General features: G+C 40.4%; 3 protein-coding genes across 4 annotated transcripts; 1 reads left to right on the top strand and 2 right to left on the bottom strand.

The window, feature by feature from the left end:
- The first annotated feature begins 14,306 nt into the window (after positions 1-14,306).
- Positions 14,307-40,449, top strand: LOC137033935 (60 kDa lysophospholipase-like). The gene is made up of 16 exons (XM_067406434.1): positions 14,307-14,459; positions 15,979-16,102; positions 16,929-17,040; positions 17,323-17,448; positions 23,334-23,417; positions 23,875-24,001; positions 25,654-25,766; positions 25,946-26,128; positions 26,203-26,313; positions 33,485-33,604; positions 35,645-35,740; positions 35,987-36,150; positions 36,616-36,702; positions 37,102-37,162; positions 37,866-37,928; positions 39,320-40,449. The coding sequence occupies exons 1-15, from the start codon at positions 14,312-14,314 to the stop codon at positions 37,887-37,889; spliced, it is 1,680 nt and encodes a 559-aa protein (XP_067262535.1). The 5' UTR covers positions 14,307-14,311; the 3' UTR covers positions 37,890-37,928; positions 39,320-40,449.
- Positions 40,450-49,604: 9,155 nt separating this feature from the next.
- Positions 49,605-52,852, bottom strand: LOC137035009 (cystatin-B-like). The gene is made up of 3 exons (XM_067408255.1): positions 52,694-52,852; positions 52,331-52,432; positions 49,605-49,781 (listed from the first exon to the last, which is right to left on the bottom strand). Exons 1-3 carry the CDS (start codon positions 52,850-52,852, stop codon positions 49,605-49,607), a joined length of 438 nt encoding a protein of 145 aa, XP_067264356.1.
- Positions 52,853-80,322: 27,470 nt separating this feature from the next.
- On the bottom strand, positions 80,323-130,930 carry LOC137034499 (lipocalin-like). Of its 2 annotated transcripts, XM_067407482.1 has the most exons (8): positions 130,801-130,930; positions 130,224-130,363; positions 130,062-130,141; positions 129,869-129,979; positions 95,794-95,895; positions 92,296-92,390; positions 81,226-81,327; positions 80,324-80,889 (listed from the first exon to the last, which is right to left on the bottom strand). In XM_067407482.1, exons 1-8 carry the CDS (start codon positions 130,894-130,896, stop codon positions 80,761-80,763), a joined length of 855 nt encoding a protein of 284 aa, XP_067263583.1. In that variant the 5' UTR covers positions 130,897-130,930; the 3' UTR covers positions 80,324-80,760. The 2 variants fall into 2 exon arrangements, with proteins under 2 accessions (XP_067263584.1, XP_067263583.1); XM_067407483.1 differs by lacking the exon at positions 129,869-129,979 and having other exon boundaries at positions 80,323-80,889.
- Between the last annotated feature and the right edge of the window lie 13,249 nt (positions 130,931-144,179).

Genomic DNA, 144,179 nt, shown 5'->3' with positions numbered 1-144,179 from the left:
ATTGGGTGATCTTAAAGCATTTTGAAAGTAACACACTTTCTGCTGCCAGTTGATGGCGCTATAAATTTGACTCACAATAATCACATCCATGTGATCAGGCTTGTACAATGAACACACAGCTGAAGTTTCATAAAAATCAATAAATGTATGCAGAGGTTGTAACACATTTCCTGTTTCCCTTTTCTTGCCATAAATTTGTTGCCTCGCCACAGCCAAACCGTTTGAGATATCAAAAATCCGCTGGCAATTATACATCCTCAATGTCTTGACTTAATTCTGACCGAGTTTGGTGATGGTCAGATTAATTGCCTAGGAGGAGTTTATCAAATTCCAGAGCGTGTGTTTTTCAAACCCATATTAGCCGACTTCCTGTTGAACAGGCATATAACTTGAGAGCATGAGAGCTGTTAGGCCCCATGTGGTCTATATAAGTACAGAGTTTCATACAAATACATGCAAGTGTGTTTGATATATGGACCAAGATTTCGGACACCATTCAAGGGGGTGCTGTCGAGCCACACCCGGGTCCCATTCTTTGCGGCGTCCTAATGGCTGCAGATTCCAATGTGTGCCAATTTTCAAGAGTTTTTGAGCACGTTAAGGCCCCCAAAAAGCCCCAGATGACGGAAAAAAAATAATTCTCCTTAGAAAACAAAATAATAATCCTTAGGGGATCAAGAGGGCCCTGTGCCATTAGTAGCGTGGGCCGTAATAATAATAAATATAGCTGCAAGCAGCGATGGGGGGCCCAAGCCCGGTGGCACTGCCACCCTGGTGGCTTCAGGGCAAATGTGCACAGCGGGTAAAATGAAGTTTGAAGCAAATTGGGTAAAAATAAGAGGGTGATATCAAAGCATGCTGAAAATGACACACTTCCTGCTGCCAGTTGGTGGCGCTTTAACTTTGACTCACAATATTCACATCCACGTGATCAGCCTTGTACAACGAACACACATCGGAAGATTCATCAAAATCAATTAAAGGTGCCATCGAATGAAAAATTTGATTTACATTGGCATAGTTAAATAACAAGAGTTCAGTACATACAGTGAGTCTCACCATTGTTTCCTCCTTCTTATATAAATCTTATTTGTTTAAAAGACCTCCGAAGAACAGGTGAATCTCAACATAACACCAACTGTTACGTAACAGTCGGGATCATTAATATGCATGTCCCCAATATTTGCATATGCCAGCCCATGTTCAAGGCATTAGTCAAGGGCAAGCAGTATTAACGTCTGGATCTGTGCACAGCTGAATCATCAGACTAGGTAAGCAAGCTAGGACAATAGTGAAAAATGGCAGATGGAGCAATAATAACTTGTCAGGGATCCCTTGTTCCCTGAACTCCAATTCCCATGATCCTCCTGTTCTCCACACCTGCACTCACTTTCCTCGTCTTCTCCTCCTCATCACGGATTGCCTACACCTGTTCCTGATCGTCAGCACACCCTTTATATATGTTATACGATGTGTCTAGTTGTTTTCACTCTTTGTTATATTAATAAAACCCATCGATTGTGGATATCCGTATCAGCCTCCTTTCTACAACAGCAACCCGTAACATAACTGACATGATCCATGATATCATGATATTTTTAGTGATATTTAGGGCCCGAGCACCGATGGTGTGAGGACCATATTGGAATTGCTCAGCCAATTATTCTTCTTCTCCAAAATGAATTGCATTTTTGAGGGCCTAAACGTTCTCAAAAACTCTTTGCACACACGTCAGAAGTGGTGAAAATTTACATCTGATATGGGTTTCAGAATTAGGTGTGGCAAAATGGCTCGATAGCGCCACCTACAAAATTTCAATTAAGCACCCTTCGTGCTACGTTTCACGTACAGTTATGAAATTCGGTAAACAGATGTAACAGCCCAATACCTAAAAAAAAGCCCTAGGTGCAAAGTTTGTAAACCCAACAGGAAGTGAGATATTTTGAATTTTCTCTACAAAATTTTGGCAGTTTTTGCCATTTCCACATGCTGTACTTTAACGAACTCCTCCTAGAGCTTAAATCAGATCAACATCATATTTGGTCAGTCTAATCTAAAGGCCTTCGAGACGTTAAATTGCGAAAAGATCTAGAGTTTTCGCTGAAGGGCGTGTCCGTGGCAGCCTGGCAAAGTTTGATGTTTCGCCATGAAACAGGAAGTTGTTGTAACTCGGGCATACAATGTCTGATCTGCCCCAAACTTCACATGTTTTATTAGAGTCCTGACCTGAAGACATCTATATGACAATATTCAGTTACAGTCATAGCGCCACCTGGGGGCAACAGTAAATGACATGTTTTACACTGGGATTAACTCCTTATACAGATTAAACCAGATCAACATCATAATATGGCCAGTCTAATCTTAAGGCCTTTGAGATGTTAAATTGCAAAGATCTTGAGTTTTCGTTGAAGGGCGTGTCCATGGCGGACAGACAAAGTCTGATGTTTCGCCATGTAAGGTGAATCACTTTTTTGAGGGCCGAAACATACTTGAAAACTCATGAAACTTTGCAGATGCGTCAGAAGTGGTGAAAATTTACGTCTGATATAGATTTCAGAATTAAGTGTGGCAAAATGGCTCGATAGCACCACCTAAAAAAATTTCAACGATGTGCCCCTGACACTACGTTTCATGTACAGGTATGAAATTTGGTACACACATCTAACAGCTCAATACCTACAAAAAAGTCTCTTGGAGTGAAATCTGAAAACCAACAGGAAGTCAGATATTTTGAATTTTCTTTGCAAAATTTGTGCAGTTTTTGCCATTTCCAGACGTTGTACTTTAACGAACTCCTCCTAGAGCTTTAATCAGATCAACATCATATTTGGTCAGTCTAATCTAAAGGCCTTTGAGACGTTAAATTGCGAAGATCTAGAGTTTTCGCTGAAAGGCGTGTCCGTGGCGACCTGGCAAAGTTCAATGTTTCGCCATGAAACAGGAAGTTTTTGTAACTCGGGCATACAATGTCTGATCTGCCCCAAACTTCACATGTTTTATTAGCGTCCTGACCTTAAGACATCTATATGACAATATTCAGTTACAGTCATAGCGCCACCTGCAGTCAACAGGAAATTACATGTTTTACACTGTGATTAACTCCTCATAGAGATTTAACCAGATACACATCAAATGTGATCAGTCTAATCTTAAGACCTTAGCAATGATAAATATCAAAGATCTTCAGTTTTCGTTGAAGGGCGTGTCTGTGGCGGACTGACAAAGTCTGATGTTTCTCCATGAACGATGAAGCTGTTGTAGCTGAGGCATACTATGTCTGATCTGCTCCAAACTTCACATGTGTGATAAGAGTCCTGGCCTAAAGACATCTATATGACAATATTCAGTTAGCCATAGCGCCACCAGTTGGCAACAGGAAATGGCATGCTTTACACTGTAATTCACTACCAGATTCACATTTCATTATGCCACGAAGTACCAAACATGCTAGAAACACGTTAAATCATGCAACACTTGGCTGAATTCTAATTTATGCGATTAACGGCACTAAAGAAACTGGAAGTTGTTGTAACTCAGGCATACAATGTCCAATCTGCTTCAAACTTCACATGTTCGATAAAAGTCCTGGCCTGAAGACATCAACATAGCAATCTTCAGTAAGTGTGGCATTTCGAAATGACTTTGGCATAATTCTCCTGTATTCACTCGCTTACATGCATGTCGCCCACTGATCACTGTTCCTAAGGCCAACAGGTGGCAGTGAACCCGGGTGCGAGGGCCCTTTCATCGCTGCTTGCAGCTTTAATTTTAAATTGTCTTTCTAAATGTTTTGTTAGTATGTTGCTAATGTATTGTTAAATGTGGTTAAAGATACCATCGTTTCTTACTGTATTCATGGAGACAAGAGCCGTCACTATTTTCATTTTTAACCCTTTAACTGTCACCCCCACTTTTTTTTTTTAGACAAGAAAATGCACTATCCAAACTTAAATGGTTGTAATGTAAGAATACTTTGGAGTATAGATATAAGGCTGGTCTTGTTTTAAAGATGAAATTTGGCAGATTATTGTAGATGTGAAATAACTTATGTACTGTAAGTGAAACAGAAAAAAAAGTCATAGAAGTTTAAGTTTATGAGAATGTAAAATGTAAAAATATAATATTTTATATTTTATATAAAATATATATTTTACAAAACAAATATTACTCTAAAGCTGCAAGGAAATCAAAGCCAAAAATCTGAACAAGTTGTGTTCCAAATTTCAGGTTGATATCTCAAAAAATTAGCTTTCAGTAAGATTTTGTTTGGGCGCAGTACCACACTTTTTCACTAGATGACAACCAAGCTCCATTACTGACCATATAAAGGCGCCTCCATTTCCATATATGGTTTGAGTGATCTGAACCATATATTTCCATTATTTTCATACAATTTATGAAGTAGACATCCTATATAGAAGTAGTATGGGAAGTTTGGCAGAATTTGATATGAATTCAGCCTCTAATAAACATAAAAATAACATGTATGTGGGTTATAGATAGCCACAATCATAAATGTATTTTTTTTTCTATTAAAAACATTTCCTCAAAAAATTCAATGGATGTTATCTTTTGAACTCTTGGCATGAAAACAAACATGTTTCAACCAATCTTTAATGATTTTTCATGTTCATCGCTATTTCAAAATAAAGGTCTGAACATGCCTTATGAGTATGAAAATATGCTTGTTGCATATTGATAAATTACTGCTCCTCTGTAATTTATTTTGAAAATCTATGTAAATAATATGTAAACTAGAGATTCTAAGCTTTCAAATGATATATAGTTTGTCAAGATTAGTTTAGGTTTAGTATAGAATATTACTGTTTTAAATATGTAATGGCAAACTACCCACCTGTGGGACGGTGACAGTTAAGGGGTTAAACACTTGCAGTCTGTATAATGCAGAAACACAACCTCATTCTTTATAAATCTCTCCAACAGTGTGTCATGTTAGCTTTAGCCACAGAGCACTATCAAACTCATTCAGAATCAATTGTAAACATTCAAATAAATACCATACGTACGCAATTAGACATGTTGCATGAGGAACACTTTGTAAACATCCATTTTGAAGGTTATATTAGCTGTGTGAACTTTTGTTTATGCTGTTTAAGGCAAGAACAAGCTCCAGGGGCGGTGAGCACAAGAATTTAAGGGGCAGCAGCCTGAATCGGCACATTTATAACAATGCCCCAAAATAGGCAGTTAAAACAATTAATAAAAAAAAAAACATCTATAGGGTATTTTGAGCTGAAACTTCACAGACACATTCAGGGGACACCTTAGACTTATATTACATCTTTTGAAAACACGTTCTTCGGCACCTTTAATGTATGCAGAAGATATAACACTTTGTTTTCCTTTTCTCGCCATAAATTCGTTGCCTCGCCACGGCCAAATGGTTTGAGATATCCAACATCCCTTTGCAATTTTACAACTTCAATGTCTTAGCAACAAGTTAAAAATGTTTGGTGTAAATTGTATAAACCCTGTAGGAGTAGTAGTATTAAGTTCATTGCCTGTTTTTTCATAAAATCCACATTCAAACCAAAATAGCTGACTTCCTGTTGGTCGGAGCTAATGAATGTAAATTAGAAAATTGTCCAGATTGATGAGACCAATATGTTTGCCGAGTTTGGTGACTGTAGGTAAAAATAACGTGACTTATCAAACATCTTATAACTGCATACATTTTACATCATGTCCACAAAGTGGTCACCTGTAACCAGCTTTAGAACACCCACAATTCATGTAAATGTGATAACTCTTGAATGACTGATTGAAATTATGCCTTATTTGGAATTAATTTAATTCTCTTTCTCTCTCTTCTTAATCATGGCTTGAATGAAATCTGTGTAAAATGTATCATATTCCATTTAATAGAAATTATGTTTAAAACGGTACTCTCTGCTAAAGCAGAGACAGGAGGTAACACCTATATATGATTGGGGCAGAGAAAAGCCACCATTTGAAACAGGATGATATCTGATTGGCCAAAACTCCTCTCAGAGGTGAGACAAACACCTAAGTTTAAATAGTCATATCGCAAGACAGTTAGAAGAACTAGAAGTGAACTAGAAGAAAGAACTGGTCAGCAGTGACCAGAGTAAGCAGAACAACGAGTAACCATGGAGTAACAAGAAGAACAGACAAGCAGCTCATTCAAGCCATCCAACTTTCACTCACTTTTCTTTTCTTTTACTTAATTTTCTTTTCCGCTGAAAGTCTTGTGTTCTAAGTTTTTTCCGAAAAGTTCAACCAATAACTTTTGGCGCTTTAGCTTTAACTCCAGCCACGACAAGAGACTTCCTTTCATTTTTCCAGCAAGCTAAATGATGATTGTTTTTTACCTAACTACCATCTGGACCTGAAAAGACAAAGCATTGACTTGGAAAACACTTCCCTGCACTCAGACGAGAAGATGCTCATGTAAAGTCGACTTAAGCAAGTACCTCCAGATTCTAAAAAACTGAACTGGTGCATTTAAATTAATGATTCATGGTTCGTTCAGGTCAGATCTTCTGAAGTGTATAATTTTGCTAGGAATTCTGTTCATCATATCACTGTCTCTCTCTCTTAAAACTCATTTCCTTCCTCCTTACTGCAACGCATATGAGTGTGTGTGTTTGTGTTAGATTAGTTTGTGTTAGAATAAATAAAGTCTCTTGTAGATTTTAAAAGAGAGTGTCTTATGTGCTTCTAAAATGTAATGTCTTAAACTGTCGATCTTAAAGTTACCGTACTCTAATCAGTGTTTTCACAATTGTTGGATATTTATATCCGCTACAAGAGCTTATTATGGTTCGAACAAATGAACGCTGGACGCTCAGTCATAAACTAAACAACTCTTTATAATTCCCTATAAATGAATTATTTAATTTGAGCTAATTTTACTTCCTGTGTTTTTCCTTACGGTATAGGTGGACGAATAATTGATAAAGTATCAAAATATTGATTCTGAATCATTTACAGTTAATCCAGTTCTTATTCAGTGTAATTTAGTTACACTTTTGATTAATTAATTGGGTTGTTCCCTACAAGTGCAAATAATACAATCCATGGCAGTTTGGAGGCATTGCAATAAAAATAAAAATATTAAAAATATGCAATAAAAATATTACACCTATATTGAAAGGATTTTTCATTCTTTTACACCGTTCTATTACACCGTGCTTGATCCTGCTTCCTGTACCCAATATTCCTAAACTCTGTTTAGGGTGTGTCAGACATTCTAATTGACCACCCACATCAAATGTGTCCAAAATCCTAGAAAAAAAAAAAAAAATGACCATTGACTGGATTGACCAATCAGCATCCAGCAACACATCAGTTTTGTAATAATGAGCTGTTTGCTATATGATATCAAATAACCAGAACTAAACCTTATTTATCAAGAGCCCTTTATTAATTAATTTAAATAATTTAATTAATAATGTTGATCAATGTTAAGTGATTATTAAAGATAGAAAAAGAAACAAAAGACCATTTATTTTTAAATCAACTATATGAAGATCAGTTTAGTCTGTCATTTGTTGTGTTAACAGTGTTAAGCTTTTTATTCTCAATGATCTCACAAATTACCTTCTCCAAATTTTCTTTATTGTCTGTGATGTTAGATTGCATAGAGATCCATAAGATCCATACGATCAGTGATCATCTCAGCACTGTAAGAACCTAGTTGATATGTGGTATATTTCCTCCTCCAGTCCTTAATTGTATCTAATGAACACATAGAAGTCACATAGTATGTTGACCACAGGGAAAGGGATGTGTTGTTCTCTGCACATCTCAGCAGCTTTATTCACTGTCTGTAGTGGAAAAGCATTGCAGTGTCACTCAATTAAAAATATTGCAGCATCATTTAGCTAAATAAAAGTGGAAGTACTGATGTGTCAGCTGAGAAACTGCCCCTGAGATGAATGGGAATGCTAACGGAAGGCTCTCTCTATGCATTAGATTTTTATATATTGTCAGCACACGTAACAAAAGGACAGAACATCCAAATGTGAGCAAACACAGATTTATTGAAATCAAGAAATCGCAGGCAGATGATGTAGAGCAGGCGGTATGCAGGGTGACGCAGGGCTAAGGTTGCCACCCGTCCCGTGAAATCGGGTGTGTCTCATACGTTCTGAAAAGTGAAGCCACGGGCTCTTTGATCGCCCCCTGGAGGCTGGATGCAGTACAGGTCATAAACCCCACCCTCTCAATGCAGTCGAATGAGACTTCAGTGAAAACTTAAAAATAAATTCTGCTTCAAATAAAACTTTCTGAAAGATGGTTTTGGTCATTTAAGGTAGTTGTTATCACACTGATATATATTCAATTGTTCGTTTTTGTGATGATTTAGATTTTAGCTAGCAATTTGATTCTATAAAAACGGGGCGTGTCGTCATTGATTCGAAGTTGATTGACAGGTTGTCTGAGGACTGTCGGAGCTTCGAGGGGAGATTGAAGATGTATTAACTAACTGTTAATTTTCGATTTCTTTGTCATTAACACCAACAAAATGAGTTGTTCAGCAGTAAACTGTACTAACCGACCTACAGGATCTGACGGATCACTGAACTTTTTTTCTGTAACATCAAATGTGGGCGTTATAAGCTAATTAATAAATGTTATTAGTTAAGATAACACACCTAATGTTAACCATGTCGGGAAAAAGCAGGTGATCGTTATCTGGCAGTTACTTATTATTTTTATGGGTATAAAATAATAATTAGCAGGACAAAACTAATGATAGCTTAATTACAGCAATCGATCTCCTGTAACGTTAGTTGAACTTGATTTAAAATGGCAGGACCGTTTCTGACGATTTAGAGTTGTTTCTAGTGGCATATTATATTGATTTTATCTACTGAATTTGCTGTTTCAAAAATATTATTGCTCTAGAAACAGAAAAGCCTATTATTTTATAGGTAGACTTTTAAATTGTGTATCATTTTTATAATCTATTTAAAATACATGAATGATGACGCAGTCGTCTGGGCGGAAGTTTGATATCGCGACTCCGCCTCCGGCTCAACTGACGATTCCTTCTGCGCATGCCCAGGCTCCAAACTTTTTTTTTTTTTTTTTTGACGTATTGCGTAACGTGTCAGCGCCCATTCATCAGCCCATTTTGGCTTCAGTTCAATACAATGGAAGGAAGCGACGTCGCGTCGTCCATCTTTTTTTTACAGTCGATGCGTGAAATACGGTGTTATGAAATATTCGGTGTCTGAGATTTTCGGTGACACTGGGCGGAGCTTACATGAATATTTACGAGTTTCCTGTTTTGAGTTAAAGCGCCACTGGAAATGTTAGTGGATTGTCCTTGGATCACAGAACTGTTTTCTGTAACGTGATTGTGTTTCCGCGTAGAATAATTTTATGATTCTTTTTTTATTAATAACTGTTTATGTATGCTCAATAGTTTGTAGGTTACATTGTGTCGTGAGATATAGAAGTGATTACAGCCACTGGTGATCTATCGTTAGGAAATGAGCCAACATCGAGTTTGTTTGTTTTAGTAGGCTACAACTGTTTTGATTTTATTTTAGTTCGTTTGAGAAGATAACTTGTATAAATGTATCTGTGGTTGCACAATAAAAGTTTCAGTTGTGATTGTGTTGCCTACTGCTTTCTCAGATAGCCTGCATAACTTTAACCAGACATTATTATTTTTAAAACACATTGAGAGTTAGATTTGTTCCGTTTATGTTTTTGACATGCATTAATGTAAAATTTCTTTATCCTTTTTCTGCAAAACACACAATGCTCTCTATGAATAGAAACATGATGAGACAGTGATATTAGCTTCCCTGCAGCACTTTCACAAGGTTTTATTTTAATGCGCTTTCCACAACAATTAAAATGTTAAAATTTAATTATGAGGAATATTATTGTTATGTGGATAATCAGACATATATATATACTACTGTGATTGTTCTGTCATTTCTTAATTGCTTGCTCAGTTGGTAAATATTTTTAAAAAAAACTTTATTAAATCCTGTGTTATTTTTTTTTCATATTATTAGGAAACATTCTCAATCTTTTTTCCCACAAAATGATGCATTTCATTGACAAAAACAAATTTAATGTGGAAAAAACATGAAGCACTGTGAATCAGGATTCAGTTTAACACAGTGTTGATATGAAACTATATGGAACTAAATTATCAAACCTGCAGTATATTCACAATGAAATGTTTTAGTTCTATTCTACAAGCTTTCCATAGCAATTAAAATTGTATTTATGTTAAATAAGCTGCTAAAATAATAGACCATGTAGTAATTTGCATATCTGTAATATCAAAGATGAAAGTAATGAGAGTAGTTTCACTTTGAATAAAAAAGAGCAACTGATTCTGTGTTGGAATTTTATTCACAAATGAGAAGTCACGACATATGACATATTTAATTAGCAAAAACACTTGTATTTAAACGCAAATTAACACACTTTACACAGGGTCTTGGGATCCCAGACAAATGAAAGTTTGGTCTGCTCTTGTGATCCCAGTGATTCCAGCCTTTGATACTGACACATTCAATCTGAAATATATAATAAAATGGCATTACAACAAACATGTATTATTAAAATTTTTAATACACTGTCATGTTCTAAACAAAGTGAAAAATAAAAGTGTATGCTCTGTCTGGTGTACAGGGATATTTATTGGCAAAAGTCATATTTGGGAATGAAAGAATATTGGCTATAGATATTATATTAGTTATCACATGCATAATTCACCGTGGCCTATTTGGATAATAAATAAACTATATTTAAAGTACATTAACATGGTTTCTTGCATGTGCGCAATTTTTGAAACATTACATATAGAAATTCAAGTCTACCCAGATTAGAAGTGCTTCTGCAAACTAGGAAAGTTTACTGCTGCCTTCACCACAGGAGTTTACAATTAATATTATTATGCTAGCATACATTTTGGCAAACTTTCAAAACTATATGCTTAAAAGACTCAAGGTAATACAGAAACAACAAAAATAGGCTACCTAAAACGCCCGTTTAGCGAATCCTAACGACACCTCTGGCGAATCATTGCCTGTGTTCATATCAAACACATGACACAACATAACACAATATAGCTTAGGCTATATATAAAATCTTGTGCATCAATAACAGTTAGAATAAGCTTCACTTCGTTTAACGCTGAAACATATGCTAATAAATTACCTTTAATGTAAGCCGAAGAGTGCACTAACATTTTCAGTGGCGCTTTAACTCAAAACAGGAAACTCGTGAAAAATCACCGAAAATCTGAGACACCGAATATTTCATAACACCGGAATCGTTCCGTATTTACAGGCAAAATAACGCGTCCCGTATCAATACGGGCCAATCAGAGTCATGCCGCCTCGCCGGTTCTCTCCTGAGGCAGATAGTGTAATGTTTTTTTTTTTTTTTTTGTTTTTTTTTTTTTTTAATCACCTCAAGTGTTTGATTAATAACGTTAGATTTCATATGCTGCCTATTAAGAAATAATGTTAATAATGTACATTAATCATGTTATGGTATGATTTGTTTATTAAGGTTAAGTTGTACAGTCAGACACATAAGCATTACTTTAATAAGAGAGATATATGTAATACATATTTAATCAAAATGTAGTACATATGTGAATAAAATAAACAACTATTGAGCGTTATGCTTAACCAATTTAAATAATTGCATCATTCAATACTAGAATTAATAATAGACTATATAAAAATGGAATAAATAAATACATAAATATATTTACTTACTAATAATAAAAATGTTGTTAAGTGTTTTACTTATAAGAAATGTTTGTAGATATTATGTAATTTACAGTTATTTAGTTGTGGTTTCACTGTTTGGATGGTGTTACTGCAAACAATGACAAATATTTTAGCCAAAATCTTTGTTCACAACAAATGACAATTTGCAATTTGTTTAATTTATAATTACTAAGTTATGGATCTGTTAATTTAATAAGTTAATAAAATATGGTTTGCTTATTAAGAGCTTATTTTTTGTGGTCTCAGTCCAGGGGCGGATCTACCGGGGTCAGCTTCATTAACAAATGACTCTTATGAACTGGTTCTTTGGAAGTCAAAAACACAGCGCACTGAGCGCAGCCAAGTTCACTTACGAATTGCTTTCCATTTGTTCGTGAATCGGAAAATGACTGCTTCTCGGCTAACTCAGAAGTCCTCGAATTTTCGTAATTATTTGCGAGCTGATTCACCGACCGCCCGCTCCACATTTATCATGGTCTTTTTGCCATCAGACGAAAAGGTAAAATGAAATCAATAAGAAGATCCCGATCACAGAAACTAGTTAGGAGTTTTACTGTAATTGACAGTATACTGTGTTGTGGTGCATATCAAGTTCATACATATCTACTGCCAGATCAATTTACAATAGTAAAATGAAAAAAAAGAAAGAAAAAAAATCATTGCTGTATTTTACTGTATCTGTAAATGTATTTTTGTATAGTGTAGTAGACAGTGAGCTGCAAAATAATTCCTGAATCCCAGTAAGCTGTATTTTTGTTAGTGTTATATAAATTGATCTCATAGTGTTCACTGGACAGTGCAGTAGTCTGTGTATTTGTTAATTTTTGTGTGTCATCTGAGGCCAAAGTTTGATTTTGTCAGACAAGAATACGTTTTTTGACTAAAACATTTTATTTTGACCTGGAAGTTTGAGGTTTGTACAAGTTGGTGCATAGTTTTGAGATTGTGTTAATAGTTGTAAGAAAATGTTGAATTGTTTCATTTCAAGATTAAAAAAGTTTGAAAGACAAATTTATGCTGGCTTGTCATAAAGCCAACTTAAAGTCTTGTTTAAAAAACATAAATAGTTTGGTGATTGCTAAAGTGTTGCTAGGTGGTTGCTAGGAGATTCTGGGTGGTTGCTAGGCTCTTGCTGCAATTGCTGGGGTGTTGCTAGAGTATGTAGTTGATAGGCTGTTCTGGGTGAACACACACATACATTCCCACCTCTGTTAATAACAGAAACTCAAAAATTGTTTGCAAAAAACAAGTTTTTGTTGTTCTTTAACTTGCACTAAAACATGTGATTTATGCCATCGAAGTAACCTGTGTAATATTGATAAAACTGCTCATCTCCTTTAGTGATACTAGGTCAGACACATTTTAAATCTGTTGATGTTTTTCATATAGTGCCTTTACTTGGTGCCATGATGGATATTGAAATCTTGTTATTTATTTTGGTAATGCAATGTTTGTGAACACAATTGTGTATGTCAGGCCATAAATCTCCAAAAACTATGCATGGGCGCTTGCTTTGGTGTTGCCACCCCTCATAGACCTCATGCCACCCCTCTGCCACTCTATAAATAATTTTCTAGATCGCCCCTGTCACAGTGGCATATAGCGGACAGGCATGCAGGGGGGCTATTAAATTACTTTTCTTCTTATCATGCTATTATCATGCTTTTATTATTAAATAATATTGCAATTAATTTGCCCTGCGATATCATAGCGCATCACGCATAACCGATGCGCTGCGAGGACAATAACATATTAGTTAGATAGCTTACTCCTCATTTAAAGAACAACTTGTTTAACACGAAATACTTCTCGATAAAATACTTTTTTTCCCTCACTATGGGCCACAAGAGAAATATTAGAAAAATAAATTATATTCATCTAGTCTCTAAGAGAATATGCGCCGCAGCGTTGGATGCCAAAAGCTCAGTCAGCTTCAGTTTCTTCGCTTTTACTTTCAGTTTCTGTCAGTAATTGACTGGAGTTTGAGACTTCTTCACCCGCATAACTCTCACACAAAGATTGCACATTGTTTGTGTGATATCCACTGGCTCGCCTTTATGGTTTAAACTATTTTCAATATTGCGACGTGGCATTTTCTTTATCACCAGTTGGTCGCAAAATGATGGGAAAAAAAAAAAAAAAAAAAATCTATCTATCTATCTATCTATCTATCTATCTATCTATCTATCTATCTATCTATCTATCTATCTATCTATCTATCTATCTATCTATCTATCTATCTATCTATCTATCTATCTATCTATCTATCTATCTATCTATCTATCTATATTAGAAGAAAAATAGAGGTCCACCCACTTGAAGATTTCTGGCCTCGCCACTGATTGACATATCATCAAAAACAGGGAAAACGGGGACGTCTGCTCACCCTACATACACAAATGGAGACTTGTACTTTACTTTCATATTTGAGCAATTTAGACTTTTGAGGGCGGTCTTAGAGATTTTCAGAGGGAGGGGTTTGCCATCACCATATAAGTGAGTCCGAAATCCGAAATAAAAACATATCGGCTTCATCTTCAACAAGCATGTCTTCTCTGGGTCAAGCTCTTTCTCGAAGCAGGTTAAGTCGGCCTGATGTGATCCAGGCACAGAAATCTCCTTTCTACGAGTTGGAAGTGAGTGTCCTGGTCATATACACCGGCGGAACCATTGGAATGAAGGATTCTGGAGGAGGTAAACAGCAGCGCTCACACACCTGCCTGCGTGAGGGTTCACATATGATAATGTGCACTACGCAGTATTATGATGTGTTATGTTGTATGAGACGTTTAAGTGATTATTTGTTTGCTGATCTCATATTCAAATAAAAAAATAAAAAATAAATGAAAAACTGATTAAGAGGGGGCAGTTTAAATGGTCGGTGTAAATATTAATGCATGGGTCTTTCTTTGATAAGTAATATATTTAGGATGAACCTAGAATGTGTTAATGTCATTATATGTGATAAATATTAAACCAATTGGCATCTATAATTAGGCTAAACGGTGCTCGGCATCTAATTCCAATTTTCTGAGCATGTATGCCATGACTTTACTAACTTGTACCAAGATTATTTTTAATATATTATAACAAAATAAAAATAAAAATAATTATATATTATAACTAAAATATATTATTTATGTATTCATTTATTTTCAGAATTTTTTTTGAACATATTATATATCTTACAATAAATGCCACTTAATTATGAACACATGTGTTCTTATGTTTACGTAAGTATTCTTTAAAGAATTCTAGGCTACGGATCTTGTTTTATGACTTAATTGACAATTAACGTTGCCGTTGGACCAAAGTTTGCTGGGAAGCCTCAAGTGTGAAACGCTCCTTCACCCGAGGTTAAAAAAGGTGCATCGATGGAGCTTATACATTGTGTACAGTTTATATATATATATATATATATATATATATATATATATATATATATATATATATATATATATATACTATCATACGATTAATCAATAATCGCGACAGGTCTTACGCATATTTATATTTGATGTAAACCGTTTTTTTTTTTTTTAATTCAACTCTCAGCATAAATAATATATAATTAAGAAAGGTTTATATTTTTTTATTGTACACTGTAAGGGAATGTTGATCAAAATGTGCAAAATTATACAATAGGCTTATTAGCTCAGTATACTCAATATCAAATAGGCTATTCAAGACATTGTAAAAGTTGACTCACTTTTATAATTTTATTTGTTTTAAAATATATTTTATTATCTTTATCCATAATAAAATTGAAATATTAAATAAAAATGATTAATTAATGTGTGGTAATCGGCAGTGACACAGATCTGCTCCAGCATCTGATTGTGTTGCAACTGTGACTCATTTACTGAATTAACCACAAAATGCAACACCTGTATTATTTCTGACAACAAAAAACACTGATCATCACACCAGAAACAAATATGCTGGAATCATATTAAAGTTCACTTTCAGTTCATATTGCAATGTTCGGTCAAGCAGCTAATGTTCCTTCTTTTCAACAGCTGCGATTCTGAGATCGACACTAAGATAAGCCTTTTGTGTGAGTGGTCTTTTTGGTTTCAGTGTTGAATTCTGGTCAAAAGAGCCAGAGGGATGCAAAAAAAAAAAAAAAAAAAAAAAAAAATCCATAAGTTTGTATGGTGGTGTGCATATGAATTTTGGTGCATTTTTACAGGCTTTTCTTCTATATTTGCAGGTCTGGTTCCAGAACCTAATGCTCTTTATAAGTTTCTACGCTCACTCCCTATTCTGCATGATGAGCAGTACGCGCAAGATACAAAACTGTATTCGCGCTATCCGGAGTTCACGCTGGTGCTGCCGTAAGTTTCCACGCAGATGCACATATGCGATCAAGTTAGAAGTTTGTCCTATTTATAGATCCAGACAATAGTTGAATTTATACAAAATATAGGTTTGAATTGATGGTTTCTAATTTTATTAAGTTTTCATTAAAAATAAGCTAGTTCACCCAAAAATGAAAATTCTGTCATTATTACTTGCCCTCATGTTTTTGTATTTGAATGCTTACTTTCTCTAATAAAAAAAGTTCCACAGCTTTTTTGAATATTTACTTTCATGCAGTGTGTAATATAGCTGTTTGTAAATGTAAAAGGTCTGCAAAGTTTTAAAGATTAAAGTGTATGAAGAATAAAGTTATGTATTAGCTTCATTCCTTATTAACTTATTGTTTATCTAACTTATTTATTGATTAACTTTTTTATCCCCTCTTCATTACAATAACTAGGCTACACCATGAATCACCCCAGAGGGATAAGTCTGAAGTCTGCTGCTTCACAATGTTTACTCATCCGTTGACGCACAAATAGTTTTACTTTTAAATAATTAATCAATGCTGAAATCAAACAGAATCTCACTGTTAAAAAATAATATATCTTAAGTTGATGTAGCTAAACTAACCCTTGTTTGCCTAATGGTGTTTGTTGGTTTAAATAAGAAGTTTTGGCAGAGAGAGACCTGAGAGTCCGCCTCCTTCCACTTTATAGCCTCACTTCCCTAGCTCAGCCAGTAGGGAACTAGAGAAGACAAAATCAATGGATTGAGGACTCTGGGCCAGGGTGTTTTTAAAAATACTTTAAGATTTTGTGCTGTATTTTAACAATGTTCACTCTTTTTTTTTCACCTCAGTCTGTCCAAACAGAAACTGAGGGTTGTATATACCATTTTGGAGTACTCTCCCCTCCTCGACTCCTCTAATATGACCCCAGATGACTGGGCCAAAATTGGAAAAGACATTGAGGTGCTTCCCTTTTAACCATCTTTATGTTTGGCTTTGAGTTGCAGGGCTTTTTGCTTGATTTTTTTTTTTAAACTGATATAAAACGGTCGCACTGAGACATGACTGAATATTCCGATTTGTGAACAGAATTGATCTGATAAATTATTTGTTTTTTGTTTGTTTTACTTGTTTGTAATTGTAGATAATCTTTGAATTTCTTGAAGGTAGATCAGTGAACAGTTCAACGATTCTTTAGTTGGCATGCCAAAATCACTACTGAGAGTTTGTTACCCATGTTCACAGAAATACTACGAGCAATACAATGGTTTTGTCGTCCTGCACGGCACAGACACCATGGCTTACACCTCTTCTGCCTTATCCTTCATGTGTGAGAATCTGGGAAAGCCTGTCATCGTCACTGGCTCACAGGTAACGTGACATTTTAAATTGATCATTTACTCACCTTTGTGTTGCACATATTAAGCATTTCAGACTGGAGCAGTGTGTTGTGATTGGTCAACCGCTTTGAGTGTGTTTGGGAAATGTCCCACCCTTATTAAAACCGTGAGTTTAAACACACTACTAACTAACTCAACCAGGCCCCGCCTTTTTATTTTGAGTATATCTTGGGAGGGAGTCCCTCTGTGGTGAAAATCAAGTTTTTAATGTTGTTTATATGTCTATGTGGTGTTTTTAACATGCTTCAAGACAAACCATGTGCAAATTTATAAGTCAGAAAAGGGTTTTTTGGATCATTGTTTACTTTGTAAAGTTGCAAATCTTTATGAGAGATGTCGTTACGGCACTCAGGGACAACATCTAAGTTTACTACATTATTAGTTAATATAACAATAGAATAAACAGTTTTCGTGCCCTTAATTGCCCTTTACTTTACTGACCTTCCACAAAAAAGCTGCTGCATGACTCTTCCTGACTCTTCATGACTCATCCTGAACCTGCAATACTTGAACAACCAGCTGTCTGTACTTCCCGTCAAAGCCTTATGATGTGATATTTTACTCCTAACGTGTCGTGCGTGCCAGAGCCAGTCGCGTTTCCACTGTATGCGATGCTAAAGGCTACTTATGTTAACCAATTGCGATAGTAAATACACACGTTTATGGAAAATATCAGAGACTGCTTGAAGACAATTCTTATATGATTATAATCGTGTATTTATTTGGTTTAATGTTTTATCTGTCTCTTCCCTGTGCCTGTTGATTCCTGACAAATGCGTATCTTTCACAGATTCACACACTCCGGTTAACTCGTATAACTCATAACTCCTGTTGTCTTCTCATGAGCTTCCTCTGTTGCTCTGGCTGAAAGGATCTGAGGGCTGTTTCATAAAAGATGCTAAGAAAAGCGAGGATTAAACTCCAAAACCTGACTTGAGTTAACCTAACAAATGAGTTTGGGCTAAAACGGTTTCATAAAAGGTAATTGAAGTTCACGCAGTCCCGCTAATTCGATCCAGGTTTACCTAGTCAAGATAATTTCGTGTGCATGCTTTTTTTAAGCAGCCCTAGAGGTCGATCATGGATCAAATCGATCCACCATAGGAAACAGCTACATTTTGTGCTATTTTATGCGTTTGAGAGATCGTGTTTTCCTCAGTGCATAACTTACTTTTCACAAGTTTATTCTCCATCTGTAAATGTTAGAAAGTCATGCAAATATTTCCATTTTGCAGCTAAACTAACAGTGAACGAGCGCTGCAGCGCGCATGCGCGCTAAACAGACGGAATAATTCTAAAATATACATTTCGTTAAAATATTTGATGTTGGACATTAAATGTGCCTTATTTACAATTTTAATCCTACTAGTAAGTGTATTTTTATGATAGTAACTGTAAATGGACTATTGTAATGGGGTAAATCAATACTTTGGGCCATTTACTGAGTTTAGATTCATCTTACCAATTAAAATTTAGTCTGTGCATATTTATTTTAATTTTTAATTTTTAATTTTGTGATTTTAATTTCTGCTCTTCTAATAACCACAAAGAGTACTACAGCTGCCAAACAAAACCAGAGAGAAATGTAGGCTATTCATATATTTTAAAACAATTAAATATTGGGCACAAAACATTTAGTCAGTAAGAAGGGAAAACCTGTAGGTTTTACACACACACACACACACACACACACACACACACACACACACACACACACACACACACACACACACACACACACACACACACACACACACACACACACACACACACACATATATAATTCAGGTTGATTAGGACACTTTTTCCCAGTCATTTCAATAGCAAAAAGTGTCACAATCAACCTGAATTCCATATATATATATATATATATATATATATATATATATATATATATATATATATATATATATATATATATATGATGAGACCAGAGTATAGATTAAATATGGGCCTTGGAAAAGGCTAGCAGACTTTATTGTGCTTTGACTACAGTGGGTAGTTCCAGTGTGGACAACAACCAAACCATACATGTTATTTCTGCAGGCTGCATCTTACTCTGTCACTCTTTTCATAGCTTTTGCTGGCTCTGAGACACTCACTTAGTCTTTCTCCTGCTCTTTGTCTAGCAAAAAAATCACTCATCACTTAATGAAAGCTTACAAATGAAGGCGTGATTGTTTCAGGGGCCTTGTCACAGGTCTATTGATTTTGAATTTCTGTGTTACTTTTGCTATATTTTCACACTTAAAACAATGATTTGGTAATCCTCTTGTACTCTTCTGTGCTAAGAAATAAGACTCCTGACAGTTCTCTCCCAAGTGCTTCCATTGTTGTCAGTATTAAGTCTGAGAATGATTAAGAGTTTTAAGAAATTACTTCTCTTTAAATGTTTTGGTTCATCATACTTACCTTTTAATAAAAAAAAAAAATGCTACTTAGACCAATATTTGTTTTTTATTTAGCACTATTTAGTAAATGTGTATATATATATATATATATATATATATATATATATATATATATATATATATATATATATATTTATGTTAATAAGGTCAAAAAATTGTATGTGAGAGAGTCAGCTGTAATATCATTGCGTTCCTATTGGTCAGTGTTAGAGAAGCTCAGCTTAGCCTGACAGTTAGCCTGCTCCAGACCAGGCTAGTTTCCCAGCATAAGTTGCCAGGGTAACTGAGTTTGAACTAATTTAAGTTTGTTTTATGAAACAGTCAAAAAGTCTGACTAAGTAAAATAAGCCTGGCTTGTTTTCTAATCTTGTTTTATGAAACAGCCCTCTGGATAGATAGACTGAGAGACATCCTCGGAAACATCCTCGGATAGCAATCATCGCATAATTTAGAGGAAAATAAATAGAAATGCTCAGATAAGTGACGTAAACATAGGGTATGTTATCAATATATTTCTAAATGTGTAAGCCTTTGGATTTAAAAGCTTTAGTGGAGTTGTTTTTTGCATTCTTGTGATCTCAAATAAATGGAAGCATGCGCAACTAAATAGGTCTGTGTTTTCTTTTTATGTCAATATAAATATCAGTTAGATTTAGCATGATTGATGTGCACTCCTGACATAAATTAATACATTAAATTTTTTTAATTGTAAAACATTGTTCAAATATTAATGCCGGAATCTTAAATCTTTAAGTAAAAAACAAACGTTCGCAAGTTTGGATTGTTAAATCTTGAATGACTGTCAACTGTCGAATCAATGTCCGGCTTGTTTACTTCGAACCGGAAGACGCTCCCACGTTTGACACAAGGCCTCATGGGGCGTCGGAAACTTGTGGATAGAATTCAAATTAGACCAATCTACTGAAGTTATGACCAGTCTTGAAGAAAAAAATTAGATGACTAACTTGTAAGACTAGTCTAAGCAGTTTATGCAACTGGCCACTGGTATGTTTTAACATTAGCAACATGTTATTAGCTGTTTGATAAGCAACAGGCTAATTATATTAATTACTGTCATGTGTCCAACCAGTGTGCAGCGTTTACCCCAGTAAGTTGACCAAGTGGATCTCTGAGCTTGTGCGAGTGACTGGAGGTGGGGCTAATTAGCATATTCATTGATTACTAAATGAAGCAAGGTGTACATTCAAGCTGTTTTAAAGCATGAATAAATTTTTTCAATGTGGAAAAAACGGTTACACTTTAGTTTAAGGTGTCAGTATTACAGTGTAAATACTGAGTAATGACAATTAACTACATGTACTTACTATAGGGTTAGGGTTAGGATGAGGGTTTGGTTTAGGGTTAATTGCATGTAATTATGCATAATATCTAGTTCAATCATGACAACTCTCGGAGTGGATTAAATTCAACCAGCATTTATCGGCATGGGGCATGAAGTATACATGGCTTGGTTTTGGCATACAAGATCTGCTATGCTGCTGCTGTGCGATCGCAGGCTAGGGTAGGCTACAATATATATGGTTGTGTGGATTTGGATTTACTTCTGATTGGCTGGTGCCACAGCCTAGAAAGAACCAATCAGCGCTCGGTTAGAGTTTCATGACTGAACTTTGTATTTATTACTACAGTAAATACATGTAACATATAGCCGCGTTTCCACCGAAATTACCCGGAACAATTGTACCAGGAACTTTTCTCCCAGGAACTTTTTGTCCCCCCCAGACCTGTTGCCTTCTGCGTTTCCACACGGTCTAAAGTACCGTAAAGATTAGGCTAATTTGTCTGGTGACGTAGTACTGGGCTCGACTGTTTCTTCCTGTCAGTGACGAACCACTCGTTTCGTCTGGAAATACATGGTGTAAAAAAGTTAGATTGATTTTTTTTTACTACAACAACTTTAAGACGATATCATTTAGATGTGATATATACATATATTTATTTACCTTCAACCCACTGTTCATCGGATGCCGGCATGGCTTCCAACAATGCAGTAGCGGAGTCTTTTGTCACCGCTGAACCAGAAAAGGACGGTCTGTGTCCTAGCAACGCATCCAGGCGGTCAAACCACTTGTTAGTACGCCGATCGGAACCACTTCTATTGTTGTGATCCTTTCTTTTCTTGTAATCTTGCTTTAGTTTTTTCAACTTCTCTCGGCATTGTTTTACAGTGTGCACAATCCCAAGCTCGCATAACCGACTTACTGCTGTGTGGATCCGACCAATCAGCATGTTCAGCGCCTAGTCCCACCCCCGAAAGTTCCTGAACTTTGAAAAAGTACCACCTCGCCATCAGGGACTTTTCTGAGGGGGAAATTTTACCCGGAACTTTATTTAGTTATTTAGTGGTGGAAACACACCGAGTACCAGCCCAAAGTCCCACGTTCCTGGGTAAAGTTCCTGCGGTGGAAACGGGGCTTATGTAACAATGATACTGTAAAATAAAGTGTTACCGAAAAAAAGCCGTAGAACGTCTTTTCAAAAGATGTAATATAAGTCTAAGGTGTCCCCTGAATGTGTCTGTGAAGTTTCAGCTCAAAATACTATAAGTGCAGTTATACAGTGCATAAACAAAGTTCACACAGCTAATATAACCCTCAAATGGATCTTTACAAGATGTTCGTCATGCATACTGCATGCATGGATCAGATCATGTGAGTATATGATTTATTTATTTACATTTGATTCTGAATGAGTTTGAGGCTGTGCTTCGTGGCTAATGCTAACATTACACACTGTTGGAGAGATTAATAAAGAATGAAGATTGTTTATGAATTATACAGACTCCAAAGTGTTTAATAATGAAAATAGCGACGGCTCTTGTCTCCGTGAATACAGTAATAAACGATGGTAACTTTAACCACATTTAACAGTACATTAGCAACATGCTAACAAAACATTTATAAAGACAATTTACAAATATCACTAAAAATATCATGTTATCATGGATCAGGTCAGTTATTATTGCTCCATCTGCCATTTTTCGCTATTGTTCTTGCTTGCTTACCTAGTCTGATGATTCAGCTGTGCACAGATCCAGACGTTAATACTGGCTGCCCTTGTGTAATGCCTTGAACATGAGCTGGCATATGCAAATATTGGGGTCGTACATATTAATGATCCTGACTGTTACGTAACAGTTGGTATTATGTTGAGATTCGCCTGTTTTTCGGAGGTCTTTTAAACAAATGAGATTTACACAAGAAGGAGGAAACAATGGAGTTTGAAACTCAATGTATGTCTTTTCCATGTACTGAACTCTTGTTATTCAACTATGCCAAGGTAAATAAATTCAATTTTTGATTCTAGGGCACCTTTAAATATGTTATTTTGGTGAACAAAGATTAAATTATCTACTACAGGGGGACTTTAAATGAGGGATATCATATTTGTTCTTGAAAAAAAACAACCACCTTATATGTTGCAGGTGCCCATCTATGAGTTGAGGAATGATGGGAGGGATAACCTCTTGGGAGCGCTGTTGTTAGCAGGACAGTATATTATCCCTGAGGTGAGGTTTTTTTTATTATCTGTGAGTGACGCTTTTGCAGCCGTTACAAATTCTGTAAGTGCAGGTATTGTCAAATACTTGTGATGTTTTGGACAATGTTGGCTGTACAAATAGTTTTCATTCAGAATTTCATTATTAAAGGGACAGTTCACCCAAAAATGCTCTTTGTTCTGCTGAACACAAAAGAAGGTATTTTAAAGAATGTTTATAACCAAACAAAAGATATTTGTAGAAATATCTTCTTTTGTGTTCACCAGATTCAACTGAGATTTGGAACAACTTGAGAGTGAGTAAATGATGACAGAATTTTCATTTTTGGGTGAACTATGACTTTAATTAGTTTTAGCATTCAAATAATTTGATTTTAAAAAATGGAAGATAGTTTTTAATAAAATACTGGAAATAATAAAATTGAGTAAAGGACCAGAAAAAAAGCCCTTTGTGTCTTTCTTCACAGGTTTGCCTGTATTTTCATCAAAAGCTGTACAGGGGCAATCGTGTCACCAAAGTGGACGCTGAAAGCTTTGACGCATTTACCTCACCAAACCTGCGGCCATTAGCCGATCTTCAAACCGACATCAAACGTGATTACAGTTCTGCCAACATTTATCTTCGATGTTTTAGTGCCATATGAGTATATTTATAGATTAGTTTTCCTATTTATAGAAAAGTTTTCCTCCATAGAAATTCAGTATGTACTGTTAGCTCTATTCTATGCAATTACCATGATTTGGAACTGAGGCTTTTAAAGGGATAGTTCACCCAAAATAAATATTGTCATTTTCTCACCCTCAAGTTGTTCCAAACCTGAATGAATTTCTTTCTTCTGCTGTACACAAAAGATGATATTTTGGATATTTTGAAGAATATGGGTAACCAAACAGCTGATGGACCCCATTGACTTCCTTAGTATGGGGGGAGGGGATACTATGTAAGTCAATGGTGACCGTCAACTGTTTGGTTACCCATATTCTTCAAAATATCATCTTCTGTGTTCAGCAGAAGAAAGAAAACTATGACAGAATATTCATTTTTGGGTGAAATATCCCTTTAAGCTCCAAAAGGGATGCAATAACATCGAAGTATAAAAGTGGTCCATGTAATTTCTGTTTATCACTTTAATTAATGTTTCTCGTATAAATCTGCATGATTTCAGAAGATTTGGAATAGATCATAAGTCATATAGGCTACTTTTATAGTACTTAATGTTGCTTTTAAAATGTGAAAGCGTAATTGCAGATACTATTACAGTTATTTATATATAATATATGTGTGTGTGTAATGGTATGGGAACAAGACAACGGAGTTGGAGATCCATGTGCAGGCTTTATTATTTAGAGCATACTCGTACAGGCAGTAGGTCAAACACTAGCAAACAGCAAGGCAAGGCAAGGCAAGGCAAGGCAAGGCAAGGCAAGGCAAGGCAAGGCACACGGAGACAAGGTCGAAAACAAGGCTAAACAATACTCAGCAATGTGTGTGTTTGAGTGCAGCTTATAAAGTGTCACTGATAGGAAACAGGTGTGAGTGTGTGATTACTTCCTAGGTGGGGAATTGTGGGAAATGGAGTCCATATAATCAGAATAGAGCATGTAACAGTGTATGTGTGTGTGTGTGTGTGTGTGTGTGTGTGTGTGTGTGTGTGTATCAGTTCAACTTTTTTATTTTAGTTACATTTTTAGTACTTTTGTGTGTGTGTTGTTTTTTGTTGTTGCTATTTTTCTTAATTTTTATTTCAATTTTAGTTTTAGTTATTTTAGTACATCAACTTGCCTTGGCAAGTTTTTATATATATATATTTTATTTAATTTATTTTATAAATATTTATTTTATTTCAGTCAATGTTTATTTTAATTCAATTAATGGAAATGTTTTTGTTTGTTTGTTTATGGTTTTAGTTTTAGTACGTTTGTTTAAAACTATTTTTAATCATTTGCTGTTCACTTTAATAATCCTGTCTGGAGAAGAATGAATTACAAAGTACAAATATTAGTCTTGTGTAGTTTCATTAATTAATAATTAAAATTAATAATAGTTCATAAAAACTGTGTTTGTAATAATAATAATACACAAATGATTAAGAAAAAAAAAGTTTCATTTTTAGATAAGTATGTATAAGTAGTGATAGATAAGTATTGAAATTTAATGTCAACCCCCTTATTAGTGATGCTGCTGTATTATTTATTTCATTCAGACATGTTATATTGAGGATTATGCTTAATTTCTTACACTTTAGTTGACTGGGACATTGTGTGGCGACCCAGTACACTGGACAAATTCACTGTCAACACAGAATTGAACAGTAATGTGGGTGTCCTGCGATTCTTCCCAGGAATCACTACTGATACAGTAAGGCCGTGTGGTTAAGTCTGCCTTTATTTGCCACACATTCTTCCCAAATCTCTTCATTTCTTCCATGAACATCTTCATTATTTATACAATGTTTAGTAAATACAGACAGAAGTTTAATTTTCAGCCGAACTTTTGGAAGTTTCACATGTTTAAAATGAGATTCATTCTCTCATCAGGTTAAGGCCTTCTTGCAGCCTCCTATGGCCGGGATTGTATTGGAGACTTATGGCAGCGGTAACGCTCCCGACCGCAAGGACCTGCTGGATGAGATCAAAAAAGCGACAGATAGAGGAGTAATCATCATCAACTGCACCCAGTGCCTCCGGGGCACGGTCAAAGCCACATATGAAACTGGCCAGGTATGGGAGTTTGTTTAAAAAAAGGCCTTATGTGGGTGGATTCTAGGAGTGTGTAATTTAATTTTCATTCGCAGAAACTGTATGACGCCGGTGTGATCGCTGGAGGTGATATGACCCCAGAAGCTGCTCTTTCAAAACTCTCCTATGTGCTGGCAAAATACCCCAGTAAAGAAAAGAGGAAGGAGGTATGGAAAAAATGTCTCTTAAAAAATACATTTAAACTACATCTGGATCAATAACATATACACTGCCATTCAGAAGTTTGGGGTCAGTAATCAATCTTGTATCACGTCTTCCACATAATATGAAGCAGCACTACTGTTTTCAACATTGATAATAATAATAATGTTTCTTGAGCACCAAATCATCATATTAGAATGATTTCTGAAGGATCATGTGACTGGAGCTGAATAAATTACATTTTAAAGGGTCATGAAACCCCAAAACACTTTTTTGAGATGTAAACAATACATAATTTTCTCCGTGCTCATATATTAATATTCATTATTCTGTATAATTAGTGTGTTCTATGTCTGTGCTTCATTGGTTGTTCTCTCCCCTCTTCCCCCCCTCTGCACTCCCACTTTTCCAGAGCTTGACACGCCCATTTTAACAGAGTTTTTGCAGCTCAGAGGTGTGAACGACCAGGGTAAAACAGGGGGGTTTCGTGACCCTTTAAAATATATCACAGTTAAAAACAGTGATATTTAAACAATTTGAATTTTTACTTTTTAATATATTTCATAGTGTTACTGTTTTAATGTATTTTTTGAGCAATTTAAATGCAGCCTTGGTGAGCAGGAGAGACTTCTTTCATTGAAAAATCTTACCGACCCCAAACTTTTGAACGGTATTGTATTAGTAAAAAAAAAAACTTTTTTTGAAAATCAAATATAAAATGTAGATGCCAAGTATTAACATTAAAATGTTTTCAATATATATATATATATATATATATATATATATATATATATATATATATATATATATATATATATATATATATATATATATTATATTAATATATATAATATATATATTTTTTTTAAATAAGTTTTTTTCCCACTCAAATTACATGAATTAATTATTGGGGAAGTACCACTACATGGCATTTTACAAACTGAACTAACCATGCTTATATATATATATATATATATATATATATATATATATATATATATATATATATATATATATATATATATATATATATATATATATATATATATATATATATATATATATATATTTTTTTTTTTTTTTAAGGTGTTTTAAGAAACTTATTGACCTTGATACAATATTTTCTTTTTTTAGTTTTTTTTAGTAGTTTGTTAGTTGTACCACATGAATTTGATTTAAAGCTGCAGTCCGTAACTTATTTTGGTTAAAAATGATCCGAAATCAATTTGAGCAAGTACATAACCAGCCAGTGTTCAAAGCTATCTCCTTACCTTAGCCCGATTCACAACGGTAAGCTTGTAATAATGTTTTCTAATAAAATCAGTACTGGTGGGTTTTCAAGAGAAATTCAAGCATGATCCAGAAGCGTAATCCAGAAATGTCCAAATGACAATCATCAGTGAAAACTGGAGATTCACTCGTAGTCAAAAGCAAAACACTTTAGACTGTGGAGTGGCTACAGAAATTGAAATCTACAGGTAACACTAATACATGCTAAATACACATAGTAATGCAATGCTGATGTTGTTAACATTACCAATTTGAGAACAAAGTATGACAATAATAAGAATTTGCATGGTTTGATGTGATATGAGCTAAGCAATCATTAGATTTAATTACCATTGGCAGCGCAATTTATTGTAATGCTTTTTTCCTTAGTTGGTCAGAACAAAAGTGGCAGACAGGTTACTTACTTGTTCAGATGACATTTTCATTAAAAATTCCTTATTTTGGTCATACTTCAAGATTACAATCTGTGATTCCAAAGTACAGTATCCACACTGACGCAGTGACTGTGTTACAGTACAGAAGGGACAGAGACCAACTTTCACAGGTAATGGAGCTTTATTGAAAACCAGTATGAGCAATGGCAGCAGTGCAGGTGAGTGAGCAGTGAAGTAGTGCAGGTGAGTGAGATAGAGAGTGATGACAGAGTTCTTTTGTGGTTTCAGATACCGGTGATCTTGGAACTGGAGACGCTGGAGACACAGGAGATACGGAGCACTCACACAGAGAGGAGAGAACACATGAGGAGATTCTTGGAGACAGGTAAGTAGATCACGGGGAGTCCTTAAGGTAAGCTTACAGGTAAGTTGATGCAAACGAGACCGGACATCGAGTGGTGTGTGTGAGTGCTCTTTATGCTGGCTGTGATGAGGTGCTTGATGAGGTGCAGGTGCTGGTGATCAGTATTCTGGTGATTGGGTGCGCTGTGATTGGTGAGCGGTGGAGCCTGACATGTCTGTGACAGTACCCCCCCCCCTCCATGGCCCGCTCCTGAGGGCCGAGGACCCCGGCGTCGAGGTGGCCGTCTTCTTGCACGTGGGGCAGGTCTGTCAGGGTGATTGGCGTGGAAGGTAAGTAGCAGATTGGGATCGAGGATGTCGTTCCTGGGGATCCAAGAGCGCTCTTCAGGGCCATATCCCTCCCAGTCCACCAGGTATTCCAACTGGCCACCACGGCGTCGGGAGTCCAAGATGTCCCGTACCTCACAGGTGGCTCAGTCTTCCATGATGAGTGGAAGGGGGGGTTCGGCGGCTGCCACGTCAGGCCCTGTGGAGAGAGGAACAGAGGGATGGTGAGGCTTGAGGAGAGATACATGAAAGGTGGGATGTATACGATACTGTGAGGGGAGTTGTAGCTGATATGTCACCGACTTGATCTGTTTAATGATCTTGAATGGGCCCATGAACCTGGGACTCAGCTTTCTTGCAGGGCAGACGCAGGCGGATGTCTCTTGTAGATAGCCATACCTTCTGTCCAGGTTTATAGGTAGGTGGGAGCGTGCGAGCGACAAAGGTCGGCCATCATCCTGCATCTGCGCAGGGCTCTCTGCAGATGGTGGTGTGCTGAGTCCCAGACCCTCTCGCTCTCTCTGAACCAGTAATCCACAGCTGGGACGTCCAGTGGTTCCCCGGTCCACGGGAACAGTGGGGGTTGGAAACCGAGCACACACTGGAATAGAGTGAGTCCTGTGGCAGGTTGACGCAGGGAGTTCTGTGCGTACTCGGCCCAACCCAAATACTGGTTCCAAGAGTCCTGGTGATCGTGGCAGAAGGTACGGAGGAAGCAGCCAATTTCCTGGATCTTTCTTTCCGTCTGCCCGTTCGACTGTGGATGGTAGCCAGATGATAGACTTATGGTCACACCTAGGAGCGAGTGGAAGGCTTTCCACACTCGGGAGATGAACTGGGGTCCACTGTCTGAGACGATATCCTCTAGTATTCCGAAGTACCTGAACACGTGATTGAACATAAGTTCGGCTGTCTCCATGGCAGTGGGTGACCCTCTCAGTGGGATTAGATGACATGACTTGGAGAATCGATCGATGATTACTAGAATGCAGGTACAGCCCTCGGATGCGGGTAGATCCGTTAAGAAGTCCACTCCTAGGTGTGACCAGGGTCGGTTAGGAACGGGCAGAGGATGGAACTTGCCGGATGGGAGATGGTATGCACGTACCTTCTGACGTCGGATGCCATACTCGGCCACCAGAAGCGTTCCCTTAGCAACGAGAGGGTTTCATTGACCCCCGGGTGGCCAGTGCCGAGCGAAGAGTGGGCTGTGTGAATAAGTGGAGTGCGTCGTGCTCGAGTGATGTATAACAAGCCAGGTGGACAACCCGGTGGAGGGTTAGTGGAGGCATTGGAGGAGGGGATGGTCTCTTCCGACCAGGAGATGGGACTCACGATGATGAAGCTTGGGAGGATGGATTCAGGTTCTGCGGTGGTCTCTTCAGGAGAGTGAAGTCGCGAGAGTGCATCTGCTTTGACATTCTTTGATCCAAGACGGTAGGAGATGTTGAAGTCAAATCGGGAGAAGAATAAGGCCCAGCGTGCTTGTCTAGGATTTAATCTCTTGGCGGCTCGTAAATATTCCAGGTTCTTATGGTCTGTTAGCACAAGGAACTGATGTTTGGCTCCCTCCAACCAATGCCTCCACTCTTCTAGAGCCAACTTCACGGCTAGGAGTCGTGAGATGTCGTAGTTGACCTCCGCCGGGTTTAGCTTGCGGGAGAAGAAGGCGTATGGATGGAGTCTACTTGGTGTCCCCTGCTGCTGAGACAAGACAGCTCCCATTCCTGTGGTAGAGGAGTCCACCTCCACGACGAAAGGGAGGTCCGGGTTAGGGTGGACGAGGAGGGGAGCGGTGGTGAAGGCTTCTTTGAGGCTTTCGAAGGTGTTGGTGGCAGCTGGTGTCCAGAACAGAGACTTGGGCTGGTTTCGGAGCAGGCTGGTGAGTGGATGGGTTATGGAACTGTAATTCTTGATAAATCGTTGATAGAAATTAGCGAAACCTAGGAAACGTTGGCGTTCTTTTATGGATGTTGGAATTGGCCAGGTCTTGATGGCATCCACCTTCCCCTCGTCCATCTGGATGCCACTGTGATCTATGATGTACCCGAGGAAGTGAACTGAAGACTGGTGGAATGAGCACTTTTCTGCCTTGAGGAAGTGATGGAACTGGCAAAGTCGTTGGAGGACCTCCGCAACGTGGTGGGGAGTATATTAAGATGTCGTCGATGTATACTAGCACGAACTTGTGGGGGAACTCCCAGAGCACCTCATGTATGAAATCCTGGAATACGGAGGGGGCGTTGACCAGGCCATACGTCATAACAGGGTATTCATAGGTGGGCGTGATCCAGATGAGGTTGTACGCGCTGCGGAGGTCCAACTTTGTGAACACAGTGGCACCACGGAGATGTTCCAGGGCCGCTGGGACGAGAGGAAGGGGATAACGGAACTTGACAGTAATTTTGTTCAGGGAGCGGTAGTCTATGCAGGGCCTCAAGCCTCCGTCCTTTTTTGCCACAAAGAAGAAGCTCGAAGCAGCAGGGGAAGTAGACGGGCGGATGTATCCTTGAGCAAGGGCCTCTTTGATGTATTCCTCCATGGCCTTCTCCTCCGGGATGGAAAGGGGATAGATCTTACCCCTTGGCACTGGCTCACCCGGAAGCAGATCGATGGCACAGTCCCATGGCCGGTGTGGAGGCAGCTTGGAGCTTGGAGCGGGCAGAAGACGTCACTGAAGGGGGCGTAGCATTCTGGGATCGCAGTGGAACGTTTCTCAACTGGACTCTTGCTGGAAGTGGCACAGATGGGTAGATCATGAGAGGATGGCACTCGAGGAACTGGAAGGTCAGAGAAACAATTAGAGAAACAGGTTTCGCCCAACTTCAGGATCTTGCCGGTTTTCCAAGAGATGGTTGGGTTGTGCTTCTCCAACCAGGGATGCCCTAGAACCACGTCAGAGGTGGATTCCTCCAGAACCAGCAGATGGATGTTTTCCAGATGGAGTATACTGACACGTAACTGAATGGGACCCACACATTGGCGCACACATCTTCAGCTCAGAGGCTTTCCCGTGATTGAGTGGATCTGATAGACAGACGGAGAGGGCGTGGTCTTGAGTTTGAGCTGCCGGCAGAGGGCGCCGGAGATGAAGTTGCCGGCTGACCCTGAATCGAGGAGCGCCACCACTGGAAGGGAAACACCAGCAGCAGTAAGGTTGACAACGGTGGTGAGTGGTTTCATCTTATTGAGTGAAGGAATAATGGCACTCACCATCGGTCATGGGGGACGAGTTGGGCACGCAGAGATGATGTGCCCAGGCAAACCACAATAGAGGCAGAGGTTCAGGGTCAGCTGTCTTTGGCGCTCTGAATGAGTGTTCATGGGTTCGTGGGCTGGTTCTGGAGGGCTGACGGGTTCAGGTCAGCGGAGGAGGTAGTGAAAGAGTGACTGGTCCTGGTGTTCTTCTATACACGACTGCATACGGGAGGCGAAGCGGATGGACAGCTGGATGAAGCGCTCAAGGCTGATGGAATCCTCGTATGCAGCGAGATGCAACCACACCCGAGGATCCAATCCTTGCCAGTAGGTGGTTATGAGGGCTTGTTCATTCCATCCACTGGACGCGGCTAGCATTCTGAACTGCAAGGCATAACTGTTAATAGTCATGGAACCTTATTTGAGATTACACAATTTCTCACCAATAGAGGAGTCGAAAGAGGGTTTACCAAACACCTCCCGGAAGTGGGACACGAAGGAAGCATATGATTGAATGATGGGACCATTTTGAGACCAGATGGATTCTGTCCACTGTAACGCCTTGCCTTGCAACTGGGAAATAATGAACGCTACCTTGGATGTGTTGCTGGGGTAGAGGTGCGGTTGCATCTCCAGGACCAGTGCACACTGCAGGAGGAAGCCGCTGCAGTCCTCCGCCGATCCTGAGTAGGGCACTGGTCTGGCCATGGGACTGGCGTGTGTTGGTGGAGAGGGAGAGGTGATGGTGTTTGCGGAAGTGCTGACAGGTGATGGTGGAGGTGCGCTGGCGGTGAGAGTTCGTCGGAGAACATCCACAAGTTCTTGAAAGGGATCCGGGGAGCTCATACTGGCCTTGCGCTGTTATGGTCTGGTCTTCTGTTACAGTACAGAAGGGACAGAGACCGACTTTCACAGGTAATGGAGCTTTATTGAAAACCAGTATGAGCAATGGCAGCAGTGCAGGTGAGTGAGCAGTGAAGTAGTGCAGGTGAGTGAGATGGAGAGTGATGACAGAGTTCTTTTGTGGTTTCAGATACCGGTGATCTTGGAACTGGAGATGCTGGGGACGCTGGAGATGCTGGAGGCACAGGAGATATGGAGCACTCACACAGAGAGGAGAGAACACACAAGGAGATTCTTGGAGACAGGTAAGTAGATCGCGGGGAGTCCTTAAGGTAAGCATACAGGTAAGTTAATGCAAACAAGACCGGACATCGAGTGGTGTGTGTGAGTGCTCTTTATTCTGGCTGTAATGAGGTGCTTAATGAGGTGCTTAATGAGGTGCAGGTGCCGGTTATCAGTATTCTGGTGATTGGGTGCGCTGTGATTGGTGAGCGGTGGAGCCTGACGTGTCTGTGACAGACTGACAGCAAATGTTAGATTCATCTTGCCGATGCACAACCCACGTAAAGATGATAATTCCACAAATAACTGCAATTGCAGGTTTCAAACAGAGATGGCAACAAAGAGGCAAAACTTACAGACATCAGCTTTAAATTTGAGTTTAATTCAAATAATAATAATAATAATAATAATAATAATAAGCAGAAGTTTTATCGTAAATAATAATAATAATTACTTGTTTTAGATCACTTATTAATTAAACATGTTATTTGTTCATAAGATGATGATTACAAGTCTGCGTGGTGAGATGACAGTTGACATGGTCGGTCCAAAGATTTCTCTCAGCGACAGTTGCTTTATTCAGGTCATCGCCAAGTCCCTCAGCAGCAGCTGTAAAGAGGTAATGTAACGTGCACTTTCTCTCTTTCTAACTTTGTCCCCAATTTTTCTGGGGATTTTGCTGATAACAGTGATTGGATGATATTTAGCTGAGTGTTTATTTGTGCGGGTAACTTGATAGGTTTAGGTGTGTCGTGGAATGCTTGACTTCTGAAAATATTCAGAAATACTATTCATATTCTGTGCAGTGGTAAGCTCAGAGCAGTGACCAAAAATGATTTTTTTAATTTAAATTGATTTTCATTTTAAATGGACTTTTACCTTTTATACATGCTGTTTTTCTAACCTTTATTAGACGTATACATGATCTTTTATGTCAAATTCTTACATTTATTCAATAAATTAAATTAGAATAATAAGATACTATGGTGTTTTAAAAACAGAATTTTGAATCTTGAAATATGAAATAATTAAAATAATTACATGTTATTTTAAAATTTGAAACTAAATCTGTCAGTAGGTTCAAAACGACTGATTGATTCAGCAAGTCACTCACCTCATTTAAATTGAAATGTACTTTTAATGTTTTGTATAGTATGTGTGTAATATGAATGAAATTTGGATGTACTAACCATATTTTCACTGTCCTAACATAAGGTGTCAGTTTCGTCGCATCACTGCTATTCACAAATCCTCTCCAGTGGCCTCATGGGATAGTAAAGTGTCCATCAAATGTGCTTTTCAGAATCTCGGTGGAAGTAGTAGGTCATTCGGGTTGCCTTGTTTTCTGAATACTAATGTATTTGGACTTGCTACTCTGTTGGCTTACAGATTTTCACATACTATATAGTAGGGAAGTAGACCTATTCGATTTCGGATGCAGCATGTTTATAAATGGGTCATAGAGTGAATGACTCAAACATTTCGTTTAAAAACATTGAATCATTTTGTAACAAAACTGCTGTATTTTGTACATAGTGTACATAAGGAGCTTTCACACAGGAGGAAAGTTTTATAGTTATAACTTTTGGTGGAAGAACCGTCTTTTGGTGTCTTTGTACCGCAGGAAATGGGAATGATTTTAGTTATAGGAATGCCTTTTGGGGAACTAAATTAGCTTCTACTTCAGAGTAGGGTCTAACCCTGCACAATAGGAACTAACAGAATTTTGAGATTGCAATAGACATAAAGGATTATAATGCATTAAGAGCTCCCTCAAGTACTGTGCAGCTAAACCATCTGTTGCTTTGTAAGTAATTAGCAAGATTTTAAAATGTATATGATGTTTAATAGGGAGCCAATGCAGTGTTGACAGAACTGGGCTAATATGGTCATACTTCCTGGTTCTGGTAAGAACTCGAGCTGCTGCGTTTTGGACCAGCTGTAGTTTGTTTATTAAGCGTGCAGGGCAACCACCCAGTAGAGCATTACAATAATCTAGCCTTGAGGTCATGAACGCATGAACTAATTGTTCTGCATTTGTCATGGGAGTGCATATGTCATAATTTAGATATATTTTTGAGAAAAGGAAGCTAACGTTGAAGTAATTTACCTGTCGCCTGTGTTTGCAGCATTGTGTTCTTTTCTCAGCTTTAATGACATGTAGCACTGCAAGTTGTCGTAGGAGTTTTCATCTTTTAGCCCTCCTTTTTGCTTTTTCAGTCACATAACCTATATGTCTACATTCTATCTCAGTTATCACAAAATGGCACACAACAAAAACACAGCATTTAAACATGGCATTCAATAACGGCAACAACTGCATTGAATGCCATGTTTAATGACGTTGCTGTTGGACGGTTTACATCACTTCAGAGTTCCTACTGGAGGTGTAAATGTAACCAGGAAAATAACCCTAGGGGGAAAACTTAATTCTCGAGTGATCACTCTGGTTGCTAGTTCCTATACCTACCCTGTGCAAAAGCCCCTATATAGTGTACACCCCTACTTGGGAGTGATTTCGTTTAACAGTTGTGCCAGTTTGGTACACTGCATTTTAGTCTAAACTATGATGATTACAAAATGGTACAACTACAACCATATAATGAATCAGGAGAGACTCAGATGTACAGATCAACTATAATATTACTGATGTCCACAGGAGCTTGATGCCATAGGACATGCACTAAATCCCTCTCTGGCCTGCGCTGCTGCTAAGGTCGGAGACATTGAAGCTCTGGAGGCCATAAGGAAAATGGTAAGATATTGAAACCTGTTTGGACACCCATTTAGAAGGGCAAACACTATCTGTAAGTGCAATCAAATAAATGCAGCCTATTACAAACATTTTACAGTTTGCAGTAGTGCATGCCTGCAACTTTGTCTTTATTATATTAAAATGTTTTATTATATTAAAAATGGAGCACCAGCTCTGCTGGTTTGTATTATTAAATGCAGTCTAGCAAATCAGGATACGGGTTATGATTCATATCTTTCTATATAGGGCTCTGACTTGAGCATGGCAGACTATGATGGCCGCACTCCTCTCCACATCGCTGCATTTGAGGGGCATCTGAAAGTGGTGGAGTATCTGCTGAGTAAGGGGGCCACAGTCTACGCCAGAGATCGCTTTGGTGATACACCACTTCGCAGTGCTGTTTTCTTCAGGTAATACTGATTTAAGTGTCCAAATACTTTTTAGGGCCAAACAAAGTTTTGAGTTAACTACTTGTTACATGTAGTACTCCAGATATATTTTAAGTAATTCAAAACCATCATAGTGAACATCATAGTGCATCTGAAGTGTCTCAGCTGAAGGAAATAATCCATTATTTTATCGGCCAAATTTTCTTACTGGGCAATAACGATAACATTAAAAATGAATATATAATGAATCAGAGGTGTTTACGAAACAATAGTGCTCAAAGCATCACATTTTTAAAATTTCAGTATCGATTGGTACCGAAGTTGGTACTTTTGACAACTCTACCTGGAAGTCTACGATGGTCGATATGAGCATTGTTAAATGGGATGGCCTTGCAACTGTGACTGCTGCCGTTGATGAGCACCAGTACAACTGGCAAAGGCAATTAAACACATGTGGCTGTATATGTCGTTTTTCTATGTTTGTAGGCACAAGGAAGTTGTGAAGTTGCTGAGGAAGACTGGAGCTCATTTTTCCCGGGATGAAATGGTTGATGCCAGAAAGAAGTTGCGCAGGTCTCATTTACATACACACATTTCTTCTCGATCAATCCTTCTCTTAGTGCTTTTATAAACCAGTGGACACATTAATTTGATAAATGACACACATGCCGGTCTTATTATTATTAGTAGTAACAGTAGTAGTACTTTTTTGTAGTACTTATTTATCTCATTACAATTCTTCCATTAAGTAATATAATTAAGCTTGAGGTGGATTTTTAAATTGCACGTTAAAGTTCAACGGAAGTGCAGTCACAAAAATGACATATCTGGTTTTTTTTTTGTTTTTGTTTTTTGACAATTTAGATTTTATATACAGTTTTGTGTAATAAGCACAGACCTGTTTGTCTTCAGTTTATGAACTTCCTGTGTTAAGGTCGATGAACCGATGCTCATTTAGAGTGTGTTTTACAGTCTTGCGGAGAGTGGCGACCTGGAAGGACTGGAGATTTTGCAGCTAGCTGGGGCTGAAGTGGTGAGTTAATGATGGAGATCTGTGTGGAATATACAGAATTATAACCAAACATTTAATGCCTTTAGTGACATTTTATTCTTATAACTGTTTGAATGAAAATACAAGACATTTTGTTGCATTGGCTTAAAATAAGTTCTCCTTTGAAAACCATTAAAAATGGCAATGTATTTTAAAGATGCTTCCTGTAAACCAGGGGTGACCAAAGTCAGTCCTGGAGGGCCACTGTCCTGAAGAGTTTAGCTCCAACTAGCAGAGCTTTATCCTCATTCACTATTCACTACACTACTTGTTTTCTAGTCTACTTGAAGGAGTGAATAAAAAGAAGTGAGCAAATTCAGACACTGACTGCACCAGAAGGGAGACTCAGGAATTCATTCAACATGACCCTCGCAATGCATTACTGGTATCCTCTGGTGGTTGAGTGTACATCTGTTGTACATTCATTATTGTGGTGCATTATGGGATTGAATAAGTGCACTCGATAACATCCACTGTGGTTTCAGACACCACTACAAATGGCTGTCCCCTCCAACAGTGCCCTATTTAAGGGTGTTGGGGTCGATTTCGAACACAGCCCTTGATTAGCTGGTTCAGGTGTGCTTGATTGGGGTTGGAGCTAAACTTTGCGGGACAGTGGCCCTCCCGGAGAAGGATTGGACACCCATGCTGTAAACTTTTATTAATGAGCTTCTCCTACATTTAGGCAAGTGCCACTGGACGTGAGTAGGCTGTTGAGTTTCAACAGGCGGCTCAGTATCAAACTCAGGTAGGAAACAAACAAAAAAACAAAAAAAACAAAAAAAAAAAATATATATATATATTATATATATATATATATATATATATATATATATATATATATATATATATATATATATATATATATATATATATAAACAGTACAGTCCAAAAGTTTGGAACCACTAAGATTTTTAATGTTTTTAAAAGAAGTTTCGTCTGCTCACCAAGGCTACATTTATTTAATTAAAAATACAGTAAAAACAGTAATATTGTGAAATATTATTACAATTTAAAATAACTGTTTTCTATTTGAATATATTTCACAAAGTAATTTATTCCTGTGATGCAAAGCTGAATTTTCAGCATCATTACTCCAGTCTTCAGTGTCACATGATCCTTCAGAAATCATTCAAGAAACATTTAATGTGTACAATTGTACAAAATATTTGTGTACAATATTTTTATTCAGGATTATTTGATGAATAGAAAGTTCAAAAGAACAGTGTTTATCTGAAATCTAATCTTTTGTAACATTATAAATGTCTTTACTGCCACTTTTGATTGATTTAATGCATCTTTGTTGAATAAAAGTATTCATTTCTTTAATTTCTTTTCAAAAAAATAAAAATAAAAATTCTTACTGACCCCAAGCTTTTGAACGGTAGTGTATAATGCTACAGAAGCTTTGTATTTCAGATAAATGCTGTTCTTTTGAACTTTCTATTCATCAAGGAATCCTGAAAAAAAAGTACACAACTGTTTTCAACATTGAAAATAATCATAAATGTTTATTGAGCAGCAGATCAGCATATTAGAATGATTTCTGAAGGATCATGTGACACTGAAGACTGGAGTAACGATGCTGAAAATTCAGCTCTGCATCACAGGAATAAATGACTTTGTTAAATATATTTAAATAGAAAACAGTTATTTTAAATTGTAATAATATTTCACAATATTACTGTTTTTACTGTATTTTTAATTAAATAAATGTAGCCTTGTTGAGCAGACGCAACTTCTTTTAAAAACATTAAAAATCTTAGTGGACTACTGTATATATATATATATATATATATATATATATATATATATATATATATATATATATATATATATATATATATATATAATATATATACACACAGTATATTCAAAAATATTAAATTAATTACAAAAATATTAATATAGTAAATTACATTAAAAATGCAACATTTCATGTAAAGTGTCATGTTGTGCAACTCCTCAAAGACTTCACTATACATTTAAATGTTTTTTTTTTTTTTTTATTATATATTAATATTTGAAAGCCTTAACATTATATAAAAATACTTGACCTTTGCACATTTAGTTTTGTTGCAATTGAAGTGCAGAAATCATTTCATACTTGCATTTATTCTCTTTCTGTCTGTTCTCTAGAATGGCGAGTTGATCAAGTTTACTGCTTCTCCGAGATCTCAAGGAGGCCGTCCTGCTAGCTGTCACTTCCTGCTCTTATCATACATCCGCTTTATTATTTTTAGCATACATACAGTAGATTTTCCTCACTTAGACAATTATACACTTAAAGGGGTCATATGATGCTATTTTAAAAGTTTATTATTTTGATTATTGGGTGTAATAGAATAAGTTAATATGCTTTAATGTTCAAAAAACACATTATTTCTCACATTTTGCAGCTACTCCATTCCAAGTCTGTCTGAAAATTTCTACAAAGCCCTTCCTTCCGAAAAGCTTAGAGTGCTCTGATTGGCCAAAGATATCAAGCGTGTATCAGAAATGTAACGCCTCTCACCATAACTGCAAGTCAGATTCAATCAAAACCAAGAAAAAAAAAAAATTGTGGGAGAATATTTGCTTTATAACTTTGAAGATCGTATACATGCACAGATACATTACACACTAAAGAGAAAACATTAAAAAGCATCATTTGACCTCTTAAACAGGCCATCAGATGTGTGTTGTGATGTTGTAAAACAATCATACTGAAAGATCTGAACATATAGTTATTAAATGATTTAATTTTATAATCATTCATAATCAATAGTCATGTATACACTCTACCATAAGAGTTTTGATTTGTTTTGTGACACTTGACTGCTGTAAGGCCATCATCCAATGCCAATTTCAGACACACCCCCTCAGATGAAGCTGGAATGCGGTTGGACAGAGAAGACCTGTTTTTTTAAAGAGCATGTAGAAGGGAAGATTTTCAAAGCATGTTTTGATAATGATCATGAAGGTTTGCTTGCTTTTAATCAATCTATATAATCAAATGTTTTCATATATGATTAAGAGGGGGGAATAAAAGATCTGAAGATTTTAAATAAATCAATCAAACATACAGTTTATATATGATTTAATTTTATATTCATTTATAATCATTAGTCACCTTAAGGGATGTTCTAGGAGATGATAGAATGTCTCCATTTCAAGGTTTTTAATGTCACAGACCGATGTTGTGAAGCAGTAATTTTCCATTGTTTTCCCTTGGTATAATAACACTTGTTGGAATTGTACTGGCCAGACGAAGTCTGAGCATTGAGACATACGCAACTAAGATTATTCAATAATCCCTGCTCTTTTATTATCATCACTCCTTTACGTCTCCTGGCTTTCTCAGTCAAACTCTAGAAGGCTGTTAATATGAGTGTGTCTTGAGGTACCAAACAAGACTTTCTGTTGACAGATTTGCAGAGTTGCACACACCAGACAAACGGACATCTTTTGACAAGATCCGGCCCATGATGCAGGCCTACATAAAATTTTCACATATAATTATTAGATTTAAGAAGTTGTATGTAAAAATGTTAATTCATTAGCCACCTAATGTTAACAAATTTTTAATTGTTACTACATTATATTATTAATGTTATAAAAAGGAAAAAAAAAAGTTTTAAAGAATTTCCACATCAGATGACTGGCTAAAGCTGGCCACACATTTGAAGATTTTAAGCACGATTTTGGGCCCGATTTGCACTCCCCGAACAATCAGGGTTTTTCACTGTAAAACAGAATGTGCTCCAGGAGAGCCTGCTGACAACTCGGTGAGAGAAATCAGGCAAAAGTTCAAATACACCAAACACACTTCCTCAAATACAATCAGTCCGTGTTGCCAATTGCTTTCAGCTGAAAGTAGCTAAAACTGGTCGCTAAATGTTGCTAGATGCCGTCATACTTGCAAGTCCACTGATCTATATTAATATATAGATCAGTTGGAGAGTCACATCATCTAGATAAGGTTTGTCCAAGATGTTGCTAGATTTGTCTCTAGGCTTTTGAAAAAAGTTTCAAAAGGGGCAAGAAAGTTGCTAAATCTAACAAAATCACTGAATTGGCAGCACTACAATCAGTACTCTAACTCTTTCTTAACCCATACAAACTCTCCACTCCAATCCAACTCTCTCTGCTCAGAACACAAAATGTCCCCAAAGGAAGTGATGACATGCTTTTTAAAGTACTGTGCACCAATCTGGACATAGCATCAATCAGCCTGCAGGAGCCAATCAGATGATGTTCCAGGACAGACACAGACACTCCCAACAATAGAGATATAACAAAACACATAAACAAACACTCCATGGCCCAGTTTCACAGACAGGGCTTAGCCTAAACCAAGATTATGCCTCAGTTTAATTAGGACATTTAAGTAACTTTTATAAACATACACTTGAAAAAACATTACTGGTGTGTGTTGTGGCCGAGCAGCCACCTGGGATTTCGAAGAAGCAGAAAGTTAATTTATGGGCTCACTGCAGCCATGGTTAAAGGAAACAAAACCAAAGTTTAATAATCGTCTTTGTAATATGCACCATGCATCAAAACAGGTTCGACAGCTCATAAAACACTCAGCCAGGAGGGGGCACTAATGCTCTACTCAGTTTAACAGATACATAACACAATTTTCAAAATTACAATCTTCCTGAATGACAACCTATGCCACATGGCATTTATATAAACTCAATAACATACTTTTGTATTTTTCTTAACCTTAAATACACCACAGTGTGCATCTTGATGTGTCATCTTGAAAATATATGTCAGTACAAGTTGCTTTCAGTTAAAACAGCTCAAACATGCATTTTAGTCTAAGACTAGCTTAAGCCTTGTCTGTGAAACCAGGGCCATGTTACACTCATATAGTATGATATAGTGAGAATATGGATCTCATGATAGTGTCGTATTTCCATCTGCTCAACCTCGTAACCTTGGTGTGTTTTTTGACACTCATCTGACACTAGACTCAAACATTAAGAGTATCACAAAACCTGCATTCCATCATCTCAGAAACATTGCAAGAATTAGGCCTTTCCTCACTCCACCTGATGCTGAAAGGCTTATTCATGCATTTGTTATTTCCAGGATTGACTATTGTAATGTAAAATTTGTTGGTTTACCTGTTAAAGGTGCCCTAGAATTAAAAATTGAATTTATCTTGGCATAGTCAAATAACAACAGTTCAGTACATGGAAATGACATACAGTGAGTCTCAAACTCCATTGTTTCCTCCTTCTTATATAAATCTCATTTGTTTAAAAAACCTCTGAAGAACAGGCAAATCTCAACACAACACCGACTGTTACGTAACAGTCGGGATCATTAATATGTACGCCCCCAATATTTGCATATGCCAGCCCATGATCAGTGCATTAGACAAGGGCAGCCAGTATTAACGTCTGGATGTGCACAGCTGAATCATCAGACTAGGTAAGCAAGCAAGAACATCAGCGAAAAATGGCAGATGGAGCGATAATAACTGACATGATCCATGATAACATGATATTTTTAGTGATATTTGTAAACTGTCTTTCTAAATGTTTCGTTAGCATGTTGCTAATGTACTGTTAAATATGGTTAAAGTTACCATTGTTTCTTATTGTATTCACGGAGAAGAGCCGTCGCTATTTTCATTTTTAAATACTTGCAGTCTGTATAATTCATAAACACAACTTCATTCTTTATAAATCTCTCCAACAGTGTAGCATTAGCTGTTAGCCACGGATCACAGCCTCAAATTCATTCAGAATCAAATGTAAACATCCAAATAAATACAATACTCACATAATCTGACGCATGCATGCAGTATGCATGACGAACAATTTGTAAAGATCCATTTTGAGGGTTATATTAGCTGTTTGAACTTTGTTTATGCACTGTTTAAGGCAAGCGCAAGCTCCCTGGGCGGGGAGCGTGAGCATTTAAAGGGGCAGCAACCTGAATCGGCACATTTCTAATTATGCCCCAAAATAGGCAGTTAAAAAAATGAATAAAAAAAAAAAAATCTATGGGGTATTTTGAGCTGAAACTTCACAGACACATTCAGGAGACACCTTAGACTTATATTACATCTTGTAAAAAAACGTTCGATGGCACCTTTAAATCAATCAAACGACTGCAGTATATTCAGAATTCAGCAGCATGTGTTCTTACATATACTTCATCACGTCAGCACATCACAGGGATCAATGCAATGTCGTGGAATGTATATGATACACAGTTTTTTGCGTGCATATCATCCTGGGACCCGGGAATAGACTTCTGTCCTCTGTAGTGGACATTATATTTTAGTGATTTTCTCTGACATACATGTCACAGTTTTAAGTCTAGATGTCCTGTAAAGAGCACATTCAGGGCTTTGCAGAGATACCAAATTATTAGAGGTTTCACCATGACAACAACAACTTCTTGGTCTTTAAATATGACTGAAAATGAAAATTAGCACTCTTATGGAAATATGATAATATTTGTAATTATCATTTACATTGGATTCATTTTCAAATTGTTTGTTATGAATCAACGTCTCATGAAAATGTTATGGGTTTTCAAATCAAAATATGACTTTCTGTTACACAACAGGGCATTGATTTCATACATGACCTCTGTAGAGGACGCCAGGACTTAAATCATGATTATCAGGCATTTTAGGAGATACAAACAAATGAATAGGGAAAGAAATGATATATCAATATTCCTATCAATTATTAGATATTATTATGAAAATGTTGCCAATTATTACTCCCATTATTACACTTCTTTTTTCATTACTTGTTGCTCCAAGAACACATTAATATGAAAATTAGATACAGTGTATAGATACACTGTATCTTCTGGTAGGAGTGTAGACTCATAAGAGTGAGTGGAAGTAGGAGGGTGCTGAGCCTGTGGTAGATCTGTAAGCGAGTGTCAGCGCCTTGAATTTGATGCGAGCAGCAAGTGGTAGCCAGTGAAGAGAGATGAAGAGAGGCGTGACGTGGGTTCTTTTGGGCTCGTTAAAGACGAGACGTGCTGCAGCGTTCTGAATCATTTGTAGAGGCTTGATTGTGCATGATGGCAGTCCAGCCAGAAGAGCATTGCAGTAATCAAGCCTAGAAATGACCAGGGCCTGGACCAGAAGTTGTGTTGCATTTTCTGTTAGAAATCAGAAACCAGATTGATTGACATCCAATTGGTTTCTCTGTGAGAGGAAAGATGACACCTGGTTGAAAACAACTCGTTCAAGTGTTTTTGCTATGAATGGTAGGAGAGAAACAGGTCTGTAGCTGTCTACAAGAGACGTGTTTAATGTGGGTTTTATAAGCAGTGGGGTTACACAAGCCTGCTTGAATGTGTTAGGGAAAGTGCCAGTGTGGAGAGATGTGTTGATAATGTGTGTCAGTGCTGGTAAAAGTGTGGGAGCGATGGCTTGTAGAAGGTGTGCGGCGATGGGATCTAGAGGGCAGGTGGTGGGATGACTGGAGAGAAGAAGTTTAGATACTCCACACTGAGTGTGTGGTTGGTCTGAGTTCCTGTGTGTGTGGAGCGGAGAACTGACTGATCCAGAGATGAGAATTGTATGGGTGAGGGAAGGGAGGATGATACAGCAGAGGAATGATGAGAAGAAGAAAGAGAGCGCAGGTTTCGTCTGAAGGTAACTGGTAGAGGGGTTGGTGGTGACCAAATAGGGAGTTGTAGATTAAAAGCAATGAAGAAATGATCGGAAATGTGCAGAGGTTGTACCAAAATGTTGTCAGTGATGCAGTTGCGTGTGTAAATGAGGTCAAGTTAGTTGAATCTCATACATTAGCACTCCATCAAGTATTTTTTATGATTTACCTTGTTTCTAGCATGTTTGGTACTTCATGGCATATTTAAATGTGTTTATGGGAGTGAATTACAAGCATGCCATTTCCTGTCACCAGCAGGTGGCGATATGACGAACTGAATATTGGCATATAGATGACTTCAGGCCAGGACTCTTATCAAACATGTGAAGTTTGGAGCAGATCAGACAACAGCTTCCTCTTTCATGGCGAAACATCAGACTTTGTCAGGCCACCACGGACACGCCCTTTAGTGAAAACTAAATATATTTGCAATTTAACATCACAAAGGCCTTTAGATTAGACGGACCAAATATGATTTTGATCTGGTTAAAGCTCTATGAGGAGTTCATTAAAGTACAGCATGTGGAAATGGCAAAAACTGCAAAAGTTTACAATAGGGTCCTCACACCATCGGTGCAACAAAAGAAGATATTCTGAAGAACAAAAGAAAATAAACTGAACCGGCTCTGATGTAGGTAAATGAAGACTGTTATATTCACTCTTACATCCAACAACAAAACATCTCAATTACTTACCAGACATTGTTGATGCTACATCTGCTCGAGCGTGGAGAAAATGGCGGACAACGAACAACTTGCTGAGGGCAGAAACTAAGTCAAGTCACCTTTTATTTATATAGCGCTTTTTACATTGCAGATTGTGTCAAAGCAGCTTTACAGTGATAACTGGTATATAATTTTGGCTGCACAGCAGCTCTTAAAGAAAATGGTGTCAGTATCCATCTTAAGTAAATTCAGGGTAATGCTTTAGATTACAGCCCGGAAAGTACTGCGTAATTACAACGAATTTATAGCATAACTTTCAATAATTATAGTGTAACTATACAGTAAGTATGTGTAAGTATAGGGGAACAATATGTAAAGTATTGGGAATAATGGGGGAACAACCAGGAAAATAACAAATTATTTATACTGTAAATATTTTATATCTAAGGGGTACCTATGACATATAACTAAGGGGTAAGTATGACATTACGGGCCGTAAATTAAAGTGGTGTTTGTTACCCTCTTATTTCATTTAGTTACAGGGTAAGTAATTAATAAAATGCAAACAATCTGATATCACTGACTCCGAAACCTTTATTTGAAAAACAACTTTATTAAAAACAGGTCTACAACACTTATTATTCATTTTTTTAAATCAACTTTTCATTTCAAACTCTAAAGTCCTGACAGAAAGTAACAAGTTTTGTCCGTTTTTTGGTTGTTGTTTTTTCTCGCTTGGCTTCCACCTGCTCTTGTTTCTCAGCTGATGAATCTTAAGAAGGAATCCCGTTGCTATTCTGTATTATAAGAAAATACAGTACACCCAGAAATTTTCTCATGGTTTAGGCTATTCATCTTTTCGCTTCTGACCAACTGTCACCAGCGCCTGCATGAGAGTCGACTTCGCGTTCGATGCGGTTCGATGAAGCAGCGTGAAGCTTTCATGACGTTCTCGCGGGAGATTCGTGTGAAACTCGCGCGAGAACTGCCGTCTCTGTTATTCTGTCTTGTTTGTTTCTCATTCTCAATATCTGTTATTCTGGGGTTTTTTTTGTGAGCATTACTAAAATAATAATAATGGAAAAAAAAAAAAAAACTGACGGCATCCAACATCTGCGTGAGTTTCTCGGCATGCCTATGTCACGCTTCAAGTTACGTCACGCATGAACTCTCAACCCTCGCATGCACGCGCAAGGAGACAGTTGGTCGAAAGTTTTAAAAATATTCAAATATTTGGCATTTTTATTACAAATACGTATCGTTTCACTTCAGAAGACATTGATTCATCCATTGGGGTCATATGGATTACTATAGTTATTGCTGTTTGATGCTTCGACTTTTAGGAACACGTGAGCTTGTATTATAAAGCGTTCCCAGATGATTTATTTTTTTCCTAAAATCCTTTTTGTGTTCATCTTAAGAAGGAAAGTCGTATACATCTCAGATGGCATGAGGGTAAAAGATGAGTAAATGGTGAGCACATTTCCGGGTGTTCTGTAATTTTTAAATACAGAATAGCAAATGGGATTCCCTCTTAAGATTCATCAGTGGTAAGAACGAACGAAGAGGAACAAGAGGAGGAGGAAGCCAAGCAAGAGAAACAAATAAGAAGTGTTGTAACTTTAAATCTGTTTTGAAATAAGTTGTTTTTCAAATAAAGTTTTCCAAGTGATATGACTGTTTGCGTTTTTATTTATTTATTTATTTATTTTTATTAATTACTTACCCTGTAACTACATGAAATAAGGGGGTAACAAGCACCACTTTAATTTACGGCCGTAATGTCATACTTACCCTGTAACTACATGAAATAAGAGGGTAACAAGCACCACTTTAATTTACGGTCCGTAATGTCATACTTACCCTGTAACTATATGAAATAAGAGGGTAACAAGCACCACTTTAATTTACGGCCCGTAATGTCATACTTACCCTGTAACTATATGAAATAAGAGGGTAACAAGCTCCACTACGGCCCGTAATGTCATACTTACCCTGTAACTACATGAAATAAGAGCGTAACAAGCACCACTTTAATTTACGGCCCGTAATGTCATATTTACCCCTTAGTTATGTCATACGTACCCCTTAGTTATAAAATATTAAAAGTATGAATAATTTGTTATTTTTCCTGGTTGTTACCCCTTTATTCCCAATACTTCACATATTGTTCCCCTATACTTACACATACTTACTGTATGGTTACACTATAATTATTGAAAGTTACGCTGTAAATTTGTTGTAATTACGCAGTACTTTCCGGGCTGTAATCTAAAGTGTTACCAAATTCAGTACTGATTCATTCTGATTTAAGAAACAATAGTTATTAATTTATCTATATCAGTAATGATGATGTCATCATCCAGCTCAGTTCAGTTCGCATACAATGGTGTCAATGTAGGTAGATCAAAACACTTAAATATCAAATGACAGTAGTGATCAGACTGTAAAAAAATATGGATTTAGTGTCTGTGACGTCACCAGTAGATTTCTGAAGAGCAGTTTTGAAGCAAAAATGAGGCCTCTGCCATCTTAGCAGCGTGTCACCGCACGTCACTCCTGGATAACTGAAAATGGGCAAAGAGTCGGGACGTGGTTGAACTGAGGTGCCGTGGAAACCACGCCTGCCTAGCTCGACATGACCATGTTAGCAAGAGCTATCCATCTATCTTAGATACTATCTAAAATATTAATAAAGATAAGTTATATCATTAGAAAGTTCTAAATGTTTACTGTCAAACTACGTTTTTTTTTTTTTTTTTTTAATGATACAGATGCTCCAACACCACTAATTAATTTGTGTGGGGTGTGAAAATAACACAAGAAATTAAACGGGACTTCATACCTTTATAATGAAACAGCGATAGTGAGATGAATCCAATCTGTGGCACTGGGTAAAATGTTACACATTTATGTTCAAACACCATGCAAAAGTGAACACATTAGGAGCGCGCTGATGAATGCGCTTACGGTGATTCACGCGCCCTTATGCAAATTAAGCAATTAGGCTTCAGTCAAAGACATTCACACTGCACAGACAATTGATTCGTACAGCTTATAAAAGGCTCCAAACGCACAATGTATGCATGCAATTTATTCATAGTCTGATTCTAGGTTTCTGTGTGAACGCTCAGAGCACCAGTGTCCTGACATACCTTCAGATTGTCCCACCTGGGTTTACTGCGTGTGCACACATCAATATTCCATCATTTCTGTCATTATACCTGCGTGTGTTACAATAGGACCAGCCAGGAGACAGAAGATAGGTTAACAGGTAGTTTATTGAACACAAGCAGAGTTTTTTGGTGACAACAGGTGAGTAAGCAGATGCAAGTTCATGACTGATGAATGGTATAGAAAATGATCCTGTCCTTTGTGGTTGCAGAGTGACGATGGAGAAGGATACTTGCTGAATGGATTTGTTGACTGCAGACAACACTTCACACATGGACTGGAGATGAAGGGAAGAACTCAGAGACATGGGAGACAGGTAAGTAGCGAGGCGAGTCCTTGAGGTAAGCATTCAGGTAAGTCCTTAGATGCAAACGAGACCAGACAATGTGACTGTGTGTGTGAGTGTCTTAAATAGTGCTGGTGATGAGAGTGCTGATGAGGTGCAGGTGACGGTGATTAGTATTCCGGAGATGGTGCGCGCTGTGATTGGACCGTGCTGGAGCCTGGCGTGTCTGTGACAGCGTGTACACCACTAGCAGTTGTAATACATTTTCTTAGCTGTTTTACCTGACTGATTACAGGCATTTTAGATAAATAAGCAGCCCCATCAGTAAGGCTCAAGTTTCCTTGATCAACACCAAACCTCACATTTTCCTGTTTTGTCATTTTATATATCATGTAGAATTATCATTGAAGTCACACAAGTAAATGCACAAAAAAGAATGTCATTTTACATTATTTTATATTACTTTTTGTTTTTAAAGATTTGTAATGATGATTTTATGTCTTAATATTTATTATTTCAGCATAAAAATATTTTAGTACAATGAATTTGGTGTTGTTCACATAAACACACTGACACAGGCACTGAGGGTTTGAAGATTGAGTTTAATATTGAGGAATGAAACAGTTTTCAATAGTTCCTCTGTACAGTATGGCAGATCATTGTGTGTCTGCTGTTGGAAGACGTTCTATTTTCTGGATGTTGTCACCAAATGGGATCAGAGGGTCACTGGCGGTTTTAGGGTACTGGACTCCATGCACAATCAATTCCCCTCTGTCGCAGGGGAGAGCTTGATATATCATCGCATGAACACACTTATCCACTCCAACATACACCTGAGAGAGAGAGAGAGAGAGAGAGAGAGACTGAAAAATATCCTTTAATTCACAATTAGCATTCCAAAATCATCATCATTACATTAATCTTACAAAATCTTTTAATTATTAAAAAGATAAAACCATCTCGCCATCATCAACAACAACACAAAGAAAATTTGCAACAGACCATTTTTCAATAAAGACCTGCAGATTATTAATCAACTTATAATAAGCAAATTCAATTTTAAGACGCACCGCTAATAGTCCTAAAAATACATCATACAACTCTTTTGAGCCTTTATTCTAAATCATATTTTTCCTTGAAAGCCATATAGAAAGTTTAGCCACTCCAAAAACATAATTCATCAAAATGTGTATTTGTTTTTTCTTTACAGAATACTTTGGTCCAAAAACAAACAAAGGAAAAGAAAAACATTCTCCCCAACTCAAGCACCACTGTTCTAATACATTAAATAACACTCCTAACCTACAACATCCACAAAATAAATGCACCAAAGTTTCATTTTGGGTACAAAATGGACATTCCACCACTTGACTAGGATCTAAATGGGCTACATGTTTATTAGTGGCTATAGCCCCATGTATTATTCTCCATTGAAGATCTCCTGTCCTTTTATCTATTGGTAATTTATACAAAGATCTCAACAATATTTCACAGACTGATCTTATCCAAAGAAATCAAACCACCTTAATGGTTTAGCTTCTTCCAAAGACCTCATATGAAGTACCTTTACACACAGAATATAAATCTGTTTCTTACCAAGTTCTTCAAAGGAACCTAACTGTACATTTGAGAAAGATAGAAAACTGTTCTCTACACCAAGAGTGGCTTCTACTGATAGAGAAACATCAAGAAATGGGAAAACATATTCACACCCATCCTCCCAATGACTAATCACATCACAATCACTAGCAAAATCCTTCAGTGACTTTGGCAACGATTCACAGACCTCCACCACTATTTTTTTTAATCAATCTTTCAGATCTTATATTGGCTAATTTCCCCAATTCAACCAGAGATGAGTGCATGGCTTTAAAGAGATGGCCTATATTTGTGCATCCTGCCTCTCTCAGTGCTGAATGTAAACTTGCAGACTTTAATTAATTCACACAAATAAAGTCATTATAAAAAAAGCGTCTCTTCAAAGAGCTACATGCCAGGTAAGGCATTTTCATCTCTTGATACCTTCAAAATCTGCCATGCTTGCACAACTGAATCATAAAAAGATGTCAAATCAAACCAAAATCCACTTCTTCAGTTTTTAACAGAAAAAGTTGTTTACTGCAACCAAGCCCTCCTGCCTTCTGTAGAAGCAATTCTGCAGTGTCATGCTATCTCAACCCATTGCCATATAAAAATCTTTGTAGTTTTCAACCTAAAAGTCACAATATGTGAAGATAAATCAACAAGTCCCTGCCCCCCCTCACAAAGAGGAAGATAAAGGACTGCAGCTCTCACCCAATGACAACCTGACCAAAAAAAGTCTAACATTTTCTTCTGTAGTCTTTGAATCAAAGCCTTTGGTGGATTTAAAACCATAAATTTGTGCCAAAGCATGGAAGCAACCAAATTATTGATTACTAAAACACGTCCTCTATATGACATCTGGGGCAGCAACCATTTCCATTTGGACATTTTTGCACACACCTTCTCCATTATTCCTTCCCAGTTGTTTTCTTGATATTGTTGTGTGCCAACCACAATGGCACAAGTTTTTCCCCTTGTATTTTCAACATCTTTTGAAAGTACCACAGCATTATAATCCGAGTTTGACTGCTCCAAAATATCACCATCTCCTTCACCATCTCGATTTACCTCAACAATCTCATTTATCACACTATACATTCGTTCTCCCTGAGTAATAGACTTGCTGGTAGAAGGTCAAATAACTTCTTGCCTATCAGTATCATGCAGTTGTTCAGTGTGGTTCTCTGCACGTTCAGCTTGTTCTCTGTGCGGGCAAGCAAGCCGCTTATGCCCCACATCCCCACATTCAAAACATTTCATGCTCCCAGAACTGGCATACACAGTATAATACCCTCCTCCATGCTTTATCTTAAAAGGAGACATCTAAAGACTGTGTTGGAGAATCCAGGAACATGAACACTTGTCTGCAAAGCGAGATTACATGTTTTAAATGTGCATCTTTACACCCAAGAGTCACCGTCTTAAAACCACTTGCAAATTTTCCAAACCTACGTAGCTCTTGTTCTATCAATTCATTAGGAATGAAAGGTGGAATACCTGAAACAACTACTCTAGTACTCTGCTGACTAGATTTGTGTGTCCAGCAGCTCTACAGAGTTGAGAAAAGTTCTCTCTTTTAGGCTACAAATGCAGAGAAACTTTATACAGTGACGTCATGCATTTTACCTTTCAGAGGGGACAGGAAAATTACTGGACCCATCACACTCATTTAGGACACTCTGCAATATTTGGCTTGTTGATATTAGAAACACACAAATTGTGCCTTGGAGGACTTTCAGTGATGAATTCACATGCTCAAAATCCATAAAAAACAAAACAAAACAAAACACTCTCTTACCTTGACCACATAGTTTGTCCCTGCCACATCATGAGAAGCAAAGCTTAAAGGAATGTAAACCTCAAAATTAGCTCCAGCCTTCTCCTCTATGTCTGACTTCACCTGAATAAACAAATGCACATTTTATATTCAGCTGTGTTATTATTATTTTAATAAGATTTAATTTATTACTCTAGAGAGTCAGGTCTATCATTCAGATATCAGAAAACTTATGTAAAAAAAGTATTGTGACATTAAGTGAAAAGTAAAACAGTTCTTTTATAAATGAGAACAAATAATTTCCCCAAAACATATTACAGCACCAAGATTATTTTACTGTTTTAACAAAAACTTTTACTACATGAGTGATTTTCGGTCTCCTACCTCAAGGCAGATGTTCGTCACCTCTGGAGTGACAGACTCCTCTGTGGTCCATACTCCAAAACTTTTCATTTTACATACACAAGTTTGCTGGTCATCAAATCCTGGAGTGACAGACTCCTCTATGGTCCATCCTTCAATATCAGACATTTCTGCAGTCATTGTGCTGGTGGTCAAATCCTGGATGAAATAAACTGTATTATCAGGCAGTCTGTCTCACAGATTGATTCTGATCCACTATTTATGCTCCCAAAATCATGTGACACCATGTAATCACATCAAAGGGGCAGAGTTTCACTTTGGGGGTGTTGATGAATATTCAGTGAAAATCTGTTCCATTGGGAATAAACAATTTTTATTAACATGTCATGTTTTTTTTTTTTTTTAGTCTTCATAATAAAGACTATTTAGATCAATACTTGATCATCAAGCAATATTCAAAAACGTGTATTATTTTTCTGATTAACTTTTATTAGATTTTAAAGAACAGACAAAATAAAAAAGGGCTTAATTCTGTCATGTTACACCACATTTGTTAACCCCTTTTTCTCACAAAAAATATTTTTTTCCTAGACATTTAAAGTATGTACATAGAATTTATATGCTAAATTTAAATGGAAAATAATTGTTTGACGACATTTGCAAAAAATAAATGACTAAATAAGATTGATAATTTTCATTTTCTTTCAGCTATATCTGTAAACATTTTGATGTGCTAAACCTTTTTTTAGCGAAAAAAAAAAAAAAAAAAGTAATATAGTCCAGGTGATATGTGCTAAATGTTCATAAAAGCATGACATTTGGTACACTTGTACAGTTTGGGGCCCTGTAGAGTTTCAAAAGCTTAAAGGGGTCGTTACGTGTTTTTTTTCTAGGCTTGATTGTGTTTTTGGGGCACAGTTTAACATGTCTTAATGCTTCGTTTTTCTGAAAACGCTGTATTTTTTATATATTTTATCTTAATTCTACATCCCTGCTTCCACTGTCATATGAACGGCTCGTTTGACTTCCTGCTTCTAAGATACCACTCCCTCCGACATACGCAATGTGCTCAGATTGGTCAGCAGGTTGGTAGCTGGCCCAGTCTATCGTGATTCGCTGAAGCGTCTGGAAACGCCACTCCCCTTACCATCCGTTATTACGCGCTTAGGTGGATAGTAAATAATTGCGTCTATTGCTGTATCAAATTGAGCCAAATCAGACCCAGACGAAGAGGGTCTGGCAGAACCTCTCCAATCATGGCTTTTAAAGGATGTTTATGAATGGTATTTCATTTAGTATTTGTGTCAAAGTGTTTAGATATGCTGTCACTGCTGTTTGTTAGCTTTCAATATACTGTTATATCCTGATTAAAGCTTTACTGTAGCCAAATACATGCCTAAGTAGTCGCATTTTTGTAAAGGTAGCATTTAATTTATAGCGTTTAATTTATAGCAACAACTGTTTATCTATGAACATAGAAGTTTGTTGGTGTTTGTTGCAGTAGAATTTAGCTAACTGGCTAGCAAAAACAAGTTGCTCTTTGTATATGTCCTAGAAGCATTAAAAATAGCAACAGAACTATAACATTACATTTAAAAGACATGTATGTTACAAACAATAAAACGTACTTACAGTTTGAAGCCAATAAACAGCAGCTTCCGTTTTTAAAGTAGGAACTGCTTCATCTTTGAGTAAAAGCCTTTGTGCAAATCCATCATTGAACTCATGTAGATTCTGGAAGCTTCTTCCACACCGCATCCAGTGTAGAAAATATCACAGATTATAATGGGTTCTATATCTTTTGACGCGTCGCGTCACGCAGCTCGCGTTCGGTGTAAACTCTTCTCCTTCCATTATACTGTGCCACATGGTCTCGCCCACTTTGTTGCATGTTCCCGGGGGCAGTGTTTATGTTAATAGCATGGGTTTATGATGTCACCAACCCAGGAAGAAGCTCATTGTAGTCAAGACAATATCTCCGTTTGCATTGAACTTTCAGCGCTGTAACTTTGCAGATACTGTTTATGCTCAAGCAGCAACATTACACACTAACTAAAGTTAAAAAAGTGAAATTGCATTTAACCACCCCTTTAATCCTTTTGTTCATTAACCCTGATAATACAGTGATTGTAAAGAGTAGAACATTTAATATGACCGTAGTAACGTAGCTTAAATAGAATGCCAGACACAAAGATTTACTTCAAAAAATCTATTTCAGAAACACGTTTGTTTGATTGTTTTGTTGTTGAACCTATTCTTCAGTCTTCTTCACAGTCTCCTCCACATTGACACAGAGCTGTGCACTTTAAGGAAGCGTTTTTACATTTACAGTGTCAACCGGCAGCCTTTCTTGCAGCCACCGCTTAAGAGTTCAAGGAAGGTCTGGCTTGGCTGTGGAAGAGTTGACCACAATAGTCTCCAAATGCTTGGGTTCAACAAACCCCAGTCCCAGTTGGGGGGATTTGGCCTCTGTTGTCATGTTATCTGCATTCCAGGTCTCCACTGCTGTCTTCTTGGCCCTGATAACAAATGTAGATACTGTGTGACAGCCAGTGAAGGCATGACATCTTCAAAGCCCTGTCCAGAGGAGGTGATTTCCATTATGAACCACTTCCCAGTTCTCCTCTATGATTGCACCAGCAGCCAACTCAACATCGATCAAGCTTATCTTGCTTTGTTCAAAAAGAAAGGAAGAGGAATGGAACAAATCCCCTCATCTAAGGATGCACTGGTGCAGCAGCTTAAAAGATCAGTGTACCAAGGAACACACTGTTGGGGACAAGCACTTGAGGTGGCACCAAATATGCCCTCTCAGTCTGGGGTTGGATGGACACAAGCGGTTGGAGACCATTGTGTTCAACATTTACACATGCAAGCTTTTGCCGTGACCACATAAAGGGAATTTTTATATGGCGGCTTGCTAAATTGATTGTATATATATAAAAAAATTGCTGTAAAATTACAGCCACCCCCCCCCCCCCCCCCATACAACTTATATGCTAGTGCAACATGAACATGTCATACTAAATATCTTTATTATCTTAAATCTAATTTGTGTAAATATCACAACACCATTCATTTCAGATTGAGTAACATGGCAGTAACATTACGCTACTGTAATATGGGTCATTTTTTTGAAAAGAAAAGCAGATGTGGGAGACAGACCTGTGCAAGAAAAAGCCTTGAAGTGTGTGGTGAGAAAATACGACTCTGAATACATTATATTTGGTTTTATAAGGGTAGGTACAGAGACTAAGCCGCAGGCGCAGTGTGTTGAATGTGGAGAAATTTTGTCAAATGAGGATCAGTGACCGGCTGGTCAGCAGGGCCAGATTATCCATAGACAGGACTGGTCGAGTGCCTTGGGGCACCAGCCAATAGGGGGACACCAAGTGATTAAGTGATATAAATTCATAAGAACAATTAACTAATTAGAAAGTAACAACATTTGTTAATTTAAAAAAAATATATATATATTTGAGGGTAGACTACCACGGCCTACGCTCTAAGTGTAAACAATACAATCCATGGCAGTTTTGAGGCATTGCAATAAAAATATTACACTTACATTGAAAGGATTTTTAATTTAAGTCTAACTTATGAATTAAACGTTAAATGACAGCGTGCTTGATCCTGCTTCCTGTACCCAATATTACTAAACTCTGTTTAGGGTGTGTCAGACATTTCTAACTGACCACCCATTTCAAATGTGTCCAAAATCCTAAAAAAAAAAAGAAAAAAAAAAAAGTCTAGAGCTCTGGATAAACCAATCAGCATCCAGGAACACAACTATCAATTTTGTAATAATGAGAATTTGCGCTGTTTGCCATATATCTAATAAATAACCAGGACAAAACCTTATTTATCAAGAGCCCCTTTAATAATTCATTGGAGCAGAAACATTAACAGGCAAGAGTGCAATATTTGTAAAATACATATATTTTTAATCTGCAATTATTGTTATCATATATGCAATCCAGTCTGTTATTGCTGATTTGATTATTAATGATCAGATATGTATTGCTTAATGAAGGTCAATCATGAAGAAACAGATTGAAACATGCAGAAACATATTTAACATTAAACAGAAATGAAGCACAAACTTTATCAAACTCTGATGCTCTTATAATGACACACAAATCATATTTTGCAGAGAAGATAATAATGCTGATCAATGTTAAGGGATTATTAAAGATAGAAAAAGAAACAAAATACCATTTATTGTTAAATCAACCATGAAGATCAGTTTAGTCTGTATTTAGATAGATTACTGTTATTGTTAAACTTTTTTTTTTTCTCAATGATCTCACGAATCACTATCTCTAACTTCTTCTTTATTGTTTTTTATGTTTTTTTCCAGCGACCTCCATAAGATCAGTGATCATCTCAGCACTGTAAGAACCTTGAAGAGTCTTATATTTGCTCCTCCAGTCCTCAATTTTATCTGATGGAACAATAACATTTAAATCAGAACACAGTTGATATTTCAGTTTTATTCTGGACATTGTAAGATTTTAACTTGCCTCCACAGTTGACCACATTAAAGAGAGGGATGTGTATCACATTTGAAACATTTTGGCCTTTGAACACATAGAAGTCTTTCGGTTTCTCTGACTCCTCACTGAGTATGTTGACCTTAGGGAAAGGGATGTTTTGTTTCTTGCACATCTCGGCAGCTTCCCTCACCATCTGAAGTGGATAAGCATTGCAGTGTCACTCTATTAAAAGTGGAAGTACTGATGTGTCAGCTGAGAAACTGCCACTTAGAGGAATGGGAATGCTAATGGAAAGCGCTCTCCATGTATTAGATTTTCATATATACCATGTAAAGATGGTTAAATTTAGACATATTTAAATGGTTTACAGCAAGATTCTTCAAAAAAAAAAAAAAAAATCTCCTTTTGTGAAGGGTTTGGGTGAGTAAATTATGGCTGAATTTCCATTTAGTGGGGAATTATTTCTTAAAATTAAGTTTTTTTTTTTTTTTTTTCCTGTAATTTAATTCAAAAAGTAAACCTTAAATATATTCTAGATTTATTAGACATAAAGTAAAATATTTCCAGACTTTTTGTTTTCATTTTGATGACTGCAGCTTGCTGCTCATCAAAATCAAAAAATCAGTATCTCAAATTATTAGAATATTCAATTTCAAGTTCTATTAAATTACCATTCTCAGGGTATAAATTCTGGGTTTAGGTCAGTAATCCCAAGAGCTGCCATGGGGAAGTCTGCTGACTTGACAGTTGTCCAGAAGACACTACGGCCACCACCACCAGTACCATGGTCTTCTGCTGATGCTAGCTCTAACATTACAAGCCCTCCAAGTCAGCGGACAGCGGTTGATGATCTCGGGACTGACAGGCCTGTCCAAATTGTGTTAAAACATTATCCTGTAACTGTTTACAGTGGTAAGGGGCGATCATTCGTTGATAAATGGTTTCACAACAGAGAGTGGTTGGAGTACAGTGTCAAGGCAGATGCAGCATTTTGTTTTTGTTGTCAGATGTTCAGCATTACTAGAAAATCTGGAACATTGGATGCCTTCGCGAGTGTGGGCTATCGTAACTGGAAACACACTATGGCCAAAGACCGTGGATTTCATAAACATGAAACTTTGAAGGGCCACATGTCTTGCTATGCAATGTGGAAGGAGAGGGAGATGCATTGCAATACAGGGAATGAGGTATCAACCCTTGTCAATGCAGATCAACTAAGGAAAAACCGGTATTATTTGTCCTCACTAATAGATGTTGTTGGGTTCTTGGTTGAAAACCAGTTGCCACTACAGGGGAAGGTTTATGCTTTTGATGACATGACTTTTTCTTTCCATGCTTTATTACACCATCCAAAAGGATCTTGAATTGGCCAATGTGGTGAAGACAATCCCTCGCAATGCCACTTACACCTGTCATGATATGCAAAATGAACTTATAGAAACACTCAGTAATGTGGTGACAGAGGCTATAGTGGAGAAAGTCGGTGACTCCTATTACACTTTGAAAGTTGATGGGACACGTGACCCCACAGGATGTGAAAATATATTGATTGTGCTTCGATTTGTGAATGAGCCTTACAAAGTTACAGAGCGTCTACTGTGCATCGCTATGGATCAGAAAGGTGACACACAGACATTAACTGACACCATTCTGACTGAGCTTAACAAGGTTGGCCTGGATAGCTCAAAAATTCTTAGTCAGGTATTGTGTTCCAAAAATTCTACAGGACAGACTTGGACGTGAGATACCATATGTGCACTGCCTCAAACATCAGTTGCATTTGGTTGTGGTTCAAGTTTTGTAGAAAGCCAACGGTTGCTATGCATTATAAAGGTGCGCATCTTAAACGTCTTCTGGAGCAGAGATGGACAGGGCATCTTGCCACTGTCTCAGTCATTCTTAAGTCATTTAATGACATAAAATCCATTCTGACCGATGCTGACACTGTGCTGAACTATGGCGCAGAGACGAGAATGGAAGCTACAGGTCTGCTGCGCGAGGTATCTGAGCCAAGTTTCATGTTCCTTGCCAACTTAACCCACAGAGTCCTTTCTCTATTGGACCCACCGAACAAGCTTCTCCAGAGAGAGGACACTGACTTGTTGACAGGTTTAAGTGTTGTGGTGAGTGCAACAGCATGTGTTAAAAAACTCTGTTGTGATGAAGAGTTTAAGCAGATGCTGGATACTGCCACGTCCACCAGCGAGTCACTTCCTTGATGTGAAAGCTGTGAAGCATATTCTCGACCTGTCACAATCGATTATGATTGATGCTGAGTTTGAAGTTGCTAAAGAGATTTTAATGTCACAAAAGCAAGCAATGCAGAAAGACTGGACCATACAGCACATCATCTCAACGTATTGTAAGGCCCGCCTAATGGGTCCAATGACAAAGGGAAGGTTTAAGCGTGTATGCCTTTTCAGCGTCTCTGTGAAGTTCACTTAATTTCACTCATTTAATCTGATTCCAATTTCAAATGATTCTTATTCTAAGGGTTGTGTCTCCAATTAGAAATTAATAATTTGTTATGTATTAATTTAGATATTTGATTATTCTGGGTATCTCTTATTTTCAATTATTCTTTCATTACGGACCCATATCACTTAGAAAAGTCACTTCGGCCGTTTTAGTTCTTTTCACGATCACAAACTCGCCAGTTCTGGTCTTAGTCAGAGGGTGCAGAGTTTACTAATGCATTTGAGTCGAACCGCCACATGCTTGTTGATACAAAAACACAGTTTTCTTAGTCACGATACTGCAACTTGCTAAGCCAGTTGATAAACAAAAATCAAAAGGTCCCATGATGTGCAACATGCTCCTTTCACTGAGCCTTTAGTTTTAATCTATCCTGACGCAGATTTGCGGAAATATGGACTCCAATAATCTACTGGTCATAATGATTTCAGAAGAATCCAGAGTAAATGAAATATAACATTTTATTTGTCAAGTAAAAATGGATCATGCCAATTACATTACAATTAGACAATTAGAAGCCAATTCAGAAATAATAAATGCATAACATCGATTACTTAAAGAAATGCATATATACACAGGGATGGGTGAATGTCCTCAGACATTCACCCATCTCTGGGGGTCCTCTCCTATAGATGATCCCCCATGACTGCTTTGCTCTTTACCTTTTATACCAGAACCAGAACAAAAGGATCGTAAATGTTTTGGGGGAGAGGAGAAGAGACACCACCCAAAAAGAGGACAGAATTTTCCTTAGTTTTCCATCTTCTTCATAATTCTAGTGACTGCCGTGAAATTGAGACCGTTTTACCAATCGCAAGACAAATTAAATGATACCAAACATGAAAAGGGAAAAACAATAGATGTACAAGTTACATTATATGTTTTGAATAACTTTCAGTGACTTGAGGCAGAGGAAGGGGAGGTGTGTGTGTGTGTGTGTGTGTGTGGTGGGGGAGGCGTTGTCCTTTTGGAGTTAGGGCAAGGCGTTGTCCATTGCTACTTCTTTGAGATCTTCTTTACAGATAAAAGTTTTATTACTTTATTGCAGGACGCTTTATCTCAGTTTTTGTTTAGCAGGAAAATCAAGCCTTACACTATTACAATCTGATTGCCATGCCCAGTGTGCTGACTACTTTCAAACATGCATTAACATTTGGCGCATCCACAGCAATGTGTGAGAATTCATTCTCCACTCTGAAAAATATTTTTTTCGGAACACAGACGCACAATGCTACACGAGAGAAAGGCCAGGTTGGTGCAGCTTGCATTCGAGAAAGACTTGATGCACAAGCGAATGGAAAGACACAGTACTTAGACGGTTCAGCAGCAACACTCATCACCTGCAACTCTTCTGAGGGTAAGTTGTTTGTTCATTTCACTTATTAAAGCCAGCCCTGTAGAGCAGTAGAATTGTTGATGAATGTTTGCTGGGTCTATGTGTTTTATACTTGGCTGCCTGTAAGATATGCTTATGTTATTTCTGCCTGGTGCGTGGCTTGTCCAATTGACTACTTGCTGCCCGAATGTGTGCCTCAGTTATGTCAGCAGTCCTGTCCTGTTACTTATATGTTGTCCAGGGGTGTTTTTGATGATGGTGGAGGCTGGTGTTGTCTAATGTTTATAACCAGTGGTAGGCCTACTTAATGGTTTTCTGGAAGTGCATAAACTGTTGAGAGGTGGATGAATTATTTCTGACATGTCAGAGATGGGTAAACTGCATTTATTTGCGTATAGCCTCCACAACAGCCCTACACTGTGTGTTACTAAGCTGGATCTCAAGTAGAGAGAGGGAATAACCCTTTAACCCTTTCTGTCTTTTAATGTGACTCCACTCCAAACGCTGTCTTTTAAACGCAACGTTTTTAATTTCAAAAGCGTTTCTAAATTCAGTTCATTCAGTTCACAACAAACTAAATTTCAAGCCAAAATAACGAAATGGTTTCACAAGTTCACATTTACATATAATTAAGTACAGTAAGGGTTATGCATATTTGGCGTGCTGTCCGGGGGGAGGGCTCCGAGCTCGGAAATTTTGGCCCGAACCCAGAGTACTCCCCCCCCCTTCGTTGAGATAGAAGTAGATAGAACTGAAGTGAGGAGAAGGGGTGGAGGAGGGATGCTGATGAACTGTCAGACGAACAGAGGTAAGTCTGCTGTATTTATACCTCTTGTCCTGATTGCATTGATTAACTGAATGCTCTCCACCTGAGCTAGTTAGGTTAATTATCTGCACCTGTTCCTCCCGAACCTTGTTTAATAAAACATCATTTCACGAGTTCACATTTACATATAATTAAGTACAGTAAGGGTTATGCATATTTGGCGTGCTGTCCGGGGGGAGGGCTCCGAGCTCGGAAATTTTGGCCCGAACCCAGAGTACTCCCCCAGATGCAAAAGAGCAAAGGACAGCCGCTAGACCAAATAGCCCCCCCAAAGCCTTAAGATTGGCGAGCTGGCGTTTCGAGAAGCCTGGTTGTTGAACCAAGAGGGCCCATGTTGTCTCTGATGGGGGCAGCTTGCAGCGCCGGGCCTTGATGGACGTTGTTAACTGATGGACGGAGGGAGGAGTGGTGAGGTTCAACAACCGGCCTAAATGGCCTATAGAGCCTCCAACGGGATCGGCTTGTGGAATCGGGTGAACAGGCCCTGTTGGCCGCCTGCGGATGAAATAGTTTAGAATGCACGGCAAACTCAACTGGGATGGTTAACGTTGCATCCGCTGGGAGATCAATACTCGCTGGATGGATAAAGAAAAGCATATTTTCACCTGGGAGGGTTAACGTTACATCCGCTGGGAGATCAATACTCGCTGGATGGATAAAGAAAAGCATATTTTCACCTGGGAGGGTTAACGTTACATCCGCTGGGAGATCAATACTCGCTGGATGGAGAAAGAAAAGCATATTTTCACCTGGGAGGGTTAACGTTGCAGCCGCTGGGAGATCAATACTCGCTGGATGGAGAAAGAAAAGCATATTTTCACCTGGGAGGGTTAACGTTGCATCCGCTGGGAGATCAATACTCGCTGGATGGAGAAAGAAAAGCATATTTTCACCTGGGAGGGTTAACGTTGCATCCGCTGGGAGATCAATACTCGCTGGATGGAGAAAGAAAAGCATATTTTCACCTGGGAGGGTTAACGTTGCATCCGCTGGGAGATCAATACTCGCTGGATGGAGAAAGGTTTTTTTTTTTTTTTTTTAACCAATGAGGGTTTGATGGGCTTTTTTGATGTGGAACTGGTTGGTTCTGATGTAACTTTGGAAGGCGTCCGATGACCATCTTCCAAGAGCTTGGATCTGCTGCTGGGAGAGGCCTTTTTGGGCTGCCGAGGTTGCTGCCCCAATGCGGAAAGAGTGGCTGGAGTAGTTTTTTGCTGGGATGCCTGACTGTTGAAGAACGGATTTGAGGTGCTTTTGGAACCAAAAATGAGAGACAGGTTTGTTGGAGTCGTCTATGAAAAGGGGTTCGTAGGGGGATTTAGCCTGAGAGCTTCTTAGTTGGAGGTACGCGAAAATGGACTGGAATGGTTGGATTGGTGAGAAAATGTTGAAAATATAGATGAAGTGTCCTTTTTTAGCTTGATCTGTCTTGCTTTGTTTAATTAAATATGAGATTGTATCGTTATCGAGAACAGACAAGTCTGCAATGGTGGGGTGGATTTTTGGATCGAATTTGGAAGTGATTGTGAGTTCCGAGCATCTTAGAAAACCAAAGAAGGCCAGAATAAACATAGCATCAAGTGTGCGGGCGGTATTGAGAGGCTGGTAGCCTGAGCGGAGGGTATTGATGCATTTTGTGAGAATGTCTAGTGTTATGGGTTGTCTGGGGTCGGGACGGGTGGGCTGGGAACGTTGAATCCCTTTGATTAGGAGAGAGGTTTGTGAATTATTAATCTCAGTGGAGGGAGTGCCAAACATCAATTTGTGAAAAAATTGGATGCCGCTCAAGTAGCCTTTGATAGACCCGACTTGGAACCCTTTGACAATGTTGAGATATGAGATGAAAGAGGTGATTGAGAGGAGAGAGAAATCGGGAAACGGCATGTTATATGACAAATGGAATGCTTTAAAACATTTCCAAGCTGTCACATAGGATTGCAGTGTCCTCGGGGAGACTGCTTGGAGGATTGTGTCGAGCGACGCGTCAAGGAGGGGTTTTAACGGGTGGGTTACGGGAATATGAGTTCTGAAAAGTGAGGTACTGGAGTTGGAAATTGGTCTGCCTCTGGAGCCAGCATCCTGAATTTCTGAAACAGAAAGCGAGACAGAGAGTCAGCAATTTTGTTTTCTGACCCGGGCACATGTTTAGCGATTATGATAAATTGGTCACATGCTGAGATCCAGATTAGACGTCTTAAAAAAGGCATCAAAGCGAGTGAATTGGAACTGCCTTTATTAATGCACTGGACTGTTGCTTCGTTGTCACAATGCACTAAAATACTGTTAGCCGTCCATTCTTTCCCCCACAGGAAGGCTGCTACTACGAGAGGATAGAGCTCAAATAGCGCTGAGGACTGTGGTATGTCCTGAAAATGAGGGGGCCATGGTGACGCGAACCAGCGTCCTTGGTAAAAACCTCCAAAGCCTATTGAGGGGGCTGCATCTGTGAACAGCTGGATATCCACAGGGGAAGAGACGAGATTATTATAGAAAAAAGATAGGCCATTCCAATGTTTAAGAAATGTTATCCATAACCTGATTTCATCGCGGCACGCCTGTGTTAAGGAAATTAAGTCCTCTAGCGCGTGAGCCGAGGAGGCGAGTGAGAGGAGATGCGCGATGAACGGGCGGCCTTGTGGGATGATGCGCATGGCGAAGTTTAAGTGGCCGAGCAGGGACAGGAGTTCGCGTTTTGAACAATTTGAACTGTCTAGAAGGGTAGAAGAGACGAGGATTATCCTATCGATTTTTTCCTTGGGCAGGGAAGCTTGGTATTTGACTGAATCCAAATTAATTCCAAGGAATTCGATGGATGTGGCGGGACCCATTGTTTTTTCCTGGGCGATGGGAATTCCGAGCTCAGAAAAAACGTTTTGAACCGTAAGGATATGGGCCGCTGGAATGGCGTTGGGGGGCGAAATGATTAAAAAAACTCGTCTAGCAGGTGAATGAGGTGAGGAATTGCGTAATTGTTCGACAGAATCCAGCTGTTACGGTATGCTGGTGCAGAGATGAGGCAGATACGGATTTCCACAAACAATAGATGATCTTTAATAAACACAGGCAGAGTTCACCGAACATACACATTAACACAACAGAGAACGGACGAGGAGTGAAGGGAGTGAGTGCAATATATGGGGAGTGCTGACAATAGAGTCCAGGTGCAGGTGATGAGTGACGATGAGGAGCTGACGAGGGAAGTGAGTGCAGGTGTGGAGAACAGGAGGATTCTGGGAAATGGAGTCCAGGGAAACAAGGGATCTGTAACAGTACCTCCCCCTCCCGGTAGGCGCGTCCTCGCGCCGTAGATGTAACAACCGGGAGGGGGGCGGGCGCCCTGGAGACCTCAAACCGGAGCAGGGGGATGAGTAGACTGGAGTGGAGGTCTCCAGGGCGGGCTCAAAAGCCATGGTGGGTCAGGAGCCAAAGGCAGCCATGGCGGGTCAGGAGCCGAAGGCAGCCATGGCGGGTCAGGAGCCGAAGGCAGCCATGGCGGGTCAGGAGCCGAAGGCAGCCATGGCGGGTCAGGTGCAGCGGGCAGCCATGGCGGGTCAGGTGCAGCGGGCAGACATGCAGCGGGCATACATGGCGGGTCAGGTGCAGCGGGCAGCCATGGCGGGTCAGGTGCAGCGGGCAGCCATGGCGGGTCAGGAGCCGAAGCCTTCGAGGCGTTGAGCCCAGGCGTCGCTGAAGGACTGGCGGGTGATGGCGGAACCGAAGGCTCCGCCGACCGAAGCGCAGCCGGGACTCCAGAAGGCCGCAGTAGAAGCAGTAGGACAGCCAACAAAAAGAACACCGGGGGGAGTGAGGAAGCCAACTGAAGCGGAGACGGAGGAGTGTAGTCCAGAGGGAAGGGCAGGCTGACGAGTGCACAAGGTGTGAGTGGAGGCAGGATGGATACTGGTGACGCTGGTGGACTGATGGGTAACGGTGGAGCAGAGGGAGGTTGGAGCCGGGGTGTAGGTAATCGCCCAGAGGTCCGAGGTGGAGATCTGGGCGAGGGGGCTTGAGGTGAAGGTTCAGTGCAAACATAACTGGATGGAGGTGGGAGAGGGAGGCAGGGAGGGAAAACAGTCTTTGGGCTGGAGGGTTCAAAAACACAGTTCATAGGGGCAGTAGGTTCGGCGGCGGCGGCTGGAGCGGCTGGCTCGGCGGCGGCGGCTGGAGCGGCTGGCTCGGCGGCGGCGGCTGGAGCGGCTGGCTCGGCGGCGGCGGCTGGAGCGGCTGGCTCGGCGGCGGCGGCTGGAGCTGAGGGCTCGTAGGCGGCGGCTGGAGCTGAGGGCTCGTAGGCGGCGGCTGGAGCTGAGGGCTCGTAGGCGGCGGCTGGAGCTGAGGGCTCGTAGGCGGCGGCTGGAGCTGAGGGCTCGTAGGCGGAGACTGGAGACCTTTGCTCGGCGGCGGAGACTGGAGAACTTTGCTCGGCGGCGGAGACTGGAGAACTTTGCTCGGCGGCGGAGACTGGAGAACTTTGCTCGGCGGCGGAGACTGGAGAACTTTGCTCGGCGGCGGAGACTGGAGAACTTTGCTCGGCAGCGGAGACTGGAGAACTTGGCTCGGAGGAGACTGGAGAACTTGGCTCGGAGGAGACTGGAGAACTTGGCTCGGAGGAGACTGGAGAACTTGGCTCGGCGGAGACTGGGGTTGAGGGCCATTTCATCCCCTCAAATACAATTAAAATCCCCACAGGCACTGGAGCTGGCTCTGTGGGGACTGGAGCTGGCTCTGGAGATACTGGAGCTGGCTCTGGAGATACTGGAGCTGGCTCTGGAGATACTGGAGCTGGCTCTGGAGATACTGGAGCTGGCTCTGGAGATACTGGAGCGGGCTCTGGAGATACTGGAGCGGGCTCTGGAGATACTGGAGCGGGCTCTGGAGATACTGGAGCGGGCTCTGGAGATACTGGAGCGGGCTCTGGAGATACTGGAGCGGGCTCTGGAGACACTGGAGCGGGCTCTGGAGACACTGGAGCGGGCTCTGGAGACACTGGAGCGGGCTCTGGAGATACTGGAGCGGGCTCTGGAGATACTGGAGCGGGCTCTGGAGATACTGGAGCGGGCTCTGGAGATACTGGAGCGGGCTCTGGAGATACTGGAGCGGGCTCTGGAGACATTGGGGCCGCTTTCTTCCTCCTCCTCCGCTTACTGGGCCCAGTAGCGGAATATGGGTCCAGCCTGGGGCAGGCAGGGAGTTCGCTGGAGCGGTATGCGGAGGAAGCCGGAGGTTGACTGACTGGCCCGGCCAACCGTGTTTCTGGATGGACCGGACGACAACACTGATCCTGAACCTCTTCTACTAAGAAATTGGAGCCATTCAACCACAAAATTAAATTGATAGTGTCGCTTAAGGAGAAACAAAAAACAGGTTCATCAAAACGGATAGTGTCGTCATCCAATCCATCCAAAAACAAGGAGATCAACTGAGCATCAGGCCAGTCAGACAAGAAAGCAAGCTCCACGAACTCCTCCACATACCTCTCCAGCGAACGTCCTACCTGCAGGAGCCCGATAATGCGTTCGCTGGCTGTTAGAAGAGTGAGAGGCGCTGGAGGAGCAGGAGCCAGGGAGCTGGTGGAAGTCTCCATTTTTTCTTTGTGGAAAATCCGGTCGGTTTAGGTCCGTTCTTCTGTTACGGTATGCTGGTGCAGAGATGAGGCAGATACGGATTTCCACAAACAATAGATGATCTTTAATAAACACAGGCAGAGTTCACCGAACATACACATTAACACAACAGAGAACGGACGAGGAGTGAAGGGAGTGAGTGCAATATATGGGGAGTGCTGACAATAGAGTCCAGGTGCAGGTGATGAGTGACGATGAGGAGCTGACGAGGGAAGTGAGTGCAGGTGTGGAGAACAGGAGGATTCTGGGAAATGGAGTCCAGGGAAACAAGGGATCTGTAACACCAGCAGACCGCTTCTGATAACATGTCGAAAATTTTGGGGCTGCTTTTGCATCCAAACGTTAAGCGAACAGCGAAATAGAATTTCTCGTGCCAGCGCACCCCGAATAAGTGCCATGAATCAGGATGAATGGGCATCACTTTAAAAGCAGACGTGATGTCGATTTTTGCGAGCCAAGCACCCCGACCTACGATTTTTATCATTTCGATTGCATGATCTATATCATGGTATTTGAGAGAGAACTCGTCGAGTGGAATCAAGCTATTTATGCTTGGGAACAGGGAATTATGTGGAGCTGAGAGATCGATTATGAGGCGTTTCTTACCTGAAAATTTTCTCGTAGCCACTCCAATAGGGCTGATGCGAAAAATGTTGAATGGAGGGTTATCAAAAGGGCCGATCATGAAACCTGACTCGACTTCTTTTCTAATCAGGTTGTTTACGGTGTCAGGCTCAGCGAAAGCAGATTGGAGATTATTACAGATGATGTTTTGGGAAAGCGTGCTTTCCACGCCAGGATTAAAACCATGTTTGAGACCAGATAGCAGATAATCAGTGAATTCGGCGTCCGGGTGGTTCGCAAGTTCAAAAGATAGGTGAGAAATATTCACAGGAGTCGATAAGTAATTTTTTGTTTTTTTATTATCCGCTTTAGACACGGGACATACAGGACGGGCATGAGCACCGCCACAAAAATTGCAGATGTGCAAATACCGATATCTTTGTCTGGTGCATATGCCAATATTAAAGTTATTGCAGGGCTGTCTGTTATCTGAAGATGATGTTCTGCGTCTGAAATCAGAATTGTATGGGTTGATGATTGCTGGTCTTGGAACATAGCTGGTGGATTTGACGGAGGCTGTGTCTGGGCAATGTGGAATGGAAGGGTTAATCTGTGGGCATGCGATGGTAGAATGAGCTACTGACCTGCAAACAGCGCATGAAACATTCCTGCAGCCGAGGAAAACTCTGCTGTGCAAGTCAGGGTCGAGTGCACCCCAGTAAGGGCACTGGTTCCACTGGGCGACCCTGACCGCGCATTTAGCAGAGAAGAGCTTGTGGTAGGTGTAGAAATGACCTCCCCCATAGGACAACGCGAGCTCAGCCATGAGCGATAGGTAGTCATTCAGTTCGCGTCGCCTATGGGGGAATGCTGAACAAATAATTTCTGTGAAACGGCTGAAAGCAATAGCAAAAGAAAGTAAACGTGATGTATGAATGTTTTGGTTTTTTTAACGTGACAGAAAAATCCCCGCAGTCTATCTGGCGGTTAGAGTCACCTACTGGAAGCTGAGAAAGAAGGTTAGCCAGATCTATGTCCGCACCTGCCAAGATCTGTGCTCGGATGTTATGGGCCACTGGAGGTGGTTCCGCAGCGACTGCGTTTGATGGGACGGGCATCGGAGTTGCTGTGAACAGAGAATATTGTGATTTAGAATGTAGAAGAAGATTGTAGGGGAGAGAAGCCGGGGCTGCGACTGTTGGCGGAGGCAGCCTCACGCTTGAGTCGGCCTGTGGGGCTTGAGGAGGAAATTGGAGAGAAGAAAAAGAGGGAAATTGAGGGAAAGACTGAGATGTGTAGGCCTGCAATGCAAGCGGAGGCAGCCTCACGCTTGCTTGTGCTGCTGGAGCTGCAGGCCACTGAAAAAGGGGGGGGTTTGCGGCAATCGCAGGAAGGTGATGGGATGCTTGAGCCGTTAACGGAGGCAATCTCACGCTGGCATCAACTACGGGAGCTAAAGGCCACTGCAAAGGAAAGGGGTTAGAAACAGTAGGAGGACAAAACCGCGAGGCTGAAAGAGGGCCGGCGGGCCCGGCTGCGTGTACGTTGGCGGGAAGAGCCGCGGTGAAATGCTGCTCCGAAGAGGGAGGTGCACAATGCCTTGATGCTGCGGAATCTGGGACGCGGCCCAGGCTCGCTGAAGGCCCGGCACCATGGCCCGACACACGCAGAGTGCCGGACCTTGTGCGGGAGGGAGATGGTGGAGTTGGATGAGGCAATTTCTGGGCATCACGGGATTTAGTTTGCCTGTTGGATGCCTTGGAGGCTGGAGTGGACTTAGGTGAGAGGTTGGCTGATTGCAAGGTGACATACAGCTTGTATAAATCTGCCTTGTTCATTCTGCGTGACGGTTGCACATCAGAATTAATCAGCGCTTGCCTCAAACTCAAAACTGTCCACTTCCCAATAGGTGGAATCGTTGGCACGGCCGAATGATAGGAGGACGCCGGAGAGAGAACTGGGATTCTCTCCGGTGGAGGCGAGGGTAGACGTCGGCGTCTAGGTGAGCGGGAGGCTGATTGTGCTGACCGGCGGCCACGCGAAGAAGCCTGGGGTTCAGGTGTGATGTCGGGTAGAGGAGGAGTGGTCCTGGGGCCGGCAGTTGGCGGCGCGGGATCCGGAGAGAAGTCAGACAAGTCGACGGATGGGAAAAGCTGGAGCTGAGACATTGTAGCAAGACGGTCAAACCAAAATGCTGATGAACTGTCAGACGAACAGAGGTAAGTCTGCTGTATTTATACCTCTTGTCCTGATTGCATTGATTAACTGAATGCTCTCCACCTGAGCTAGTTAGGTTAATTATCTGCACCTGTTCCTCCCGAACCTTGTTTAATAAAACATCATTAAAAAATATATCGCAAAAGTTTTGCACAAATCTGTAATGGAAACACGGCTACATGATTGAGTGGTAGAGGAAATGAGGCAGAGGTAAGAGATGTATTGATTAAGTGAGAGATAGGAGCAGAGATGGAAGAATGGCAAAGTTTCAGGAGAGAAGTAGGAGGAGGATCAAGTTGACAGGAAGAAGAGTTGGATTTCAAGATTAACTTAGAGACAGAAGATGGCGTTGTCAAAGAAAAACAAGACAGAGTTTGACTGGATAGATTTTGTGGATAGTTAAGCTTTGTATCAGTAGAGAAGCTTTGGTGGACAGCATTGGTCTTTTCAAGCAGATAATCCATAAAAGAACAGCAAAGCTCATTAGAAGCTAGGGAATCTTGAGGTGGAGGTTTAGTAAGCTCATTTATTTAGAAACAAGTAATTCATGGGAGACAGTGTCGAATGCAGAGCTGAGATCAAGTAGCAGAAGTATAGACAGAGAACCAGAATCAGCAGAAAGCAGTAGATCATTCACTACCTTTACAAGTGCTGTTTCAGTACTATGGAAGGGGCGAAAACCAGATTGAAAGGGATTGAAGAGATTACTTTCAACTAGAAAAGACTGGAGTTGGGAGGCAACAGTGCTTTCCAGTAATTTAGCTATGAATGGTAAATTAGAAATAGGACAGTAATTAGATAGGACTGAGGGTCGAGGTTGGGTTTCTTGAGAACAGGGGTAACTGCAGCAGTTTTGAGTGGCAGAGGAAATGAAGCGGTAAGAGGTAAGTCCCTCGGTAAGAGGTAAGTCCTTTGTCCCTCGGCATCTCCTCTCTTCAATGGGGGGCAGATCATTCAGTACTATTGCACCCAAACTCTGGAATTCTCACTCCTGCTCACTCTGTTGTGTTAATAATATCTCTGAATTTAAATCATTACTCAAAACTCACCTTTTTTTCTGAATGTTATACCCCTGATTTGATTAATTGATTACTTATTACTAATATTTCTCTGAATGTTATGTCTCTAAGTCTTGTTTTGTAATTTTGTACTTGGCTCTATTTTTCTGTATACTTCCATTATTGTTTCTCATCATTGTCTACTCGTATTATCTCTTCACTGTTAACTGTACACTGTAAAGCATCCTTGAGCTCTGGAAAGGCGCTTTATAAATAAAACTTATTATTATTATTATTATTATTATTATTATTATTAAGCCTACCCGAAAACACTCTGATTCAGCTTCCGAATCCTGAAGCAAGGCGCTTACGGGCATGCCGGGAATATGGCAAGGTGACGCAACGTCTTGTTATATACATAACCAAGACGTTCCCTTTCAAGGGAACTCGCGCTGCATAGTCGCTATGGGAACGACAATACCAACGTCGCCATATGAGCAAGTGACTGTTCGTGTGAAGCTGAGGCGCACAACTCACAGTAACACCTGCACCCCTGAAGGGGAGCTGAGGTCTAGTTCATAAACCCCATGAATGTGAGCGGTGAGGACCAGCCTGCCGCATCACCGACATTTTGCCATATTCCTCATAGAGTGGGCTAACAGCCAAAGGTGAAGGCTGACCAGCCGACTCATAAGCCAGTGAGATGGCCTCGACCACCTACTTGCTCGTTCACTGCTTGGATGCAGGGTACACTTTTTAGGTGACCCAAATATACAAAGGTTTGCTTAAACTTTGTCTGCATAGCATAGCTCTGTGGTAATAAGCATTCAGTGCTCAAATTGGGCACAGCAGATAGGCTTTTCCTGGTCATAATAGAGGAGAACAGAAGGCCTGCAGTACAATAGGTCTCACAGTATTAGTGAGGACCTACGCAAATTTGAGGCATGATGGAGATACCGACAGGGGTTGAATATCTCAAGGTGATATCTTCACCTCGGGGTGAAGTCTCCATTCCCCGGGCCTCGGCCCCCTGCCTCGACAGGATGTCTGCTCTCACATTCAGGTACCCTGGGATATACACTGCTCTGAGGGAGAGCAGTTTCCCTTGGGACCCCAGGAGGACCTGATTGGCCAGCTTGTATAAGGGGCGTGACCTTAGACCCCTCTGAATTATATATGAGACCACGAATGTGTTGTCTGATCGAACTAACACATGATGGTCCCTGAGGTCGGGAAGAAAATATATTTCAGAACTAGAAATACCGCCATCATCTCCGCGCAGTTTTATGTGCCACGAAAGAGGATGGTCCTGCCACCGACATCGAGTCGAGCAACCACTTATGATCGCCCCCCAGCCCGTGAGGGATGCATCTGTCATTAGCATGACGCGATGACTGAGAGCCCCCAGCACAGGTCCCTGGGACAGAAACCAAGGTTGCTTCCATATGACTGGAGCACGTAAGCATTGCCGCGTGACTCTGATCATACGAAAAGATTCCCCCTCGGTGAGAACCCCTTGGTTTTGAGCCACCACTGTAGTGGTCTCATGTTTAGCAGGAACTAACAGTCTCTGAACTGTTTGACAGTGAGTTACTGGCCTAGCTTTATGTCTGAGACGATAGTGAGAATTGTTGTTATACGAGTCAGAGATATACGGGCGCGCATAATCACCGAATTCCTTACCACGCCTAGATAGGTGGTCCTCTGAGCTGGAGAAAGCACACTTTTCTTTGCGTTAAATCTTAACCTCAACCTTCTCATGTGAGCGAGAACAACATCTCAATGCCATCTGCTCTGATTGAGCCAGAATCAACCAAACTTCTGTGTAGTTTAGAATGTGGATGCTCTGCATACGCAAGGGCTTCAGAGCCGCGTCTACACATTTGGTGAAGGTGCGGGGTGACAGTGCTAGGCCGAAAAGAAGAACCCGATATTGGAATGCTTCGTCCCCGAAAGTAAACCTTAGGAACTTCCTGTGTTGTGGAAGGATTAATACATGGGAGTATGACCTGATTTGTGATACAATATATATTATTGTCAGCATTGCTAACTTGTGTCGATAGCTGATGCAGATCTAAAATTGGACACAACTCCCACATCTTTCCTTGGCACAATGAAATAGCAGCTGTAAAAACCCCTGACTCCCTGCTGGAAGGAGGATCCCTTCTATAGCCTCCTTTCGCAGAAGAGTCACTACCTCTTGTGCCATCTCCAGAGCCTGCTCGGGACCTATTGTGTGTTTCTATTGTGTGCAGGACCCACTGTAGATATAAATGACAGATTTCACTCTGTCAGGAAATCTACTAAGGGAAGGGAAGCCTCTTGAGGCTGGCCTCTGGTAAAATATAGGCAGCCAGCACAGCGCCCTGAAGCGGAACCCCGGCAGGGAACAACTGGCTTGGCTGCACTAGGGGGCGCGCGCCACCCTCGGGTGACACTGCATCCCGGCATTGTGCGGGATTGGCAGAGTGCCCCCCTGAGGGCACCGAAGACAGACGGGCACCGTTAAGAGAGGTGAGCACCATTTGACTCTGGAGGGGACCACCCTCAGGCTTTTTTTTTTTAGGGAACCAGCCTCTCGAGACTGGCTCCTGATGTGTTTTGGGCAGCCAACAGAAATGCCCTGAATCGGCGCACCGGCAGGGAACAACTGACTTGGCTGCCACGAAGAGCGCGAGCCACCCTTGGGTGACTCGTGGGGAACTACTGCGCCCCGGCGTTGCGGCGGGGTTGTCAGAGCGCCCCCCTGAGTCCACCAAAGGCAGACGGGCACAATATAAAGAGGTGAGCGCCGTTTGGCTTTAAAGGGAAAAAACTACTCAGGGAACCAGCCTCTCGAGGCTGGGCCCTGGTGTGTTTTGTGCGGCCAGCACAATGCCCTGTGGGGGCACCGAAAGGCAGACAGGCACCGTATGAAGAGGTGAACGCTGTCTGGCTTCGGTTCCGGCTAAGCTCTTGGCAGCAAAGACGGTTCTCAGATCCATCTTGCCCTTTCGAGGACTTCACCTGCGAGCGTTGCCCCGCCACCCAGCTCCTGGGAGGGGGAGTATGGGTAGCAACGTTCTGTCTGGTGTTGTCTGTGTGAGAAGTCCGTAGTCGGCCTCGGCTGCCCGCCCAGCAGCCACCATAACCATGCTTTCTCATATCCTACACATCACATGATGTAAATATATGGTATGAGAAAGGCTTATTCCATGACCCTGACACCTCAGTGTGGAGGTCGGGAAAAATGTTAAGTTAACCATAATGTGGAGGTTGAGCTTATCTAGATGGAAACTTACATCTAATTTGTCTTTGACTTGCAGCTCTTGTTTCTCAGTTGATCTCAGTATTAAAATCAAGCACGAATGAACACCTCCAAAATGCAGAGAAAAACACACTTTCTAAAATGCTGTTTGCTCGCCATAATATAATGTTGATAGACAGACAACAATAAATAGGACAAACGATTTCACATGTAGTGCTTGCTGAAGGCACAGAAGCTGAATAAGAGTGTTTTCGGGTAGGCTTTATAGTTCCTGGTCAGTGGCGTCACCCGCCTATGACGTTCCGTCACCCCATTGGACTGATTTCATAAGTGCTTTACGACGCAATCAAGCAGAGGCGTCCCCATAGCGACTACGCAGCGTGAGTTCCCTTGAAAGGGAAAATATTTTCTTTCAGTGTGAATTTGTAAATTAATTTTGGCTTTCATTTCAATTGATATTGATACATCCTTTGAATATGACCTCAATTAAAGTTGGAGTGTTTATAAATGATAAAAATGTAGAAGTTTTGATAACCTGATTGTGTTAGGCAAACTCTTTCCACAGATGTAAGTATTTGAAGGTTAAACCCCTTTTCACTGGATGGAAGAATGATTTGAAGTTAATTGCAAAATCACTTAAATGGATGATGGACAGAAATGCCCTGAAACTCCTTTCTGCTTAGCACTTGTTAGGTCTTGTTAGATGAATACCCTCAGACTCCATTTATGTATGTATTTATTTTATGTTTTGTTCAGTTTTTTAAATGCTGTATCAACACAGAAAAAAAAAAGATCTATAATTGTTAAATATGCCTTAAATGTTGTATTTGAAAAATCTCTAATAATAAAAAAAAATAAAAAAAAATAAAAAAAAAAAAAAACACAAAATGTCCCCAGAGAATATGTGCTTTTTAAAGTACTTTGCACCAATCAGGACATAGCATCAATCAGCCTGCAGGAGCCAATCAGAAGATGTTCCAGGACATGCCCACTTCCAGACACTCCCAAAACAACAGAAATAAAACAATGACATGAGGCTGAGATGAACAAGATTTCAGTTCAGTGTAAAAATACAGTTTGTATATTGAAAAGGGTTTAAAAAAAAAAAAAAAAAAAAAAAAACATTTAGACAGTCAGAGCAGTATTAAATTTTTTTTTCCCTTTTCTTTTTTAAAGTTGTTTCCCATTAGAAGTCACTCAGAAAGTCAATTAAAAAAAAAAAAAAAAAAAGTAATTTTGCATTGTTTTATTTAGCTTTTTCTTTCTAAAGATATGTAATGAGGATTTTTAAAAAAATGTTTTTTATGTTTATTACTGTTAAGGTAGCTGCTGGTGTAGAGATGAGGCTGATACGGATTTCCACAACTATAGACAATACTTTAATGAACACGGGCAAGGAGTGACCAAACATACACTTAAACAGTGTCTGATAACAACGAGAACGGACAAGGAGTGAATGGGAACACAGGGTATAAATACAGATGACTAACAAAGGGAGCTAAACAAGGTGATGGGATGACTAACAAGACACAGGTGAATCAAATGAACTAAACAGAACAGGGAAACTAGGTCACAGGGGAAGACAAACATGGGGCTCTGTAACAGTTCGCCCCCTCCCGAATAGGCGCGTCCTCGCGCCGTAAGAGTCCAGAGGAGGGAGGGAGGGGGTTCTGGAGGAGGGCGGAGAAAACACAAAACAAAAAAAAAAGAAAAGAGTCCATGGAAAATAAAGACAGTCCAAGGGGGAGTGGAGGGTGGGAGGAGCCAGGGGGTAGCCAGGAGCAGGAGGAGCCAGATGTTACCCCAGAACCCATGGTGGAGTCGGCTTGGGGGTAGACTACACCCTGGGGACGACCAACGGAGATGCAGCTGGAGACCCAGGTGTAACTGTAGAGCCGACGAGCCCAAGCGCAGCCGATGGTCCTGGAGACCGAGGAGGAGCCATGGCGACGAGCGTCCGAGGAGGAGGCGGACATCCAGAGGGCAGAGGCCGAGTCGGTGGGACCGAGGATGTAGGTGGAGCTGGAGGGAAGGAGGAGCCAGACGGAGCCGTAGGTGCAGGCAGGTGGACGACTGACCAAGGCGGAGCCGGAAAGACGAGGGAGCCCGGAGAAGCCGTATGGCCGATGGTGTCCGGTGGAGCCAGGGTAATGCCGAAGTGTCGACGGGCCGAGGTGGAGCAGGGGGCGTGGAGGCTGGAAGTGGAGGCAGGGGATCTTCTTGAATGGATGGAGTGGAGTGCCGGATTCTTCTCTCCAGCCGCCGGGCTTCTCTGTACACCGCTTGGACAGGGTGAAGGAGCGCACCGGGAAATCGAAGGGTGGAGGTGTGTGTTTTTTAATCAATGAACTTTGGTGCACGGACTGTGTCATCGTGAACAAAACTTGCAACGCTAACTTGGAATGTCTTATTTTGAAATGCCGCCCCTTTTATCTCCCACGGGAGTTTTCGGTAATGTTCCTGTGTGGTGTTTATATACATCCGCGGGCGGACATTTCTGTGGCCTTGAGTGAATTAAGTGACATTGTACACAAATTTGAGAACTCCCATGTTAATGCCGTGGTTATAGTAGCTGGTGATTTTAATAAATGTAATTTTAAAACTGTCTTTCCCAACTACTATCAGCATGTTAAACATCCAACTAGGGGAGCACATATCCTGGATCACTGTTACAGTAATGTAAAATCTGCTTATCAATCTAGTCTTAGACCAGCTTTTGGAAAATCAGATCACTCCTCTGTGTTACTTCTTCCTACATATATACAGAGGAGTAAACAATCAAAACCGTCGTCATGTATTGTTCAGTGCTGGACGAAGGAGAGTGAAGTGAAATTACAGGGATGCTTTGATGCTACTGATTGGTCTGTGTTCCATTCAGAAAATTTGGATGAGTATTGTGATGCAGTGACTGGGTACATTGACTTTTGCATTGATTGCTGTGTTCCAAAAAAGGTAATAAAACGGCATGCCAGTCAGAACCCGTGGTACAATGCGGATGTAAATAGGAAAATACAACAGCGGGCCGTGGCTTTTAAATCTGGTAATGCTGTTGCTTATAAGGTGTCCAGATACTCTTTGGAGCGCTCTATTAAAGCTGCTAAACGAGGCTATGGAGCTAAGATAGAGGGACATTTCACGGTGGCGGACCCTCGACGTATGTGGCAAGGGCTAAATTCTATCATTGATTGGAAACCTAAAGGAGGATCTATCATTAATGTTGATCCATCCTTGCCAAACGAATTAAATGAGTTTTATTGTCGTTTTGAAACTGGATATGTTGAACCTGTTGTTTTTTCGGCTTGTAATGAGCAGAGTTTAACAATCATTCAGGAGGATGTCCAGAGGATCTTGTCCAGGACGAAGGTTAGGAAGGCACCTGGTCCGGATGGTATTCCTCCTCGTGTCCTTAAACTGTGCTCCGAGCAACTTGCTCCTGTTTTGACTGATCTTTTTAACATGTCACTTGGGAAGTGTACTGTTCCAGCTAGTTTTAAAAGATCAATCATAATTCCAGTGCCCAAGAAGACACCTGTGACGTGTTTGAATGACTATCGGCCAGTGGCCCTTACATCTGTCTTGATGAAAACCTTTGAGCGGTTGGTGTTGAACTTTGTTAGAGATCAAATCCCTATGTCTGTGGACACACTACAATTTGCATATAGGAAAAACAGAAGTGTGGAGGACGCCATTTCCTTTGCTCTGAACTCTGTCTATAAGCATCTTGATGCACAAAAATCATATGCTAGAATGCTATTTATAGACTATAGTTCAGCTTTTAACTCAATGGTCCCAACAAAGCTCTTTCACAAATTGAAATGTCTTGGACTCGATGATGCCATTTGTAAATGGATTTTAAATTTCCTCACTTGTCGACCACAAAGGGTCAAAATTAATGGCTGTATTTCAGATGAGTTGTATGTTAGTACTGGTTCACCACAGGGGTGTATTTTGAGCCCCCTATTGTTCACATTGTATACTCATGACCTTGTAGCATCCTATGATAATAATGTGATAATCAAATATGCCGATGATACAACTATCATTGGGCTGATTAGTTCAAATGATGAATCTCAGTATCGTGAGGAGGTGGAGAATGTTGCTCAATGGAGTAAAAAAAATAACTTGCTTCTGAACACTTCAAAAACATGTGAACTTGTTATTGATTTTTGTCACAACAGGAATCAGTTGCCTATTACTATCTATGATTCTGATGTGCAGATTGTTGAGAAATGTAAATTTTTGGGTGTGACTCTTTCTCATGATTTGAACTGGAGCTCTAATACGACTAGCATTGCTAAGAAAGCGAGACAGCGCCTCTTCTTTTTACGCAGGCTTCGAGAGTTTACTCAAAATACTAAGATTCTTTTGAATTTTTATTATTGTGTAATTGAGAGTGTTTTAACTAGTTGTATTACTTTGTGGTATGGTAATCTGAACCCTGAAAGAGAAGAAGGCTTTGAACAAAGTGGTTCGCTCAGCCAGCAGGACCATTGGCTGTACTTTGCCATTCTTGGAGGTTATATATAAAGCTAGACTTTTGAATCGAGCTTTAAAACTCGTTAATGATGCCTCAGGCCATCCTGCAGGGGCCTTCTTTGAGATGCTTCCCTCAGGGAGAAGGTATCGCTCGGTAAAATGTTCTACTGATCGCCATTTAAACAGTTTCTTTCCCCAAGCTGTAATCATTTTAAACAAAGCACTTTAAATTTGGCACTTTATATTTATGTGTGGATTCTATTGTATAGCATTTTAATTTTGATTTTTTTTTTTTTTTTTTTTTTTTTTTTTTTTGAGTGTTTGACATTGTACATTGTACTCAGAGCTTCTTGCACATCTTTTCCAATGTGGTTTTATACTGCAAATGGCTAATAAAGTGAACTGTGAACTGTGAAGATGCTTGACATCCCCACCTGGCATGTGGGAGATGTCAAGCGGCTGAAGGGCAGAAATGATGGTGGGGCTGAGGAACTGGCTGTGAGACTGGGTGACGGAGGAGGCGGGAGAGGGAGGCTGGGTGGGCAGACAGGGAACTCGGGAGACAGAGATCTGGAGAACACTGGAGATTGGTCCTCTGGAGACTCAGGAGAATCATTAAAAACAGGAGAATCAGGGGAATGGGAAGTCACCTCTCCGAAAAAGTCAATTAAATCAGCTGTAAAAATGTCTTTCAGTTCCTCAGCATATTTGCCAGTATCAGTCATAGTTTTCGTTGTGGTGGTGTTGTGGGTGGAGCTTTCCTCCCAGCCCTCGAGCTCCACAAGCACTCCCATGACGTCAGATGATGTTACCGGCTCATGCACCTGGTCAGAACCTTGCTGTGAGGTTGGCTCCGGGGCGATGGTACTGTCCGATCCTTTCCTCGGTCCTGGTTCATCCATCGCGGTGGGCTGGCCTCCTCGGTCTGCGGTGGGCTCGTGAAACATCTCCGTTGTGACGTTCGTCGATGGTGACTGACTGGCTTCTGGCAGTGGAGTGGGGCTGGCGGTGAAGTCATCCTCCGCGGGGCAGATGGTAAACGGAGAGTTGTCGTTTACCAGCACCCACTCCACAAGTGCGGCGAAGTCCTTCTGAGGACCGCTCCCTGGGAGGCGTGCCCGGGACCGCTCGCTAAGGCTGGAGATGTAGAACATGCAGAGCTAGCGGTCTGGATAGTGTGTGAGGCACGCCAACTCCAAAAAATCCAGGGTGTGGGATTCCAGGGAGCGGTCCCTCTGCTCCAGCCACAAAAGGGCAACAGCGGGATCCATGGTGACAGAGAAAGGGGAAAAAATAAACAAAAAGAAAATCGCCGCAAAAACTGTATTGGTCCGTTCTTCTGTTAAGGTAGCTGCTGGTGTAGAGATGAGGCTGATACGGATTTCCACAACTATAGACAATACTTTAATGAACACGGGCAATGAGTAACCAAGGAATAACCAAACATACACTTAACATAAACAGCGTCTGACAACAACGAGAACAGACAAGGAGTGAATGGGAACACAGGGTATAAATACAGATGACTAACAAAGGGAGCTAAACAAGGTGATGGGATGACTAACAAGACACAGGTGAATCAAATGAACTAATCAACAGCACGGGGAAACTAGGTCACAGGGGAAGACAAACATGGGGCTCTGTAACAATTACTTCTTTCAGCATAAAACAATTTTAGTAAAGTAAAGTGAATTTGGTGTTGTTTATGTCTTCTCACAATAACACTGACACAGGCACTGAGGGTTTGAATACTGAGTTTAATATTGAGAAATTAAATTTCTTTGTGTCTGTTATTAGATAAGACAGACTATTTCATATGTAGTTAGACATGTTCAGAAGGGGATCAAAGGGTCATTGAGGGATTTAGGGTACTGGACTCTATTCACAGTCACATCCCCTCCATAGCAGGGGAGTTCTTGAAATATCATCGCATGAACACACTTATCTTCCCCGACTTTCACCTGAGAGAGAGAGAGAGCGAGAAAGAGAGAGAGAGAGTGAAAGAGAGAGATCAACACAGATTTATAAGTGATCTCTTCGATGTAAAACTCTGTTCACATTGATAGCAAACTATTGACATTTTGTTTTCATGATGGAATGCAAAGTTCTGCATTGAGAAAAAGGCTACAAATGCAGAGAAACAGTTATACAGTGATATGATTAATTTTACCTTTATGAGAGGACAAAAAATTAATAGACACATTACACCGGTTAAGGACACATTGCCACAGTTTCAAAAACCATAAAATACAAAACAAATCCATAAAATACCAAAGTAAAACAAAAAACTCTCTTACCTTGACCACATAGTTTACCCCTGCAACAATCTGAGAAGCAAAGCTTAAAGGAATGTAAACAGCAAAATTGGTTCCAGAGTTCGCCTCTATGTCTGACTTCACCTGAATAAACAAATGTACATTTTATATTCATCTATATTATTATTATTTAAATAAGACTGAGTTTATTAGTCTCTAGGGAGTTACATCTATCATTCAGATATCAGACAACTTAGGCTATGTTAAAAGTATTGTGACATTAGAGTCCCCCTGTAGTCAATTATTTTATCCAATAAAACTCATCTTTGATCACCAAAATGACATTTTAAAAACAATTCATAATTCACAAATAGTATGAATGTAACTCTACACCCTTTCCTCATTTAATATAAACGGATCAATGAATATGCAAATTACCCCCGCCTCCACTCACTCACACCAGCTCATAGAGTGCACTGTTGCTGTAGAGACGAGCAAGTTGTTGGTTGTATTGTGGATATTTAAAGAAAAAGCTTGCTTCACTTTGTATATTCAGTTTAACAGCTGTGCAACTGAACTGTTCATATTTTCTGATGCTTAAATTGTGTTTTAAATTATGAATTGGTAAAATGCCTTTCACTGATTCTTGAGAAGTGGGACAAAACAGGATGCAATATTGAAAAAAATAAACCTTATACTCAGGCAAATTAAACTACATTTATGTATCTTACATGTAATAAGCTACTGAGCAATGCTTTGATACAACCTCCCAACTTTACTCTTTTTAATCAAAATGTGCTTTTTACCTTGCCATCACTTATATTGTGTCAACACCGTCAGACAACAAAAACACAAATTAATTTTCACTCACATTATGCAAGACCTATAAAAAGTATAGTAAACACTCATTTTTACCAAGGCTGACAGAGGCCACAAAATAATACTTTCAATATGTGTATATATATTTATTATAAAGATTTTCATTTGTGTTTCTTTAAATTGGACTGTGAAATATAACTTTAACTTTATCTTTAACAAAAATCAAGATGATTTTAACATTTCAAAACCCATTCTCATGTTAGCAGACAGATTACATTTTTACCTATGACCAACAATTCCTAAACAAATATAAAATATCATAATGATATATCAAAATATTCATCTGACGGTGTTGACAAAAACCTGAATTTGTAGTCTTGTTAACTATCAAATACTTGAATCAATCAATTACTCTATTAAAACAAACACAACAAACAGTGAGTATGTTAACAAAACAAAAATAATGACTTTATTCAACAATATCTGTTATTCAACAGCATAGAAGAATGACACAGAAGCGAGGATACTGTTGAATAAAATCGTTATTTTTGTTTAGTTTTTGGGCACAAAAAGTATTCTTGTCTCTTCATAATATTGAGGTTGAACCACAGCACTTAAGTTGAACCACTTGAGTTTTAACGATGTCTTTAGTACCTTTCTGGACCTTGAAAGTGGTGATTATATTGCTGTCTATGGACAAGTCATAAACCTCTTGGATTTCATCAAAAATATCTTAATTTGTGGTCTGAAGGTCTTATGTGGAACGACATGAGGGCAAGTAAAGGATTAAAAGATTAGTTCACTTTAAAATGACAATTAGCCCAAGCTTTACTCACCCTCAAGCCATCCTAGGTGTTTATGACTTTCTGCTTTCTGACGAATACAACTGGAGAAATATTAATAATCACCCTGATGCTCCTAAGCTTTATAATGGGAGTGCACAGAAACCACCTGTTTGAAACTCAAAAAAGTGCATCCATCCATCATAAACATACTCCACACAGCTCTGGGGGATTAATAAAGTCCTTCTGAAGCGAAGCGATGTGTTAAAAAAATATCCATATTTAACTAAGGAAGAAGCATTTTTAACTGTTAGAGTTTTACACTTTCTTCCTAAGTTGAATATGGAAGGCGGTCTGGCGGAAGCTAGATATTTTACTTCATAATGTGTTGAATATGAATATTTTTTTTTTACACAAATGCATCGCTTCAAGTCAGATGGACTTTATTAACCCCCCGGAGCTGTGTGGAGTACATTGGATGGATGGATGCACTTTTTGAGTTTTAAACAGGTGGTTTCTGTGCACTGCCATTATAAAGCTTATCGGAGCAGCAGGGTAATAATTAAATTAAGCCTAACTCTGCTAGAAGTGATGACTAATCCACAAAAGCAATATACGCTGTCAGGTCATATAGTTAGTATTAGTACAATATTAGAAAAACTATACACTATTTTATATTTAATATAATTAAAAATGACTTGAAAACCACAAAAATATGATGACTTCATGTTGAATGTCAACTCCGTCATTGGCCTGTCACCACCGTCAGACAGAAAATCTGACGGTGTTGACACTGACGGTGTTGACATATTTGCCTTTCTTTCACAAAACAAATGGAGTTCATGTAGTAGCCATTTTGTTTTCTCTGTTGATGCTATATGCTAATAGAACCTGCTTCAGGAGAAAAAAATAATCTAAAAATTTTGAATAATTTCCTCATGAATTGGAAGAGGGTGTTGACATATCATGGTTGTGACACAGGGAATATTAACATTAAGATTTAAAATATTCTAAAATTATAAAACTTACTAGAGCCTGTCTGACATTGATGTACTCTGCAGAGGTGGAATGTGGCAAGGGGGTCCCTCAGAGTGACAGCTGCCCCTGATATTCCCTGATATTATTACATTTTAATAAATGTCTGACGGTGTTGACAAAAAGTGGGGACACAACTTGGAAATCTTATAAAACATGCATGTGTCATTGAAAAACAATATTGCTCTGACATGAAATATTATCAAGTATTGCTTTTTATAAAACAAGCTTTTTCATCATTAAAAAAAAACATTTTTATCCATTTTATTGCATACAAATTTTTGAACCCTTCTCTGTGGACACACTGTTTTAGATGTAGTGAGAAGACAATAAGTGTTATACATTTGATATAATAATGATAAAATTAAATTGAAGGGGATAATTGTGATAAATACTTTCTATTATTAATCCCTCATAACATTTAAAATAGAAAATATTTTTATTTTTAAACCTAATAGCAGTTACAATTGCTGGACATGTTTTGTCCCATCTCTCAAGAATCAGTGCTTTGCAAAACGGTCTAAATCATTTGTTTGGACTGCTCTCTCACTCAATCACCTGAATCGATTTCTCTGTAAAACAAGTCATCAAAGATTAGTAATAATAATGTTAGCAATAAAACAATGAAAGTAATATGCAATAGCAATTTAATGTTGCCTGTCTCAGAGAAAAATAAATGTGAACATCACCTGAAAGAGAAATAAACAGATATGAGGAATTAATAACAATAATAATAACCTGGATTACATGAGTAGAGGTGCGGTACTGAGCCACAGGTGCAATCATACAATGGAGGAGCTGGGGATGGAGGCGGGTATAGCGAGTGTAGCGCAGCGATCAAGCAGCATCTGAATGCTGGAAGGTATATTTGAAAGACGCGGTCTAATCTGAAATGTATTCCTATTGAATAGTATGGATCAGCTGAATGTCAGCTGACATGTCTGCCAGAACTGACGCTATACGCTTGATTTCTGTCAGACCACTATCGTCACAGTTTATTAATGATAAAGAATGTTAGCAATAAAAAGATAGTAATATGCAATAGCAATTTAATGTTGCCGGTATGGAACTGTTCTGGGCAAAACTCCCCGCTCATTCAAGCAGCCATGCCTGGACAGAGCAGGGAGTGCAGCAATACATTTCCCCCAAAACAAACCATCCCCCAACCATAATATATATTAAAGGTAAATGAGCAGCCTTAAGTGAGTACGATTAATATGAATGCTGTGAATTGCACATAGCATCCTAAATGATCCAGCCGGAGGTGGTATGATTCTTGCAACAAGCATGCTGCTAAGTGCATAGCAACAAGCGTGTTGTCAATTGAGTATTGTGCACCTTGGCCGCAAGCATACTGCCAAAACATGAATCAGCAATAGTAAGAAGCATATTACTGAGCCCAGATGAGCCTTTATTGCAAAAAGCATGTTGCAAACCTAATTCGGATGGGCTTTCTTCTCTAATGGAGAAGCTTACACCCTTAGCGGCAGCAAATCTGATACAACAAGCATGTTGAAAATCACAGACTAGTTTTAACTAGTAGCAATCTGGTCAGGGAGCATGCACCCGTTGCCTAATACATAAAATAGGATGCAATATGATTGGAGAGCATAAGGAGCATAAAGCATAAAGTCTAAAACTGCAGCTTAAGTTTATAGTTTTAGTTTATAGTAGTGGAAATGACACTAGAAGCATTTGAAACAGGGCTTGACATGAACTTTTGTGCTCAACAGCCACTGTGGCTAGTGATTTTCCAAAGTTACTAGCCACTGAGCATTTTCACTGGCCACAATTTTGCTGTTGGGAAATTACATTTTATATGCTTAAAGTTGACTTTGGCATGCTTTTTGTTTAATTTATTTGGGGGCTGCTGAATGCATGTATGTAATATACTGACACATATTCAGTTTTTTACCCACCCGTTTTACGTCCACTTAAGCCATAACCGACTGTATTCACGCAAGATACTCCACACAATGGACATTTTGACATCAGTGTGTGCGTGTATTTGACAATACAGGTGCAAAGGAAAACTGATCGAGGGCACGACGCGAGAGAGCGTTTCAGTTGTGTGTCATTCAGTGGTATTCCTCCTATCCCGCCTTCACTAACAGCAAGTTAATCAATAAAGAATTGTGATTGAATTGTAATTTTGTGATACGACAAGCTTGGCTACCTTTTATATTCAACCCGCCAAAGTGGCTAGTTGGAGTATCTGTCTTACCCGCCACAGATGAATTCTACCCGCATTTGGCGGGTTGACGGGTGTTAATGTCAAGCCCTGATTGGAAGTAAGCTTTTTTTTTTTATTTTTTTTATTTATTTTTTTTATAGCAACTACAGCTTTAAGAACAAGTGTTTTTCCAATGCAAAAATGGCTGCTTTTACACTTGGCATTAACATGCGATCTGTATCTGGATGTTGTCCACATAGCCTACGCATTGAAAAGACAAGTGTAAACACGTTTGTGATTGGAATGTTATCCAATCAACGTGTCCTGGTTCGGTGGTAGTCAACGCATTGTGGTCGTATCTCGGTGTAATGTAAACGCGATCCAGCCATTGCATCTACATTCAGAGGATGACGTCACTTAAATCCCCACCCAGCGTGATTTTTCATTTTAATTTTGCAACATTATCTAAACGAGGCAGTCGCGTATGTTTTTATTGTTTCAGTTTATTTCAATACATGCGCTCCTTTCAATCATGAAATGCGTTGAAATATTTTTTTTTCACCACACAAGATTAATTTTGGGAAACTTAAATTGGTAGATTAAGTTCTCTATTTGTGATCGATTGTACTTTTGTGAAATGAATCACAAAACTTCCGTACTGTGTGCACTGCATTGATAAAGGCTGCACTTCAGGCAGAGATACACACCAGATGTATGTTGTTTGTTTGGAAGTGCAGCATGCACAAGCAGCTTTGGAGGAAGTTGCTTGTGAGCATTGTGATCTTTTTCTGAGGCTGCACTCCCGCCGAGCCCTCTTTGAGGAGGGCTCGCGTTCCTCGCATCTTGGGTTCCGCTTCTGCCGAGGCAGACCGGCACCTGGTGTCATGAGGTTCGAAATTGAATCTAACAGAGGGTTTTGAGACAAGCACTGCCCTATCTCAGCCCTCACCTGTTGGTTTTAATGTCTCTTTTCGGAGTCAGGAAGCACGCACTGCGGTTTCTTCCACTCCAGTTGAGACAGCTGCACTGATGACATCCAGTTCTGAGGAGCTGGATGTTGTTAGTCTGGAAACAGGTGAAGCTGAAGACTCGCCACTTCAGTTTTTTTGTTAGTGAGGAGTTTGTGGAGTTGTTTACTCGTGCTCGATTTTAATATTGAATGGCCAACCGAGAAACAAGAGCTGCAAGTCAAAAGACAAATTAGATGAAAGTTTTTTCCATCTAGATAAGCTCAACCTCCACATTGCAGCTTACCGTTTTTCCCGACCTCCACACTGAGGTTACCATATATTTTACATCATAGTGATGTGTTTGTTATGAGAAGGCACGGTTATGGTGATTGCTGGGCGGGAACAGCCGAGGCCAAGTACGAACTTCTCACACAGACAACACCAGACACAGTGCTACTACCCGTACTCCCCCTCCAAGGAGCTGGGAGGCAGGGCCAGACGGATCTGAGGACCATCATTGCTGCTAAGAGCTTCGTCCCCTCCGAAGCCAGACGGTGTTCACTCTCTGAGGCAGCCAAGCCAGTTGTTTCCTGCCGGGGTTCCGCTTCAGGGCACTGTGCTGGCTGCCCATATTCCACCAGAGGCCAGCCTCGACGGCTGGTTCTCTTAGTAGATTTTTTGACAGAGTGGAATATATCTCAAATATATCTCAATGGGTCCTGCACACAGTAGAAAAGTTAATTTAAACAGTAGCAAAGCTCAAGTTCAAGATGCTTTCGGGGGTAAGCATTCCAATATCAGGTTCTTTCCTTCAGCCTAGCGCTGTCACCCCGCACCTTCACCAAATGTGTAGACACGGCTCTGACACCCTTGCATATGCAGGGCATCAGCATTCTGAACTACATAGACGATTGGTTGATTCTGGCTCAATCAGAGCAGATGGCGGTTCAACATCGAAATGTTGTTCTCGCTCACATGAGAAGCTTGGGGTTGAGACTAAGAAAAAAAAGAGACTAAGCAAAGAGACTAAGCAAAGAAAAGTGTGATTACTCCAACTCAGAGGACCACTTATCTAGGCGTGGTGTGGGATTCGGTGCGCACGTCTACCTCCGGCTCGCATAACATTGATTCTCTCGACGATCTCCGACATAAAGCTAGGCCAGTCACTCACTGTCAAACAGTTCTGGAGACTGTTAGGTCTTATGGCAGCAGTGTCCAACGTGATACCTATTGGCCTGCTGAACATGAGACCACTGCAGTGGTGGCTCAAAACCAAGGGGTTCTCACCGAGGGGTCTTTTTCATATAATCAGAGTCACGCGGCGATATGAAAGCAACCTTGGTTTCTGTCCCAGGGACATGTGTTGGGAGCTCTTGGCCATTGTGTCACTCTAACGACAGATGCATCCCTCACGGGCTGGGGGCAATCATGAGTGGTAGCTCGTCCTGAAGTCTGTGGCAGGACCATCATCTCTCTTGGCATAAACTGCCTGGAGATGCTGGTGGTGTTTCTAGCACTAAAACACTTCCTTCCAGACCTCAGGGACCACCATGTGCTAGTTCGATCAGACAACACATCAGTGGTCTCATATATAAATCACCAGGGGGGTCTGAAATTGCGCCCGTTATACAAACTGGCTCAGCAGATCCTCCTGTGGTCCCAAGGGAAACTGCTCTCTAACAGGGCAGTGTACATCCCTGGGTACCTGAATGTGGGAGCAGACATCTTGTCGAGGCAGGGGCCGAGGCCCGGGGAGTGGAGACTTCACCCAGAGGTGGAGAAGCTCCTGTTGAGAACTATGGCGAAGCCCAAGTGGATCTTTTTGCGTCTTGAGAGACGACTCACTGTCCACTATGGTTCTCAATGACAAACCTAGCACCTCTTGGGCTGGATGCTGGCTGCTGCTGTACGCATTTCCCCCTATTGCGTCAATTCTTCACCCCCACTGGGAGATGTGGAAGCTGTGGGCATGGCCTCTTAGGGGGCACAGCTCATAAGCACTGGTCTCTCAACCGAGGTTGTTGAGACCATTCTCCAATCCAGAGCTCCCTCCACAAGGAAACTTTATTCCCTGAAGTGGAGATTATTCACTTCATGGTATGAAAATTGCCAGTGTGACCCAGTTAACTGCCCCATTGGTGTGGTGCTTTCCACAGGGTTATCCCCCTCCACACTAAAGGTGTACGTGGCGGCCGTATCTACTTACCAAGTTCCTTTAAGTGGGGTATCTTTGGGGAGACATTCACTTATAAGTCAATTTCCTCTGTGGCACTTTGAGGCTTAGACCTGCAGTTTGAATGAGAGTACCAGCTTGGGATTTGGCCGTTGTATTAGAAGGCCTTTCTTGGCCCCCTTCGAGCATTCAAGCACTCTCGGAATCTGCTGTGCCTGGTTAGGGCATTGGATGCCTATTAGGGATGTCCAGATCCGATCACGTGATCGGAAATCGGGCCCGATCATGTGGTTTCAGACTCAATCGGAATTGGACGTTACCTCCCGATCAGGACTCGGATATATAGCTATGTATTAGGGGTGCACTTGCACCATGGTCCATCTCGAATGACGACGCATCTATTGGTTAATATGGTTTGTTTAAAATAGCAACGTGGAAAACAGACAGAGTTCAGATAATGTATGTTTGAGTCGATAGATGCGCAAAACGTTACAACAACGATAATCAGAAAGCATGGACAAAACAGTCACTAGTAAACCGTTAACTGCGAGTGCCGTCTGCTGTAATGTCCAGTCATTTACGCCGTCATCACCCGGGTGTTGATAGCGCGCGAGCGCAGGGGAGACCTGAAGAGCACACGTTGCTATCTGTGTTTAAACTAACTCATTTAAGCCTTGCTGATTTAAACCTTCAAGAACAAGACGCGAAAGAGAACTCGCACGCGCTGTGAGAAGATTTGTGTGCGGTCATCCAAAGCGCGCACACGCTTATTTCAGTCAGCGTGCAAATACTGAGTTTCCTTTCAAGTCTTGCGCTTCAGCGGCCACATTCATACAAAAATTATGTCAACATGCCCGTCTTACTGAGTATCCTAGCAAACATAGTCGGTTATGTCTTAAAGGGGTACTTCACCCCTGGAAAGATGAATGTGTATTTAAAATTGGTCATTTATGTAGTAGAAATGTGAAATTATTTTTGAATTTGGAGCTTTCTAGACTGAGAAAAGGCAGAAAATGTATTTTTGACTAATGTGGATGAAAGACAAAAACTCCCAGAATGCACTTGTTTTGCTGCCCTTGCGAGGCCACGCCCAAACCACGCCTATCGGTTACAGGCGGCATTCAGGAAAATTCAAACAAATAAATCGTGAGTTAGTTCATACATTTACAGCGAAATGGTGCTAAATTGCTTTGTACCTGGATGTACACCCAAAACCAGGAAAGGACAAGTAAGTTTCCATCATTTTCAGATTAAGTTAAAGATTTGGAGCGATGTAAACAGTGGCTGCGGGCCATCAAACACCCGAAGTTTGGAGATGACACCGTTATAGAAAACCCAAAATATGCAGAATATGTAGTCTCCATTTCAAGCACGAGAACTACGAACCAAATATCTTTGCAATGAAGAGAACCATTCTGAAGGACACCGCGATACCATCTATATTCACTTTCCCAGAGGACGAACAGCCTGGCCTGATCTATGTCCGTGAGTAACCTCAAACGCGCATATGTATGGGCGTGGTGAAAAAATGTGGAACTACTTGCTATTACTGGCTGTAGTTTTAAGCCTCTGGCCAAAAAAGCCTCCGATGACATAAAATGACGATTTTTGCGTCATCAGAGGCTTTTTTACAGAATAAAAATGAATAAATCTCTCATCTCGGGCTGATATGAAGGGGGAAAGCACGCTAATTCGAAAATACTACTGGTATTCTACTAATACAAAGCTTAATGCTAAATCCTGAAGTAACCCTTAAGTGAACGTATATTAGTCGAGAAAGACAGCGCGTGTGTAACAGTATATGGACTGGTTTGTGTATGTCTTAAAGGGAAAAAAACTATTCCTGCTGCCTGTTTTTAATGTTAAATCAAACAACAAATAACAAAGAAATCACTCACTGCTCTTGACTGAATAGTTTTTGTAACTTCAATAATGATTAATCTTTATTTATTTTATACAGTAAAGATAATATGCAGTGATATTTTATATTTGATTACTATTTGATTACTATTAGATACCTGAAAAGCACTGTTCCTGGATCCTGAATCTGTTTTTTCGCTCTTCTTTATTCTTTTTTGATGTATTACAGAAGTATCAGATCGGGACTCTGTATCGGTAGATATTCAAAATCAAATGGCTCGGACTCGAGGGCAAAAAAACGTGATCGGGACATCCCTAATGCCTATGTCCACAGAGCTAAAGCCATGTGGAGAAAATCAGATCAATTATTTTTATATTTCGGGTCACCTAGGAAAGGTCTCTCTGCATCCAAGCAGAGAATGAGCAAATGGGTGGTCGAGGCCATATCACTTGTTTATGAGTCGGCTGGTCAGCCTTAACCTTTGGCTGTTCAAGCCCATTTTACAAGGAGTATGGCTGCCTCTAAGGCTTTGATGTTCGTGATGTGGCAGGCTGGTCCTCACCGCACACATTCGTGAGGTTGTACGAGCTAAACCTCATCTCCACTCTAGGGGTGCAGGTGTGAGTTGTGCGCTTTGGCTTCACATGAACAGTCACTTACTCATATGGCGACGCTGGGATTGTCGTTCCCATAGCGATTGATGCAGCGCGAGTTCCCTTGAAAGGGAACGTCTCGGTTAACCTTAGTTCCCTGAATAGGGAACGAGACGCTACATCACCTGGCCATACCCCCAGCATGCCCGTAAGCACTTTGCTTCAGAATTCAGAAGCTGAACGGATGTGTTTTCGGGGTAGACTTTATAGTTCCTGGTCAGTGACGTCACCCGCCTATGAAATTCCGTCACCCTATTGTTTCATGATGCAATCACACAGAGGCGTTCCCCATAGCGATTGACACAGCATCTCGTTCCCTATTCAGGGAACTAAGGTTACATACGTAACCAAGACGTTTTTGCTTTGTAATGCTTTATTTTGGCCACTAGAGGTCGCCGTTGAACTCTCATGTTTAAAACAATATACAATATAACATATACTTCATGCATACACGTGACACAATCTACTTTCCTTATAAAGAATATATGGATATACATCACTGGACATTTATGCATCTTTTTCTACATTGCACACACACTCCTGTACCAAATATAGCTCAACCCATGTCTCTCCTTGGCACACCTGTACAGACACAGCCTGACTTCACAAAATATATTATACAATTTAATTATGAACATGATTGATGAGTGATTTTCTGTCTCTTACCTTAAGGCAGATGTTCATCACCTCTGGAGTGACAGGCGTCACTGGACTCCAGCCACCAGCTATTAACATTTCTGCAGTCTGCTGGTGATCAAATCCTGGATGAAATAAACTGTATTATCAGGCAGTCTGTCTCACAGATTGATTCTGTTCCACTATTTATGCTCCCAAAATCGCATGGCATGAGTCGTCATTGTAATTCCATGTGATCACATCAAAGGGGCTGAATGCAGGGGAGGCGCTAGCAATTTTGGGCCCTTTGAAAGAGTATGAGGTTGGGGCCCCTACTGCACCCATTCCACACCTTTAAAGGATCAGTTCACTTTTAAATAGACTTTTGCTGATAATTTACTCACCCCCATGTCATCCAAGATGTTCATGTCCTTCTTTCTTCAGTCGAAAAGAAATTAAGGTTTTTGATGAAAACATTCCAGGATATTCTCCATACAATGGGCTTGAATGGGCACCAGACGGTTGAAGGTCCAAATGACTGAGTGCAGCTTCAAAGGGCTTTAAACGATACCAGACAATGAATAAGGGTCTTATCTAGTGAAACGATCAGTCATTATAAAAAAAATAAAATAAAAAAAGTGTAAGTTTTATAAGCACAAACGTTCTCCTTGCTCTGTTCTCGGATGCGTGTTCGTGACGTCACGTAATACACAATTACGTTGAAAAGGTCACACTTGACATAGGCAGAAGAACAGAGCCGGTGTTTCGAACGCGCATCTGAGAACAAAGCAAGGAGAACATTTGTGCTTATAAAACTTACACTTTTTTTATTTTTTTTTAAATGACTGATCGTTTCTCTAGATGAGACCCTTATTCATTGTCTGGTATCATTTAAAGCCCTTTGAAGCTGCACTGAAACAGTCATTTGGACCTTCAACTGTCTGGTGCCCATTCAAGCCCATTGTATGGAGAAAAATTCTTATTTCTTTTTGACTGAAAAAAGAAGGACATGGACATCTTGGATGACATGGGGGTGAATAAATTATAAGCAATTTTATAAAAATAAGCAAAAGTAAGTCTTAAAAGTAACATAGTTCTTGTAATTGTTAATTACAGCATTTGTTACAATAAGGATATAATTACAGGTAAGACTATTTTGTTTTCTTTCTTTTTATAGCATTTGTTATGAAAAATAGCAACACAGTTAGAAACTATAGCTACAACATGCTACAGTGTAATACACTGTAAATCTTTAGTAAAAAATCTATTCATTTAAAAGATCTATTATAATTTCTACAACTATAAAAAATTTGCCACAATAAATACAGTAGAATGTAATATATTCTAGTAAATATGGTCATCATGAGTTTAAAAAGCTTGCAGAATGATGTCTTTTCATCAGTCATTTTAGTGGCTGTTTTATATTATGTTCGACTTTCTCCATAGTGTTTCACTATCCTCAATAGAATTCAAATGGGTTGCACATTTTATCATCAGCGTCTCATAGGAACAGCCCATGCAAATCTTATCACACACGCCTATGGTGATTCGCGTGCCACTCATGCAAAATTTAACTATTGGGCTTCAGTCACAGTCATATTGCGCGGACAATTGATCTGTTCAGTTCGTACAGCTTATTTAAGCTCTGAACGCACACGTATAGAATACAATTGCCCACTTTGAGCATTGACTGTTACTACTAATAAAAGTGCACAGGCCCTTGGAATCGTCCTAACTCTGACAACTCCTAACCCGCCGAAATGTCTTGAGCGTTTTGCGAGGCATCAGTCATCAAGGGGTAGAGCCTTTGATGATTGCTGCCTCGCAAAACGCTGCTGCCGCCATTTTATCTTCATGCGACCAAGACGGTCAATTTGATTGGTTTTCTCTTTCTAAAATTAAATAGGAAATACATTCCTTTAAACATTTCTGGACAATATATTAGTAACACATTTTAGAAATCACTAAGTGTGTTTTTTGTCAAAGTTAAGGATGCTTGTTAAAGTTAAGTTCATAAGAGGCAGAGATGTACAGAATAATGCAATGATTCTCATTTTGATTTCGTGGATGAATGTGATTTTATATGTAAAATAAATTCATTAGAATGTCCTTACAATTTGTTATATATAATTTTAGCATCTTGCATTTTGGTTTGATGACAGCATTTGTGAAATTAGGCATTCCCGTTTAGGCATTCACGCCAAGGCCTGGTTTTACAATGAGTCTGATACTAGACAAGGAGGTCTAAAGCAGCCACATTTGGGTGTTTTTCTGTGCAGATGAGAGAATTCATCAAATAGTAATTTTATACTTGTTTTTGAGTCCGGCATGTTGTGCCCATGCTTTGAACACTGTAAAAGTGGCATTGTTATACATTCACACGCAGTGGCGTAACTTTGTTTTAAAAAATGGGTGAGACAGGAATGTGTGGGGGGTGGGGATGTATTTTAATTGTATTATTACAATAAATGCACACAATTTATTGATATAGACCTCATGTTTATTATAATAGTTTCATCCTTATCTGCTATAATACAAATATATTGAGAGTATTTACATTAGTCAAGTCAAGTCAAATTTATTTATATAGCGCTTTTTACAATTGGTAAAAGTTTCAAAGCAGCTTTACATATTAGAAGCACAGAAAAAAAAGAGAAGTGGTTAAAATAAGCTGTATAAGCAAGTGTGGTAATGTGTAACATATACAAGATGGTGCTACATTAAGCCAATGTTGGCTGACTCCCAGGGGTGGAAAAAAACCCCTAGGAGAAAAACCCAGCGTGCTAACACTGGGAAAAAAGTCCTAGGAGGGAAAAAAACCCTTGGAAGATATATATATAATATATGTAAATGGATATGGAGATCAAAATCTGAATTATACATTTTTATTATTGAGATTAAAAATAGATTATATATAAATATATGTAAGCGGATACGGGGATTAAAAATCTGAATTATAGATGCAGCAGACATTAGTCTATAAATACATGGATCTGTGCTAAGAATTTGATTGTTTTAATGGACTAGTGGTAAAATATTTAAGCATACAGGTTCTGGGTTGTAATCCACCCTCTAGTGGTTTACTTTATATCTTAATTAAAACCAGAATATGCATTAGTGATTGTATATCAAGAGCAGGGACATGTTTATGCGCATTTTGTTTTGTGATTTCACCAGAACAAATAGAGTCTCAGCTCGTCTGTGAAGACGAGCGGCAAGAGAACACTGTTGCACCACTGATAACAGTGGCAACGAGCACTCAGCATGTTTTCAAAAGATGCTTCATTTGTATTAGATACATCAGTGCCGAGAGATGTTTTAATGACATTATTTCATTTTTGGGTGCTAACCAGCTGAGCTAGCTTAGTATGTAAGTAAAACTGAACATATTGAGCTGTTTAAGTGATGCAAACTCCAAAATATGTTCGTTTACAAATCATGCACTATGGTAAAAAGTGTTGTTGTATGATAAAAAGCTGCCCCAGTAATCTTAATTGTAAAATATTGCCACAGGTAAGTTTTTCCAATAAGCCTGTGTTGGCGTTTTACCTTTTTTAGTCAGGATGGCGATGTTCTTCGACAGAATGCCTTGCTTCCAAGAAAACATGGTGAACTTGTCCAAGACAACCTGGCTCAGATCGGGTGTTCGACCTACAAAAAAAAAAAAAAAAAAAAAAAGTACAAGCACATTAAAATGTCACAGAGACAATTCTGACTAATCAATGAAAACTGCAGTAAATAATTCAATTGACTGAGCTAATATTTTTTTTTTTTTTTTTTTTTTTTTTTTTTTTAATACAGTACACAGTACAGGCTGAAATTTAAGTAAGATTAGAAACGATATTCTTAATCCATTTATTTCCATAACATGATGTTTCAGAGAGGAATAAGAAACATTTTTACATTAAGGTTATATTAGTTAACTTTAGTTAACACGAACAAACAATGAGAACTACTTCTAACTACACTTATTAATCTTTGTTTATGTTAATTTTAATATTTACATGATTAAAATCAAGGGTAACACTTTACAATAAGATTCATTAGCTAACATTAGTTAACTACATTAATTAAACTAATAATGAACTGTACTTATACAGCATGTATTAATCTTTGTTAATGTTAATTTCAACATTTACTAATACATTATTAAAATCTTGTTAACATTTGTTAATGCACTGAACTAACATGAACAAACAATGAACAACTGTATTTTTCATTAACTAACGTTAATGAAGATTAGTAAATACATTAACAAATGTATTGCTCGAGGTTAGTTACTTAATACATTAACTTTAGCTAATGAACCTTACTGTAAAGTGTTACCAAATCAAGTTATACCTGTTAACTTGGGCTAAATGAACTAACAAAGAACAGTTTAACTAATGTTTACAAATAATAAATAGGCCTGTAACAAATGTTTAAAAAAAAAATTAAAACTTTATTTTAAAGAGTTACTAGAAAGTAATTTCAGAGTTGTCTATATGCAACTTCTTTTAGAGCTTCCGCAATAATATAAGCCAGCTGGAAAACTTCCGGTGAAATGTCACTTGCTGGTGTGTTTGAGCATCAGTAGTGTAATACTTAGTTTATAATCATAATACAGTCACTTAAATAGTCAGGCATAGTATTAATTTAGTTATTCAAACATAAAACAACATAAAATAAATAAATAAATATGTGGCCTACCTCAGTGTTTATTCTCAGCTAAATTCAATTCAACCATCAGTTTCACACTTTTGTGTGAAAAAAAGAGTCAAAATGAAATAATTATTGTGCACTTTAGATTCATTGAATAAAATGAGAGTTTTTACAATTGTGCCAAAATCCTTGAGTTTGCGCTGCGCTGACTGACAGATTATAAAGGGAGAGTGCGGTGCTCGCTTTCTGTGCAATTCATTCACAAGAAAAGCTATAGTTTTTCATGAGATTTTGTGAGTACTTCACCTTGACAACATTTATTTTTAAACCTTGTCATTTTATAAGGTTTAATATTTATTCAAAAGCGAAACTAAGTGAAAAACTATTACAGTCAGGAAATGGCTAATATATGCAAACAAATGCTACTCTGCCGCCACCTGCTGGTTATAGTGGTAATTATAGTGGTCTTTTTTATTTTAAATAAGTGTTTTCTATCAAATGTTGGATTTCCTACATTTTGAAATGTTCTGTTTTACAAATGGGGACAATCTTAAAAGGATGAACAAATAATGTTTGTTGTCATCACATTAAATATAACATTTGAATTGCTGGGGAAAATGTGTGTGTGTCTCCAATTACAGACATGGCATTTATTAATGGGCAGGTTTAATGCAGGTTAGAGCTTCAGTGAATCAATGTAAAAAAAAAAAAAAAAAAAAAAATTATGTAGGAACTAGATTTTTTTTTTTAAATTTTCCTATAAATATGGTACTTAGGCTTCTGGAGTCATTTTTTGCAAGAAAATCTTACTTCCGCATCTGAAAAATGCCAAACCGGAAGTGACGTAATAGGAGGGAGCGTGGTCACTTTAAACCAGAGATGCCCAAACTAGGGCCCGTGGGCCAAAGTTGGCCCATGATGTACTTTGATTTGGCCCACCATGTCATTAAGGAAGAAAAAAACTGCCTCTGAAGTAGACGTGTGCGGTTCATGAGCGCTCTAAGGCAACGTGTTTGACACCTCATTGTGCATGCCCCATCTGACTGAACAAGAGAAAACCAAAACAAAACCTACAATGAGAAGTAGGCTATGTCTGAAGGATGACCACTTAAAAGTGAAAACATTATCCATCTGATAACGAAAGTGCATTACAAAATTGAATAATCGTTTATTATTATTATTACAGCGGCCATCTCAAACACGGAGCATGCGAGATTGAGGAAACAAATGCACAAGTTAAATTATGAAAAATCATCCTGCCAAGTTTGAATTTCTGATAAAGTTAATTTCTGATTAATCATTAAAAGATTGCGATCTCGATTCAAACACCCATGCAATTCTTATTCCTAAATTACAACAATTCTCCTCTGTATTAAACCTTTGACAGAAGTACATCAGAACATTCATATCTGCGTGTGGAGCTGCCGCTGCCTCAGAGAGAGCGGTTGTCTGAAATAGCGACACAGTCTTTCTAATCACACACTATTGTTATTTCTGTCTTACAAATATTGAAATTATCACAGAAGTACTGGGGTTGTCACATTTCCGCCGCCTGCTGCTTCCTCTCACTCCCCACCAGAGGTCTCATTTTCACCATTAAGACTTTTTCATTGCACACATGCAGTCACTTCACTCTGGACTCCATTTCCCACAATTCCTACACTCACACCTGTTTCCCATCAGTGACAAACTATAAGCTGCACTTAAAGGTGCGTTCATGCGGCCTCATAATTCCTGTAGTTACAAGATTCTAGCTTGTAAAAAATGTTCACGTCCTCGTAGAGCTCGTAATTATCCCAGTAATGTACAGAAACATAATTGAGTTTATCAATACAATGCAGGCTTGTATAATAATTTATACAAGGCTCGTTACCAGGCTTTGGTACCCGTGCCCATCTTTAGCCAGAAATACAGCTTGTTAAAGGCTTGCACACCCCATCCGCATACAGAATGATCTGCATGTACAACAGGGCATGTGTGAGTGACTTGAGAGCTTCGAAACAGCAGTCCACTAAATCCGTTTTTCCACGCACATGGAAAAAAAAAAGAAAAAAAAAAGGAGTATACTTTTAAAGGCTTGTGTGCTCAACTGTGTGCGAGATGCAGTGGAACGTGAAAAATTAAGTATACCTGGTTGTTTATGCCGGTGGAATGGCAATCGTGCCTGCCTATTAATTGGCCTAATTTGCAGCACAATCTGCCAATGCCGATTAATTAAAAAATGACAAAAAGCGGCCCGATATATTGGCCGGCCGATCAATCGGTCAAACTCTAGTGTCATGTGGCTACTGAAGGTGTTTGGAATAACAGCAACAACAGTGGCAAGGCTGGATGCCATTTCCAACAGCTATATCTGCAAATGGCTTGGGTTGCCGTGATGCCTTTCTGATGCAGCATTGTTCAGAAGAAATGCTGTTCAGTTTCCACTAAAGAGCATTTCAGTTGTGTGCTGGCAGGAGAAGACCAGGCTGTTCAGTGCAGCTTCAAAGGGCTCTACATGATCCCAAATAAGGAATAAGGGCCTTGTCTAGCAAAATGATTGATCATTTTCTTTAAAAAAATATAAAATAAAAATGCATACTTTTTAACAACAAATGCTTTTCTTGCACTGCTCTGTGATCAGCCCTGCGGAGGTGGAGCCTGAGGGAGGGCGGAGCTGGCCGTAGCAGAAGGGGTGGAGGGCCAGAGAGCAGCGGATGGCCCGTAAGTCCTTAGCGGAGGCGTGGCGATGTCCGACCCAGGCGGAGCCGATTTGCAGAGGAAACCCAGCGAGGCCGAATGCCCCAATGGTACCTGCTGACGACGAGGGTGGAAGGAGCGTAGGTGTAGGAGCCAGGTCAACGGGTCGAGGGGGCGTGGAGAGCTCTGACGCTGGAGGCAGAACCTCAGGCTCCTCACGCCCAGGAGGAGGTTGCTCCCAGCATTCCGAGGTGGTTCCCCACCACTGAGAGGAGATGGAGGAGAAACTGAAGGGCTGATGGGAGACAGCAATGACTGGGTGTTAGGCGTGACAAGGGACAGAAGAGGGGTTTGGAGAGTGCTACAAAATCCTTCAGAAGATGAAATAGTCTCAACATGATTTTGGAGAGGTGGTGGGAGAGGGAGGTTGGGAGGGGCCAGAGAACTGGACAAGTACCAGATAGATTCGGATGGTAGTAAAACAAGCAGAAAATGTACCTCTCCTAAATCAAAAAAAATTGTCACCAGTGCCTGCCAAAAACTCACTCTCAGTGGCAGGGGGTTGGGTGGGGCTCACTTCCATACTCTCGTATTCCACTAGAATTCCCTCGGCGACAGATGGTACAGCCGGCTCGCACACCTGGTCAGTCCCGCATTGCTCAGGCTCTGTGGTGATGTTCTGCTCGGTCGCTCCCGTTGGCACTGGCTCGATCATCGCAGCGAAGTCCTTCTCGCGGTCTTCGGTGGGTTCATGCTGCCGATCCTCGCAGTCAGGGTGTTGATGGCTGGGCACTGGAGTGGGAGTGGGGCTGGTGTCGCTGTCGTTGAATCTGACAGTGAAGGGTGATCCACATGATGCCAGCACCCACTCTACATTTTCAGGGAAGCTCTCCCGAGGCCCTTCCCTGGACAGCTGTGCTTTGGTGGCGGTGTTGAGGCCGGCATACAGGAAGTTGCAAAGGCTGCTGTATGGGAAATGTGTTGCTGGAACAAGGAACAAAAAATCGTCCAAATGTGCCTTGAGGGAGCGGTCTTTCTGCTCAAGGCAGATTAACAGAAATGCAGCTGTGCACATGGTGATAAAAACAAAAAGTGAAAAACGAAAAACACTGACACGGAAATAACAAACACTCGCCGTAATCTGTATAACTGTTTGGGTTTGGTATTCTGTTACAATAGCTGGTTGCGAGCATTAACACGCACGACGAGGAGGTATAATTCTCTTTAATAAATCCACAAAGAGGATAATCCACAGACAGGTAAAACGAGGAGACAACCACACTACACATGCATGATACCGGACAACACATGACTGAAAACACAGGGCTAATATACACAGGATAACAAGGTGGGTGATGGAACACAGCTGGTGGTGATAATGAGGTGATCAGTAACTATGGAAACAAACTAGTGGCGGAGAATGGCACAACACAAATCCAAAACAGAGTACACATGTAACATATAGACAAATACAATTTTAAACTGATAATAATGTATGATGCTCTGTGTGTGTGTGTGTGTGTATGTGTGTGTGTGTGTGTGTGTGTGTGTGTGTGTGTGTGCGTGAGAGAGAGAGAGAGAGAGAGAGAGAGAGAGAGAGAGAGAGAGAGAGAGAGAGAGAGAGAGAGAGTGCACTAGTAGATTATTTAAGTCATTAGTTGACTATTCACATTCATATTAATTAAATGAACACTGGAGAGAATAAACCATAATAATGAGCTTTTATGTAATATAGGCTATATAGCACTCAAGCGCACACATAAAAAAACAGCAAAAGTAAATAGATGAAAAAAGTTTGTAGAGACAAACTTTAAGTTGGCTTAAAAAGCCGGTCCAGAAAGTTTGAAGCAGTTATAAAACTTTTTACATTTTTCAGTTTGAAAGTTTTTAGTTTAAAAGTTTTAGTTTCGTAGTTTTGTTAGTTGGATAAGTTTATGTATTTGAATGAGTTTAGATAGATTGATTTAACATGTTCCTAGCATGATTTAACATGTTGCTAGCATTATTTAGCATGTTTTGCTAACATGATTTAACACATTGTTAGCATGTTTGCTAACATGTTTTGGCATGTTATTAACATGTTTTAGCATGTTGATAACATTATTTAGCATTTTGCTAGCATGTTGCTAACATGTTGCTAGCATTTTACTAGCATGATTTAAGAAGACCTCAGATGACCAACACCTGTGAAGATATGCCGCCAACTCCTGCGAGGACTTCAGAAGATGCAACATGCACATTCGCAAAATTCTATATATCCTAATTATTGTTAATATGTAATTTTTTTTTTTTTTTTCCAGGAGCTCATTGCTTCTACCTTCAAGTAAAATGCTAACAGTGTTTGTAAATTAATTGCCTAAAAATTCACATTATTTGCTAACTCCATTCTTCTTTAAATTGTAATTTTGACATGCATTCTCTGTAAAGTTTTGAAACGATATGCATTGTGAAAAGCGCTATACAAATAAATGTGAATTGAATTTAACATTTTGCTAGAATGATTTAGCATGTTGCTTGCATTATTTAACACATTGCTAGCATGTTGCTAACATGATTTAGCATTTTGCTAACATGTTGCTAACATGATTTAGCATTTTACTAGCATGATTTAACACTACTCGAATTATATTCGCTCGGTTGCTCCTGTCTGCCTCGCTGCCTCTGCCTCGCTACTCAGATTGGTTTGTGTCTCCGCATAGCTTTGTTTTCTCTTACTTTTATTGAATCTCTTTTATTCGTTGTTGCTTATATTATTATTACTTTATATATACTATTGCCTACCACAATAATCTGACGTCGCTAGCTTGCAATCTTTGAATCTAAATAGCTGGAATCGCTGTTCATCAAACAGCTGTGGTAACTCGGATCAGTCTACAAACACGGTGAGTCATGTCATCCTCTCCCAGTATTGTGTTCAGTTTGTCACATATTCAGCATAGCTCTCTCTGTCAGCGACGAGGGATTTACATGTCATAAATGTAGGGAAATAGTCAGGCTGACAGAGAGAATCTCAGAATTAGAGACACGCATCCAAACTTTAATCGAGGATAAGAATGCAGGGGCTTCAGATACTGTTTCGGATGCGACTAGCTTAGTGAACTCTGTACATTGTTTGGTTCCGGCTGTAGAGTCCATGCAGTAGGGCACTTGGGTAACGGTGAGGTGGCCTAGCCACGGAAAACACCACTCTTCTGTTACAGTAAGAACATCAAACAGGTTCTCCCCACTCAGTGACGCACCCACTGAGAATCTTGTTGAAAGTGCCCTAGTTATTGGCGATTGAACGTGAAAATAGGGACACCAGCCACCATAGTCACATGTTTGCCGGGAGCCAGAGCACCTGACATCAAAGCAAATTTAAAAGTGCTGGCTAATGCTAATCGTAAATACTCTAAAATTATTATTCACGTCGGCACAAATGATGTTCGACTTCGCCAGTCGGAGATCACTAAAATTAACATTAAAGAGGTGTATGAACTCGCAAGTACAAAGTCAGGGGAAGTAATTTGCTCTGGCCCTCTTCCTGTTCATCGGAGTGATGAGATATTTAGCAGATTATCACTCAATGGCTGTCTAAGTGGTGTCAGCAGAATAATATAGGTTTCATAGATGTCCCGTATTGTTTTCTCCCTCTCTTTCACTCTCACCTGTTACAGGTCCTGTGATTGGATGACGTCGCTGCCAGTCATCGGGTCCACGCGACAACTCAAGAACCAATCAGACGCTAAGGGGTGCCTAGTTACACGTTTTCTTTTGATTAGCTTAGCATTTGTGTTGGGTTTAGTTAATCTGTTTATGTTTTATTGATTTCTTTTCTTTAGCACCGCTCTTGTCCCTTGCTTTGTTATCGTTAATTCTTTACATTTGTATATAATTTGTAAATATGTATTTATTTGCTTTGGATGTATGTTTGGTTCACTGTTTATTGTATTATTGGATGTTTTGTTATATTGAATTATTTTTCTTACTAAAAGCAACTACAAATTCAGTTTTCCTCTCTGCCTGTTCCTTTGTCACACACATCACATCTCCTTAATAAATAAGTACATTTCTTTTAACAGCATTTTAATAATGAATTTTTCTTGTGTTACGTCTCCATATCCCCTAGACACCAGGGGGATGTAACAATAGACAATTGGAAAAGTTTTTGGGGCAGACCTGACCTGTTGAAAAGAGATGGTATTCATCCGTCCCAGGATGGTGCCGCTCTTCTCTCTAGTAATATGGCACATAGCCTTAGAGCTGAAACATGACAAACTGGGGCCCAGGACAGGAAAAAACAGCAGACAGACTGGCTAAACTGACCATCTGCTAGCTGCCTCATTTTACAGAAGTCAGATAATTCCCAATACATACAAACTCTCACACCTAGATATTATCACATAGAGACTGTACCCCTGAATTGGTAAAAACAAAAAACTTCCAAACCCATTTAATGGTAAACATTTAATTGATGTTCAACAAATAAAAAAATAGAGATAATAATGATAAAGGAATGATAAAGCTTGGGTTGTTAACTATTAGATCACTTTCTTCAAAAGAACTTATTGTAAACCATATTATCACAGACAATAATTTAGATGTGCTGTGTCTGACAGAAACTTGGCTAAAACATTTTTTTAAATGAGTCTAGCCCTCAAGGTTATGATTATCGACACAATCCTCGACAGAAAGGCAAAGGGGGAGGTGTTGCTGTAATTTATAGTAATATTTATAGCATCTGTCAGAAGTCTTTCAAATATAATTCCTTCAAAGTGATGGTGCTTTACGTAACATTATGTAAGTTGACATTTGTGCTGACTACTGTATACAGGCCACCAGGACACCATAGAGACTTTGTCAAAGAAATTGCCAATTTTCTATCAGAATTAGTATTAGCTGCAGATAAAGTCCTTGTTGTTGGTGATTTTAATATCCATGTAGATAATAAAAAAGACTCATTGGGATTGGCATTTACAGATATTCTAAACTCTATTGGTGTTAGACAACACATTTCAGGACCCACTCATTGTCGTAATCATACTTTAGATCTAATATTGTTATATGGAATCGATATTGATGCTGTTGAAATTCTGCAGCAGAGTGACGACATCTCAGATCATTATCTAGTCTTGTATATACTACATTTAGTCAAAGTGGCTAAACTGCCTCCCTGCCATAAATATGGTAGAACCATCACTTCTACCACTAAAGATCGCTTTATAAATAATCTTCCTGATCAGTTTCATCGCCTTAGCATACCAGACAGCTTAGAAGACCTCGATGTTGCAACAGAAACTATTGCCTCTGTCTTTTACAGCACATTAGACTCAGTTGCTCCTTTGCGTTTAAAAAAGATTATGGAAATTAATTCAATATCATGGTACAATGAGCACACTCAGGCCCTATAAGCAGCAGCCAGAAAAATGGAACGCAGCTGGAAGAAAACAAAACTAGAAGTATTTCACATTTCGTGGAGAGAGAGAGTGATTGAGTACAGAAAGGCCTTAAAACTGCTAGATTAGCCTATTTTTCAAAGCTTTTAGAAGAAATAAACACAACCCTAGGTATTTATTTGATACAGTGGCTAAATTAACAAGAAATAAAGCTTCAACTTCTGATGTCTCCAAAGAGCACAGCAGTAATGACTTTATGAACTTCTTTACTTGCAAGATTGATAATATTAGAGAAAAAATTATAACCATGCAACTGTCTACTGCAGTATCGTGTCAGACAGTGCATTGTCGTGTCCCTGAGGAAAAATTCTATTCATTTACTGCTTTAGGAGAGGATGAATTGTCTAATCTTGTTAAATCATCAAAATCAACAACATATATGTTAGACCCTATACCGACTAAGCTATTTTAAGAGATGCTTCTAGAGGTCACAGATCCTCTTCTTAATATTGTTAATTCATCTTTATCACTAGGATACATACCAAAAACTTTTAAGCTGGCTATTATTAAACCTCTTATTAAAAAAACACAGCTTGATCCTAGAAAAATAGTCAATTACAGGCCGATCTCAAATCTCACTTTTCTGTCAAAAATACTAGAAAGGCAGTTTCATCACAACTATGTTCCTTTTTAGAAAGAAATAGTATCTGTGAGGATTTCCAGTCAGGATTTAGAACGTACCATAGTACTGAGACTGCTCTCATTAGAGTTACTAATGACTTGCTCTTATCATCAGATCGTGGTTGTATCTCTCTATTGGTGTATCTTAGTGCTGCATTTGACACTATTGATCACAATATTCTTTTAAATAGACTCAAAAACTATGTTGGCATTAGTGGAATTGCATCGTCATGGTTTAAATTAGGGATGTCCCGATCACGTTTTTTTGCCCTCGAGTCCGAGTCTGAGTCATTTGATTTTGAGTATCTGCCGATACCGAGTCCCGATCCGATACTTCTATAATAGCCTACATAAAAAAGAAGAGCGAAAAAACAGATGCAGGATCCAGTAACAGTGCTTTTCAGGTTTTTCAGGTGTCTAACAGTAATAAGTGATCTAATAGTAATCAAATATAAAATATCATTGCATATTATCTTTACTGTATAAAATAAATAAAGATCAATCATTATTGAAGTTACAAAAACTATTCAGTCAAGAGCAGTGAGTGATTTCTTTGTTATTTGCTGTTTGATTTAACATTAAATACAGGCAGCAGGAATAGTTTTTTTCCCCATAAGACTACCTATAATACTGTTACACATGCGCTATCTTTCTCGACTAATATACGTTCACTTAAGACATAACCGACTATGTTTGCTAGGATACTCGCCAAGACGGGCATATTGACATAATTTTTGTATGAATTTGTCCGCTGAAGCGCAAGACGTGAAAGAGAACCCAGTATTTGCGAGCTGACTGGAATAAGCGTGTGCGCGCTTCGGATGAGCGCACACAAATCTTCTCACAGCGCGTGCGAGTTCTCTTTCGCGTCTTGTTCTTGAAGGTTTAAATCAGCAAGGCTTAAATGAGTTAGTTTAAACACAGGTAGCAACGTGTGCTGTTCAGGTCTCACCTGTATCAACACCCGGGTGATGGCGGCGTAAATGACTGGACATGAGAGCAGACGGCACTCGCAGTCAACAGTTTATGAAAGAGTGACTGTTTTGTCCACGCTTTCTGATTATCGTTGTTGTAACGTTTTGCCCATCCATCGACTGAAACATACATTATCAAACTCTGTCTGTTTTCCACGTTGCTATTTTAAACAAACCATATTAAACAATAGATGCGTCGTCATTCGAGATGGACCGCGGTGCAAGTGCGTACCGAACCGTAAGTGGAGAACCATATGGTTCGATGCACCCCTAAAATATATCCGAGTCCTGATCGGGAGGTAACGTCCGATTCCAATCGAGTCTGAAACCACGTGATCGGGCCCGATTTCCGATCGCGTGATCGGATCTGGACATCCCTAGTTTAAATCATACTTATCTGACCATTATCAGTTTGTAGTAGTAAACAAAGTGAGGTCATATCACAAGTTCAATATGGAGTACCGCAAGGCTCAGTACTAGGACCATTGCTTTTCACTCTGTACATGCTACCCTTGGGAGATATCATTAGGAAGCATGGCGTTAATTTTCATTGTTATGATGATGATAATCTTGATAACCTGTTACTAGCATCTGTAAAACTGCATTCTTCCATCTTAAAAACATGTCTAAACTATGACATATGCTCTCAATGACAAATGCAGAACAGTTAGTTCATGCGTTCATGACCTTGAGGCTAGATTACTGTAATGCTCTACTGGGTGGTTGTTCTGCTCGCCTGATAAATAAACTACAACTCGTACAAAATGCAGCAGCTAGAGTCTTTACTAGAACTAGGAAGTATGACCATATTAGCCCAATTCTGTCATCACTGCATTGGCTTCCTGTTAAACATCGTATAGATTTTAAAATCTTGCTAATTACTTACAAATCACTAAATGGTTTAGCTCCCCAGTACCTAAGCGAGCTCTTAATGCATTATAGTCCTTCACGTTTATTGCAATCTCAGAATTCAGGCCAGCTGATAATACCTAGAATATCAAAATCATCCTTCTCCTTTTTGGCACCTAAACTCTTGAACAATGTTCCTATCACTGTTCGGGAAGCAGACACACTCTGTCAGTTTAAATCTAGACTAAAAACACATCTTTTTAACCTGACATACACATAACACATTATACATTTATATTTTCCAATCCGTTAAAGGATTATTAGGCTGCATAAATTAGGTCAGCCGGAACCGGGAACATTTCCTAGAACACCAGATGTACTCATTACATCAGAAGAAGAATGGCAACTACGCTAATATTAGTCTTTCTGTTTATCCTGAGGTTTACTGTAGTCAACCGGATCCAGGCCTTATCCAGGTGAGACCAAAGACCAGCGCCCCGACAGGACCACAACGCAGCCCTGAAGTATCAGCAGAGATCAAGTCAACTAGATCATCCATTGTGAAGGCCTCATTGACACGACAGCCAGTAGCACAGTTCCTCAACAGATCATATCAGACTTATGATAGCAATCTGAATCGTAACAAAGCCCTGATTGCCAGAGGAGAACTGGCCCCCCGACTAAGCCTGGTTTCTCCCAAGGTTTTTTTTCTCTCCATTTTAACAACTGTTTGCCACCTGTTTGCCACCTGATGTCACCTGTTGGAGTTTGGGTTCCTTGCCGCTGTCTCCTTTGGCTTGCTTAGTTGGGGACACTTGATATTTGACTTGAAATTTGATATTCAACAGTGCTTTGATCTGCCTGCATTGAGACTATACTTTAAGAGCTGCTGTGCAGCCAAAATTATATACCAGTTATCAATGTAAAGCTGCTTTGACACATTTCGGGAACTGCTTGGTAACTCCCCCTCAGGTCACATCAGGCTGTCAGTGACAGCATTCTCTTTGGCCAACAGCTCAAGCTGAACCTCAAGAAGGCCTTGCTCAGAGGGCCTACAGAAGCTGCTAAGGCATCTGGAACCAACGTTTCCGCAGAGAAAGTGGTCTCTTTAAGGGAATGTGGCCAAGGAACCAAAGGGAACCTCCACCAGTCACTTAGAAGGGAACAAAGTCACCCTTAATGCCACCACGGAGGCCGACCTGGTCTTGTCATGGAACAGACTTAGTTCTGGCCAACCCTGTCTGAATACAGAGCCTCTAAAACACATTCTTCCAGAAGATAGTGAATAAGAGTGGCTGCAAAGGTGCAGAAACCAATTTAAACCCACGCGTAGAGACGGGCATCCTGGAGAGCAGAACCCAGCTGAGTGCTATGAACCCTCATATCGAGGGGAGATAATCCGCTCATCCTAGGATCTACTCAGTGCTTAATTAACACACTGAGGAGGCTGTGTGCTAGAGAACCATGATACAGGGGTACCCTGATACCCTGAACCTTAGGAGGAGGCCTAAATAAGACCTACCACCATAATCAGCTTAGGGAGCTAAGCATTATTATAAACACAACCCTGAAAGGGAAGTACAAAGCTCTCCAAACAGGTAGACCATGCAAGGGGCACATACTCATGGAGGTCAGACAAGGGCCTACAGCATGATAGTAGCTATATGTGAAACAAGTATATGATTAGATAGGATTTGGTTTACTTATTGGAATGCCCTGGATAATGGGGTCGGGGGCAGCTGGGTCATTCTTGAAGGGTGTGGTGATTTTATGTTTGTATGTTTTGTTTAGTGTTCTGTTAGTTTTTGTTGTAATTAATTTTGGTTATTTTTGTACTTATGTTATGGATTTTGTGATTTGGTTATTTATGTTTTTATGTTTGATCAGTGACAGTTTAATGGTTGGTTTTATTTTTCAGGCTGAACAAGATTAAGGGATTGAAAATTATTCATTTGAATATCAGAAGTTTGGTTCGTAAAATTGATTTACTTCGTGTTTGGGTTGATTTAAATAAGCCTGATATTATTACTCTTTCTGAGACATGGCTTAATAGCAGTGTCTCAGATAATGAAATTAATTTAAGCAATTATGTTATTTATAGATGTGATAGTGTCAGGGTTCTGTCACTTCGGTCTAGTTTATTTCTTGGTTTTGTGACAGAGCTCTGACACTCCCATTCTTGTCGTGTTTTTGTGTGAGCGTACAGTCTCGAGTGTTCTCGGGGCTGTGCGCTCTCTTGTCTGTGTGACTTGTTTCATGTTGGGAGCGTGGCGTTCGGATCCCGGCACTCGTGTCTAGTTTGGTTTCGGTTTTCGTGTCGGGATTCGGACACGCGCTCCCAGTCCTGTCTTTATTGTGAGCGCACGGTTTGTGTGTACTTTCACTTGCCGTGCGCTCTTGTCTCATGTTTTGTGTAGCACGCGGTTATTTCCACCTGCCGCGTGCTTTCATGTTGTGTTGTTGTCTTGTGTAGCACGCAGTCTGTGTTTCACGGGCTGCGTGCTCTCATGTTGTCTTGTTTTGTGTGAACACGTGGCTTATGAGTTTTCATAGTCACATGTTTATGTCTCGTCTTGTGTAAGCACATGGCTTGTGATTTTGTCTTCATTGGCCATGTGCTTGTGTCTTTGTTTTGTTTGGTGTGAGCACATGGCTTGTTATGTGTTTCTTTGTGCCATGTGCTCTCATGTCTATTGTCTTGACCCCGCCCACCTTTTTACCTGATTATTGGTTGATTTGCCCCACCTGTCCTCCCTCGTTACCTGCCTTGTTTGCTCTCCTATTTATTCTCCTTGTGTTTGCAGTCCTGTGCTGGTTCGTCGTCGTTTATTCCCTCATGTTTTTCCTCCAAGTCAAGTCAGTTAAGTTAAGTTAAGTCAAGTCCAAGTCAAGTTTTTTGTCTAGTCTGTTTTCCCCCTCGGGGTAGTTTTTGTTGTTTTGTTTCATTTTATGATTAATAAAAGCCCTCTTCCCTGCATATTGAGTCCTCGCTCCTTTCACCACCACCAAACCTGACAGATAGGTGCTCTAGGGGAGGTGGTGTGGCTATTTATGTTACGATAGGTCTTGTATCAGAGTTGATTATACCTACGGTTGACCCTTTATATTTTGAAAGTATTTTTGTTAAGGTGGTTTTTCACTCAAACAAATGTCTAATTATTGGTAGCATATATAGACCACCCTCTTCACCCGCTGAGTACCTTAAATGCCTGATTTCTACTATTAATTCTGTTTTTGGTAAAAATGAATTAATCTTATTAGGCGATTTTAATAAGAATTGGTTAGACAAGTCATCTGATAAAGAAAAAAATATATTTAATAGTTTAAATCTTACCCAATTAATTACTGAGCCTACTAGAATTACTTCTCGAACACAATCTCTTCTTGACTGGATACTTGTATCACACCCAAATAGATTTTTAAGAGCAGGTGTTATGTCTGATTGCCTTAGTGATCACTCTATTATATTTTGTGTATGGAAAATTAAAGTTCCCAAATTGCCTCCACGATTAATAAAAATCAGACAATATAAAAAAATTAATTTAGATTTATTTATTAATGATTTGATTTCTATTAATTGGGACAGATATTATTTAATTCCAAATGTACAAGATGCTTGGGATTTTTTTTATAATGAATTTAGTAATGTTGTGGATAAACATGCACCTTGGAAAACTGTTAAGGTTAAAGGCAATCATCTACCTTGGGTTAACTCTGAACTTATAAGGTCTTTTTAGGCTAAGAGACAAAGCATGGATAACATTTCGTCAGACAAGAAGTAGTGCTGATTGGGAAATATATAGACATTTGAGAAATTTGAGCAAGACAAAATCTCGAAATGCAAAATCTAATTATTATAATGAATGTTTTTCTTATTGTAAAAATCCGAAGCAGTTTTGGAATAAAATTAAAAGTATTGTTAAGACATCAAATAAACATTCAATTAATCAAATTAGAGTTAATAATACGATTTTTCATGACTCTTTATCTATTGCTCAAGTATTTAATCAGCATTTTTCTTCTGTCTGGTCTTCAGAATCTGCTTCTTATTTGAATTCTGGTATTTTTAATGATAATTCATTTTGTAATAGTTCTTTTTCATTTAGGAAGATTTTACCTATTGATGTTCAGAATGTCATTAATGAATTAAAGGTGACTAGTGGTGCTGGGTTGGATGGTATTGAAAATAGATTTCTTAAATTATCCTCACATATTCTTATGTATCCACTTGCTGATTTGTTTAATCTATGTCTTTCATGTGAGTTCCCAGTTATCTGGAAATGTGCACGCATTACTCCACTTTATAAGGGAGGTGATGTACTTGATCCTAATAATTATAGACCTATATCTATTATTTGTTCTATATCTAAAGTTTTTGAAAAAATTATTTATAAACAACTTTCAAATTATTTATCCGCTAATAATATTTTATCTTCAGTTCAATCTGGTTTTAGGTCTAATCATTCCACAACTACTGCTTTACTTAAGTTTACTAATGATGTGTTTTCAGCTTCAGATGATGGCAAACTCACAGGTGCAATTTTTCTTGATTTAACTAAAGCTTTTGATTTGGTTGATCATTATTTGCTTTTAGATAAACTTCATGCAATTGGTCTTTCTGAAAAAACAGTTCTGTGGTTTAATTCATATTTGCACAACAGAAAACAATGTGTTGTTATAGATGGGAATAAATCTGATTTTTTAATTCAACAAAGAGGTGTGCCGCAAGGTTCAATATTGGGACCACTTCTTTTTTCTATTTATGTAAATAATTTATCATTAATTCCTAAAAATTGTCAGGTACAACTTTATGCTGATGATACCGTCATATACGTTTCTAATTTGGATTCTATACAAATTCATTTATCTCTTCAGTCTGATTTTAATATGTTACAAGAGTGGTTTTTGGTTAATAAATTGGTGCTTAATAAAAATAAGTCATATATTATGATTTTTGGTTCTAGACAGAAACTTAAATCCAAAATTACTACCTGTGTTGTATCATGTAATGATGGTACATCCTTGCATAAAGTTGATACTATTAAATATCTTGGTGTATGGCTTGATTCTGATCTCTCTTTTAAATCGCATATTAATCATGTTTTACGCAAAGTCAATATTGGAATTAGTACTTTATATCGTTCTCGAAAGTGTTTTCCATATAGTGTTCGTAAGAAACTTGCTTCTCAACTTATACTTCCATTCTTTGACTATTGTGATGTGGTTTATCAAACGGCGTCAAAATCAGATCTTGCCCCACTTAATACAGCATATAATAGAGTTTGCAGATTTGTTTTGGATTGTTCTTTTTTTACTCATCACTGTACAATGTATGATGCGCTTCAGTGGTCATCTCTGAATGTTAAAAGACATATTCATTGGCTTCAACTTGTATTTAAATGTATTCATTTTGATTATCCCAGTTACCTGCAGCAATATTTTGTACCTTGTTCATTAAATTATCTAGTTAGGCATTCTGTTCAGATTTACTTTTTGGTTCCTCGTGCAAAAAAAAAAAAAAAAAACAATTGGTAAAAGAGCATTTAGGTTCAAAGCACCGATGGACTGGAATAATTTACCTGTAGACATTAGATCCATTACATCATTTGGGTTGTTTAAACAATGTTTAATATCTTACTTAAAGATTGACTGTACATGTTACACTTGAGACTGTCACTGTTTCTGTTTTTGTTTTTCCCTCTGTGTGTTGTGTTTGTATTGTTAATTATAATTTCATGATGTTTGTATGTTAAGATTATGTAATTTTGAATGTTGGGACCCCCTCGAAAACGAGATGCTACATCTCAAGGGGTTTATCCTAAATAAATAAATTTCAAATATTCAGAAAGTGGCCTGGAGGGGCCACCCTGAACATCTGTCTTGCTGGGGTAGACAGATAACTTCAACGGCAGCATAGGAGGCTACAAAGTGCCCACATGACAATCCAACTAACACAATCCAATGAGCAGTGTACTCAGTAAAAGCACCTTTTACTCTTTAAAGCAAGAGGAGTACAGTGTACGCCAACACATATTAAGGAAGACCTGGAGGGGCCTATAACCTCAACAAACACGTGGCATCAGCTCGTGGCCGGCAGCTTTAGGTCCCAAGGACGGTAAACAACCCGCAAAAGAGGAGGTTGGATCTACCACTTTGGCCCCTGGCCAGCGAAAGTGTATATAAATAATTCTCAAAGAGAAATACACCCAAACATACTCCAGTGTGTTCAAAAAGGCAACCCGTAGGCCTAGCAACCTCTAAGACACACAGTGTAAGTCTCATGGCCGTTTCTAGGAGCACAAAAGATCCACCCTAGGCGCTAGGTGGCTCTTAGCTAACCTAGAACCGAACCTCAGTAAGGTTTCACTACCATCACTTCACCTGAAAGGCTAGCCACTCAGAGTACTCAGTAAAAACACTTTTTACTCTCAAAGCGAAAGGAGTACATGACTGAACTGAACTGAACTACCCAGGAGGCCGAAGTAGGCCTACCTAGTAAACACGTGGCATCAGCAAGTGGCTACCATAACCATACCACCCAAAGGCCATGTATTACAAGCTTCAAAACTTGTAAACATGAAACGCTACCAGACATTGTGAACAGGCCTGTTAGGGCCTATCCGTTCAGCAATGGGCGTGGCCAATGGTGGCTTCCTCAGGCATCCTGCCAACAAAACAACTAGAAAAAGGAGGCCTAAAGGGGCCTCCATTCCAGTATTAAGTGGCGATCAGCCTATGCACAGAAAAAACACAATCTGTGCCAACATGCAGGGCGCGTTATCCTAATGGGCAACATGGGCTGCAGCCCAGGGCCCCGAACACGGGGGGGGGGGGGGGCCCGAGACAATCCTCTTTTGCGTTTTAAAATGCATCGTCGTCACACCCGAATCAAGAGTCACAGGCGCAGCGGACACGCACACAGGCATACAACCAGGACAGTGGCATAGCGTCTGGGTATGCACGTGCATATATGGGCCTGGGTGGATTGGTGGCCTGTTATACAGACTTAACACCAAGGTTTACTTCGGGTACATCGCGTAATTTTTGTCATCAGGAGGGTTCGCGGACAGTATGGATGTCCGCACTCCCCGTCCGCGTGCAGGCTAATTTTCATGATGGCACGGACTGTGTGTGTACTGTACAACAGTTGTCTGGCTATCACCAGAACAAGCTCAATTTAAAATTGAACATTGGTCTGGGGAGTTTGCTATGTATTTCCTACTGCACAAGAAGCAGGATCAACGAGCATTATTCACACAATTGGATAGTCCTTCAACCAATCAGATCAACGATTGATGTGATGTACTTTTGCAGAGCGATGCAAAAACTCCAGACAGGTTTAGTTTGTATTGGTTTGTAGCATTGATCATCGGTTTGCAGGAGCAGCAATGGCATCGAACGATTTTTGCAAGTTGTGCAAAAAAACATGAAAGTGAGTGATATTTACACCCAGTCGAGCGATTTGTTTTCTAAACTAAAGAAGTCATTTAACATCGTTGAGAGGTTAAAAGGAATTGGATTGACGGTTGTGTGAGAGACATCATCGTGTTATACCCCCCCAGAGCCATAGAAAGGGCTCTGTACCCGCCAATAGTGAGCAAGGTGGATAAGCCAGTCTGTGATTGGTTCCCGCAAAAGTGTAACAGATGCAGCAGAAATGAATGTACGGGTTTCCAGACTGAGTTGCCAGGCGAAATCAAATCGCCGGCAGATCAGGCTGGGTTTACCTAGTCTAGTACAACAGCCCATGCAAAAGTGAATTGAATGCTTGAAAACAAAAGTCCACTAGATAATGCGAAGTGCACACGCTGAACGCATCTTTCCGCAGCCAAATACTTTCAAAGGCTCACATGCGCGTCTGTGCGTGAGACAGAAGCCGTGTGCATGTTCATAAAAATGAAGCCTAATAGAAATAATGTTGTCAATAACTTGCTAAATTCTATCTATGTTAAACTTTACTACTAAAATCATTAAGAAGCTGAATAAATGGACAAAGAAAGTGTCAATTACCATGACTTACTGATGATCTATTGCATTAGACCATCATTTTTAAAGTGGGTTTCTGAAACGTATGCATGCAGTAATGTAAGTAAGTACAGAATTTTAAACGAGTCATATTGGTTTTCTGAAAAAAAACAAAACAAAAAAAAAAACGGCTACATCTGCACATTTTAAGATACTGCACATAATGTGAATAAATGTAGGCCCAACTCGTACACTCGTTGGGGTGGATACTTTTTATTCAGCAAAATAAAATGCACATAAAACGTGATGGAAACAAATTTAGAGAAGAAACTAATAGTACATTTATTAGGTATAAAACGTGCATTAAAAAAGTCTGTGACAAAATAATTAATCAACTAGAATAATCTTCAGACACATCGCATCTGAAATGATGATACGACCAATGCCTTTGCGTTCGTTAGCCCAGGGCCCCGCGAAGGCTTAACGTGGCACTGCCAACATGTAAACTAAAAAGGAGGCCTGAAGGGGCCTACCGATTCAGTAATACGTGGCTTCAGCTCGTGAATTTTAAGGGAACCAAGCTTCAGGGGACCAGCTCTAAACCAAATAACTATGGGAAGCTAACTGCTACCTGTGCTAGGCTACACATTCCAAACAGGCAATGTACCCTAAATTGTGATTAAAGGGAACCAACAAAACCAGCATGGTCTAAGGCAAATAAGCCTACTACCTCAAACAAACATGTGGCAGGGCCTGAGGCGGTGTAATCTGAAACAGTATGTGAGCAGACTGAAATCCGTTTAAACAGCATAGTATACATACAATTGCTAACTAGAAGGAGGCTGAATAAGTATGGCCTACAATCCAAGTTATATGCAATATAGCTGTTAACAGATAACTGAAAGGGAGCTGAAAGATACAAACTTTTCTCAAAAAGTGATTTAACTACCCTGAGTATGCAATCCAACAGGTAATGCACTTAGTGACACCAAAAAAAGGGCCTGCTATTATAAGAGCAGGTGCTAATCTGTGGCAGCATATTAAGCTCACATACAAATGTAGGGGAAAAGTCTATAACTCAAACTAAAACAAACTTTGATATACATGCTGTAAAAAAGAAAGACATTCTCTATACAGATTCTCAAATCTGTTCTAAGCCTTAGAGGACGGAGCTAAAAACTAGCAGCGTCAACTCAAACTTGATAATAGAAACAGCAAGTGGCTCAGAAGAAAATATTTTCCTTTTTAGGATGAAAGTTCTAGAAAATGGGGCCTAGCAAATACCTGCATAACTTATCTATGCAAAGATAAGGACCTACCACCTGAGAAACAGCATCAGGAAATAAAAACAGTCTACAACCTAGCAGTTAAACTCATAATTGCACCTACATAAGCAAGGGGATAATTGGATATACGGCCTTGCAACTCCCTCAGGAGGAAGCCAGAACTAGGAATTACACATCGTGAAAGGATAGTAAATACATACGGGTTAGTTTTTACATACACCACACATAAACCTAGCTCTAGCCTGGCCGCTAAGCTATAGGCCTATTTTTTATGACAGGCATCATAACAAGCCTGATCTCCACTTCCAAATCTCATGATGGGAGAAATAAAGTAAAGATCACTGCTAAAATGTCAGGCAGTCAGTTAGGGCCGCCGTAGACAAGTAAACTGAAGTGATGAGTGCCAACTCAGACTATACTGAAAAATAGCCGAGAGGCTGAAACATATAGAGAAAAGCTGAGCAGCAGCCATTCTGTGGCCTGCTCAGTCAGTCTCAACACTCCAGTTTTTTTGCCCAAAAACCCCTTTTTACATTTTACTGTTACACGTTCAGGAAAATATACAGAAATAAAAACAAGATCAAACATTTAAAATAATTAAATCAGACCTTGTCTTACCTTCCCGTGGCTCGAAGACCAAAGGCTCCTCCTTCAATATTTGAATAGGAAGGACGAAATCCATGATTCTAAAAGCCCACGAACCCATTCACTATCAAGCCAGAAGGTGGGCCTTCAGAAAAAACGTTCATCATGGGCCGGCCATCGGCCTGACTGTTCAAAGGTGTTATCCTGAACATGCATGGTGGAGGAGGCGCTCGAACGGCGACACTGAATCTCTGGCCCTGCCTCTGAGCCTCGGCTCGAGGCGGGCCAGAGCCTCACAGCTGTCTGGGCCCAGAATCGGACCCGAGCGGTATGCAATTCTTATATGCTGCTGAGCGCGCCCTCGCCTCTCTGAACTTTCTGACTACCGCCTCAACGGAGCCGCCGTAAAGTTCAGACGGCGAGACCGCGGCAATCGAGGAGAGAGCCCTTTTCTTTCTCCCCGATGTCCGCCATGTTTAGCCACAGATGTCTCTCCATGGCCAATCTACCGATCGAGGCAGCCGTCTGCTTGGTGGCCCAGAGAGCGAGATCCGTGGTGTGGCAATATATATATATATATATATATATATATATATATATATATATATATATATATATATATATATATATATATATATTTGTCACAGAGCTGCATCCAGGGATAATCCAGGGATAAACTTACTTCCTAATTCTCCCAGCTCTTTCAACCAGACAGCAAGATATAAAATGCATTAAAAGTCAGAAAATAAAAGAGATACATAAAATATATAAAATGCATTAAAAATGAAATAAAAAATAAGAAAAAGTGTAAAATAAAAACATAGTGTGTATAAAATAAAGTATAAACAGTTCGGACATAGCACAGTGCTCAATCAGCAAATGCATAGGTAAAAATATGTGTTTTGAGTCTTGATTTGAATGTGGCTACTGTTGGAGCACACCTGATCTCTTTTGGAAGCTGGTTCCAGCTGTGGTTGGTACAACAGCTAAAAGCAGACTCTCCTTGCTTTGAGTGAACCCTTGGTATTTCTAAGTGACTTGATCCTGATGATCTGAGTGATCTGTTAGGTTTATATTCTATGAGCATATCTGCAGTGGAATAAATCCACTAGGCCATTGAGTTATTTATAAACAAATAGCAGTATTAAATTTATTAAAATCAAAATGTATTAAAATCAATTCTAAATGCAACTGGAAGCCAGTGCAAGGATTTGAGGACTGGTATGATGTGTTCATGTTTTCTGGTTCTGCTCAGAATCCTGGCAGCAGTGTTCTGTACGAGCTGCAGCTGTCTTATGGTGTTTTTGGGAAGACCAGTGAGGAGCCCATTACAATAATCCACACTGCTGGTGATGAAAGCATGAACACGTTTCTCTAAGTCTATACTGGAGACAAAGCATCTAATTCTTGCAATATTTTTGAGATGATAATATGCTGATTTAGCTATTGTCTTTACATGGCTACTGAAACTCAGGTCTGACTCCAAAATCACACCAAGATTCTTGACTTGATTTTTAGTTGTTTGACCCCTAGAGTGAAGGTATGCGTTCACTTTGAGAACTTCATCTTTGTTTCCAAACGCAATGACTTCACTTTTGTCTTTGTTTAACCGAAGGAAGTTTAGGCACATCCAATTTTTAATTTCATCAATGCATTGGCAGAAAGATACCCCCAAGGGTGCCCGAGAGGGGGTGGGGGATGAGCACCCCAAACGAACGGATTTCATGGTACCTGATATAGGCAATGGATTTTCGACGACGACAGCAACCTGCTTTTGTGGCAAGATCTGTAAGAACCTCAGAGGCCTGAGGATCCACTAGGCCAAGATGGGCTGCACAAGGAGGAGCAAGTGGAGCAATGCACAAAGCCAGTGCTAAGCACTGACCCTGGTGAGACGGAGGAGGAGCAGGAACCGGAGTCACCCCACAGTGTCCAGAACAAGGAGACAGAGTGGCGGCAGTTTGACGAGGATGTTGAGGCTACTCTAGATGCATCATGCAGAGGAGAAGTGGATCAGCGACTGCAGTTGATGAGTACACTAATCATCAGCATCGGTGCAGAGAGATTTGGCATCAAAGTACTGAAGGCTCAAAACATCGCTAGGCCAAACCGGCGTGAGACCAAGATCTCCCAGCTCAGGAAAGAGCTGAAGGTTCTAAACCGTCAGTATAAGAGGGCGAGCGAGGAGCTATTGCTGTAAACACCAGCATGGTATCCTGCCAAGACTCCTGTGGCCACTACTGATTTACAAAGTCCCAGTATCACTTGTGGAGGGCTTTGAACGCAATATCAGCCAATACCTGCGTAGATGGCTGGGTCTGCCGAAGAGCCTGAGCAGCATTGCTCTGTACGGGCACAATAAGTTGCCGCTGCCTTTTACTGGTCTAACCGAGGAGTTCAAAGTCACCAGAGCAAGGGAGGTGTTGCTGTACAGAGACTCGGCTGTCACCAGAGTCTCTTCCGCTGGCATCATGTTCAGAACTGGGAGGAAATGACGAGTGCAAGAGGCAGTCGACCAGGCAGAGGCGAGACTGAGGCACAGTGTCTTAGTTGGCTCTGTGGCAGTGGGAAGAGCTCGTCTAGGCAGTCACACAAGACCTCGCTACGACAAAGCCCAAGGACGAGAGAGACGCCAGATGGTGCAGAGAGAGATTTGTGCTGAGGTGAGGAGCGCCTAAGTAGGACTGTGGCAATGCACCAACAAGGAGCCTGGGCCAATTGGAATCATGCAGCTGCCAGGAAGATCACCTGGACAGAACTATGGAAGTCTGAACCCGCAAGACTTAAGTTGATCAACCCCGGTTGGGTCACCCAGGTGAGGGTGTCTGAAGATCAAAGACTCAAAACACCCTATGACCCTGGGTCCTTCACTGAAGATGTGTCCAAGCTGCACCTTTAAGGTGTTTCAAAATCTGGCACAGAGAGTCAATGGGGCTGTAGTCGTTAGGTGAGAGGGCAAGGTAAATCTGGGTGTCATCTGCATAGCTGTGATATGCAATTTGGTTCTTTCTCATTATTTGGCTCAGTGGCAGCATATATAGGTTGAACAGGAGGGGTGCAAGTATTGAACCTTGAGGGACTCTGCATGTCACGGATGTCCACTCAGACTTATGGTCACAGATACTCACATAATAACCTCTCCCTTCTAAGTATGACCTGAACCATTTAAGGACCATCCCAGAAAGCCCAACCCAGTTTTCCAGCATGTCAAGAAGTATGTTGTGATCGACAGTGTCAAACGCAGCACTGAAGTAGAGTAATACCAGCACTGATAATTTACCTGAATCTGTGTTTAGGCGAATATCATTTATTATCTTTATGAGTGCTGTCTCTGTGCTGTGATGTGGTCAGAAACCAGATTGAAAGTTGTCAAAGTATCCATTCAAGCTTAAGAATTTGTTCAGCTGATTGAAAACAACTTTTTCAATGATCTTGCCTATGAAAGAAAGATTTGAGATTGGTCTGTAGTTGCTCAATATTGTGTAATCCAGACTGCTCTTTTTCAGGAGGGGCTTAACAACTGCAGTTTTCAGGGATTTTGAAAAAGTCCCAGAAAGAAGTGAGGCGTTTACCATTTCTAGGAGATCTGCTTCTAAACAGTTAAACACGCTTTTGAAAAAAAGATGTGGGAAGTGTGTCAAGGGCGCAGGTTGATGTTTTAAGGTGCTATACTGTTTCTTCCAAAATGTTACCATTAATTGCTTCGAAAACAGACACAATAGCTACTTTCTGAGGTTGTGATCTTATCTGTTTTTCCCCAGTGCAGCTCAAGGAAGTGCTGATCACCTTTCTGATATTATTAATTTTCTCAGAGAAGAAAGAAGCAAACTCACAGCATTTGCTGTCTGAGAGCATTTCACTGGGAATCTGACTTACGGGGTTTGTTAGTCTCTCTACAGTAGCAAAAAGAGTGCGGCTATTTGAGAAGAAGGTCTGTCTAGCTTTGCCTAGTTCCACATTGAAAGCATGAAGGTTACCTTTATAGATGTAATAGTGGATTTCAAATTTTGTCTTTCGCCACGTGTACTCAGCTTTTCTGAATTGTCTTTTCATATTTAGCACTGCTGCTGAGTTTCTTCACTGTGCTTTTTGTCTGCCACTCTTCTTCCTGACTTTCACAGGAGCAATGTTATCAATAGCATTGTGTACTTTTGAGTTAAAAGAATCAAGGAGAAAATCAACAGAATCTGCAGATATGCTTGTGTTAAAGATATAGCCTTCATAAACAGTGCACTAATATTCTCATTTAAGCATTGCTTTTTGACCGAGATAGATCTAGCTACAAAAGTCGGAGAGATCAATATATCAAAGAAAATACAGAAATGATCAGATAGTGCTACATCCTTAATGACAATGGAAGAAATGGTTAGACCTTTACTGATAAATCTAGAGTGTGTCCACGATTGTGTGTGGGTCCATGTACATGCGGAGTCAGATCAAAAGTATTCAAAACTGTTAGGTTCCCTTTCATGGGAACATCGACGCTGCGTAGTCGCTTTGGGAAAGCCTCTGCGTGTTTTTTCTTGAAGCACTCGTGAAATCGAACCAATAGTGTGGCTAAGCTACGCAGCGTCTCGTTCCCTTATTCAGGGAACCAGGGTTACAGACGTAACCCGAGACATCCATTTCATGGGAACATTGAATCTGCGTGGTCGCTTTGGGAATGCTATCCCAACTAGACCATAAGACCAAAAGCCTGTTGTGTTATTATTTCAGGACGACAGGACTGAGGACCCTGGAGTGGAGCCCAAATCAAGGTTATAAAACCTAACAAAAGTAAGCTGAGAAGACCACCCAGCAGCATCACATATATCTTGGAGGGGAACCCCCGACATCAAAGCCTTTGAGGCAGCCATACATAGAATGTGCCCGGACAGCTAAAGGAGGGGGCTGTCCGGCCGATTTGTAAGCAAGAGAGATGGCCTCGACCACCCACTTACTCATTCTCTGCTTAGACGCATGACCTCCCTTATTAGGAGAACTGTAACACACAAACAGTTGTTCAGTCTTTCGCCACAGGGCAGCTCTGTGGACATACGCGTCTAAAGCCCTCACGGGGCAGAGCAGATTTAGTTTTTCCAGATCCGGATTCGTAAAAGGTGGAGGACAGAAGGCCTGCAGCACAATAGGCCCTGGGATGTTTGTAGGGACCTTAGGAACATATCCAGGTCTAGGATGTAAAAAGGCTTTGACCATTCCCGGTGCAAAGTCCAAACATGAAGGAGCAACCGATAGTGCTTGTAAGTCCTCAATTCTTTTGAGGGATATTATGGCCGGAAGAAATAAGGTTTTGAGAGTAAGGATCTTCTCAGATGCTTCCTCTAGAGGTTCAAAGGGAGCCGCAGCTAACCCTTCCAACACAATGGCTAAGTCCTAGGAAGGCATTTTTGTGCGTACAACAATGCCTCAGCCTCTGAGTACCACGGAGAAAACGTACAACTAAAGGGTTTCTACCAACAGAAAGACCTTCTATTTTGGAGTGATAAGCGGAAATAGCAGCAATATAAACCTTCAATGTAGAAGGCGTTAAAACATCCGAGAACTTCTCTTGGAGAAATTGCTGTACTTGACTGATAGAAGAGTGGAACGAATCCACCTGAGAGTGGCTACACCAAGTAGCAAACAGTTTCCACTTACACAGTTTTCTCGTGGTTGGAGCTCTGGAGTGGAGAATGGTCTCTACAACCTCAGTTGAGAGACCGGATTCTACGAGCTTGGCCCCCTCAGCCCACAGTTTCCATATTTCTGGGCGTGGGTGAACTATTTCACCGCCCAACTGAGACAAGAGGTCTTGTCTGACAGGAATCTCCATGGGGGAATCTTCTAAGAGGGATACTAGATCCGTGAACCATACTCGGGTCGGCCAGAACGGGGCTACCAATATTAGACGGACCCCGTCCCGGCGAACCCTCTAAAGAACTCCGGGGAGCAGAGCAATTGGGGGAAATGCATACAGACGCAGCCTCGGCCACGTCTGTACCATGGTATCCAACCCCAGAGGGGCTGGATGGGTCAGAGAAAACCACAATGGGCAGTGAGACGTCTCTTTCGAGGCAAATAGGTCGACTTGTGCACGACCAAACTTTTTCCATATTAGCTCCACCACTTCGGAATGGAGCCTCCATTCCCCGGGCCTCGGCCCCTGCCTCGACAGGATGTCTGCTCCCACATTTTGATGTCCCGGGATATAAGCTGTTCTCAGAGAGAGAAGCTTACCCTGGGACCAAAGGAGGATCTGATGAGCTAACTTGCACAATTGGCGAGACCTCAGACCCCCCTGATGGTTGATATAAGAGACCACCGACATGTTGTCTGACTGAACTAACACGTGATGGTCCTTCAGGTCTGGGAGGAAGTATTTGAGTGCTCGAAATACCGCCATCACCTCCAGCTGATTTATATGCCGAGATCGATGATGGTCCTCCCACAGACCTTGAGCTGAGCGACCACTCATGATCGCTCCCCACCCTGTGAGAGAAGCATCCGTCGTTAGCATTTTGCGACGACAAGGAGCACCCAGCATAAGACCTTGGGATAGAAACCAGGGCTTCTTCCACACCGCCAAAGCACGAAGGCATCGCCGCGTGACCTTGATTGTGCGAAAAGGATTTGCCCTCGGAGAAAACCCCCTGGTTCTGAGCCACCACTGTAGGGGTCTCATGTGCAGCAGGCCAAAAGGTATCATGTTGGACGCAGCTGCCATCAGACCCAACATTCTCTGAAATTGTTTCACAGTGAGTGACTGGCGTAACTTCACCCCTTTCACGTTTGAGAGAATGGAATTCAACCGAGCAGGGGACAAATGTGCCTGCATTGAAGTGGAACCCCAAACTACCCCTAGGTAATTGGTAGTCTGAGCCGGTAAAAGCACACTTTTCTTGGCATTGAGTCTCAACCCTAACCTCTTCATATGGGACAGAACTACATCTCGATTTCGAACTGCCTGTTGCTCTGATTGAGCTAGAATCAACCAATCGTCAATATAATTCAGCACGGGGATGCCCTGGAGTCTCAGAGGAGCCAGCGCTGCATCCACGCACTTCGTGAAGGTGCGGGGTGAAAGGGATAGGCCGAACGGAAGAACCTTGTATTGGTAAGCTTCACCCCCGAAAGCAAACCTGAGGAACTTCCAATGTGAAGGATGGATCAATACGTGGAAGTACGCATCTTTCAGATCTATTGTCACAAACCAGTCCTCGGACCAGATCTGTGTAGTGATCTGTTTGAGTGTTAGCATCTTGAACTTGAGCCTTTGCACTGAACGATTTAACATGCGTAACTCTAGAATAGGACGCAACCCTCCATCCTTTTTCGGAACTATGAAGTATCGGCTGTAAAACCCTGACTGTATGCTGATGGGAGGAACCCTCTCTATAGCTCCCTTTTGCAAAAGTGTCATCACTTCTTGTTCCATGACCAGAGACTGCTGGGGGTCCACTACTGTCAAGGACCCCGTTGAACTGGGGCAGGCGAAACCCGAATTGTATTTTGTAACCCTTTTTTATCATTTGCAGCACCCATTGAGAAATATTGGGAAGACTTTTCCATTCTTCTAAATATTCTACTAAGGGAACCAGTCTCTTGAGACTGGTCTCTGGTGTTTTTTGAGCACTTGGCTCGACGCCCTGAAGCGGCGCACCGGCAGGGAACAGTCGAATCGAGCGCTGACCGACCCTCCTCGGAGGATCGGGGGGAGCTGCTGTGCCCCGAGACACACGAGGTGGCGTGGTTGACAGAACGGCCCCCTGAGGGCACCAATGATGGGTCAACTTTATAGATTTTAATTTTTCTGGACCCTCTCCGGAGGGGGCTGCCCTCGGAAGTCCTGGAACCCTCGTGTCAGGACTTTTTGGAAGCCTTCCTGGCAATAATAACAGTCCGCAGATCTGTTTTACCCCAGGAAGGCTTCACTTGTGTTGCCTTACCCGGTCCCCAAGACTTCATTTTTGCTGCACTCTATGCGCAGATGAGGAGCTTGTAGATGCCTTAGGCTGCTCCCACTCAGCAGAGCGGCGAGGGAAAAACTTTTGAAAGGCTGCAGACTGATGTTTTGCCTCCTGGAACCTCTCGATGGCCGATGTTACGGAGTCGCCGAAGAGGCCCTGAACAGACACTGGCGAGTTAAGGAGCACTGCTTTATCGCGTTCTTTAATGTCCGATAAATTCAGCCATAAATGCCTCTCCGTGGCCACCAGGGCTGCCATAGAATGGCCAATTGTTGGTATGCCTGAAGGATCGACATAGTATGGAGACATGCTACTGCCTGACCCGCGGAGGTGTAAGCCCTGCCCACTAACGCTGATGTTGTACGCAGGGGTCTGGTGGGCAAAGTCGGGGATTTTAACGACAACGCTGACTCAGGCGAGAGATAGCTCGCGAGCGTCTCCTCGACCTGAGGCATCGCCGTATAACCGTGTTCTTTCCCTCCCATGATGTTACTGTACAGAGATGTTGCCGGGTTATGAACACGGAAATGTGCCGGACTCTGCCCCAATCTCGACACCTCAGTGTGGAGATCTGGAAAGAACGGCAGTCCCCGGGGCTGAGGTTGTGCTCGGGCGGGGAGAAAGCGCTCATCTAATTTACATATATATATATATATATATATATATGTCCTCGGATGAAGAGATATTTTGTTTGCTGTAGATAATGACAGACAACACCAAATAAGACACACAATACACAGAGCGCTTGCTGAAGATACAGAAGCTGGCGTTCTTTGTTCTCAGGGGTGCTTTATAGTTTCCTGGTCCGTGACGTCACCCGCTCTGACGTCCCGCTACACTATTGGTTTGATTTCACGAGTGCTTCAAAACGTAATCACGCAGAGGTGTTCCCAAAGCGACTACGCAGCGTCGATGTTCCATGAAAGGGAACCACTGTTAGTGTTTGACAGACCAACTCGATTCTGAATCAGGTTTTCTGTGTTTTGATAGAGTTAGTATGTGTTGAAAAAGGTTTTTAGTGTTTTGAAATATAGAGTTTGTGTTTATTTAACAAAATATGGTTTTGCGCAGAAAATTAACTATTTGGCTAATTGTGTGATGTATGTGTTTTAAGAGTTTAGAAAAAGTACTTTAAGTATTGGTAAACGGTTGTTAGCAATTGACCCTTCGCCAGGCCACGCCTGAAAACTGCCACGGACCAATCGTGGTTTAGCAACCATAACTAGGCGCGGGAGGTCTGTCAAGCTTTTGAGCGAGGGAAACATGCCAAAGGGTTGTGCGTAAGGATTGTGTAAATCTGATACCCGGTGTCCTAAAAGTTTGGTGGTCTAACTAAGGTGGTAACTAAGGAGGGCGGGGCTTAGCAAAGGGTCCATTGAAAAAAAAACTAATATGTGCATGTTTTTTGTTGTTTTTTTTGTTAACTAAATGTTAAAAGATGTGAAAATAGCCAGCATCTGCTTTTTATTTCTCTCAGTGTGCACACTTTTCTAGCATTCTTTTTTTTTTTTTTTTTTTGTTAACAAAATCTGTAACAGTATTATAACAGCGTTTGCTTAAGGTAAAGTAGTAAGAGATTGGTTAAGAGGCTAGTTTGCTAACTTCAACTGTCTGAAAAAGCCAGCATCTGCTGTTCTTTTCTCTCAGTATGAGTGTGCACATTTTATAGCATTTATGGTTTTGTTTTGTTGACTAAATGTGTATTACCAGCGTTTGCTTAAAACCTGTTAGCCTGCAGGAGGAAACCCGGCACACTCTTTGTGTCACGTTCGAATCATGGAGACAACAGACAGATCCAAGTGCAGTAGAGTTTAATGGGTAATCCAAAGTCGTATCCAGAAACAGGCAGGGGTCAAAATCCACAAAGCAGTCAAAAACAGAAAACCAGAAAACAAACAAAGAAACGGGTGACCAGAACTGCAAACTCCATGACAAAAGCAGAAACAAACAGGGTATAAATAGACAGACACTGATGAGAGAACTCAAAACAGCTGGGTGCAATGACATGGTGATAATGAGTCCGGGGAGTGCGTTATGGGTAATGTAGTGAATGCAATGGGTGGAAATGAGAGTCCGGAATGGAGTGCCCTCTAGTGGCTGATAGGGCACTCTCACTGGTGATCGTGACATTACTCCCCCTCAAAGGAGCGGCTACCAGACGCTCCACCAGACAAAACACAAAAACATACAAAACTCAGGAGGGAGGTGGACCGGAGGAGGATCAGGGGGAGGGATGGCGGGCCAGATCCAGGCCGCCCCACTGAAAGCCAGGGTGGCACCGGAGGAATTGACCAGGCTGGTTCCAGCGGGTCTGGAATCCTGGCTGATTGCCAAGGTGGTGCTGGAGGAACTGACCAGGCTGGTTCCAGCGGGTCTGGAATCCTGGCTGATTGCCAGGGTGGTGCCGGAGGAACTGACCAGGCTGGTTCCAACGGTTCAGACGGCCTGGGCAGTAGCAGCAGGGCAGAAAGCCTGGGCGGCAGCGGCAGGGCAGAAGGCTTGGGTGACGGCGGCAGGACTGAAGATCTGGGTGGTGGCGGCAGGGCAGACCAAGGTTGCTCCGTGACCGTATCAGGGAGAGCGGGCAGCTCGGTGACGGCCTCCGTGGCCGTATCAGGGAGAGCGGGCAGCTCGGTGACGGCCTCCGTGGCCGTATCAGGGAGAGCGGACAGCTCGATGAAGGCAGCGGGCTCGGGCTGCTCCGGGACGGCAGCGGGCTCGGGCTGCTCCGGGACGGCAGCGGGCTCGGGCTGCTCCGGGACGGCAGCGGGCTCGGGCTGCTCCGGGACGGCAGCGGGCTCGGGCTGCTCCGGGACGGCAGCGGGCTCGGGCTGCTCCGGGACGGCAGCGGGCTCGGGCTGCTCCGGGACGGCAGCGGGCTCGGGCTGCTCCGGGACGGCAGCGGGCTCGGGCTGCTCCGGGACGGCAGCGGGCTCGGGCTGCTCCGGGACGGCAGCGGGCTCGGGCTGCTCCGGGACGGCAGCGGGCTCGGGCTGCTCCGGGACGGCAGCGGGCTCGGACTGCTCCGGGACGGCGGCGGGCTCGGGCTGCTCCGGGACGGCGGCGGGCTCGGGCTGCTCCGGGACGGCGGCGGGCTCGGGCTGCTCCGGGACGGCGGCGGGCTCGGGCTGCTCCGGGACGGCGGCGGGCTCGGGCTGCTCCGGGACGGCGGCGGGCTCGGGCTGCTCCGGGACGGCGGCGGGCTCGGGCTGCTCCGGGACGGCGGCGGGCTCGGGCTGCTCCGGGACGGCGGCGGGCTCGGGCTGCTCTGGCGACGGTGGCGGGCAAGGCGCTTCGTTGGCGCCGGCAGGGCAAGGCGCTTCGTTGGCGCCGGCAGGGCAAGGCGCTTCATTGGCGCCGGCAGGGCAAGGCGCTTCGTTGGCGCCGGCAGGGCAAGGCGCTTCGTTGGCGCCGGCAGGGCAAGGCGCTTCGTTGGCGCCGGCAGAGCAAGGCGCTTCGTTGGCGCCGGCAGGGCAAGGCGCTTCGTTGGCGCCGGCAGGGAAAGGCGCTTGGAGAACCCACGATCAACCACTAGAGTGGTCTCCAGGCCTTGTAGGATGGAGGAAGCCCTTTTCCTCCTTCTCCTCCACTTATGAGGGTGAGGCGGTGGCTTACCCAAAATGGCCTCACTGGCTGGAGCGGACTTACTGACTGGAGCGGACTCTGGAGCGGACTTACTGACTGGAGCGGACTCTGGAGTGGACTCACTGACTGGAGCAGGCTCTGGATTGGACTCACTGACTGGAGCGGACTCTGGAGTGGACTCACTGACTGGAGCGGACTCACTGACTGAAGCGGGCTCTGGAGTGGACTCACTGACTGGAGCGGGCTCTGGAGTGGACTCACTGACTGGAGCGGGCTCTGGAGTGGACTCACTGACTGGAGCGGGCTCTGGAGTGGACTCACTGACTGGAGCGGGCTCTGGAGTGGACTCACTGACTGGAGCGGACTCACTGACTGGAGCGGACTCACTGACTGAAGCGGGCTCTGGAGTGGACTCACTGAATGAAGCGGGCTCTGGAGTGGACTCACTGACTGAAGCGGGCTCTGGAGTGGACTCACTGACTGAAGCGGGCTCTGGAGTGGACTCACTGACTGAAGCGGGCTCTGGAGTGGACTCACTGACTGGAGCGGGCTCTGGAGTGGACTCACTGACTGGAGTGGACTTACTGACTGGAACGGGCTCTGGAGTGGACTCACTGACTGGAGCGGGCTCTGGAGTGGACTCACTGACAACAGACAGATCCAAGTGCAGTAGAGTTTAATGGGTAATCCAAAGTCGTATCCAGAAACAGGCAGGGGTCAAAATCCACAAAGCAGTCAAAAACAGAAAACCAGAAAACAAACAAAGAAACGGGTGACCAGAACTGCAAACTCCATGACAAAAGCAGAAACAAACAGGGTATAAATAGACAGACACTGATGAGAGAACGCAAAACAGCTGGGTGCAATGACATGGTGATAATGAGTCCGGGGAGTGCGTTATGGGTAATGTAGTGAATGCAATGGGTGGAAATGAGAGTCCGGAATGGAGTGCCCTCTAGTGGCTGATAGGGCACTCTCACTGGTGATCGTGACACTTTGATTACAAACTGCTACAAATTCACGTTAATTTTAAGGTGTGTTGATGCTGGAGCTGTTACCGTAGAGTTTGCTGACCACTGTAGTGGAGCCGTCCTTGGTCTTGACAGTGTGGATCAAAACATATTCATCATATTTCACATCAACAAAAGTTATTTTGTAAGTCTCCCAGCCTGTGGAACAAACATTTTTCATTTGAGTCCAGTATAAACCACTATACTGTATTTCATGTCTAGGTGATCATATCTTCCTTACGTTTACTGTTGAAGCTGAATATTCCAGGAAAATCAGACTTAGTAACGAATTGGTTTATCCTCCAGCATGTTCCATCAGGACTGGAAAAACAAGTGAAATCTTGCATTATCTAACATGGGAAAGTTTCATTCATTCTTATTTTTAGTAATCAGTTTATCTTACTTGAGACTAGAATATGCCATCTCCAGATCTCCTTCATCAGTTGGAGTCAGCATGGCGACTCCCATCTTCAAGCCAGCCTTACAGTTGACAAACCACTCATCACTGTTGGCAATACCAATCAGGTACCATTTCCCAGCCATCTATATGAAGGACACACACATCAATATTTTCCAAAGGATATTCTGGTCTCTAAATATAGTTCATGTCCCTGCATCATTACAAATCTGTGGGATACATATATAGGCTATATTATATATATATATATATATATATATATATATGAAGAGTTTCGTTGCAAAACGAGATAAATCCGTTTTTAACATTTTTGTCAAAACATGTTTATTATTATGTTATCATGTTATTATTTTGTTTTATGGTGCTACTTAGCTGTATTTTTTTAAGTTATGAAGGTTTAAATCAAAACAAACCAACTGCAGTTGAATTGATATTAATTGGAATGCACAACCAAAAAACAAGATTTTTGAAAAATTCAAAAAATGGATTTATCTCGTTTTGCAACGAAACTCTTCATATATATATATAGATTCCTCCTCTCATCAGCATCTTGCAGTATTACCCTCTTGATGTTAAAGTCAGGCTGTGGCGTGACATCAGAACTAACGGCAAGGGCACAGAGCAAAACTCCCAGCAATCCCAGCATTGTGGTTGGCATGGCTACTGCAGAAGGAATCTTGATCTGGGGTGAATTCTGAGTCTAACAACATGCTCTTATATAGCACAGCCCTACGTTTCATAAATACATGCCCCTTACACACACACACACACACACACACACACACACTCACACCACCACACATACACACACCAGAATGCACTTCAACATAATACTTAACCAGTGTGGGAAGGTTACTTTGAAAATGTAATAGGTTACAGATTACTAGTTAGCCTATTTAAAATAGTATCATTACCATTTAAATTACTTTATTAAAGTAATGTAAGTGACTACATTTGATAATTTTTATAAACATTTCTAATGAAGCTTTCAACTGTTAATCATTTTCAAACATTTAAACCAGGCAGGTTAACCTAACAGTAGTACTCAACACTGATTACTGTCAGATTTTAAAATCCTTCATCACTTATAATCATTTAATTTTAAAGCACAGCCACCACAAAATTAGACTTTAGCACCTCTTTTTACTTTGAGATCATTCTGAGGTTAAATACAGATTAAAAATCATAACAAGAAATTGTTTAATGTCTATGATACTGTTTTTGAAATCAAATCTTTGCATAGCTATGACAAGAAACACTGGAATCTAACAATGCCTTGGATAAACAGTTCATCTTAAAAAATAAAGAATATACATAAACTCAAATAGGAAATAAATCTGTTATTGAATACACATGTCCTGTTCTGTGTCCTAAACTCCTGAAACATTGGTGTCTCATATTTTGGAGCAGTCAGTGCAATTTGGGAAAGAAATCAATTAAACAAATAAATATTATTCAACATATCCTAGCTGTAGATACAAAGTCCTAGATTAACCTCACTGAACTCATCACAAAAACATTGTAAACAAGTACGAGTTTAATCAAAACAAAATTATACAAAAATCTTGTTGGTTCTTGTATCCAATGATATTACACCTGTTAAACCTTTATCTTGTCTTTCCTTAAATGTTTAAACACAAGTTGTATCCATAAATGACAGCAAAACAGTAAGAAAACAGTTTCTCCCTTATTTCCCTGCCTGAACCTTTTCAATCTTGCATAACAACAAGTGGACGTGGTCGTTACATAAAAAGTACAGAAATTATACATCAGAAAACATAGGAAATAATACTGAAATATATATATATATATATATATATATATATAGGAAATATCAGAATTGCATCTCAAAGAAAGTTACAAAAATGATACTTAAAGTTATTACGTGCAAATCAACACTCAAAGCAAACAATAATAATATACAAATTATTGATGTTAAATTGGCTCTTACATACCAGCCCTAATTGTCTTTGTTTATCAAAACAATTACCAACATATTTATACCTAAAATCCAAACAAATTTCGTCTTCTTGACTGAATCTGAACAGGAATCTCAACAGGTCTTTGTCTTCAGCAGGAACTCTGATCTGATGAAACATCGCTTACACATCTGCTGCAAGGGCTATTGGCTTATGTCTGAATCTCATCAGCACACCAATGAGAGAAGTATTCAATTTGTGTCCTTATAACAGTTGAAAGTTTAGTGATTTTCCTTGGTAGGTAGCCGCTTATTCAAACACTCAAAGTTTGTGTTTTTGTGGGTGATACACCCTGTGGTGTGGGATGTACAAGATTCTGAAACGTTTTGCTTCAATTTCACTTTCAGGGATATTTTCAGCATGACCTTTGAGTAACATGTCCTCCATGAAACTACAATATTCCTAGTGGAAAGCTGAATTTCTTTGGAATTTCCTTTTCAGAAATAATGCAAGCAGAGAAGTAACAACAAACGCTACATCCTTTTTCTTCAATGGAAGCTCAATGCAGTGATGTCCATCAACAAGCTTGATGGACTGTGATACAGACTGTGATTAGGATAGGCAGTTTATACTTGAATGGTTCAAAAGTTATCTATATGGGAGGGAACAGTATGTCATCGTCAATGATCATAATTCTGCTTGTAAGCCCATAATCTTGGGGGTCCCCCAGGACTCTATTTTAGGGCCACTCTTATTTATTTTATATATAAACGATTTTGTAAATTCATCGGCACACTTTCATAAAATTATTTTTGCAGACGATACAAATTTGTTTATATCACATAGTAAACTAATTATTTTACAAGATATAGTCAATTCAGAGTTAATTAAAGTTGACTCTTGGTTTAAATGTAACAAAATGTCTTTAAATGTAAGTAAAACAAATTTTATTATATTCAGTTCGACCAAGAAAAAATTGCCTGATTAAAATTAATGATCAACTGATAAAAAGGGTGTATTCCACTAAATTCTTGGGGGTCCTCATTGACGAATCACTTACCTTCAAATGTCATATTGATCATCTTGTAAATAAACTGTCAAAATATGTTGGCTTGTTTTATAAGATCAGACACGTTATTCCGTTGTCTTCCCTACTGTTGTTGTATAAAACTCTCTTTGAGCCACATCTGAATTACTGTAATGTGATATGGTGCAACACCTTCATAAGTCATCTTAAAAAACTTGCATCATTACAAAGGAAAGCCATACAGGCTTTGTCCTGGTCAGAGTCAAATTCTTCTACTCACCTTCTATGTTATCGCTTTGAGTTACTAAGACTCACTGAGCTGAATAAATATCATAATGCCTGCTTTATGTTTCAAATAGTAAATAATCTGAGTAGCCTTGTTCCTATCTCCAGGCCCCAGCATACATATCAAACGAGAACCAAATCACTTATATTTGGTAAATATCGTCGACATGTCCGCACCAGTTTGAGCGTTGTCTGTAGGGGGCCGCAGATTTGGAATGGGATTGACGATGGCCTTAAGGTGTTGCCCTCTATCTCCAACTTTAAAAGACAACTAAAAAAATATTATCTATTAACCTATATTTAATATGAACTGTTTTTTTCATGGTCTACAGGGATGTATATGTATGATTATATGTGTATGTTCCACTTATATGTGTATGTTCCACTTATATATTTATTTATATATATAAAATATTTTCTTTCTTTTTTTTCTTTCTTTCTTTCTCTTTCTTTCTTTCTTTCTTTCTCTTTCTTTCTTTCTTTCTTTCTTTCTTTCTTTCTTTCTTTTCTTTCTTTCTTTCTTTCTTTTCATAAACAATGTACCCCCCAAAAAGCTTTCTTTTTGCTTCTTTGGGGGATCCATTTCACTGTACCAATGTTGTATTTCTGTACCCCTGCTGTATTGTGCTGGTAGTGGTATTTGTGAATAAACTCTGAATTAATTAATTAATTAATTAATTAATTAATTAATACACACATAAATTGGCTATATCCTCTAGACCTTTCCTATTTTTCTGCTTGCTTACACTCAGGTGAATAATAACTCATTTGCTGTTGAATTAGGTTCTTCAGGCTTACCACTGAAATCCTGTTTGCCATCACCTGTGGCCATCCTGTGTTTTGTAAATTTGGATGTTCTCTCTCTCCAAAGTTCCATTTACAATTCAGGCAAAATCTGGCAGCAAACAATCCAGCAGTGAGAATCCATTCCCCACTCCCATGATGAGAGATGCTGATGTAGTGACTAAAAAGATGCTGATTCTATTCTGTGAGTGCATGGAGTTTAACCAGCATCAGTTTGATAAATATCAGAACTTCATTGTGTAAGAAACATGCTGGGGGGAAAAATGTGACAGCAATCAATCCAGCTGTCAGAATCTGTTCCCCTAACAATGTGATGAGAGATGCTGATGTAGTGACTTAAAAGATGCTGATTCTATTCTGTGAGTGCATGGAGTTTAACCAGCATCAGTTTTATAAATATTAGAACCTCATTGTGTAAGAAACAGGGTGGGATTTTTGGTGATTTTGCCTTTTTTTGCCTTCAGTATGTAGACAGGAAGCAAAGTGGAAGAGAGAAGGTGACGAGATCAGAAAAAGTCCACAAGCTGGGATTTGAATTTGGGTTGCCCAAAGCACAAGAGTGCTATATGTCTGCGTGCTGCCCACTAGGCTATTGGTATCGACTAGCCATGTTCAGTTTGAAAAATATTAGAACCTCATTGTGTAAGATCCATGGGGGGAAAAGAATCCGATGGCAAAAATCCAGCTGTTGGAATTCGTTTCCCCACCAATATGATGAGAGAGGTTGATGTAGTGGCTTAAAATATTCTGATTCTATTCTAATTCTATTGTAAATATGCTGGTTGAGCTCTATTCTATGAGCTCAACCAGCATTAGTTTAAAGATTTATTTTTTGGTGATTTTGAAAATTAGCCATTTGAAGGATCATCGTATCCAACCGCTTCCAACATACCGACATGGACATGAAATGTGTTTAGTAGATTATTTGCTTTAAATGAATGGTTAATGTATTGGTGTAATGAACAGAAGCTGCTCTTTATAAATAATTGGAATCTTTTCTGGGAGCGACCTAGGCTCTTCCATGCTGATGGCCAGCACCCCAGCAGAATCGGAGCTGATCTTCTGTCAGAGAACATCTCCAAGACGCTTCGCACCATATGACTAGTAAGTCAAACCTCAAATCACAATCTGTGTTCTGCCCACTTAATTGATAGAGATGTGAGTGTAGTACAGTCCATAGAAACTACTCTCTACTCCCCGAATAGTGAGGTTTAACAATAAAAATAAAGGATCTAGAAAAAAATCTGATCGTGATCAAACCAGAAATCCACAAAACAATTTCTAAATCTAGGGCTACTAAACATTAGATCGCTGACACCTAAGGCGGTTTTTAAAAATGAAATGATCACAGATAATAGTCTTTAGTCCTGTAATTTGCCTTACTGAAACATGGCTTAAACCAACTGATTATTTCGGTCTTAATGAGTTTTGTCCACCGGGCTACTGTTATAAAAACAAATGCCGTCTGATTGGCCGTGGTGGGGGTGGTGTTGCAACAATCTAAAGAGATATTCTTAATGTTACTCATAAAACAACTACAGGTTTAATTCATTTGAAGTTCTTGTGTTAAATGTTACACTCTCATATACAAGCAAAAAGTCGCTAATATCTCTTGCTTTGGCTACCGTTTATAGACCTCCAGGGCCTTATGTTGATTTCCTAAAAGAGTTGGCAGACTTTCTCTCAGACCTATTGGTCAACGTCGATAAAGCGCTGATTGTTGGTGATTTTAACATTCATGTTGACAATACAAATGATGCGTTAGGGACTGCGTTTACAGATTTACTGAATTCCTTTGGGGTCAAACAAATCATCACTGGACCCACTCATCGTTTTAATCATACACTAGATCTAATTATACCACATGGAATCAATCCTACCGATATAGAAATTCTACCGCAAAGTGATGTCACTGATCACTAACTTGTAACATGCGTACTGCATACTGCTGATATTTGTCAAAATGCACCAACATATCGAATAGGTAGAACAATTCTCCCGACAACTATAGATAACTTCACAAATAACCTGCCTGATCTGTCTCAGCTACTCATTGTACCTAAACACATGACTAGCAGTATGGGCACCATTTTCTCTAGTACATTAGATACTGTTGCATCCATGAGATTAAAAAAGGTTACAGAGAAAAATAATGCACCATGGTACAACAGTATTACTCACACTATCAAAAGAGAAACTTGAAATCTAGAAAATCATTTAGAAGTCTTCAGAATTGCGTGGAAAGACAGCTTGTCCCGTTATAGAAAGACTCTAAAAGCAGCCAGAGCCGAGCATCTCCGCAAACTCATAGAAAATAACCAAAACAATCCACGGTTCTTGTTTACAGTGGCTAGATTAACAAATAGACAGACATCACCAGAACAAAACATTTCATTACACTTTAGTAATGATGACTTGAATTTCATTACTGAGAAAATCGAAAGCATCAGAAATACAATTGTAAATGTACAACCTTTGACAGAGTTCTGTGATTCAGCCTCAATTATCGCCCCTCAAGAACAGTTGCAGTACTTTACAACTATAGGACAGGAAGAGCTAAATAAACTTATCATTGCTTCTTACCAACAATATGTTTATTAGATCCAGTACCCACTAAACTACTGAAAGAATTGTTACCTGTAGCAGAAGAGCCTCTTCTCAATATTATCAACTCGTCTTTATCTCTTGGTCATGTCCCAAGACCGTTCAAGCTAGCAGTTATTAAGCCCCTCATTAAGAAACTACAATTGGATCCAAATGTATTGGCAAATTACAGACATTTCAAATCTTCCATTTATGTCTAAAATACTAGAAAAAGTTGTGCCGGTCCAATTGTGCTCCTTCTTGCAAAAAAACGCTAACTATGAAAAATTTCAGTCAGGATTCAGGCCTCATCATAGCACAGAAAATGCGCTCGTTAAAATAGCAAACGACTTACTTCTAGCTTCTGACCAAGGCTGTATCTCAATACTAGTGTTACTTGATCTCAGTGCTGCGTTCGACACTATAGATCATAAAATACTCCTAGATCGACTACAAAATTTTACTGGTATTCAGCGACAGGCATTACGGTGGTTTAGGTCATACCTATCAGACCGTCACAATTTTGTCTATTTAAACGGGGAAAAGTCTAAGATAACGATAGTAAATTATGGAGTGCCGCAAGGATTGGTGTTAGGCCCTCTGTTATTTTCAATATACATGCTGTCACTCGGCAATATTATAAGAAAACATGGAATTCGTTTCCACTTCTATGCAGATGATACTCAGTTATATATTTCAACACAACCAGATGAAATCCCTAATTTATCCAATCTGACAGAGTGTGTTAAAGAAGTAAAACATTGGATGACTAGTAATTTTCTTCTATTAAATTCAGATAAGACTGAAGTATTACTTATTGGGCCAAAAACCTGTACACAGAATCTCTCAGACTACAATTTGCATTTAGAAGGATGTACTGTGACTCCATCCACAACAGTTAAAGACCTGGGTGTTATATTAGACAGAAACTTGTCCTTTGAAAATCATATTTCATATGTTTCAAAAACAGCCTTCTTCCACCTCAGAAACATTGCTAAGATACGGAATATCTATCTATAAGATACGGAATATCTATTTCTGATGCAGAAAAGTTAGTTCATGCATTCATGATGTCTCGACTAGATTACTGTAATGCATTACCAGCTGGTTTTCCTCAATAAACAAGCTTCAATTAGTCCAAAATGCAGCTGCTAGAGTTCTTACCAGGTCAAGAAAATATGATCATATAACACCAATTTTATCATCTCTACACTGGTTACCTATTAAGTTCTGTATCAATTATAAAGTATTGCTACTGACCTATAAGGCTCTAAATGCTTTAGCTCCTGTGTACCAATCTTCTATCGCCCTACAATCCTTCACGCTCTTGAAGATCACAAAACCCTGGACTTCTGGTTGTAGCTAGGATATCTAAGTCCACTAAAGGAGGGAAAGCATTTTTACATTTGGCTCCTAAACTCTGAAATAGCCTTACTGATAATGTTCGGGGCTCAGACTCGCTCACCCAGTTTAAATCTGTTTAAACGCATCACTTTAGCCAAGCATTCACATAACGCATCTCATATCAGATCAATTGCACGTGACTATCTTTGCTTAATGTTATGAACAGCAGCTATGCTAATTATTCTTCATTTGCTTTTCTGTTTTACCCCAGGAAGCCCATATATCATAGAGTATATCAGCTTGAGTATGGATCCAGCCTCTTAAGAAGACCTCAGATGACCAACACCTTTGAAGAGACAGTGCCAACTCCTGCAAGGACTACAGAAGACGCTATCATCTGGATCAACATTCACATTCCCAAATTTCTATATATCCTAATTATTGTTAATATGTAATTCATTTTTCCAGGAGCTCACTGCTTCTACCTTCAGTTAAACGGCTAACAGTGTTTGTAAATTAATTGCCCAAATTATTACATTATTTGCTAACTGCATTTTTTAAATTGTAATGTAGACATGCATTCTCTGTAAAGCTGCTTTGAAATGATATGTTTTGTGAAAAGCGCTATACAAAAAAAAAAAAAAAAAAAGAGAGAATTGAATTGAATTGAATTTAAATGTTCTCTCTCTCCAAAGGTCCATTTACAATCCAGCCAAAATCTGCCAGCAAACAATCCAGCTGTGAGAATCCGTTCCCCACTCCCATGATGAGAGATGTCAATGTAGAGGCTAAAAAGATGCTGATTCTATTCAGTGTGTGGATGGAGTTTAACGAGCATCAGTTTGATAATACTAGAACCTCACTGTGTAAGAAACATGGTAGGGAAAAAATCTGCCAGAAAACAATCCAGCTGTCAGAATCAGTTTGCCACTCCCATGGTGACAGATGCTGATGTAGTGGTTAAAAAGCTTAACCAGCATCAATTTAAAGATGCTCGGCCAAGCCCAATAGACGCAATTAAGCTGTAGCAGTTGATGTAGTAGTGACTTAAAAGATGCTGATTCTATTCAGAGTGTGGATGGAGCTTAACCAGCATGAGTTTAAAGACTTTTTGGTGTTTTTGCCTTTTATTGTGATAGGACAATATGTAGACATGAACCAAAGTGGGAGAGAGAGAGGGGGATAGGATCAAGAAAACATACGCTGGGACTTGAACTCAGATTGTCCAAAGCACAAGGGTGCTATACGTCATTGTGCTGCCTGCTAGGCTATTGGCATGGACTAACCTGGTTCAGTTTGATAAATATTAGAACTTCATTGTGTAAGATCTATGGGTGGAACAGAATCCATCGTCAAAAATCCAGCTGTCGGAATCCGTTCCCCCACCAATATGATAAGAGATGTTTATGTAGTGACTTAAAAGATGCTGATTGTATTCTGTGTATGGATGGAGCTTAACCAGCATGTCTTTCAAGATTTATTTTTTGGTGTTTTTGGCTTTTATTGTGATTGGACTGTATGTAGACAGGAAACAAAGTGGGAGAGAGAGGGGGACGGGATCAGGAAAAGTCCATGAGTTGGGACTTGAACTCGGGTTGCCCAAAGCACAAGGGTACAAAGCAAGGGAATCAACCTCAAATCTCATATCTAAATGGAAACCACAAGAATGTAGCGAATGGTTCAAGTATAGTAAAGTATTGAAAACATTTGTCAAAGTCTGTCCTGATCTCTTCAATTTGCTCAATGTAGCGCTCACTGTCAAGTTGTGCAGGTGTAGTCATATAGATTCAAGTAGTCTTATGTATTGTTGTTATTATTAGGTATCATTTATTAACTTTAGCATGGTGTTTGGACATAAATGTGTGTTGGCAGTGTGTGAACAACCACCCTCCAATGATAAAAATCCACCCACTCCTTTTTTTTAAATCCCCATTAAAGGAAATCAGTCTCATTAAACATGCCATTTTGATTGTGAGCAGTGAGATCACGGCCGCTGACTGAAAGTCCTGCATTACCATAGTTTGCAGATCATCGATAACTAGATGATCGCTACGCAAAAGCTGCGCATGCTCGTGACTCTTTAGCTTTACCCACGGCATGCCTCCAGGAGCTCGGCTGTTTTCAGAAAGAATTGGTAAAACGTATCTGATAAAACTGATAAAACTAAAGACTCTTCAGAGATAAGAATATACCCTACTCTATAAGTATTCAAGATTAACATGAGATTGGCAGAAACTGTGTGTATGTACCCTTTAGCTACATTCAGTAGCATATAGTTACTTTTAAAAGTGTAGCTTTCCAGTAGCTAACTACTTTTTTTCAGCAAGTAGTGATTGTAGCGTGACCAAAAGCTACATTCTGTTTTGTGTTCTGACCATAGACTAAAAAAAGATGGACATTAAATGTCATCACACTGAACAGGAAAACTCATCTACTGTCACGTATGGAACAGAGACAAGAAGGCAAGATCCAAATGCAGCTTTAATGGGGTAATCCAACACGTAATCCACAAACAGGCAAGGGTCAAATTCCACAGAGCAGTCCAAACAGAAAACAAACAGAGATACTGGTGACCATAAATGAAACCACGATAACAAAAGGAGAAACAAACCAGGTATAAATAGACAGACACTAATGAACATAACTCAAGACAGCTGGGTGCAATGCAGAGGAAGTGAGTTCTCAGAAAAATAGTCCAAGTGTAGAAAACAAGAGTCCGGGTTGGAGTGCCCTCTAGTGGCTGATTAGGGCACTCCCACTAGTGATCATGACAGTACCCCCCCTCAAAGGAGCGGCTACCAGACGCTCCACCAGACAAAACAAAAAACAAAACTCTCAGGAGGGAGGTGGACTGGAGGAGGACCAGGGGGAGGGATGGTGGGCCAGGTCCAAAGTCCCCAACTGAAGGCCAGGGGGGAGCCGGGGGAAAAGACCATGGAGGCTCTAGTGGGATCAGAGTCCTGGCTGAGTGCCAGGGCGGTGCTGGAGGAACTGACCAAGCGGGTGCCAACAGGTCTGAAGTCCTGGCTGAGTGCTAGGGCGGTGCTGGAGGAACTGACCAGGTGGGTTCCAGCAGGTCTGGAGTCCTGGCTGAGTGCCAGGGCGGTGCTGGAAGAACTGACCAGGAGGCCTTCAGTGGTTCAGATGGCCTGGGCGGTGGCAGGGCAGAAGGTCTGGGCTTGGGTGGCAGGGCAGAAAGCTTGGGCTTGGGTGGCAGGGCAGAAAGCTTGGGCGGCGCCGGCAGGGCAGACCAAGGGGCCTCCGTGGCCATATCAGGGAGAACTGACTCTGGGACGGCAGTGGGCTCGGGCTGGCAGACTGGTCCGTGGTCAAGGGAACTTAAGTGCACTCTCCAGGCACGCAGAACAGCCAGAACATAAAAGGCGAAGACAGCCCTCTTGGCCATGACGGGACTGACAGGAAGCGCATTCGGGGCTGGAGCAGACTCTGACAAGGCCTCCGGGCCTTGAGGAATGGAGGAAGCCTTCCTTCTCCTCCTCCTCCTCCTCCTTTTACGTGAGAGAGGCAGTGACTCTGTACCCACCTCCTCTGTGGGCTCTGGAGCGGACTCACGGACTGGAGCGGGCTCTGGAGAGGACTCACGGACTGGAGCGGGCTCTGGAGAGGACTCACGGACTGGAGCGGGCTCTGGAGAGGACTCACGGACTGGAGCGGGCTCTGGAACGGACTCACGGGCTGGAGCGGGCTCTGGCTGAGCAGGTGTTGCCCAATGGACTCTATGGGAGAGATAATTGACAAAGCCCCAAAAGTCCAAGACCTGCAGCCCCTCCATCTCCCATTGAGGCAGAGGGTCCTTGAGACACTCATTAAAAATCTCCTTTAGAGCATCATCATTATAATTTAGCCCCACCGCCATCGTCCAGAACCTCTGGGCAAAGCTCCATACTTCCCATTCCTCCTGTCGTAGAGCCATCAACGCCCAAAGTCGAGCCATCCACTTTCTCATGGTGGCTGGAGGAAGAATCCATAAACTCAGGCTGCTGGATCTATTAGTGATCGTGGTTTCTGTCACGTATGGCACAGAGACAAGAAGGTAAGATCCAAATGCAGCTTTATTGGGGTAATCCAACACGTAATCCACAAACAGGCAAGGGTCAAAATCCAGAGAGCAGTCCAAACAGAAAACAAACAGAGAAACCGTTGACCATAAAGCCGAGTTCAGACTGCACGATTTTAGCCCCGATTTTGGCTCGCCGACAGGTTGAGAGAAATCGCCGACAAATGCCCGAAATCACAGGCAAATCGGTGCTCGTTCACGTGAGTGACAATCACGCAGTGTGAATGAGCAAAGACGTGATCTGAGAGAATCGCCAACGAGTCGCCGACACCCGTGAGATATTTGGCATGCTAAATATCTGGACCTGTCGGTGATTCAAAATCCTGCAGTGTGAAAAGTGTTCTGACTGAAAACTACATCGGCGATGACCGACAGCCAATGAGAGAGCAAGATACAGAGCAGCGGGGAGTTTGGGGAGGAGTTATAGACCACAATATCAGCAAGCATGGCTTCATTCACATAAACATTACAATTCTATCAAACAGAAACAAAGCACAAACATTTGCTTGACCATCCAACAGCAGCACATTGAAAAGTTATTTATTTACCTCCAACTCTCATTGCAGAACACACAATCCACAGTCTCCTCAACCGTTTCGTCCTCCATTATTCTTCTTTTCTTTTTCTTGTTTTCGCTGCAAATCAGCGCACAGGCAATTCGTATTGCAAGCTTCTTGCGGGCTACCGTTTTTAATAATAATAATAATAACTCCGGTCTTGCACGCGTGATATCGCGTTGTTTCCTTGTCACATCTCGCGTGTTTTTGGTTGTGAAACGTAGTTTGCGTGCCAGACAGTTGTCGGCGATTCTTCCTATCATGCAGTGTGAAACCTTCTGTCGCCAATCCATCGTGCAGTTTGAACACAGCAGCGACTGAATGCTGGCCAAGATAGTCATGCAGTGTGAAAAGAACAGTGACCTGACTACTTTGAAAATCGTGCAGTCTGAACTCGGCTTAACACTAGAAGTCATTTTCTTGACAAGTACAAATTATTTTCTTGTTCTCAGGAAAAATAAATCAAAATTGAGTACTTTTTCCTTAAAACAAGCAAAATAATCTGCCAATGGGGTAAGCAAAATAATCTTAGTCCAAACTGAAAACAAGATTATTTAGCTTATTCTTGGTTTGAAATAAGATTATTTTGCTTACCCCATTGGCAGATTATTTTGCTTGTTTTAAGGAAAGACTTACTTAATTTTGACTTATTTTTCCTGAAAACAAGAAAATTATTTTTACTTGTCAAGAAAATGCGTCTTGATTTAAGAACTTTAAGATATTTTGACTAGAAACAAGACAAAAAATCTAAGTAAGAACAGCATTTTTTGCAGTGGGTTAAGTGAAAACTCTGAGTATGTTAACCCTGAAATGAGGGAGTGCAAGTGATGTTTAAAAAGTTAACTCACTCATTCACACTGCAAAAATGCTTTTCATACTAAGTATTTTTTTATCCTATTTCAAGTAAATTATATATGATATTTAGTCTTGTTTCCTGGGGGGATCTAAATTAAGTGCATTTTACTTAAGTAAAATGATCAATATCTGCCAGTGTGGTAATAAAAATAATCTTAATCCAAACGGAAAGTGTTGGAGTGTCTACCCAGGTGAAAAAAAAGTGCAGTAAAATACACTTTATTTTAGTACACTTTTACACTTCCATAATGTACAGTGCTCTATTTCCGTGCACTTATTTTGTACTTAATATACTTAAAGCTCTTCTTTAGTACTTCTTAAGATAGTCTTAAGAAAATCTAAGTGTACTCAACTGTGCTATTTTGAGACACCATGAATTTGAACTAAAATGTGCTTTTAACATACTATCTCTGTATAGAAAAATTTATTTAGTTACCACTTGTAGTACACTTGAAGCCATCTTTCAAACACTTTTAAAAATGGACTTAT

The sequence above is a fragment of the Chanodichthys erythropterus genome, chromosome 13, assembly GCF_024489055.1.
Source record: "Chanodichthys erythropterus isolate Z2021 chromosome 13, ASM2448905v1, whole genome shotgun sequence".
Classification (NCBI taxonomy): Eukaryota; Metazoa; Chordata; class Actinopteri; order Cypriniformes; family Xenocyprididae; genus Chanodichthys; species Chanodichthys erythropterus.
The sequence above is the reverse complement of the archived record's forward strand: the minus strand, read 5'-3'. Positions and strand labels throughout refer to the sequence as shown.

What these genes read in the sequence shown, in the direction of transcription:
- LOC137033935 (XM_067406434.1), top strand. Translation starts at nt 14,312, where the DNA reads ATGTCTTCTCTGGGTCAAGCTCTTTCTCGAAGCAGGTTAAGTCGGCCT. An exon ending in GAGTTCACGCTGGTGCTGCC is followed by an intron (nt 16,103 to 16,928) that starts GTAAGTTTCCAC and finishes TTTTCACCTCAG; the next exon opens with TCTGTCCAAACAGAAACTGA. An exon ending in CCACATATGAAACTGGCCAG is followed by an intron (nt 26,129 to 26,202) that starts GTATGGGAGTTT and finishes TTTCATTCGCAG; the next exon opens with AAACTGTATGACGCCGGTGT.
- LOC137035009 (XM_067408255.1), bottom strand. Translation starts at nt 52,852, where the DNA reads ATGACTGCAGAAATGTCTGATATTGAAGGATGGACCATAGAGGAGTCT. An exon ending in TGACGAACATCTGCCTTGAG is followed by an intron (nt 52,433 to 52,693) that starts GTAGGAGACCGA and finishes TTGTTTATTCAG; the next exon opens with GTGAAGTCAGACATAGAGGA. An exon ending in GGACAAACTATGTGGTCAAG is followed by an intron (nt 49,782 to 52,330) that starts GTAAGAGAGTGT and finishes TCTCTCTCTCAG; the next exon opens with GTGTATGTTGGAGTGGATAA.
- LOC137034499 (XM_067407482.1), bottom strand. Translation starts at nt 130,896, where the DNA reads ATGCCAACCACAATGCTGGGATTGCTGGGAGTTTTGCTCTGTGCCCTT. An exon ending in ATGGCATATTCTAGTCTCAA is followed by an intron (nt 130,142 to 130,223) that starts GTAAGATAAACT and finishes TTGTTTTTCCAG; the next exon opens with TCCTGATGGAACATGCTGGA. An exon ending in GGGTAAACTATGTGGTCAAG is followed by an intron (nt 80,890 to 81,225) that starts GTAAGAGAGTTT and finishes TCTCTCTCTCAG; the next exon opens with GTGAAAGTCGGGGAAGATAA.